The 144,179-nt window shown below is 46.8% G+C and overlaps 1 protein-coding gene across 2 annotated transcripts; it reads left to right on the top strand.

Moving 5' to 3' along the window:
- The first annotated feature begins 28,158 nt into the window (after nucleotides 1–28,158).
- CYRIA (CYFIP related Rac1 interactor A) lies at nucleotides 28,159–111,178 on the top strand. 2 transcript variants are annotated; one of them, XM_081100864.1, is made up of 12 exons: nucleotides 28,159–28,271; nucleotides 69,137–69,288; nucleotides 88,313–88,392; nucleotides 99,186–99,307; nucleotides 100,574–100,679; nucleotides 102,739–102,875; nucleotides 103,326–103,403; nucleotides 103,577–103,693; nucleotides 103,784–103,863; nucleotides 105,530–105,656; nucleotides 108,742–108,812; nucleotides 110,617–111,178. In XM_081100864.1, the coding sequence occupies exons 3-12, from the start codon at nucleotides 88,323–88,325 to the stop codon at nucleotides 110,678–110,680; spliced, it is 972 nt and encodes a 323-aa protein (XP_080956990.1). In that variant the 5' UTR covers nucleotides 28,159–28,271; nucleotides 69,137–69,288; nucleotides 88,313–88,322; the 3' UTR covers nucleotides 110,681–111,178. The 2 variants fall into 2 exon arrangements, with proteins under 2 accessions (XP_080956990.1, XP_080956989.1); XM_081100863.1 differs by having other exon boundaries at nucleotides 69,140–69,288.
- The last annotated feature ends 33,001 nt before the right edge of the window (nucleotides 111,179–144,179 follow it).

Genomic DNA, 144,179 nt, shown 5'->3' on the forward strand with positions numbered 1-144,179 from the left:
TGGGTGTGTGGTTGCGTTGTTCGTAAGCTTCACCACAGCCTGCAAAGTGATGTCACTGTTCCCATGTGGACATGACCGAAATGAACCCACCGAGGCCAAGGCCCTGGTTCACAGCCACACAGCTGGTCAGCGGTGGTCCCTGAATTCAAACCAGAGGCAGGGTAACCACACAATATATTTTCTTTCACAGTAAAACATTGAACACATTTTTTTTTTTTTACTGTTTTTGTATGCTTCTCAGCATTATGACCTGAGACCAAGGTATAGAAAAGTATTGGGGGTCAGATTTAATTTGTCATAGAAAAGAACTTCTACAGCGATCGTGACTTCTGAAACTTCCCTCTTCCTGAATCATCACACACTTCTGTGCCCTCCGTGTCCTTGCGGTCTCCTTCCCGGGTTCTTCTCCCCCCTCTGTATGCCCTTTGGGCAGTAGAATGCCCAGTGCTCTCTCTGGGACATAGTTTCTTCTCCAGCCACATCTTCCTTCTGTTTAATTTCACCTGGTCTCCTGGCTTGGTGTACCTAATACCTAAATGTTGACCCACAAATCTGCATTGCTAGCCCTGACCTCTGAACTCACCTATCCAACTGTCTAGTCAACACCTGCACAAAAATGTCTAATAAACATGTCAAATATAACAAGTAAGCAAGGAATAAGTTCTGTGATTCTCATTTTCCCTCAAAACACCCTGTTCTTCCATCCTACTCCTCCCAAACACCGCTCTTTCCATCTGAGTCCGTGGCATCTTATAATCCACCCAGTTGCTCAAAGCCAAAACCTATACATGCCCCTGGACCCCACCCTTTTCCCTGGTCCCACTTCAAGTCCCACCTAATGATTACACCCTTGACTTATATCTTAAACCTCTCCACTCTTCTCCATTTACACTGCTACCACCCTGGCCCAAGACATGACCATAAATTGCCCAGATAATTGCAAAATTCCACACTGATCTCCCATATCTACTCTTGTTCTTTGGAGCAAGGGGAGTCATTTTTCTAAAATACAGGGTGTCTCCCAAAAATGTATGCATACTTTAACAGCTGCTAGCTCAATTTTGAAAATGAAAATGCATTCTAATAAACACTGCCTCTACAATTATTCAAAGTGTGTGTATACATTTGGCAGGGATACCCTATATATAACAAACGATATCACTCCATTCTTCAAAAAACTTCAACCCACTGAATTGAGAAGAAATCTCAACTTTTTAATACAGGATTGCTCCCTTGTTTTTCTCCTTAACCCAATGTTCTAGGTCAGCTGCCATTCTCCAGTCATGCTGCCTTCCCCTCAGATTAGCATGTCTTCATCACTCGCTGTAAAGGAATGTTTTCTGTAACACTCCATCATATTACCCTACTTCACTTCTCTTGTATGCATCAATAGTTAAACTCTACCTTTTATTTATTTACTGTTAATTATTGCTACGGACTGATGGTTTGCATTCCCCTCAAGTCCATAAATTGAAGCCCTAAATCTCAAAATGATTTTTTAAAATTGATTTCAGAGATGGAGGCAGAGGAAGAGAGAGAGAGAGAGAGAGAGAGAGAGAGAGAGAGAGAGAGAGAAACATCGATGAAGAGAGAGAATCATTGATCGGCTGCCTCCTGCATACCCCCTACTGGGGATGGAGCTTGCAACCTGGACATGTACCCTTGGCAGTAATTGAACCTGGGACCCTTCAGTCTGCAGGTTGATGCTCTATCCATTGAGCCAAACTGGGTAGGGCAAGATGATTGTATTTAACATGAACCTATCTATATGTGTGTATATGTAAGCGCAGAGCAGAAGTTTTAGAAGGACACCCAAACCGTTACCCATGGTGACCTCTGGGGAACAGAGTAGGTTGTACATTTACAAGTGGGCACTGGCCTTTTACTTTGAGCTCTGCATACTTCTATATTGTCGAAATGTTTGCATTGGCTATGCATTCCCATACTGGCAAAGTTTTATAAATGATTCCTTAGCTAACTCATCATATCTCAATTAATTGATATGCAACTCCCTGCTAGTCCTGGTTTAGCCCTTTCCACACAGCCTCCCAGTGCTCTCCCACAGCCACCCCCCCCCCCCGCCCCCTCAGCTGTGTGGAGAACCCAGCCCCAGGGCCTGTATGTCTGAGTGTGAGTGGAAATGCTGGGAGGGCAGCATGATGGACATGCCATTAGGGCTCTGCAGGACCAGGACCAGGACTGCTAGGCTTGGAAACGTGTGTGCAGCCGCCTGGGAGCACTGTGCAAGGCTGCTGCAGTGGCTCGAGTAGCTGTTTCCATTGTCGATGGCTCCCAAGCCAAAGATAAGAGAAATATCATCTTATAAATGTAAGTCATTGAGTTTAAAAAACTACCATTTTCCAAGTGCCTACAAGGCACCAGGACCCACGCTAGAAGCTATACATGCACAGGCCCACTTAAGGTTAATAAAACCAGGCCAAAGCGATATCAATTGTTCCCACTTTACAAAGGAGGACCTGGAGCTGGGAGAGTCGGGATGATTCTGAGATGCTCTCATGGAGCACTGTGTTCTTTTAGGAGACAGAAGGAAGTAGCATGGGCAGTACCTGCCCCAGCTTCCCGGACGCTAATTAATATCTTCCATGTTATGCTGTTTGTGTCTCACCCATCACCCCATTCTCCCCAAAGTGCAACTGATAAAGCAAGTGAGGTGTGGCTCTGAGGCGCCTGCCAATTCTTCTCCATGTAAGGTTTCCTGAGTCATTCACTCCTTCCTCTCACCACGCAAGAGCCTCGCTCTCTTGGCACGGGTACGGGAGGAGGGAGAAGGGTCTGGAAGGGAGTCAAGGGGGAAACCCAGGGGCACACACCTCCCAGAAAACAAGTCAGCTGGTGCAGATGTCAGAAGCAGAGCCTGCTTCAGACCAAGAAAGGCAGAAGCTGAGTGAGCTAGGAGAGGCGGGGGAGGGGAATGAAAGGAAGCAGAGTGAGAAGCAGGAGTGTGTACACATTTTAGGGAGACACCCTGTATTTTAGAAAAATTACTCCACTTGCTCCGAAGAACCAGAGTGGAATCTGGGAGAGCAATACAGGACTGTGAAATTTTCTGGGCAGTTATGGTCATTCTGTCTTGGGCCAGAGTGGTAGCCACATAAATGGAGAAGAGTGTGTTGTAGGCTATCGGATGGCTCCCCACGTTCTGAACAGAACCACCCTTTATTGTAGGGCACGCCCCTAGCCCCCAGTAACACCGGGAACACATGAGTATTCCACAGAAAACAGTGACCTCAGGCCCAGGATATTCTAACAAATGCATTTCAGAAGAAGGAGCTAAGTGGAAAAGAGCTCCTTTTATTCTTTCAATTTAAGAAACTTTTTTGGAGCATTTGATTTTAAATATTCAGAACCAAATGGTCCCCAGTAATTTTCACCTCACAGGGCTTTTCTGAAAGTTCTAATGAGACCTAGGAAGACATTGATGGTCATGAATTTGCGTTCATTCCTTTTAATGCTGTGTATCTGACGTGCTAAATGCACTAACTACTCAGTAAGCTATACATTGAATGGAGAACAATTTCATTACCTTGTTCAAGGACTGAGCTATCCATTAGTCAATTCGCCCATTTGCAAAGTAGACAATAGACATATTTTACCAATAGGAAAATTTTATTTTAAATAGCATTTATTAATTCGTACTCCTGGCACGCAGGCATGAAGGCAGGCTGGGAGGCACTTCCATGCTTCTCCCAACAGAAGAAAGAAAAAAGGAGAGCATTCATGTTCACAGCTGCAAGAGTGCAAGTCACAGTAATTCCTATGAGTATCTGTATTGGATGTACGACCCAGGAGCTAAGATTTGAGCTCCTGTGGAAAATGAAAAGATATGTGTTGAAGGGGATCTAGAACTGCCTCATTGCATGGAGCCCAGAGCTACAGAAGTGGTACCACCTCTGGGCTGAGACTAGAAATATTATAAACTGCCGGGAGCTGGTCCATGCTTGCTGTTTCAAGGGACCTGGCATATATGGCATACTGTTCTTAATATGTTTGCTCACCTTCTAGGCACTATGTGTTTTAACCAAGGTCTCTGAGAAAGGTTGTTTCCCCAGGTAGGGATTTTCCCCTGAAGTTAGGGAGGGAATAAAACCTCTTAACTAAGTGCCAGGTGGGTAATTAATCACTTTAACTACGAACAATCATGCTTAAGCTACATAATCTTTACTCCCTGGTATGGAGATAAGAAACGCCCTAACCTTTGTAATAGAGATTGATAGGATTGAATCAACTGGTATAAATATAGATGTAACAAGACAGCAAGAGACAGAGAGAGAGACAGAACCTAGGCACAGAACCTACACAGAACGTTCTCTAGGGACAGAAGAACTTCGCTGGAGAGAACATGGCAAAAGATCCTGGACAGAAACTGGCCTCAGAACCTAGAGACAGAACCTAGCGAGAGAACATGGCAAAAGATCCTGGCTAGAACCTGGTGACTGAACCTGGCTGGAGAACCTGGACAGAACCTGGCTGGAGAACCTAGCGAGGGAACATGGCTACAGAACCTGGCTGGAGAACCTGGAGAACCTGGCTGGAGAACCTAGCAAGAGACCATGGACACAGAACCTGGCTGGAGATCCTAAACAGAACTTCGCTGGAGATCCAGACCAGAACTTGGCTGGAGTTCCTGGCTAGGCTGCTGATCAACTGAACACTGTCTCCGTGTCATTCCTTCTTCGCCGACTCCGTCCACACCTTTGGGGACCCCTGGACCCGCTGGGGTTGGACCCCAGCAATAAACAGTGAACAAGAAGAGAGAGAGAGTGTGAGAGAGAATTTGTTTATGACAAAGTGGCTCTGCAAAACCATGGGAAAAGATTAGCCTTTTCAATAAATGGTTCCAGAGAAAATGGATTTTTATATTGGAAATCATAAATCTTGACCCTTACTTTGCATTATCACATCAATTAATTTCACAAATATCAATTTCAGATTAATTGATTATCTAAATGTGAGAGGCAAAACAACACAGTTTCTAAATGACAACATTGATTAAATGATACATATGATAAAGCATATCATTCAGCCAAAAGACGAAGCCAGGAGAAACACAAATGAGTTAAGAAGTTGATAAAATCCTTTATAATAAAAGCCCAATATGCAAATTGTCCCCTTGACTGGGAGTTTGACCAGGAGTTTGATCAGGAGTTCAACCAGGAGGCAGGGCCAGCCAGCCAACCATGGGAAGGGAGGCCCCAGTCAGCAGCTGGCAACCGGCAGCCGCTGGGGACCCTGACCATGCATGAATTTTGTGCACTGGGCCTCTAGTACTTTTGTAAGTCTAAATGTTGTTAATTATGAATGTTAAAACTTAAACTAAATGTTAAATGTACATGAAATTAAATACTATTAACATTTTAAAAATTTCATGTGTTAAAGAGAAAATAAAAATGGAAATTAATATTTATAAATGAATAGAATATACTACACCTCAAAATTGGAAGTTCTAGCAGTATTTGAAAACATGAAGCCAAATGCATTCATTAGAAAACAAGAAAAAAAATGAAATCAAATGAACTACCAAATGAAGAAGAAAAAAATGTGAAAATCTCAAAGTATAAAAAACTTTAAATAAACAGCAAATAAAATGGTAATAGAAAACAAGCAAACACATATCAGGAATGCTTATTCTTCCCAAATATGTTTTTCAAAAACAAAAAAAAACTAATAAAAACTGAAAAACTCATCTGATAAAGGTTAATATCCAAAATAAATATGCTAGTATAAGGCATACATACAACGCAATAGCAAATCACAAACATCCTGATTAAAAACTGGGCAAATGAACTGAATAAACAGTTTTCCAAACAAGACATACAAATGGTCAACAACTAAATGAAAAGGTGTTCAACATCACTAATCATCAGGGAAATGCAAATCAAAACCACAATATTAGAATGGCTCTCATCAAAGACAAGAGACGAGTGTTGCTGAGGATGTGGAGAGAAAGGGACCCTTGTCCACTTTGGTGGGAATGTAAATTGATGCAGCCAATACGGAAAACAGTATGAGGTTCCTCAAAAACATCTATGTATATAAAAGCCTAATATGCTAAGTATCTGACGGTTCAACCGTTCGACAGGTTGCTATAATGCACACTGACCACCAGGAGGCAGACACTCTGAAGGGTAGGTAGGTTAGCTTGCTGCTGTGGTCCAGCCAATCGGGACTGGGCGAGATGGGCCAGACATGCCCTGGAGCCTCTCGCGGTCCCTTCCAGGCCAGCCAATCTCCTGAGGTCCCTCCTTGGCCTCTAAAATATTTCTTCTAATTAATTTCCTTTCAATGTGCACCGGGCCTCTGGTAAATAAATAAACATAGAGCTGCTAGGCATTTTCAAAGTGAGTGTGTCAGGTGCGAGTCTATACAAGCCTAGGCCAAAAGGAAGCAATGCCTGTGCAATGCCCCTCCCTTGTAAAGCTTTTGCTTTTTGCAACAACCAGAGCCTCCACGGGAATGTTATGTGGCAAGGAGCCCTCAGGGGACCCCACATAATCTTCCAGAAGGAAAGACCCAGAGGGACCTGTTCTGTGCTTGACGCAGCATCCTCAGCAACAGAAACATCAGTCCTGCCCCTTGGCTGAAATAACCACTTGTGCCATTGCTTATAGACAAGGGAGATGCCTCAGCGTGGTCCAATGGGCCTTTTGACAGAACTAATGGCACCCAAGGGAGCAAGGACTCATGAAAATAAAATCCAAAGGAGGTTTCTGTGGCAGACACTACTGGTTTTCACCAGATCCTCTCGGGTCCTTGTACTGTTTGGGGCACCTGCTTGTCCCTCTCTGTTTTGTAAGGCTTCACCTGAGACTCGTCTTTGGGCTTCTGCTTTGTCTGAAAGCACAGAGCCAGGGGGTCTGGGGGTTACATTCTCCCTCATCACTCCAGCACTCCCAGCCCCCTAAGGCCCTTAGCCAAGTGACTGGTATGAGAATATGAGGCTCTTTTTTTATTTTCATTTTTTATTTTTATTGACTTCAGAGAGAGGAAGGAACAGGGAGAGAGGGATTGAAACATCAATGATGAGAGAGAATCATTGATCGGCTGCCTTTTGCACACCCCCTACTGGGGATTGAGCCCGCAACCCAGGCATGTGCTCTTGACTAGAATCGAACCCGGGACCCTTCAGTCCACAGGCTGACACTCTATCCATTGAGCCAAACCGGCCAGGCCTATGAGGTTCTTGAAACTTAAGGGGAGAAACTCTGAGGCATGATTAACACTCCAGAGCTGCCCTGTGGCGTCATTAAGAGTCTGGGGCTTTGCTTGTAATTCCATCCTTGCTTGGTTTCTTCCTCCTTGCTCTTCCCTTTTCTGCTCCTGTCACTCCCTTTCTGGTTTATCCTGGCAGCACATTCTGCATAGATCATTTGCATATAAATTTTCTTCTCACAGTTGGGTTCTGGGGGACTAACCTAAGGAAGTTTCTAACCCAAAAAGCAGCTTACAGTTATGTAAACATGGATATGAATACCTGTTTATTCAATATTCAGCCAACCAATAATAATGGGCATCTTTAAGTGCAAGCCTCATGCTGCATGTTACAGAGATGTAATGCTGACTCAGCCTCAGGAAACTCTCAAGGCTAGTGAGGAGCAAGACAGAACACAGGTCATTGTACCATAAAGCACCGCGTAGGACGCCCAGAGTCTCGATGGCCCATTTCCCTCCCCAATGTCCCACTGAAGTGAATCAGCCAGTGAACAAGACTTAAAACAATATTAAAACAATGGGAAATAGTGACAGTTCGTACTGCATGCTGAAGCTACTGGTGAGAGGAGAGAGAGAGAGAGAGAGAGAGAGAGAGAGGAACGAGGGCAGGAGAGGCATAACGTTGCTTGTCAGAACACATCAGGACAAGGGTCCTCTCCCATTGCTGTAGACACACATGCACAGACAGCCAAACATGCCTCGGCTTTGGATGAACAGGGTGGATGGGAGAAGACAGTCATGGAGGAATTGCAAGATTCCCTCCGGAACCTCTGGGCGCCCATCTTAGTTCCCAACATCTGACAAACTCAGCCTCCTTCCAGAAGGTGTTGAGGCAGAGAAATATCACTGGATGCATGAACATTTTCAGGAGGTTGTTAAAGGTGACCCAGCTCAGCTCACAGAGCCAGTGAGACACAGGAAGGGAGAATCCCTGGGAGAAAAAGGACACAAAACCAGAAAGAGCAAAGCGTTCCTTGTGTTCTGAAAGCTCCAGTTTTCAACTGTCTGGGCATGAAGGTCATAAATCTGCACCTTCTGCTTCATTCTTGACATTGATAGAGAAATACAGGCCATTATTTAATGGCAGTAATCATGAGGGGCCTTGACATAGAATGAACAACTTCCAAGTCAATATAGTAAAAACCAAAGAGGAAATAATAAGCACAATCAACAGGAACATTAAAAGAACACCCCTGGAATGAGGTTAGTGTATCTATCACCCATAATAAATGTGACCAGATTATGAAAACAAAAGTTAAAAAATGGAATAAAATAAGCCCAAAAATGTAAATAAAATACAAGTTGTAGTGGCCCTTTTATAATAACAAAGTGGAATTCAAAGTAAAAAGCAATAGCTGGGACATTACAAATCACTGACATGTATTCTTCACAATGAATATAGAATTCTTTTGAACATATAGAAAGATTTTTTTTTATGGCGTGTTAAATTATTTATTGGAGACACATTTCTTAAAAGAATATATTATTTATTTATTTATTTATTTATTTATTTATTTTTAAAATGTATCTTTATTGTTGAAAGTATTACAGATGTCCCCTGTTGTTCCCCATCGACCCTCTCCACCATGCACCCCCACCCCAGGCCTTCACCACACTATTGTCTGTGTCCATGGGTTATGCATATATGCATATAAATTCTTTGATTAGTCACTTCCCTCTGAGATTCGACAGTCTGTTCCATTCTTCTATGTCTCTGGCTCTATTTTGTTCATCAGTTTATTTTGTTCATTAGCTTCCACATATGGGTGAGATCATGTGACAGTTGTCTTTTTCTGACTGGCCTTATTTCACTTAAGATCCCTCAGAATTTGCTCTAACAAGTAGGCAATATCCAATAGTATGACAGACTAGAATATACATTGGATAAGCTTAAATCCATAATCATATTTTCTAATGTACACAGAACATTGATAACGTAAAACTCAACAACCACAAAAGTCCCTAAAATAGAGATTTATAGGCCATGTTCATCAATGACTCCACAGTGAAGCAGAAAACTGCTAGTAAAGAAATAAAAAACTTAAAATGAAAAACACCACTCTTTAAATATTTGTTTTAAAGAGAAAATCAAATTTGGTGTCATAGGTTATTAATAAGTTAATAATCAACTACAACAAAACACAGTATAGTAAAACTTAAAAATTTACATACCTAAAAGAAATCCATAATCTGTCTTTTATTATTAAATAAGAAAGATTGAGAATAAATAAGTATCAAGCTCAAAAAGTTAAATGAAGGAAAATAAAATCTCAGAGGAAATTCATAAAGATAAATAATGTAAGTTAGAAAACAACACAAATATATTTTAAAAAATTTTTAAGTAGAATTTATGGAAAAAAACTAGTAAAAAAAAATAGTCCCTCGTAAATTATATCAGGGAAAAGAAGAGATAAAGCAGAATTAAAAGCCACAAAAAAACCAGACTTTTGAAATGGATTTTAAATTAGAAGAGAATTCTCTGTAGAACAAAACACTAATAAATTTGAAAATGTTTTTATTTTCATGAAAATACAAATTACCAAACCTGACTTATGTGAAAAAAGACCCAAAATCTGAATAGACCTATAACTTTGAAAACATATTTAAAACATAGTCACATAAAATGGCACTGGTGCAAAATATCTTTAAAAGTAAACCTTTATGGATTAAATACTTCTTATGCTATTATGTTTTTATAGCACAGAAAAAGCTGAAACATTTGCTAATTATTTTTATAGCTGAATACTAGTATCAAAATTTATAAAGGCACTCTAAAATCACAGAATGAACAAATTTGGGGAAAAAAGGGTGTATATATAAATGAATTGCATATCCTATATAATAAAAGGGTAATATGCAAATTGACCCAATGACAGAATGACTGGTCACTATGACGCACACTGCCCACCAGGGGGCCGATGCTCAACACAGGAGCTGCCCCCAGTTTGCAGGCCCTGATCGCCTGATCAGGGTCTGCCCACCAACCTTCAGTCCCTTCTCTTTATCCCTCCCAGCTGGCAGGCTCCAATTGCCCAATGGCAAACAGGGAACCAGGGGTGGGTGGTGGTGGGGGGCAGGGCCAGCTGCTGGCAGCTGGGGAAGATGGCCCTGATCCCAGGTTAGGCCTAGGGACCGCACCTGCACACGAATTTCGTGCGCTGGGCCTCTAGTTAGCAAATAAAACCCTACTATAGTATATTTCATGATTTGAAAAACAAAGTTGCCCTGTGTGATTACTCTGGGCAGAATGGTTGACATTTAGTGAGCAATCTTAGCAAATGGAATGAGTAGGATTCATTTTAGTTATGCAAAGGTAATTCAGCTTTAGGAAATGTATTAAAGCAATTTAGTGCACTAAGAAGACAGAGAAGGGAAAGCCCTATGATAATTTCTACGGAGAGCAGGCAGGCATTCGATAAAATTAATATGCTTTCCTGATAAGAACAAATTAATTCTTCAATTGGAGTGAGAGGGATACTTCTACATGCATCCACGGAGAAACACAGGTGAGAGGTCAGCAAAGGAGGTTTGGGTTTTACTCTCAGGATATCATTAAACTGGTTGTGAAGTTTCTGTGCTTGAGAACAGTTAATACAACAGGAATTAGGAATTACCTCATTTTTAAAAGCAGCCTGGATAGGGCTCTTGCCTAAGGCTGGATCTTGGCTATTTTTCTTCATTTCTCCCATGTTAATAGACAGGTGTACTAACTTTTATTGACTCAGTTTTGCAAAATTGTATGTTACTAGGAGAATCACCCATGGTTTCTATTTTTTCAACTTTCAGCAAAATTAATGTATTATTCTTTTATCATTTTAATCATCATTTTCTAATCTCCATATTTGTTCTTTATCATTATTTTAGTATTTATTTATTTGTTTTTTAGCTTAATTTGTGATGATTTTCTACTTTATTGATGTTTTCAAAGGACCATCACTTCATTTTACTGTCCAAATTTTTGTTACTTTTGTCTGATTTTTATATTTTTACTTTTCTTTTTGTCAAAATATTCTTCCATTTTATTTTGATTTATTTTTATGGTTTTTTCTACCTTCTTTAATTGTATGCATTCTTCTTTTATTCTTTATCTTTTTTTTCTCTTATATGAAAGTAAGACTATACATTTTCCTTGGAATACTACTAAACTGAAACTTTCCAGCTTATAAAATACAGTACACTCACTATAACTTACTACTAAATAGACATTTTAATTTTCTCTTTAATTTAAAACTCAATTAAAATATTTCATATATTCTTTTTATTGAAATATAATTTACACACAGAAAAGTTCACAAAATTACCAGGATGGTATATACAACTTTTTAAAAAATTTGACTATATATTTTTTAGTGTAAGCTATTATTTTAATGTATTTTCTAATTTTATTACATTATAGCCTGAGAAGAAAACCTATAATAAACATTTTCAGTTGTTAAATTTTATTAAGATTTTCTTTGAGATAAAACACATTGTCAATATTTTTGAATATTTCTATTTTTATAAAGAAAATGGTTTCTTTATAGATACATAGTCTGATGGAAAAATATATGCAAATACATAATACAAACATATATAGGAGATCATAATATCTGTCTCATCATATCGTGTCCCAGATCCGACTTAATGCTCCTCAGTCATTTCCAAATGTGTTCAGGTCAGAGCACAGCTCACATAGAAACTTGTTTGAATGGCACCTTCGGCTGATGAGCAGCCGTGTGAAGTCTGCGGTGATTGACTCGAGGCTGTGGCGCCTCGGGTCTCACCAGGCCACACGCGGCCACGTGGGTCAATTGCTCAGTCCTTCAGTGGCCCATCTGCTGTGCACAGGAGTGGGAGCTCCGCTCTCGGTCCTTTTCTATTGTCTACTTTGTCTGCCAATTTCAGAAAAACGTGGTATTAGAATGTTCTCCTTTAATGTAGATTTGTGTGTTTCCCATAGAATGGGTCAGTTTTCTTTGCATTTTTTAAAGCAAGGCTGTTAGAGGTCTAAAAATCCGTGATTCATATCTTCTTTCACGTTATTAAATACCTTGTCTCTCGGTCGTCTCGCTTAGAAATCCTCACTTTAAATGGTCTCTTCTGTAGAACAAATACTGCTCTTTTGGCGTTTGTGCAGCACTGTGCCTGGGAGAGATCCGAGAGTCCCTTTAAACTGTGTCTTTTATGTTTCTTGCTGGTTTAGGAGAGTTACAAACAGTACAGAGCTGCCACCCTGCTGGCGTCCTATTCACTGCGATTATGTCTGCTGGGCTGCTTTTGGCCCTCATGTTTTCCATTTTGTACACTGGCTTAGTGCTTCTTTTTATTTCTCTGTCTTGTTTTTGTGTTAATTGGTTGAGGTTTTTTTTTGTTCACTTTGTTCCTCTGGTATTTTAATGTTTGGTACATCCTAATTTTCGATGTTGAAAACCCTTAAATGAGTACATTACGTGTCGACCTCTCAGCCAGTTGATGTACAAATGCTTCACCTCAACAAGATAAACACCTGGTTAATGTCACTTTTGTCTGTCTCTAAAATCTTGAAGAATTTCTCTTTTCTTTTATCCTGAGTTTGGGCCAGCACGGGTCAGGATATCCAGCATTATTCTCTCTCTCTCTCTCTCTCTCTCTCTGTCTCTCTCTCCCTCTCTCTCTTTCTCTCTCTCTCTCTCTCTCTCTCTCTCTCTCTCTCTCTCTCTCTCTCTCTCTCTCTCTCTCTCTCTCTTTAAATTAATCCCAATAGCACCTTTTGGGTGTTTAGTTGTAAAGATTCTGTCCCTTCCTTCGCTTCTGAAGAGGAAGGTGTGACCTCCCTCTTTGAAAAGGTGAGCATTCCTGCTGTCAATCACCGAGACAGGGACAGTTATTGGTGTAGAATCCACCACGACTCCGAGGACCGGAGTAATGCCCTGGCCGCTGCTCTCCCAATGGGGAGGCCACATTAACGCCCTCCCACCTCCCAGGCTCCGTCCAGGCGAGGAGAGCGGAGGCAGGCTCCCCAAATGATGGGGCAGGTTTTACCCAACAAGAGAGAAATGCCTTAGAGACTATTTACATTTTAAGATCAGACTAAGCTTTACACCAGATTGAACTGTAGGTCAGAGTAGTTTTTCTTTCGTCTATAAGGCGTGTGTATTATAGGCGTGTGTTTGGCGTGTGTTTGATGTGTTTTGTTTTATTCTAGCTAACCAGCACGCAAAGATTTGAGCGCAAGGCCATTCAATTATGTGCATTTTTTTTTAAATACCATTTTCTCTGCAAATCCAAGTTGTCCTGTGATTTAACCTTGTGACTTCCTCCTACAGTAGCCTTTCACGACATTGTATGAGAAGAAAGATGAGTAGGAAGAAGAGGAAACTGGGATAAAATCCCAGGAAATTACTTAACCTGACATTTAACTCACTTGGCAATCGGTGCCAACTTCGCTTCGAGTGTTACTTCACGTTTTTCCCTTTCATCTACCCAATCCCTTTCAAGAATAATTTCTTCCTGAATGAGAGCCTCTCGGAACATGTAGTATAGCTTCGCAGCTAGAAAATGGCTCTTTTATTGGAAGCAGGGACGTCCCCTCCTGCCACCTGTCCCGCTGTGCCTCCCAGGCCCGTGTTCCTTTCCCTTTGTTCTGAGTTCTTAGACGTGGAGTATCAAGGCCGAGCTCAGTGGGCACAGAGAATGGGATTGAAAGTGGAGATGAGCAGAAACTGGAGCACCAGCCTGGCAGAGACATGGCATCAGATAAGAACCAGTGGCAGGGACGAGAAGGAGGACGCCATACAAGCCGCACAAAACTGGCCTTTGTGTAGAGCCGGCACTGCCGGGGGTTGAGGAAGTAGCCTGGCCGGGCTGTTTTCAGGAATTTCCAAGCGGCTCTGGCCCTGTGTGCTGTCAGCTTTCTCTCCCCGCAGGTGTCGGGCTCCAGGCGGGCACCTACTGTGGAATCGGTAGAGGAGGAATCTGGTTATCAAACAAGTTTCATTAGGAAAACCACTGAGGAACTTCCATCAAGTGTTCGCTGCTGTGCGCACTGAGCTAGGACAGTCAGCTGCAAGGTGTGTGTGTGTGTGTGTGTGTGTGTGTGTGTGTGTGTGTGTTAGATATATTTTTATTGATTTCAGAGAGAAAAGGGAGAGGGAGAAAGAGATAGAAACATCAATGATGAGAGAGAATCATTGATCGGCTGCCTCCTGCACGCCCCCCACTGGGGATCGAGCCCACAACCTGGACATGTGTCCTGACCAGAAATCGAACCATGACCTCCTGGTTCCTAGGTCGACACTCAACCACTGAGCCATGTGGGCTGAGCTGCAAGGGGGTTTCATCTAAAGGTACCCGTGCCAATGGGACTGTGTGGGGGCCAAGGGGACATGTGCACCCACAGATCAGGATAACCCAGCAATGGAATGGGTGCCGCTGTCAGTGCAGAAAACTTTACCTCCATGATGAGTTTCCAGGAACCTTCTTAAGAATCATTATGGAAATGAGCCCACCAGGGCCGATGCTCTGTCAGATCCCCCTCCACTCCCAGCCCTGGCTCTGCCCCGTTCATTGCTCTGCGGGTCTGTGCATCACCTGAGCATTACAAGGCAGTTCTCGAGATTCTTGAGAACATGCGTGTGGTTGCTATAACACCGCTCTCGGAAATCCATCAGAATGCAAGCTGCTCTCCTTAGTAACTAATGCAGGACATTTTCCATTGCACCTTTTCCTGTCACCCCTCAGTGTCATCTCTCCCTGATGACTCCCCAGCCCTGAGCCTCCAGGGAAAGCCGGGGTTGGCAGCAGCATTAGTCACACCTTTTGAGGCCTCGGGGTCTAAGGGACAGACCGCATCAGCTCAGTGTTGAGTTTGGAGCCGAGTGACCGTCTGTGTCCTGGCTCTGAGTATAGGGACCGTCTCCCCTTAGAGGGCTGAGCGCATGTGCCACGCCTGGGTGGGCTGGGTCTGCCCTCGCAGTGACACCCGGGACAACTTTTCCAGCCTCTGCAAAGATGCATGACATTGAATCATAAAGCAGAGGTTCCAGCCCACCACCCAGTGAACTTGGCAGGCGTTCCTTCGTCTTCCCTGGGCTGCGATCGCCCACGTAGACTCTCCTCCCATTCCCGGAATGGCCCATCATCCCCTCTTCTTGTATGTGAGATCTGGGCCAGTTGGCTCTGCCCTCTGTCGCAGCCTCACCGGAGTCCGCCTTCCTCCACCCCTCGTCCTGGCTCAGGCAGATCCACTTTCTCCTAAAGACTGCTGGGCCCTTGGATCCTCATGCTGCTGCCCACGGTGCGTTTCCAGACCCCAGCTCAAGATGACCCGGCCTCCTCCCTCCAGCTCCCCCCACCCTGCCCACTCTCTGTGACTCTTACTGAAACCCGGAGAGTCTCAACAACAAAACGCGCTGACCAGGGTAGAAACAGCCCCTCCTGCAGCCTGGCCAAGCAGCCCCGCCTCCTGTGCCCAATGATGGTGGAATCCCTGCCACCCCATTCCTCTAGGGCAGTGATGGCAAACCTTTTGAGCTTGGCGTGCCAGCATTTTGAAAAACCCTAACTTAACTCTGGTGCCGTGTCACATATAGAAATTTTTTTACATTTGCAACCAGAGTAAAACAAAGACTTATATTTTTGATATTTAGTTTATATATTTAAATGCCATTTAACAAAGAAAAACCAACCAAAAAAATGAGTTCACGTGTCACCTCTGACACGCGTGTCATAGGTTCGCCATCACTGTTCTAGGGTGTGCTGCTCTAACAGAAAGTTCTTCCCCCAAATCAAAGAGAAGTCAAAGGGCTTTGTAACGTTCAGGGAACACGCATCTACTGTGGTCCATGAATGACCCTGGGCCAGATGGTGACAATGAACTGCCCAGTCACTCAGCAAGTCTGCAGTCCCAGGGCTCAAGGCTGCATAGCCTTCCAAGCTCTGAGCATGACATGCTACCCGCCTCTCAGGTCCAGCTCCGCCTTCCTGCAATGTCACCCTAGCCACACTGCTGTCCCCTGGGGTCATAGGGGACCCATCTCCTTCTCTCCCTGGTAGGCCCCCCAACTCTTCTTTATGCAAATTATTTTCATGGGTTCCTGGGGCCTTCTCATTCTCAGGCTCAGCCCCCCACTGCCCATGGCAGATCCATAAGTTTACAGCAACCCCACCCAGGCCTTTACTCCTGCCTTCACCCCAATGGATTCCCCTGTGGTCTCTATTTTTTTTTTTTAACACACTGGGCTTCCTGGAGGCAGGCACTCATGTATTCTTGCCCATGTGTAAAGGAACTGTACGTGACTTTTCCATTAATAACCGCTGTCTGACTTTCTAATTCTGTCCAACTTCACACAGGAAAGCGAAGCCAGGGAGGCCGGGTGATTTCCAAGCTCTCTCAGCTGAGTTCCAGGAAAGCCAGACCAGCACCCGGGTCTCTTGACTCCCATTCCAGTATTTTGTTTTTCCAACACATGACCTTGGCCTGTATAGTATTTCAATGCACAAGTTCTTTATGTGAATGGCTTACCTGACCAGGTGTGTATACATCCCCTGAGTAACATGATCGTCCCCCTTTAATAACATCAACAAGTTCATACAGCATCTCTAATTGAGCCTATAGGTGTTTGCAGCCTTTTCAAAGAACCGTGCACAGATGGCCACTTAGTAAGTGCTTTTTTGATGACGGTAGTGATTCTCACTAAAAGCCCTTACTTGGGAATAAGCATGCAATTCTGGGGAACGAGGCTCCAGTTCTTACGCACATGCCCACGTGCAGTGCAAGCGACTCAGGGGCTCTGCAGATGGAGGCTGCCTCTGGATTGCAACTTAAGCTTCCTGTAGTCACTTCTCTGCAGCCACCCTCACGTCAATTCCCCAAATAGAAAAGGAAGTGAATAGACATTAACAGAGTAATCTTTCCACTTCTTTGAAAATTGCAAACTAGCTGAATTTTTCTCTTACAGTTGATAATAGCTATGAAGAAACCAATCACAATTGCTTTTCTTCAACCTTGAAAAAGCGTTCCTTACAAGGAAATAAAAGGAGAAGATAATCCTATTAGAGATCAATAAATGCATCTAGTGTTATTTTCATTACTTAGTAACCTCACAGTGTGGTTAATTTTCTTTAAATCATTTTTTAAAATGTGGATAGACTAAGGGACACGTTTCCTTAAAAACCTGAACTGATCAAATTATAGTAATAACTTTTTTCCCCCAAGTTTATAAATTTTGAGACACAAAAAGAGTCTTGGGCATCTTTGGGTATTTTTATCTGCAATTATATATCCTAGCTGAAGTCATTAAGCCTATGGACTGACACAGATTGAGAAAAAGGGAACACGCATTCTAAAGGCAGGAACATCTGGAACAGCCCCTGTGACCACCATTCAACATGGAGACATTGATCTTCTTATAGGATGGACAGGGGACTTCACTGGGCGCTGGGCACACATCACAGGCTGAGGCGTCCCCTGGGAATCCTATCGGGCACCATCCAGGGCAGGCATCAGCTGGACAGGCCCTGGAGAGTCAGACACAGGCATCAGTGATGTCAGAGGCCAAAGAAAGGTGTAATAGGCAGGTCAGTTGTGTGACCAGGCAAGGCTGACTCTTTGATGCTTAATAGGTGGCATGAGGTGAGAGTCAAGGACAAGGCAGCTGCAGGCCAGTGTTCCCTGTGCACCCACGGAGTGTCAGCTGCCCACAGGAGAGCCTGCCTTTTGTGTGTCCCTTTCAGAGTATATGTCCCACAACCACTGAAAAATAAGGCAAGTTGAGCTCAAGTGGAATTACTTGGAAATTGATAGAAATGCTGGACTAAAAATGAAAACACAAATAAGCTAGCAACTGTAAATTCATAGCTTAACAGAAAGGAAATTTCCAAAGTGAAACAAAGGGAGAGGGAATCTCAAGGTTGGTCAGTGGAGTTAAAACTGAACAGTGTTACAGGGGAATGAGAAATGGTGATGGGCGTTAGCAGCTGGGATGAGCGGCGGATGCCCACACAGAGAGGGAAACTCAGCCAGTAGAACCCTGTGGGTGGGCAGCTGGAAATAAGTGGCCTGAATTGATTCTGCAGCCACCAGCATTGTCATTTCTAAGAAAATCGCTGCCCACCTAATCCAAAAAAAGCTGTAATAAAGCTCCCTACCTACCTAGGCCAGTGGTTGGAAACAGACACTCCTGCAAGTAATCGGAACAAAGGAAAGGGTCCAAATTTAAGCCACCTCAGTAGTTCAGGACCCCAAAGAAATGCATCAACATAAACATTAGTCCAGTATTCTTAAATTCATGCAATCTCAACAGAGGCAAACAAGACACTGAACTCCAAGCAAGTCACATGTGTTTCCCATTGAAAATATTCTCACTGACAGCAAGATCATGGCCAAAATCATAAACCATGTGAGAAAATGAGTGACCAGGAAGAAGAGGCAAGAGGAGCGACAAATAATCCTGGAGACAATGGAGTGATTTTTAAAAGACAAGACCGTAAAACAATGATTTCTTATTGTTTGCAGAAAAAGAGGAGTAAACAAATCACAATGTAAGAAAAGGTCAATATGAGAAAAGAAAAATAACTTCTAGTAATATAAGTCAATAACTAACTCGTGACACCCCAGGCCTGGAAACTACACTTTCTTTTCAAGTACACAGGAACTCCTTCCAAAAATTAACCATGTATTAGGACACAGATGAAAATGTGCTCTTGGACCAACATGCAAGTATAACTCAAATAAACAAAATAAATTTTTTTAAAAAAATTCAAAGCTGGAAACTTCCAGGTTCCAGTTCAACATGTGCAGCCCTTGGAAGTCTCCACTCCCACCCTCACAAGAAGAAAAAAGCTGAACAGACTGAAAACCAACAACCTTTCAGAGGTGCGTCCTAGAGCCGAGGTCACAGGGCCTAAGACGTGGAGAAACAGGAAGACAGAGAGAGTCACAGCTTACCAGGCGCAGAAGCCACGCGTGGAGCCTGGTGGAAACATGTGAAGGGTGATTGACTAACTGCTGGAGACCAAGTGAGGACATAGAGCTTGAGAGATAAAAATTCCTGGGCCCAGCCGGCAGGCATGGCTCAGTGGTTGAGCGTTGACCTATGAACCAGGAGGTCACTGTTCGATTCCTAGTCAGGGCACATGCCCGGGCTGTGAGCTCGATCCCCAGGATGGGATGTGCAAGAGGCAGCCGATCAATGCTTCTCTCTCATCATTGATATTTATATCTTTCTCTCCCTCTCCCTTCTTCTCTGAAATCAATAAAAATATATTTAAAAAAATAAACTCCTGGGCCCAGCCTTAGGCAGCCCCCCTCACTTGCAGGAGCTTACCTTCTGGGGCCACACCAGGTTATCAGGATAAAGATGAAAGCAAAACCTCCTCCATCAGTCCTACTCGACCTTTAACATTTTTTTTTCCTGAAAGTCCTTCTCACAGTCTAGGTTGAATGCCCGTCCCTGAGTTCTTTAACACCCTTCTCATACAATAAGGCAATTCCATATGTATTTTCATGTCTGTATCTCACCTGGGCAGTAGGACCACAAGCGCACCCTTCCTGGTATCCCTACCACCTATCAGAGGGGCTGGCATATAGTAAGTGCTAAATAAATTCTTAATTACATGAAAATATAAAATTTGTTCAGACTTCAATGATGTTTGGTAGAAAAATAAAGGCCAAAGAAAACCTGACCACCAGGAGGAAATTAGCATCAAATTCCTACGCATGCCACTTTAGAAATAAACAAACTTGAAATATCCTGCTGTGTTTTTGCTGCTACATGAAATAACGATTTTTCGTTGAGCTTCTCACGGTCTTTCCACATTTGTCATTTCTTTTGATTCTCTCAACGTTCCTCTTGGGCAGGCATTTATCATCCATGGTGGACAAATGAAAACATTGAAACAAGAGAAGTCTACTGACCTGCCCCAACTCATACAACAAATAAAGCAGAGCTGTTTCTACACCCAGGATTCAGGACACGCTCTTCCCACCAGACCCCCTGCCTGTAAGGATGGCAATTTCAGACTCCTGTGTCCGGACTTGGCCTGGACTGTCACTATAGACTCATCCCATTGGGGACAAGACCCGGTGTAGGCCACTATAGTAGTTTTGGGATCTATGAGAAATTGTGGGGGAAACTGGATAATTTATGTCCACAGGATAAGCATCCTGGGTACACATCAGACTGAAAAGCTTTAGTGCTCAAGCCAGAAGGTGGCTGCCCATTTGTTCAGCTTTTGGGTTGGGGGAGGGGGGTGTGAGGAGGGGAGGGAAACGTTAGTGTGAAACCAGCACACTGTGTTTTCAATCCCAGGGCTGCCATTTACTTACCATATGACCTTGGGAAATCCCCTTCCCTCTCTGGGCCTCAGTGCTGCCATCTGTCAAATGAGCACATTGCGTTAGATTATCTCTAAGGCCCCTTCTGCTCTGAGATTCTTTAAAGATCTTGCAATGTCTAAATATGTGTTTGAAAAAAAAAACAGGTAATGTTCCAATTATTTCTTAGACCTATATTAAGTAGATTCATGGAAGCCTGTATGTAGAGAAATGTGGAACTCAAAAAACCAATTGTGTTTATGAATAACAACCTAAAAATCATCGTATTTTCTAAAACCTTCCATTTCCTCTGAACAGATGGGAAGCAGTTTGACGGGGTTTATTGGCTGAAGCAGCTGCCATCTGAGCAGTCACGCCATGTGAGTGACACTAATGAGACAGGTGAAATATTCAAGAGCCCAAGACTCTCCCCAAGAAATCACCGCCGCTCTACCGGGGTCGCACTGGGCATGCCTGTGAGTTGGTCTGCGGCTCTAAAAATAGACTGGGTAATATTTCTTATCACGATGATGACTATTATTTACAGCTTGCCCCACCCTCCCAGGCAAAGGTCCAAGAGGAAGAACAAAAAGATGCTTAGTATAATTAAAACAAAGACCATGCAGAGGTCTTGGCATAGGAGGAAAGGAAGCATTTCAGCATCGGAAGACGAGATCTGTTTGTTGGATTTGATTAGTAATCGCTAATGTGGGCTTTACTTTGAGATCACACAATTAGGAAAGCTCATTATGGGAGTTTTGTTTTATCTGCCACAAAGGAGAAAAGGACTCTGGAATCGTTCTCTTCTGAAGAAGGTCCTATGTTGCTCTGGCAGGTTTGAGTATATTTTGCTTTCCCAGAAATAACTTGAAAGGGCAGTTTTTCTAATCTCTATTTATTGAGGGATTTGGTTTAACTCAGAGCAACTCAGTGGCTGTTTATTGTGTCTACGTGAGATTGTCAAGCCCTGGGAACCCAGGAGCCCAGCAGTGATGGGCGGAATTAAAACACTGAGCGAAAGTGTAGGAATTACTGGGCCTGAGAAGACTGCGGCTCAGAGTTCAGAGATGACTTTGTTCCAAGGTGGTGCTTCTCCTTCTGGGAGGATAACTTGGAGTTTATCCATTTGATAGTGAGGAGTGGGGCGTTCTTGGGAGAGGAACCAGCAGGTACAAAAAGGTAGAGGAGTGATTTACTATTTTGAATTCCAAAATGAAAAGAAATGAAAGAAAAACCACGAAAGAAAGATTATAAATGACCTCTGGATTCTGCAGAGGATGTAAGACTTTGCACTGAGGTGGTGGGGAGCCATTGAAAGGTCTGAATAAAAGGGTTGTCATGATGATCATATACGTATAGAAACATTACTGGGGCTTCAGGATGGACAGCGGACTGGATGAGATGAATATGAGAGCAGGGGGACCAATCAGAAATAACAGAAATGACTCAGGCGAGAGCTGACAGGATTGATCTGCATAGTGGCTCAAGGGAGAATAGCAAAAAGCAGAAAAATGTGAGTTCTAAATATTTTAAAGTTACTGCATCCTTATTTTAAGTCATTTCTCAAGTGATTAAAGAGTTAAAAAGCAACACAATAGGTTGAAAACCATTAAAAGGGCCATTTATGTGATGGTCACATATATTAGTGGTGTGCATTTAAGCCTACTCATACATTACTAGCAGGACTTGTGAAAAAAGCTCTCTGGAGTTATCCATTCTGTGTGTTGGCAATTTTAACAGGGTCTTAGCACCCAGTTGGGTTTTTAGCTTCCTACATTGGACAAAAATCACTGATAGTAAGAGAGAGAACATGGACTTATACCTATATCAACCTGCCTGCTTGGTCACTGATAAATTTTCCAAAGAAAAAAGGAAGAAAGGGAAGAAGGTCAGGTTGTCCAAGGAATTCAGCGCTTGGTTCTTAATTCAAGGAGCCATAGCACCTGTGTTTTATTTTTGTGGTTGTGACTGACATGCAGTTGATGACTTGGATAAGTTACATCAAGCCTTCATTTTCCTGGCTATAAAATGGGTACAGTCATAAGTGACCCCTACTTACCTGCTTGTGATGCTACCTAGATGACTGGGCGATGCCTATAAAATGCTCTTGGCCTTTGCTGCGAGGCCCTTGTATATGTGTCATTACTTTGCTGATGGTGATTTTGGAGACGGTGTAAGCTTTGTGGGTGGTGAGGTAGACTCCCCTAAAGGGGCTGACTCATTTTGTCAAGATGCCAAAAATTGATGCAATCAAACATTCCTGGATTTACCTGGCCAGACAGAGATTGAGATTAACTGACTTCTGAAAAGTTATCAGAGGGTTTCAACTCAGAAGGGGTTAGAAGTCATACATAGAAATCTTGCAAATTAGAGAAGGAAAGAGAAGAGAGAATAAGAGTAGACATAATTTATTATAAATAATTAAAATCACTTTTTAAATTTGGTAGCTAAGTTACATCAGGCCTGTGTTCAGCATTCATTTATTATGTGCATGTTCATGACCTCATTCATGTTTCTACCTGGCACACAGTAGGCACTCAATAAATGTCAGTTGCATGAATAGCCCTTTATTTTAAGTCCTATTAATATATATATATATATATCAATAAAGAGGGAAGTTGAGAAACCTACCCAAAGTCATACTGCTGTAGGTGAGGGAGAGGGCTCCGGTTCAAATCTTGACCTCTCTGCAAAGCTGCTGCATGGTCCCTGTGATGGCCCTGCCTCCGGCTGTCCACTTTCCTCCCTTCTACCACTCTGCTTCATCACCAGTGTCCCCTTTCCGTTCCTGGTATGTAATTTTTCTCATTGTTGCCCATTGGCTGTATTTTTTTCAGATCCTTCAAATTCATTGCCCCCTTTTCTCTTTGGGAGCAATGGGTGGATAGTTTTATTCATAATCTTTACTCATCTTGGAAGTCATTATCTGGAGCATCCAGATGTGTCACACACAAGGATGTACTCCACACAGAATGTTCCATACGTTTGAAGGCACCAGTCTCCTCAGATCAATGAAAGGAACCAAATCAAGTCCTTGACATTCCAATGAGGGAAGTACATTTTGGCACTTTATTACTATAAATTTATAAGTTGTTGGGGAAATCCCTCAAGATATGCAAGTCTGGATTGCATGGTGCATTCATTCAAATATTGAGCATCCATTTTTTATATATCAGGTGCTCTTAGAGGTTCTGAGAAGACACAAAGCCCAATAAAACAGATTATGGCTGCAAAGAGCTCCTAGTCTAGTCTGGAGCAGTCCATGTTCATTATTTGTGAATTCTATATTTGTGAACTTGCCTACTCGCTAACATTTACTTGTAACTTCAAAATCAGTACTCTGGTGACTCTGTGTCATTTGCCATGTGCACCGTACAGCAAAATACTTGAGTCACCAACATGCATATTTCTAGCTGAGGTCAATTTAGGCAGAGTTCTGCCTTGTTTCAGCGCTCATGCTGTGAATAACTACCCTTTCCCTGATCTACTTAGTGCCATGTTTTTTACATTTCTGTGCTTTATATGGGTGAGTTCGCTGTTTAAAATGGACCCAAGCATAGTAATGAATTGCTATGTAGTGTTTCTAAGTGCGAGAAGGCTGTGATGTGCCTTACTGGAGAACATGTCCGTGTTAGACAAGCTTTGTTCCAAAGTTTTATATGAGCTAGAGTGCCGTTGGCTGTGAATTCAATGCCAGTGAAGCAACAATGTATATTAAGTAAGGTGTCTTTAAACAGAAACACATATTAACCAAGGTTGTGTACTGATCAGTTGATGAAAATGTTGGGAGTAGAGGCTCACAGGAACCTAACCCTCTATTTCCCTTAGGAGCAATGGTTCACTATTTTCTAGTTCAGTGTTTCTGATAACTTCATAAAACATAGCTACTGGGAAATAACAAAAATGGACTGTGTAAAATCTGATGTGATAAACATGGTCTGGTGAGTGGGAAGGTAAATGTGTGACGGCAATACTTTGGAAACATACACGAAAGAACGCTTGACATGGCCCTAAGAGTAGAAGAGGGCTTTAAAGAAGGGTTGCTTTTGAGCTGGGATTTTAATAAATGAGTAGAAATATAATGAGCGGGCCAGGATGCAAGGTCATTTAAGGCCCAGGGGACCATGTGCAAAGGAAGGGTGGTCTCAAAGAGCTTGGCAATCTCAGTCACTAAAGAAGCCATTCAAATCATGGGCTCCAACTCAGCCACAGCAACGGTTTTCAGCCATTACCATGTTTCCCTACATAGATGGGGCTGTGATCTCTGCAACGAGGAAGTGTGCAGCATGTCAGCTGTAAAAATTGGCTCAATATTCATAATCAGATCTGTTATGCTCCCTCTGAGGCCTGACCATGTTTCCTTAGAAACCCCTAGTTACATAAAGCAACTGTGGCCTGTAATTGGCAAGAAAACCCGCCACCTTTGGGAGTCAATACAGTAATGCCGGAGGGAAAGCACTATATGATTCCTGGGGAAACAAGTGAAGTAGGAGGACAAAATGGAAACTCCTTCATGTAGAGCAGCAAGCAGAGAACATTGTAGGGCTCTCTGACACCGAATCAGTCCGCCTCCACTCCCGGTCCTCAACTGTGAATCAGCCCACTAAGTAGCAAGTAGCACTTACTGCACGACCAGCACCACTCAAGGTGCTAGGAGGACACACACACACACACACACACACCTATTCTTTTTTTTCACAGCTACAAAGACCTCCCATCAACCTTCGAAGGCAGGTTTTACTACTCCCATTTTTTTGGAAGAGAAATTCAAAACTCCAGAGGCTTAAGTAACTTCTGTTCACACAGCTAGTGAGTGGCAGAATGAGGATGCATGCTCAGCTTTGATTCCACATCCAGTGGGGCTTTTATCTGCGTCTCAGATAAGGTCCTTTTCTTATCTGAGACATAGAGAAAAGAAGTGTTACCACAGTGCCACCAGAGGGGAGGGGTCTTTGATGGCTGGAGGTGGGGAGGAAGTCATCCTAGGTGCCTATACAGGAGCAAAGGTACATAATCAGGAATGACCTTTCAAAGAACAAGGGGGCTTTTGCTGAGAAAGGGCCTCGTTCCACCTGCCCCAGGATGGACCTCGGTGGATGGAGAGGAGCCCTGGGTGGGACCAGCCCTTGTTGCTCTATCTCCAGAGTGGACGCCCATCTTCCGTGATCCTATCATTCTAATAGTCAAGAACTATAATCGGGGACTGGTTTGTGGCAAGAATTATTCTCAGCCTGGGGATGCTTTTCAAACGTGAGGGAGCAGAGCCTGGTCCATGGAGGGCAGCTCACAACCTGTGGGCGATGGTGGTAGTGCTCTTCTGATGATTCTCACTGCTGCCTCCTCTCTCTCGCTCCGTCTCTGGTCCCCAAGGGCTCCTAGCCTATCATCGTTCTCTTTATTGGAGGCTCCAGTCAAGGCTGGCCCATCCCTGGCAGCTCCCAGGGTTAAGTGCAGCCTGCTCGGTTCTTCACTCTCAGCCTCACTTTGTCTAGTCCCTCTAGCGCTGTGGCCACACTGAACCCCTTTGTGTCTCTACCTAGAGTGTCCTTGGCCCCATTCCTACCTAGGGAAGTCTAGCTCATCCCCCAGGGCTCAACATAAAGGGGTCTGCTCCTGATTTCCTCCAATCACAATGAATGCCTTCTCATGCTGGGTCCGTACCACCAATACCTCTATTCTCATCTGTTTCCTATTCTGCCTTGTCACAAACTGAGCTGGCAAGCTGTCCGTGTACTCTCCCAGGCTGGGCGCAGGCGCCATCGTTTAGCACAGTACCTGGCACTTTGCCAAAGCTCAAGAAATCTCTTTAAAAAAAACACACACGCACACACAAATAAGTGATGAGGGTGTCCTTGAAACTAGAATAGTTCTGTTTAAATTTAATTTAACTACGACATTAAAGTTCATTTTAGCAAATGTACATTGTGAATAAAAACCATCTGAAACTTTATCTCAAGCTACCTGGCTCCATCAATGATAACTTCATTTCACTGTAATCTTTATTATGCAAACCTCTAAACTTGTTATTAGTATCACTGATGACGCTGGAAGACTATTTCATCTGATCATCGTGTCGTAGGAAACACTTAACTGTTAAATTCCACACTGATAATTCGAAACCCTGTTATTCCACAGGGGGCTAGGCAATACCATGAGGGTACCCCTCAGTGCCTGAAACAGAAGCTGTCTTTATGTGCGTGGAAGTGATATTTCCTGCATCAAATAGTCTCCTCTCACCAACCTAAGCTGTATTCTGAGGACAGGTAGGTGGAAAGTAAGGAGTCCTCTTGTTTTCTGAAATGATAGTGCTTTATGGGGTGAATGGCGTCTGTGGCTGATTCATCCTTGCCCTTCCCAGAGCCTGGCCAGGTTCAAGGTGGACGGAATAAATTTGATATCTTGGTGTGTAGGTGTGGGGGTGGAACGAGAAGAATTTTCTAATAGAATCACCCCAAATTAATGTGGGTCGTCCTTGCAGGGGCTGGGCAAGGAATGCAGGCCTGGGCAGACACACATGAAGAATGGGAAAGTGTTCATTCGGATCCTAAAGCCCCCTACCAATGGGGGAACTATTTCATTCTGACCAGACTGTGCCCTCCTGGCTCCTGTCTGAATTCTTGCCAAAACCCAGCACAGGAAGCCATGCCAAGCGGCTCATGGGAGCTGTTCAGACCCACCTATGGATTGTCAGAGGCTCAGAAAGAGGGGGGACCCGACCAAGCTCTCCCGAAGCTTCCTGCACTCAGTTCTGCATGCCTTATGCTACCAGCTACCAGCCCACACACTCCTGCAAGGGCACAGCTCCAGGCACACGCCTTGACCCCTTGTAGGAATCTAATAAATGTCTCAGGATGCTCGGGCTGATGGCCTGGAAAAGGAAGCAGGAGAAGCCTGAGCCTGCAGGACCGGCCCCCGCCTCTCCCCGCCCCCCCCCCCCCCCCCAAACTGGGGCTCTGACTCACAACCTGTTTGGCACTGGGCAGCCCTCTCTGGTTTCCTGAATCTCTCTTTAATGCAAAAAGCCTTCATGGCAGATGTTTTAGAACAATGATCATGACAATGACACGGTAATCCCTGCTTTCCCCTTGCATCATAGAGGTTTTTTTAAGTGTTTTTGTAGACTGACTCTTCTGGGTAATTATATTTGAACTAAGCATCTGAGAAGACTTTTCTGGTGGCCTCCTCAATTAGATCATTGCGCCCTCCTGCCCCCCTCTGCCCCCCAGGACTGGGAACCTGTTACCAGTGTGAGCAGGGAGCTGGGTTTCGAATCCAAGGTGATTTGAGGGTGGGGATATGGGTGGCGATGGTCTGACCGGGCTCAGGGCCACTATTTGAGGGTGGGGTGAATCTAGGAGTTGATTGCTGGGCCTTTCCTGTGCTTTTTGTGGTTGTTTGTTTGTTTGTTTCTCTTTTTGGCGGGGAGAGGGGGTATGGAGGAGTTCCAGGGCTGGAAACAGCAGATCCCGGCTTCCCCGGGGAGGGCGAAGCCCAGCGGCCGAGCGACGGGCAGGGGCTACCGCGTGCGCACTGGGTCCGCACCAGCTCCCGGGCACGGGGAGGGCGGGGGGACCAGGCCGGAGCCCGCGGGGTGGGGATTCCAGGGGCGGGGCGGGCCGGGCGGGGCCGGCGGGGGGCGGGGCGGGGCGGCGGGCGGGGCGGGGCTCCGGAACCGTCTCGGGCTGCGGTGCGGTGGCCACTGGAGAGGCGTTCGCGGCGGCAGCGGCGGCGGCGGTGGACGCGGCCGAGCGGGGCGGCGGCGGCTCCGGTGAGCGCGGCGGGGACGCGGCCGGGGGTCTGCAGGGAACGGGCTGTGGAGGCGCCGCGGAGCCCCGCATCCTCCCCAGCCGTGGGAAGGGAGGGCGGGCGCGTGGAGGACCCCGTCCTAACGCCCTTCTCCTGCCATCGCCTCCTGGACGGCCTTCTGGGCAGCCCACTGCCCCTTCTCCCCAGGACAGCCTCGGGGTATGTTCCCGACCTCCGCCCTCGCCCCTCAACCTTCCACCCCCCCTTTCTCCCCGCCCCCTCCCCCCCTTCAGGTATCATCAGCTCCCAAACCATCTTTCTAGGGGACCCCCGCCCTCTGCTTCCCCTTCCCACCAGGAGAGGCCGGTCCCCATGAGTCCCTAAGGCCCCAGGGATGGGGTGAGCGCTCCCCGCGCCTGCACACCTGGACCCTTCCCCTGCCACCTGCCCCAGAGATTCTTAGCCGGGTGCAAGCTGTTGTGCTGGGACCCAGGCCTCCTTGCCACCCTCGCCCCCCCCCCCCCCCGCCCCCCAATCTGGAAGAAGGGACTGACTTTGAGCTTTGGGAACAATTCGACCCACTTCCTGAAAGGCTGGTCCCGGCCAGCAGGGCGGTGTGGTGGAGACACCTGTCTTGCCTGCCAGCTGAAGGACCCAGAAGCCTCTGTCAGATGGGCCAGGTGGTCCCTGGGTCCATCCCAGCTTCCCTGATGTACTGGCCGGGATCCCCAGAGACTAGGCCCAAGAGCATGGTCATTTAAGATCTCCAAAGCTATTTACCGACCCCACCCAGACCCCCAGGACTTCCCCAGCCACCGGTCTCCCCTCCCACACCCTGGGTTTCCCACCTGCTCCCGGGGACCCAGGGCTGGTGTTCAGGGCCTTGGTCTCCCCACCGCTGGGTGGCTCTCCTTCCTTTCCCTGTTTGAAACTTTCCCCTCTCACCAGCCACCATCACCCTGCACCACCTTGAGTCCCCAGGGCCCAGAGTTGGGCTGGGACCATGCAGGGCTGGGACCTGTGCTGGGCCAGCACCAGGAGGGTTGGTGCCAGCCAGGGCAGGCTGGGCATCTGGGCCTGAGGGCCAGGGCTTTCGGGTGGGTCCCTGGCTCGCCCTGAGCTCCGAATGGGGTCCCAGGGCTTGCTTTGCCATGAAGCGAGGAGGCAGAGCAGGGGCTGTTTTTCTTGCATGCTTCCGACTGTCTTGTGTTGCCATGGCGACAGTTTTGCCTCCCTTCCTCCTCCTGACTCTTCTGGGAGCTGGTTTTTATTGGTCTGTTGTCCTGTCTTTTATGGCTTTAATTTCTCCTTTCTACTTGCTCTGGGATAAACAGTCATAAACATGGGCACTGGGCCAGGCTGGGGGCTAGCAGAGCTTCACCTCATCCTGGCCCTGCCCTCCTGCCAGGGAAAATAGGGCCAAGAGGTGGGGACAGACCTGCCCACACCCCCTCCTGCTCTCAGCTCTGCGCTGGGGGGCGGGGGGGGGGGAGGGCACCCACAGGCATGGCACCACAGTCCCAGGCACACTGTGGGCAGCATCCTGCCTCGGTCCTAATAATAGATGTCGAGTGCGGTGGGGGAGCCGGCAGGCGTTATTTCCTTTCATCTTGATGGCAGCCCTGTGGGGTCGGGCTGTCCCCACTTTGCCAAGTGAGCTGTCTCCCTGGCGTCACCTGAGGTTTGCACACAGTGCTCAGTTTTTGTGAAGTGAATGGGACAGGGATGGAGCTGGCATCCCCCTGACTTTCTTCCGAGGCTCATGGGAGGTGGTCCCCAGTTTTCCGGCCCCTCTGCGTGCTGCTGGACTCCCACGGAGGCGGAGGAGAGCTGCCGGGAGCTGCCTGATAGGTCCCTTGACCCCAAGTGTAGGGACCCGAGTTGAGAGGAGAGCGGAGCCACTTGCAACTTCCTGTTTTCACTCAGCACTGAGAAGCATTCAGTTTGCTTTTACTCTCAGGGCCTGGATGCAACTGGATGAGTCAGGGACACTGAGAGCCCATCTGTCCCTCCCAAGCCAGCCCCTGCTCAGAGCGCACGCGGCCCCAGGGTCCCGGCTGGCAGCTGTCAGTGACACTCGCCAGAGAAGCTCCTCTTACTTTTTATACTTCCCTTCATTCCACACTCTTCTCCCCACGCCCCCCCCCCCCTTCTCCCCTCACATGGCCCAGGCTCTGGGCTTGTTAATAAGCTGGAAAAGCACTGTGGTCACATGAACAGACCGGAGAAGCAACAGCCTCAAGGTCAAACGTTGACCCTGAGGAAATGCCGTCACTCATCTGGGCCTCAGTTGGCAGCATCTGTCCTCGTGGCCACATTGGCTGGTGCTGGTAGGATGGGATGGAGTCTTTTCTAGAGAGAGTGCTTTGGAAGGTTGAAAGGCTGAAGCACCTATAACATCCTCTCTGGTGAAGAGACCTTGACCCACCGCTCAGAGATCGAGCACTGGTTTAGGAATAATTAGCTGCAAAATCTCATGGTTAGGGGCATTCTTTAGTCATCTTATCCAGCCTTGATGTTGAATCTGTTTGTTTATGTACCTTTCATTAATTGGGCATCTACTCTGTACCAAATGCAGTTTGGGGAATTGGGGATTAAAAAAGTGAGTACAATTACTGTTTCAAGCATGTTGTCTGCTGATGAAGACAGTCATGGAAAGAGATTCTTGTAATACAGTCAGAGAGGTGGTGTCATAGAGAAAAGGTAGGGTCCCAGAGTTGGTGACTTGACTGGGTCACCCATTAAGGTTGACGCAGGCAGCCTGTGCCATGTGGCTGAAATCCAGCAGTCCTGCCCCTGCCCACTTGGCAAGCCCTGGTCTGGCCCTCACAGCGATGGGGTGATTGCTGCAGAGCCCCCGGTTCAGCTCCTGTGAGCAGGGCCAGGAGAGAGGCATGTGGCAGGGAGCCAGCCCTGCCTTCCTCACTGAGTTTTGACTCATCCACTTGTAGTACCCGGTGGTTCCTGTTTCATCTTGGTCAAGCTCCTTCCTCAGGGGCTACATGGTGATGATTGCAAAGAGCAGATTTTGAAGTTAGATCTGAGTTCAGACTTTATTGCTGTGATGTCCTAGCTGTGAGACTCTGAAAAAAACACACACACACCTCCATTCTCTGAGCCTCCATTCTTGCATCTGTAGAATGGCACTAACGATACTTGCCTTCTCAGAAACAAATTATCTTACGTATTTATAGGGTCTGGCCTGGTGCCCACCTCACATTAGACTTGCTGTTATTTAGTTATATTGATTAGAAAAGAGTTCGCAGTTACTGGGCCTTTGGGTCCTCTTAGAAGCGTGGTGGGAAGCTCTTCGGACTAATTCTGGCCTTCAGAGATCCATTCATTATCTGGGAAGGTTAAACATCGCGCAGGTGCCTCACGCTGCTGGTTACTCTCTGCGTTATCTCCCACCAGATAAGCTCTGTTCCCCGGCACCAGGACACTGTGTGAATCACCAAGGCCTTTGGTTTCTCAAAGAGGAACACATTGGAAATGGCAACAAATGCCCTGGTTTTCAAAGACGTGTTCCTGCCTTGAGAATGCTTTCATTTGGTGTCGTTCCTTCCATGCGTTTTTTGCTTTTGTTGCCTTTGCTTTGGTGTCAAATCCAAAAATGCACCACCAAGACCCGTGGCAAAGAGCTTACTGCCTGGGTTCTGTTCTAGGGATTTTATGGTTTCGGGCCTGACGTTCAGGTTTTTAGTGCATTTCGAGTTGATTTTGGAGTCTGATGTGAGACGGGGGTCCAGTATTGTTCTTTTGCACGTGGCTGTCCAGTTTGCTCAACACCGTGTATTGAAGAGACTGCCCTTACCCCATGGCATATTCTCGGTTCCTCCATCAGAAAACACTTGAAAGTGAATGTTGCATCGTTTTTATTCTGAGCATGTTTAGCTTCCTTTTGTTTACCCTATGTGTGTATTTACATTGTTTTTCGAATCCTCCATACAACTTCTGGGCATTACTGTTCCCATTCCCTATTTACTGTTGAGGGAACAGGGAGAGGTGAGGTTGCCTGCACAGAGCCCAGCGGTTAGCGAGTGGCAGGGCCAGAATTTAAAACTGGGTCCCGCCGGCTCTTTGTGCCACTGCACACAGTCTTGTCATTTTCTTGGCTGGCGTGTCCGTGACCTAAAATAATTGCGCTTGAAGAATGTGCGCAGATTTCAGCGGGGGTGGAACCGGTCAGTGTTGTAACTCAGACTCATAGTAAATATTTAGAGACTTTATTAGGGTTCTGCTCTCGGCTCAGCACTGACGAGGCGTCTTTTCTAAAAGTGATGAATAGGAGCTTGACACATCTGAGCTGGGAGGAAGCGTTTGATAAAGCTGGAAGAAGCTTTCTTTGCACAAGAATGGATTGCTGCTCTTGTCGAGGAAATAAATGGAACTGTTTTCATAATGGAACGTGCGGAGGGAAAGCATGACAGGTACATCCCAGGGACTTAGGGACAGAAGCAGTGAGGCCACAAAGTGTGGGTGGGTGGGTGGCTGCTCACAGGCAAGGGCGGTGTGGATTCGGCAGCCTAACTCCCATCTAGGAACGTGGAGGTGTTGGAAAGCAATTATAGAATCACTAACCTTTCCCCGGGAACGTAGGAGTCTGCTTTCCTGGTTTAGGTGCCCCATTGGACCAGTGAGTCCCAGTGCTGGAAACGGGCGTGTCGTTTGCCAGCAGTGAGCTTACTGGGTCCGCCTTGGCCCTGCCGACAGACGCGCTTCTCTTCGCAATTATGTCAGGCCTGTGTCTGGTGTCTGCTTGTTTAATGACTTCCCTTTCTAATAAAACTTCTATAGGGCCTGGATAATTAGGTATTTAAAATGAAACTGGGGAATGCAGTGTCCCCAAAGAGTATAATTGCACTTTTAGGATGGATGAAGCATCAAAATGAGATCATTCATTCATTCATTCATTAACCCTGTGCTGCAGGAGGTAGGACACTGTGGTCAGTGTGGCCTTGTCCCTGCCCGCAGGTGGCTCTCATTCCACGGGGAGGCAGAGGGGCGGGAGCAGGGATCCGGGCGGAACGCAGTGTCCCAAGGGAACCGGGGGACTCGGGAGATGTCTTTGCCTCTACTCAGAGACACACAGCCCGTTTTCTTCCCCGGGTGTCACCTGTGGAGCACCTGAATTCCACCTGACATGTTGCAGGGGAGCAGGGGGTGACGCCTGGGGCAGAGAAGCATGTGGCCTGGACTGGACCCAGGTTCCTCTGCTCCCTGCTGCCTGGGTGGGAGCAGGGCAGGTCTATACTTCCGTCCCACTGTTGGTGAAATGGGGAGGTTGGATTTCATAACGTGCAAGGGCCCTTGCACAGCGGCCTGTGAGTCTAACCAGCCCTTGGGCCCCTTGCCCCGGGTGACAGGTGAAGGAGCAGGCCCTGGCAGCCTCAGCCAGCAGGACTGCGGAGACAGAGCCGGGCACGGGGACAGCTCTGTGTTTCCCAAGCCTCCTCTCAAAGCGCAGAGAAACCTGCTGTCCCTCCCAGAAAGGGAACCGTGTTCCGATGTGGACACGGAGGGCTCGGCCTCACAGATGCCTTCGTTACCGCAGTCTGCTTGTGTTTTAAGTGAATGTCCTTGAGTAAAATCATTTGGTTTGACGATTTCCAGATTTTGGAATAAGGCAAAATGTACCATCATTTTAGGGTCATGCGGGACAATGATAAATGCACAACTGCCCCAACACACCGTCAGCACTCACGTTCCCACTGGCAACCAACGCATGCCCTTCCGGTAGCAACGATGACGTGCGGGCGGCAGCACCCTGAGCCACCTAGCGCACCCGCAGCAGGAACGCCAAGCCTCGTGTCCACTTTTAGCAACCTCTTGAGGAGCTTTTGCAATAGGCGCTGTCTGTTCTATGGCTGAGGAAACTGACGTCCAGAGGGACTTGCGTAATGTCAGCTCCTTAGGAAGGTGGGGAGCTGGTATCTGCACCCACGTCGGGGTGCCCTCAAAGCCTGGTCCTTCTCTGCCACCCACACTGGAAGCGGGAGCTGTGCACGTGTGAGGAGCGTGGAATTCACGCGCAGGTCTAGGATAAAATCCTCATGACACAGAGCTAGCTGTGCCCGCACACCTGAAAATAGAAAACAATAAAATACAATACAGGCTGTGGGTTAAGCGTTCCTGTGACCCTTCTCTCTGGCTGTGGGCTGATGTCCTTCCTGGTGGCCTGTGCCCAGCTCACCTCACCAGAGAATGCCATCTGGCAGAAAGGGGCTGAGCCTCTGGTGGGGGCGGCGTGTGGCCTGGCTGAGCCGGGGAGTCCAGCAAGTGAGGCATGTTGTATAGGACTTGTTTTCTAGACCCCCTCCCTGGGACAGCTGAAGTCATGGGAACCCAGGGCTGGCTGGTCTCAGCTTGCAGAATGGCAGACTTCTATGTGTCAAAGCAGGAAGAACAACTGTAGTCTAATTTCTCTATTTTATACGAACTTAGGTCAAGAAATAGATGCTAGCTAGCTGGCTAGATGCATAGATAGATAGATACATAGATGCATCGATGGATGATAGAGAGAAACCCCAAGTCCAAGGCTTTTCTAGGCTGGGATGAGAATTCAACATTTCAAAAACTACAGCTGGCCTGCACCTTTGAAATCCAGAGGCGGGAAATGTGCTCTAAAAGTTCTGGGAAAACACCCAGGGCCACAGGTGCTCGGCCAGCAGAGAGCGCTGGTTTGGGATCCGGCGCCCCCTTGGGCAAATTCTTCAGGTTTGCTGCGTTTCCTCCCCTGTGTCTGAAGTTGATATTTGTGGCTCAGAAGGAATATTGTAAGGAATAGATGAATCAAACATGCCAGTCTTTCTTTTTGTCCAATTTTTGAAGAAAATGCGTTTGAAAAGTGTTGGCTAGTTCCATCACTTTATTTGTTGTATGGGGGGCGGGGGCTGGGGGGGAAGGACAGGGACTCTCTCCTTTCTCCAACAGACACATTCCTGGTCTGCCCGTGGCAAAGCTCTCCATATCCACTCCTCTGGAGTTATAGCTCCAGCGTGTGAGCCTTCATTTCATTCTTGAAATGAACCTGGATAAGCTGTTTACTGGAGTGTAACAAGGATAATGATTCCAGGCAGCATCCAGCTTTGTACTTACTAGATGGTTGATTTCCCCACTTTAAATCTTGTTCTTACTGTGTGAGTGTGTGTGTGTCTGCGTGCGCGCACGTGTGTGTGTGTGTGTGTGTGTGTGTGTGTGTGTGTGTTTGGGAGTGTTGAGGTTTCAAATCTGGGCCCTTGAGCCCTTCAAAACGAAATGGGGTCGTAAGCTGTTTTCTGGCATTCCCTTTTTTATAAGTCCCAAATCCAAAGTACGCTGAAAAAGTTAAAGTTTTTTCATAGCTCATTTGGAGGCAAAGTTGGCTTGCTTGTACATGAGACGATTTAGGGGCAAACCTTAAAGATACGGTGGGTTCAATTCCAGAGTATCTTCATAAAGCAAGTATGGCAGTAAAGGGGGTCACACAAAAATTTTGATTACCTAATGCATACAAAAGTCATGTTTACACTAGACTGTAGTCCATTAAGTGTACAATAACTTTATATCTAAAAAAAGATGTACATACTTCATTTAAAAAGTACTTTATTTATAAAAAAAGGGTAACCGTCATCTGAGGCTTCGGTGAGTTGTAATTTTTTTTGCTGAGGGAGGCTCTTGCCTCAATGTTGATGGGTGGTGGTGGCTGAAGGTTGGGGTGACTGTGGCAATTTCTTTAATCATTTTGTTTTGCAATTTTTTTCAAATAATGAAGTTTGCCTCATTGATTGACTCTTCCTTTCACAAACAATTTCTCTGTAGCATGTGATGCTGTTGGATGGCATTTTACCCACAATGGAAGTTCTTTCAAAACCGGAGTCAATCCTTTCAACTAATTTGATGCAGTGTTCTAAATCCTGTGTGATCATGTCAGCAATCTTTACGGCATCTTCACCAGGTGTAGATTTCATCTAGAGAAACCACTTTCTTTGCTCATCCATCAAGAGCAATTCCTCATTCTTTAAAGTTTTGTCATGAGATTTCAGTAATTCAGTCACATCTTCAGGCTCCACTTCTAACTCTAGTTCTCTTTCTGTTTCCCCAACATCTGCAGTCACTTCCTCCACTGGAGTCTTGAATCCCTCAAAGTCATCCAGGGGGTTAGACTCAACTTCTTCCAAACTCCTATTAATGTTGATATTTTTACCTCTTCCCATGAATCACAAATGCTCTTGGTGGCACTAGGATGATGAATTCTTTCCAGAAGGATTTCCCAGACTCATCAGAGGAATCACTGTCTATGGAAGCTATAGTCTTGCAAAATGTATTTCTTAAATAATGAGACTTGAAAGTCAGAATTACTCTTTGGTCCATGGGCTGTAGAATGGATGTCGTGTTAGCAGGCATGAAAACAATATTCATCTCATTGAACATCTCTGTCAGAGCTCTTGGGTGACTCGGTACATTGTCAATGGGCAGTAATATTTTAAAAAGAATCTGATTTTCTGAGCAGTAGGTCTCAACAGTGGCTTAAAATATTCAGTAAACCATGTTGTAAACAGATATGCTGTCATCCAGGCTGTGCTGTTTTATTTCTAGAGCACAGGCAGAGCAAATTTAGCATAATTCTTAAGGGCCCTAAGATCTTTAGAATATAAATGAACACTGGCTTCAACTTAAAGTCACCAGCTGCATTAGCCCCTAACCAGAGAGTCAGCCTGTCCTTGCAGCTTTGAAGCCAGGCATTGACTCCTCTTTAGCTATGAAAGGCCTAGATGACATCTTCTTCCAATAGAAGGCTGTTTTTTTTCCCATCTACATTGAGAATCTATTGTTTTATGTAGCCACCTATATCTATTATCTTAGCTAAGTCTTCTGGATAGCTTGCTGCAGCTTCTATACCAGCACTTGTTGTTTCACTTTGCACTTTTATGTTATGGAGATGGGTTCTTTTCTTAAACCTCATGAACTAACCTCTGCAAGCCTCAAACATTTTTTTTCTGGAGCTCCCTCATCTTTCTCAGCTTCACAGAACTGAAGGGAGTTAGGGCCTTGCTCTGGATTAAACTTTGGCTTAAGAAAAAGCTCTGGTTTGTTTGATTTTCTTGTCAGATCACCAAAACTTTCTCCTTATCAGCAATAAGAATATTTTGCTTCCTTATCATCCATGTATTCACTGGAGTAGCACTTCTAACTTCCTTCAAGAACTTTCCCTTTGCGTTGACAACTTGGCTAATTGGTACAAGGGGCCTAACTTTCATCCTATCTTGGTTTTCAACATGCCTCCTTCATGAAGCTTAATCATTTCTGGCTTTTTAGTTAAAGTGAGAGATGTGCAATTCTTCCTTTTATTTGAACACTTTGAGACTATTGTAGGGTTACTAATAGGCCTAATTTCAATTTTATTGTGTCTCAGGGAATAGGGAGACCTGAACAGAAGGGGAGAGATGGGGGAACAGCTGGTCAGTGGAGCAGTCAGAACACACACAACATTTATTGATTAAGTTTGACCAGGCTGTGGCACCCCAAAAGAATTACAAAAGTAACATCAAAGCTCACTGATCACAGGTCACCATAACAAACATAACAATAATGAAAGAATTTGAAAGATGGCAAGAATTTCCAAAATGTGACACAGAGACACAAAGTGAACAAATGCTGTTGGACAATGATGCCAACAGACTTGCTGGACATGGGGTGACCACACACCTTCAAATTTGTAAAAATGTAATATCTGGGAAGCGTGATAAAGTGAAGTACAGTAGGAAGTCATGTCTGTATGCTTCTCATTTATCCCTCTTGGGAGCAATATGTTTTCATGGGCTGTGTGCCCCAGACCTTGCCAGGGGTGTACATAACATGGCATATGTATTCTATTACCTTTCTAAAATATGAAAATTTCTGATGCACATCTGAGCAAAGAGTTTCAAAAAACAGGGTTTGTAGACCTGTCTTTCAAAAATAAGCCCACAGGAACTGACACAATTTCTAGGGTCGGAGCATTGGGAAGGCATAGCTGGGGCCCTGGAGACTCCTACCTCTGGATACCAAATGGTGTGGTGACCTTCACCTTGTGCTCATCCAAAGCCTCAATGGTCAGTTTTATATTTCATCAATTTACATAATAGGAAGTGAATGAAATGACCATCTTGGCACAAAACAACAAGCACTTTTAAAATTGTGGGTTCCAAAATTTCATTGGGACAAAGTAATTTTTTTTAAATGGAGAGGGGGAGAGGGATAGGGACGGGAAGAGATTAACCAAGGAACTTATATGTATACATGCCCCATAGACAAAGACATGGAGGGGGGCAATAGGAAGGAAAAGGGGGGGATATCTGTAATACTCTCAACAATAAAAAGTTTTTAAAAATTCCTTAGAACTGAAAATGAGCTGGGAATTTTTGGTCTCCTGTGGTTTGTAATCAAGTTTCCTCACTGGCCTTTCGGGGGCGGGGGGGGGGGGGACGGGGCGGGGGGAGGTAGAAGGGAGTTTTTAAAGCCTACTCATCATTTTGGCCTGGTAAGGAGGAACCAGGGCTAGAAGCCTAAGCATGGGGAAGTGAAACGCCCTGCAGAGCGTGAGAAGGTCTTGGTTCTTATCTTGGGTCTGTTCTTGACTTGTTCAGTGAGCTTGGTTGGACATTGTTGCTTCCCTCCTCTGGGCCCCAGGAACTCCTAGGAGCTCCGGTTCTAGTTCTACGTACATGAATTCTTTCTTTTTCTCCCTCTCTGCGAGTCTAGGCGCTGAGGGGGACCCCACAGGAGGTGGAATGTGCTGAGCAACCTGCCGGGCTACATTCTTGGCGCTTCCCTCCAGCCCCTGGGCAGACTGGAGGGCTGTGGAAAGGCTTCCTGCTCTGCCTTGGTTTCCTGGAAATGCCATTACTTCTCTCAGCTGATCTCCTTGTGCCTTAGGCTGGTTTGTCCTGGATTCACCTGGGCTCTAGCCCCTCCATTCATGTCCAGCAGGGACTCACTGTGTAAGGGAACCTTTCAGTTGGCCCGGCTGGTGATGGCCATGGCCAGCCTCTGCATTCTTAGGGCTGTAGTGGAGGTATGCTGGGCATTGTGGGGGGGCGTCAGGACTGGAAGTGAAAGCTCCCTGTGTAGAGCGTGGGGCCAGTGCAGGATGCCCCCAAGGAAATGGAGCAGGCCCTTGTTAGGGCCTGTGGCTGTAGAACATTTAGGTAAAGGGGTATGGAGACCACGGCCTTCTCTCTCTATCTCATTCTCTCTTTCATTTCTTTTCTTTGAGTTTATGCTTAATGTATCATAATTCTGACTTTGCCAGGTGGGAGGTTTAACATTTCCTCCTGAATCTAAAGAGGTTTGAAAGCCAGTGGTTCAGCCCCTCTGAGCAGTGGTTGTCTCCCTCCAGGAGGTCCTCACTTAGCTTAGCGGTAACTCACCATAGGAACCAGGGGCCTGACCGTAGGCAGGGGATTTCCATGATGGAGAAGTGACCTTGAATTTTAGAACCCCAAAGGCCTGCCATTTGCAGAGACCATTGGAGACACTCAGGAGTTATAAATTTGCTCAAAACCCTGGCACACTGAGATGAGGATACTTCTGGTAATGGCTAGTCCTTATATGAGAGAGACTGGACCCATGTCGGGGGGAGAAGGGGAAGAATGGGTATTTGTGAATACAAGTATGTACCTGGTACATGGGTGTGTGAGTATGTGAATGTGTGAGTGTGTGCATGGTGTGTGAGTATATGTGTGAGTATGGAAATGTATGTTCGTGTGTGTGTGTGTGAGAGAGAGAGAGAGAGAGCGAGCATGTGTGACTGCATGTGCATGCATGTCTTGGGCGCCTTTCAGATCCTGGCAAGGCCAGGCACTGCCAGTCACCCTCTGGACAAGGCTGTGCCTCAGCCCATCCCCTGGCCTTTGTGTTTGGGATGGAACTGGTCACAGAGGTGCTGTCAAGGGGCCGAGGGGCCTCTTATCTTTCAATGATCACCAAGAAAGGCAATTCGACCCTGTGAATATCCCCTATTTTTTCCCTCCCATGAAACCACCTGTGCGTCAAGGCCCTATCCCTTTTTCCTTCGCTCTATTCATGTGGTAACCTGCTAGTGAGGTTGTGGGTTGTGTAAATTTATCGGTTCAACCTCAAATTCAGGAAATAATTTGAGTAGCTCATATAAACTAAAATAGCTACAGTGTGCTTGCTGTTTTGTGGTATATGCATGTGAGTTATTTTTTTTTTTTGACTTAATGGTTACAGGTTAGCCAGTACCCACATGGCCCCTAATTTTCAACGTAGACACCAAGTTTTAATTATATTAATAACAATGCTCTTTAGCATGTCTTTAGCATCTATTAATTCTGTTTTGCCAGTCTGTTTGTGCACACTTTTCACCCTACAGACCACCTTTCAAGGTAGATATATTTATTTTGCTTTTGAAGACAAAGACACTGAAGCGGAGAAGGTTTTAAAACTTGCTTTTTAAGACAGAGGATTGTAAGTGGGGCCCCAGGATTCTGGTTCAGGTCGGCCTGCCTCACAAAATCCTCCAGTTTCCCACATACCACACAGTTCACACTGCTTCCAGGCCACAATTTTATTTTTTTAGGAAAATAAAATCTTTTTTTTTTCTCTGCCATGGCTCTACTTAAGCCTCAGAAAATACAGTCATAGCTGGATTTCTTTGCCTTTTTCCAGAATGGAGTTCCAGGGCTCTCCCTACCTTAATGTAAACGTTATGCAAATGATGTCTTTCCATTTAGCAGGCTTTCACCCTGCACTTCTGAAGGGCCAGATACTGTTCTGGGAACGTTCAATGTCATTTAATAAAAAAGATGCTGGGAACTTCATTTTATAGGGAGTCGGACTGAGACTGGGAGATGCAGTTATTTACCCAAAGGCAAGTAGCATATGAAAGGTCGTGGCTTGCTGTGGGGATTAACAATTCAGAGTGCAGTTCTGTACGGTGCTTGGGATTTTGCCTTGAGCCTAGGACCGAAGCACCCCTTTCTGAACTATGAGATCAAGTCCTCTGACCCACCAGCTCTCACCTTTGTGGTGCCCCACCTCCTTCGTCTCTGCCTGCTGCAGTCAGAACTCGGTGCAGTGGCTGTGGAGAAAGGCACATTCCCTCTTATCTTTTTCTGTTCCGCACCAACCTATGTGAGCCATGGCTCATTTTAGTTGGCCAAACTCCTATTTTAGTTTTATGACTCATCAGAGACTTGCCAATGTTATGCATGAGCTTCATATTACAGAAGAGAAAACAAGTCATGTGATTCATCCAAAGATGACACACGAGGTCCATATTTTCTTTCCAAAACACTCTTTCTTTACCCAAACATATCCTTGAGATTCACTTTGGTGTTCCATTCTCCTGGAAACTCCCCCAACTCTCCACTAAATTTATCCATCCATCCATCCATCCATCCATCTATTGTCCATCCAGCATCCATCCAACCATCCATCTCTCCATCCATTCATCCATATATCCATCCATTTTCACCCATCCATTTGTCATCCATCCATCCATCTATCCATCCATCCATCATCTATCCATCACCCATCCATCATCCATCCATTCATCTTCCATTCATCCACTTACTCAGCAAATCCTTACTGGGCACCCATAGTGAGACAGGCACTTTGCCTGTGGGCCATTCGCTGGAGATTCAGCAGTGCACCCAGGAGACAAAACTCCTTGCCCCCAATGAGCTCATTTTCTGTTGGGAAGATGGACCATAAACCTATGAACAAGTAACATGTCTATGTGTTAGATGGTGACATGTTTCCTGAAGAAAATGAAGCGGAGATGGGTGCACGGGAAGAGTGGCCGGCGGAGGGAGCTTGGGAGAAAGAGTTGCTATTTTAGATCGATCAGGGAAGGCCACCCTAGCAGGTGGCAAGGAGTGAAGACCCGCAGGGAGTGAGAGAAGGAACCATGTGCTAGCTCCGTGTTCCAGGCAGGAAGTTGGCAAGCGCCAAAGCAGGGCAGGGTGCAGAGTGGCCAGTGGCCGGTGGCTGGTCGTGAGGTTGGGGACACCTACACCGGCCAGCCTGTGACTTCAGGACCTCTGGGTGCTCCCAGAGAACGTTTCCTGTACTTTTACAGTCTTTTCCCCAATGATCTGTCCCCACCCTGGCCTGGCACCCCGGAGGGAGGACCTCACTTGTCATCTGTTTTCATATCCCTAGCACGAGCTGCAGGGCAAGGGAGAAGGAGAGTTCAGCTTTCATGATAACTCTGCTCCTTCTTCTTTCTTTTTAAGGCCAAGAGTCTAATTAAATGTCATTTGTCATTTTTTTTATAAAAATGGGGATTTTGAAGGAATGCCATCTCTAAACCCCAATTAGCCAGTTCCTTTTTGGTCACCCATCACAGGGCCATGGCTCCGTGCTGGGAAAGAGCTGGAAGTGAGTGTTGGGGGAGGAGAGTGTGAAGTGGGGTCCGGAGGAAGGGGCTTCCCCAGGGTGCCCAGCGATGACCCGGACTGCCCATCCCTGCCGGAACAAGGAGGCTCTCGAAATCCTCAGAGTGTGTCAGGACCTCAGCCAGGACTCTGCTGACTCAATGTGTGGTGGGGGGGGGGGGGGGGGGTGGGGAGCAGGAGGGGGCGGGCAGCGGGGAGCTGGAAGGCTGTGTCTCTGGAGACTTTTCTAGGGAAAAAGACATTCTTCTGGACGGAGTCTCTCCTTGGAGCAAACCTGGACCCTAAGAGGCGGGCTTCCTGGGAGGCAGGGCAAGAACGTGGGACATGCAGGTGGTCGGGCGGCCGGAGGAGGTCTGAGCAGGAGCATCTCCCACCGGTGACCTGCGGGCCAGGTTGGGGACCTCCCGTTTCCAATCTGAATCCTGCGTGTTCAGGACTAAAGGACCCTTCGCGGAGCTTGTCCCCACTCACGGCAGTTGGGGCGAGTAGCTCAGTGGGGTGGGAGCATGGGGTGGGGGTAGTAGTCAGTGGACATTGGGTGAAGCAGGAGCCATCCTGAAGTCTGTGGGAAGCCATTGGGGATTTCTAACGAGGCCAGGCAGTGGCGACGCGTGTGTGTCCCTGTGTGTGACGTAGTCATGACGTTGTGGAGTGTTGTGGATGAGGGTTGGGGTGGGAAGTACTTCCTTTTTAGCTGGTACATCAGGTGGTGGGCTTGTTTCAAAATAATACAAAAGGCCCCAGCCCGTTTGGCTCAGTGGGTTTTGTTTAGGTTTCAGGCTGGTGGGAGAGAAAGGCCAGGCCAGGAGGGTCGCTCAGGATGTGAAAAGCTTGGGTGTGACCTGAAAACAGGCCTCTTGGGCCTGAGGGGGAGGGAGGTGTCAGGGGCGGTGGCTTTGGGCAGGGTAAGAAACCAGCTGTGTGAACTGCCTCCAAAAGCAGCATGCAGGGTGACAACTCTGCCAGGTCCACCCCCCCCACCCCCAAAAAACATACACATAAAAACAAAATAACCCAGTCACTAGAAATTGAGCTTCAGGGAAAGAGACCAGAGGCCGCAGGCTGCTTCCCATCGATGTCAGCGCGGGACAGAGCCTGACACCTGTGATTAAGGCGACTCGCTGGCTCCTGGGAAAAGGAGCTGCTTGAAAAAGTGAAAGTGAGAGGGAAAGAAGAGAACAAAGCCAGAGAGAGAGAGAGAAGGGGGGGGGGGGAAGGAATGCATTTAAAACAATAGGAACAAGAACATTGAGTTGGTCACTCATGCCGGATCCTGTCAGCCACTGTCCTGTGTCACTACTGACTGGGTTGGAAGGTCAGGGTCCCTGTACGTTTGCATTTCCTGGTGAAATAGCACACCATTCCCAGGACTGGTTCCAGGCCCGTGACGGGCGGCTTGGGGCTGTTTGTGCTGGCCATGCTGCAGGGCTGCTCTGCCCCGTGCAGGAAGCCTGCTGAGGGCGGGAGAACAGCCACTGTCCCTGGGAAGTGTCCGTCGGACCATGGGCAGCCGCTGGGCCCCGGGAGGAACAGCTGAGGCTCACGCCCGTCCATGTCAGGGCAACTGGAAGCTCTCGCTGTCAGTTCTGCCTCCCTTTTAGTGTAGATCTCTTGTTTTTCTTTCTTTCTTTTTTTTTTTTTTTTTGCTGCATCATCCCTGATATCAGGAACTGAGACCAATGAAACCTTTATTATTTGCTAGTGGTTTCATCAGCCTGCAGTTTGCAAAAGGGCTTTACACTAAAGTTGAGTCAGTCTTGTGTTGAACCACACTCGGTTGTGAAAAGTGCATGGTTTTGTTCCCATTGCTTGCATGTCTTTGCTGTTTGACTCCGAGCCATCACTTAAGCGCTCTGGGGCCTGGGGACCTCACCATAAAATGGACATAATCCTTCTTTGCTGACCTCCACATACTATGTGTAAATGTGAAGTAATTTAATCTGGGGAAATGTGGTGTATTAGTCAGTTTTGCCGCATAAGAAATAATCCCCAGATTTCAGTGGTTGGTAGCAGCAAACATCTTGCTTGTTATCGCGTATCTGGGGCAGCAGGTTGGCCTGTGGCACCTCTCCATGTTTCTTCTTCTCCTGGGAGCTGGCTGACGGGGAGCTGGATTAGATGGGGCTCATGGCGAGGGAAGCAAGTGAGCAAGGTCGCAGGCACTTGAGATGCTTCTTGAAGCTTCTGCTTTGTTCCACTCACATCCCATTTGCTAAACAGAGTAAATGGCCAAGTCCTTATCAGTCGTGTTCCCCCCTGTGGGAGGGAGGGGGTACATACACATCCCCTAGCAACCAGAAAGGCGATATCATCTTTTTACATTTGAAAACATTATGCTGCCCAACCCACACACTGTAAACCTGTTAACCGAGACATGAGCATTGTGTTCTTAATAAAATCACACTTAATGCTGTTGGAGGAATTGAGCTTATCTGTGGTGTAGATATTTTTTTCAACTAGACTGCACTGTACTGGCCAGCATTCAGTGGTCCTAGAACATAGCTGCTCCACGCTGGGAGAAGTCTTGTCGCATTTACGCCCATGCGCGGCTGTGCGGGTGAAGCCTAGTTCTGTGCCTCGAGTAGGTTTTTGGTACAGTACTAGTTATTCTGAATAACTGCCCGAGGCCACAGCTGCTCCAATACCCAAGAGTCAAATATGATGAGAGCTTCTACGGTCTATTTAAGCTGATAAAATATGGCAAAGCATGTATTTTCACTTTGTGCTAGATAAACAGGTTTATCAATTTATTTCTTAAATTAAAATGTAATTAGGTCTGTGAAGCTCCCCTCCCCCCACCTGTGTTGGAACTCATGACATCACAGAACTTCCGTGGTGCAAACATAACTCAAAGCATCCAGCTTTGCTGACGACCACCGTCCTTGCGGGGACAGTGATGACACTGCTTGATCATCGCCGCGTCTTTCTTCGGGGCTGCCGGGACACTTGCAGGGACCACCCTCCCTGTAAGGGACCACCGGGGCTGCCCGGGACACTTGCAGGGACCACCGGGGCTGCCCGGGACACTTGCAGGGACCACCGTCCCTGTAAGGGACCACCGGGGCTGCCCGGGACACTTGCAGGGACCACCGGGGCTGCCCGGGACACTTGCTGTTCTCCCTGTCCTGTGTTGTTGTTTTGTTCCTCCTTTATCTTGCTGGAAGCCATCGCAGACTCTTACATTTAAAGAAATGAAAACCAAGGCACCGGGATGAGAGGGCCCAGCCAAAGGCCACGCAGGGGGTGTGGGCCTCCTGCTCCACTCACCAGCTGTGTGACCTCGGGTTACTTACTCAGCCTCCCTGTGCCTCACTGCTCACTTCTGCAAAATACAGGTCGTCATCATTGCATCTTCCTCCTGCGGGTGCTGTGAGGACTGGCTGGTGATGCATGTGAAGTGTTGGGAGCCATGCTCTCTGCACAGTGAGTGTTCAGTGCAGTCACGGTCCGTTTTAGGTACTAGCTCTGACCAGCGTTGGCAGAGAGCAGCAGGCCGGGCCGGGAGCAGCACCGATGCCGGCTCCTCGGGGACCGTTCTGCATGCTGCTGGCCTTTGAGAAGGGAGAGCAAAGGTGGAAATGCAGTCCTGGGCTGAGCTGGGATGTGGGACTCCCGCATGAGGGACTGGGGGGGATGGTGAGGGAGGACGGGCTGTGCAGTGGAGGTGGCCACACCACCTGGACCAGTCTGGGGACGTGGTGCCCAGACCCAAACACTCTTCAGAGTCAGCGTCCCGGGCACTGCTGTGCCTGGGCCTGGGCAGTCAGGGACCCAGCGGGCGCTCGTGATGGGCAGGGCTCCTAGTCAGTCCCGGCCATGGACTCAAACTGCTGTGGGGGTGACCCTGATGAACACCAAACAGCAGGCACAAGAGACAGGCACACTGACTGTCCGACGTTGTCCGGGGCCTCTGATGTTGCCTCTGGCGTGGCCTGGGTCAGGTAGTGCCCGGCCGCCTGTGAAAGGTGTGGGCCTCCGTGTGCGAATGAAGCTCAGGGAACAAGCTCAGAGCCTCGTTTCAGGAAGAGGCTTGGGTTCCGGGGCGGGGGGGGGGGGGGGCATTCACGTGCGGAGCGCCCCACTCAGTCTCCCTCTAAGACCCTGAGCTGACGATGTTCTGAGGGGCCAGTGTGAGCTGCAGTGTGAGCCCGAGAATGGTAAGACGTCACCCTGCCTTTCATTCTGTAAGTGAGGTTTCCCTTTCCTCTAACGCATCTGGACATTTCCAAAGCCATTTCAACATGGAACACTTTTGTCTCCAGGATGAGCAGGTTGTAGCGAGACAAAACAGCTCATTTAAAACGCTGTGTTTTAGTCACAGCAGGGACAATCTAGGCCTTGTTTACATGTTAGTCATGTCCCTCTGCCAGCATTAGTCGGGGAACATGCTCTCTGTACGGCTCAGACATGTTCAAGGGCCAAGGACACTGAATTTCAGGTGGGTTCCCACCGACATTGTCCCTCTTACTCTTCACTACAGTCCTGGACCTTACGCGTGATTAACGCCCATTTAATGAAGAGGGGACTGAGGTCAGGGCACGGCACTTGGCCCGGGTTTAGGAGCTGGTGACAGAAGGGCCAGGACCTGCGTCTGCGTGTGTTCCTGGCTCTGCAGAGGGTAGTGGTCAGCGGTGCGATGTGGAGACGAAGCTTTCTGAAGGCCGAGGGGGGTGAGATTTGTGTCCATGGAGATTTTATCATGTGACTCAGAGTGTGCATGTGAGGACGCTCCTGGTGGTCAGGAGCGGTGATCCCCTCGCTGTACCGGGTCCCCTCCCTCCTGGCTGTGCCATGTCGTGGAGAGGGAGTGAGTGAGGGGAGCTTAGGGTTAATCTATCCTAGGGTGCCCTTGGGCAGGTCTTCTCCTTGTACCCTGTTGTACCTTTCTACGCAAGACTATACGACTACTCTTTGTACCTCTGAGCATGTGCAGTGGCATCGGGGATGTGGTGACTGGGCCTGCTTCATTCATTCATTCCCTTATTCTGTTAGCAAATATTTATTGAGCACCAAACAGCACATTCTTTAACGAGATCATCTGGACTAGGGATTTTAAAGTGTTCTATGTCATTTGGGCCACATGGAGAACAGTAATTTTTGTACAGTACACATAAGAAATGGGTAAAGCCGCTGTGGCCACAGGGGTGTGGCCAGCAGGGCTCTGTCCCCCCTGATCCCACCAGCTGTCTCCTGAGACTGAGAACATAAATGAGCACATATTTGTCACATGGTTGGGAAAGCGTGATTTTTAGACCAAGCCACGTATTTTACAGATGGGGATACTGAGGCTCAGGGCGGGGAAACCCGAGTTGCCTGGCCCCAGTCTGAGACCTCCCTGCAGGCTCCTGGTTGCACTGCATGGCCGCCTTGCCATGGCAGCCACTCTGAGTTTCTGAATTATTCATCAGCCATTTGTCACAAATTGGCAGGGGCAGCTGACTTGTGTATGTGTGTGTATAGACACACATGACCTCTTCCCACCCAGGCTATAAATTATCTAGAGACAGGGTCTTTGCCATGCTCTCTTTCTTCTCTTCTACCCTCCACATTAGCAAGCACAATGACTTGGACTTCTTTATGTGTATAAAGAAATAAGCATCCATCCTTATCCTTTAGAATCAACTGGCATCCGCTACATCGTGTCCCTTCTTGCAGAAAGCCTTCCCCGATGTCCCTGGCTGTAGGTACTCGCTGCTCTGTCTGATGCTCCAGAGCATTTTCTTTGTGATCCCTTGGAGCTTTTCCTACTTTCTACCTTCTGTGGAAGGCATGGGTGAACGGAGTGCACCTCCCTCTCTAATAACGTAACCACTTTGAGAGCAGAAGGAAGTGCCATTCATGTTGCAGAGTGGCACTCCCTCAACAGGCATTTAGTTCAGACCAGCATCTTGGAGGGTCTGTTGCACCTCAGATACTGCACTAGGTCCATCCTTTCCAAAGCTCATTGGATCTTCACCAGCCGTGGGCTGTGGGCGTGGCATATACATGCTACATACCTGTTATCCTGTGAGGAAACTGAGGCTCGAAGAGGGGAGCTACCTATGCAGGACTCTTTTAGTTGCAGCCAAGACCTCTGCTCCAAACCCCAGAACCTTTGCACTAGCCCAAGAGACATCCTTGCTCACCTTAGCTGATGCTTGTTTTCTAAATATACAAGCCAAGAAGAGGCGAGGTCATTGATTGAGAGGCCATTATGGGCCGGAGATAAGTCATGTGTGATTTTTGCGAGGGGTTGTAAAAGAGCCCTCATGTTGGAAAAAATGAGAACAATGTTGGTTCTCATGGATGTGTTCTGCTCGCCTGCCAGTTGTCCCCTGGAATGTCTGCGAGTTCCGTTGCAATATGACTTTCGGGAGAAAGAATGCTCCCACTGTCCCAAGTTTTTCTCCCCTGATTTCTACTGCAGTAAAAACAGGGATTTGTACTTTTTCATTTTGAAATTAATCAGTTGCTTTGATACGTCTTGCATTTACCAGGTAAATCCACTCAGCCGCTGGCCCATGGGAGGCTTAGTGGCTGTGGCTCTGTGTGTGTGTGTGTGGCAGGCCTATGAACATCTGCTTTGTTTTTCTGCTCCACTTTCTTCTTATTTCCCATAGCAATAATTGACCCCCTTCTGTGTAAAAGACCCTCCAAAGGTGGAAGAAACAGGCACAGCGGTGCTGACTGCGTTTTCCTTGTGATTAGCTGAGAGTGGCCTCTGAGGAAGTTAGTTCTCGAGCCCAGTGCATTCCTGGCTCTAATCAGAGCTCACAAGCCCCTGATCATGCTTCTGAGTTGGGCAATGGCCAGTCTCTCCACAAACATCTGCCAAGAAAACACGCCTCGAGGAAGCTGGAGAGAGACAGCGGTAGTGAAGCCACAGCACCCGCCAGCCACATGCATCTGGAATCGCCTGGCAAGCTCCAGCTCACTGGGGCCATGGCAGGGAGTGCCCGCAGAAGAAATAGTTATCCGAGGCTAGCGCTCAATGAGGTCAGTCTTTGAAGGGTCCTAAGATCCTCTCCACGGTCTCCTGGCACAGTGTGTGACGATTCCTTGTTATGGATGCAAACACTGAGGCTTCCATGGGAATGATTTCAGAGGAGAGCCTTTCTGATTCCAGTCATAACCCTCCTGCATGGCAGCGTGGACCCCACAACTCAGTGGGGTGTTCCATGGCCCCCACACCAGCTCCGTCTGGGATCAAGTCACAGCAACAGAGTAGAAAGTGCTGAGAGCCCGGTACAGAGAGTCAAGATGAGGGGCATATATATCAGCGTCCTTTCCCAGGACGCTGATATATATGCCTGCAGGGATGAACTTGACTTGTAGGTGTTAAATCCTTATTGAATGTCTGCTGGAAGCCAGGCACTGTGCTAGACACGGGGGGGCAAAGTGAGGGCTCATGCATTTTCTGTCTCGAAAACAAGTTTAGTGCAGAGTTGCTTTTCAGATGATTTTCTTACATCCTGGAACGGGCCCTGGTAGGAGACATGAAGGCATTCATTCACTTCTTCATTCACTGAACAAATAATTTTAAAACTATGTCTGGGTGGCCACTGAGGGTATGACAGGGGGCAGGACTGACATGGCCTGGTCCTGTGGGCGAATGTAGATAGAACTAAGGATATTATATTAGTAATATTTTAGGGGAAGAGTGTGAAAATATGTGATGCAAATGACATTGTAGAGGAACATTTATACACAGTTATTTACCAGCTTGGGTGTGTTTCATTTCCATTGTGACTGCACGTCTTTCTTACAGAAAAGTATAGTTGTCCGTGGAAGTCCCTTGGAACTTTCCGTGGCTGGTCTGGACACATTGGAAACTGCTCAGTGCTGCCTCTTCAGTTTGTAGAATCCAGGCAGGCTTTATGGACGCTGTTGCATCTTACGATGTTGGCGAAGGCTTTACCTCCAGGTCCTTGCTTCTTGTGTTCCTCCTGCCTACACATGCCTTGCTGTTGCCTTTCTCTGTGGCTAAAAGCTGTTTGTTTCTTAAATACCTTTCAGAGATCATCAGCTAAAGTCATTCATTCAAGCATTTGGCAAATATTTATTGAATGCCTGTGTTTGTGTGCCAGGCATAGTTCTAGGCACTGGGGAAAGAAATCAGATAATAAATAAATAAATAAATAAATAAATAAATAAATAAATAAGAAAGACTGCGAATAACTCAGGTAAGTATAGCAAAGTGATATTTATTGCCTTTTAGTATATTAAACAATCAAAAGAGGAATGGGGAAAAAATGGAGCCGAGAAAAGGGGGTATACTTGGATGTGTGCTGATACATTTTAAAGATAAAGCCAGAAGAATTCCCTGAAGGATTGGATGTGGGACGTGAAATAAAGAGGAGGCTAAGATGATTCAACGTTTTGTCCTAAGAAACTGGAAGGATGGAATTGCCATTAGCTTAGATGAGAAACACTGGGGATGAAGCGGGGTTGGGAGGGGAGATGAGTTCAGTCAGAGGCCACAGTAAGCTTGCCTTAGGCATCCCGGTGCCGATTTTGAGTGAGCTGTTGGTGATTGCCAGCACAGGAGAGGTCAGAGCTGGGAATCTGACTTTGAGATTAGCATGATGTGGCTGATACTGAAAGCCACGCGACTGGGTGAGGTCATCCAAGGAGCAAGTCTTGCTGGAGAAGGGAGAGATGGAGACCTGAGTCCTAGGGAAGGCCAGTGACAAATGTGTGGGGGGGAAGAAGGAGCCAGTCGAGGAGACTGAGAAGGAGCAGACATTAACTAGGAGGGAAAAGTACTGACTGCCGTCTCCCAGAAGTCAGGTAAGTAAGATTTCTTAGAAGGGATGATGACTCGATTGTGTCATAATTGCTGATGGACTTGTAAAGGTGAAGACTGGGAATTGTCTGTTGGATCTGGCATCATGGAGGTCCTTTGGGTCACCCACCTGGGACCCCAGCTCACCCAGCTTGCCTCCTCTGCATCCCGTGTGCTCCTTTAGTCATGCTCTTCTACACGCAGTGATGTGATCTGTGTGGGTAGCTGTGCCTCCCACAGAATAGCTGCATGTCCGCAATCCTGGAGCCATGCCCATGAACGTTGCATAAGAGAGGCCCCTGCCTGTAATCAGGACCTACCTAGCATGAATATGCTGAGGTCAACTGGGCACTCCTCTGCCTTCAGATACCTTGCAATGGAAGGAGAAAAACAAGGTGTATAGAATCCATTATAAAAAAAAAAAAAGAAATTGGCCCAACCGCCATGGCTCAGTGGTTGATCATCAACCTATGAACCAGGAGATCATGGTTTGGATTCCTGGTCTGGACACTTGCCTGCAAGTGGGCTCAATCCCCAGTTGGGGGCCTGTAGGAGGCAGCCAATCAAAGATTCTCTCTCATCGTTGATATTTCTATCTCTCTCTCCCTCTCTCTTCCTCTATGAAATCAATAAAGATGTATTTTAAAACATTTAAAAAAATTGATTGAGATGTAGTAAAATGGTGAGAGTTCAAAGGATAGGGAAATTTTCCTTGGGAGTCAAGGTTGAGTCCATGGCTGAAGTGGTCTTTGAATTTGCTATTAAAGGTTGAATAGGATTTGAAATGAAGGAGATGGAGTGGAGAGAAGACTCTTAGAGAGAAATAGAAGAGTAAGACCACTCAGGTGGGCCCGCTGGAAAGGAGGCACTGAGCTGGAGGGAAGGCTGTGGGAGGAGAAAGAAGGATGAGGCTAGAATTTGGGGAGGCCTGTGCGGACAGCCTCCAGGGCTGGGCTTTATCTCTTAGCCAACGGGGAAATCATGGCTTTTGAGCCACACAATGGGGCAGAGGTGGCTGTGCTCCATCAGGAAGAGTATCTGGCTGCCTGTGCACGACCATCCTGGACAGAGATGATAGGCCTAAGTCAGGGCAAGGCCGTGGGAGGAAATAGGAGGGGCAGAGAGACACCGCAGAAGCCGAATCCGCAGGACACAGCACTCTAGAGTGCAGGTTGCGGGGAAAGTAGCTTCAACCCTGAGCCCCCCCAAAAACCAAGTGCAGTGACTCAGGTGGCCCCTTGTCACCTCCACCCCCATCCTCTTCCAAAGTGCCAGGGTTCAGGCTTTACCTGGCTCATTAATGAACTGAAGCTGGCTGACGGTTAGAGCTCTGTGACTCACAGGGTTGCTGCATTTACGAAACTAAGGACCCCTGAGCATTTCAGGGCTGCCTACCGCACTGCACCCACTTTATAGAGGTGAGCATGTGAGTGCTGGCGAGGGCCTGTCCAAGCCACCTCCCTCCCCCCCCCCCCCCAAGTCTCGGATCCTCTGTTGCATCTGAGCTGATCAGCTGCATGCAGCATTTTCAGGAATTACTTTGTAAGAGCGGTTCTCAAAGCCCAGAGAGGCAATTCATGGTGCCACCCCGACCAGCAATGCCATCGGAAATGCCAAGCGGCTCAGATGGTGCCCAGGCAGCCTGCCTTCTCCTTTCCCCCAGCAAACCCAGCCCCAGGAGCATGGCCGCGGTGCCAGAGCATGGAAACCTTCCAGCTGCTCTGTGATTCTGTCCGCATCGGCTGGGTGGGCTGAGGCAGGGCAGGTAATGGCACCCAGGGGGGTCAGCCCCGATTTCAGGGAGATTGGAACCCCAGGCTGTGGGGGAAGGGCCTGGCTGGCAGCCAGTCCTAGCATCCAGATTCATGTGGCCGTGGCGTGGCGTTGGGGGAACAGGCTTTGTGGCAAGGCTGGCTTCCTCCTGAATTTGCCCATAAAAGGATAAAAGCGCTGCTCTCTGGTCGGCATTGGGTAGGGTTGCTGATGATCAATTTTTTTAAAGAGTGGATATTTTTCCACCTCTGTGCAAGGAGTGTGCGCGCGTGCGTGAGTGTGTGTGCTCCTGCTTTCACACAGTTTGCAGCCTGTATGTGCTACCAGATGGATTCAGCCTCATCTTTTATCTAGTGTTACAGGAGACAAAACTGGAGCTGGGTGATATGCTGCCTCTTCAATTGAAGAGAGAGAGAAAGAAATAAAATAAAAGGCTCTTTAAGGGAAGGCCTTATGGTAGAAAAGAATGGTCCAAAATATTGTCTGGCTTTACTCAAAAGGCAAATACAGAAGATCCATTTAAAAGCGATTTTCTCCCTCCCCCTTCCTGTCGTCTCCAAAATATATGATCTCTGTGTCAAAGTAGGCCAAGCTGTAAGGCGGCCATGAATTATATATCAAGAGACATCATTACCCAGGAGTCTTGGACAAATGCCCCATGGTTTAAATTTTACAGACCCCGCCCCCCGCCCCCCACTAGCGGCAGCAACTTCTGTCCTTTCCTTCTTCCTGAGATGCAGAGGGAACATTTTTACAAAACATAGGAGGAGGCTTGATGCTAATAAAGGCAATTGTGCAATGGCTGGAAAGGGACCCTCTGAAGGGAGCTTTTCTCCCCCACTCAGGCCTGCACCCCAGGTGCTTGGGTGGGGCAGGCAGTCTGCCTGGGGAGCTTTGTCCTGCCTGCTTCCAGAGGAGGCAGACAGCCACAGAGCGGGGCTGATGGAGGGGGGAATCCATCAACCCGGCGTTTCTGTGCCCACCGCCGGAGCACAGACAGTGTCATTTCACCCAATAGCAGGTGCGCTTTAGCCACCTCTGCCTTTAGGCCTTTGTGGAATGATTCTTCCATCTGACACTGGAAACATTAACTGGGTACCTGAAAGGTGCGCTTTGGGGGTTGCTTTTTTGCCACTTTACAGCTGTTGCCTGGATCCGAAAATTAGCCCAGAACACAGGCTCCCAGGACAAGCGGTCCCAGGCTCAGCACTGGGCGGGGCCCTCCAGACAGGACACCTGCAGTGGCAGAGAGGATCTCAGCTTCCTGCGCCCTGATCCCCCCCACCCACCCCCGTTTATTCTTCCCGTTAGAAGTGTTTCAACTGCCCTCTGCTTTACAGGCTTGAGGGAAGTCCTGTGTAATTCTCCACATAGCTTCTCTTTGTTTTTTAATCTCTAATAATCCTTTTATTCCGCTTCTCACTGTATTCTTATCATGCTTTGGGGATATAGAGGGGACATGGTGTTTTCCCCATTTTAGAGATAAAATAAGGCCAGAGCAGAGAAGTAACTTGACTGAGGTCCTACCTCCAGAGTGAGATGTGTATGAATATGGTACAACACACCACTCGGTCACGGTCAAATAATAAAAGGTAAAACCCTGTGATGGAGCTCCCATTAGGAGTGTCCAGTCCTTCACGAGGTTTGGCCGGCCCAGAACTTTGGCTCAGCCCCGCCTCCCAGGTTGGTCCAGGCTTCTCTCCACACCTCCCCACCCCTCATTTCCTCACATCCAGCCATACCCAACTCCACGTAGGTCCCAGTCCAGCGCTTCCTCACTCCTGTGGTTCATTGCCTGTGGCCCCTGCATGCACCCCCTTGCCCACTCGCAGCCTCAGGTCCCTGTTTGCCCCCCATGTCCTGTGTGAACTCGAGTCTCAGTGAGGTAGTGAGTGACCTTTCCATGAAGCCTTTATCCACTGTTCCCACCAACCGGTGAGGGTAGGTGCCCATCACTGGTGATTCCACATCAGCCTGCGTTTCCATGACAGCAGTGGCCACCCTGTGCAGGTGGTCCCGGCCTCGCGATGGCTCGAATGACCCGTTTTCCACATTACGATGGTGCAGAAGCAACATGCCTAATCAATTCCATGAGATATTCAGCATTTTATTGTAAAACGAGCTTTGTGTGGGCTAGTATAAGGGTCCCAAACGCATGGAAGGCAGGCAAGTTTGAGCTATGATGCTTGGGAGGTTAGGTATATGAAATCTATTTTTGACTTACGGTGTTTCCAAGGTACGGTGGGTTTATCGGGATGTGACCCCATCATAAGTGGAGGGGCACCTGTATTTTCATTATTGTCTTATGTAGTTACTTTTTCTGCGAGCTCATGAGCCACCAGCAAACATGAGTGAGGAGCCACACTTGGTTCTCAGAATCTTCATCTGCGAAGTTGAAGAAACACAGGCGGCTACTGATGGGCTGTGGGCTGGGCCTCGGTGGGAACCTTCCTTCTCCTTGCTGTCCCCCTGGATTCACCCAACAAGAACCCCACTCACCAGGTATAGCTTGGTGAGTGTCCTGCCTGCCTCTCAGGTGTGTGGCTGCATTCAGTGAAGCCGCAGTCGCTGCCCATTCATTACCTCCATGGACCCAGGCCCTTGGCCCTGATCCCAGTGGACACATTGAAGAAGGAGGTGGGTCTCCCAAATCTGTGGTGTCTGACCTGGCACTGAGTCAGCACGTCACTGGGGGACACGCAGGTCATTAGGGTTGAAGGAACACAAGAGTCAAGAGACAGGCAGACCTACCTGAGAATCCCAGTTCAGCCATTGACGGGCTGTGTGATCTCAGGAAATCCATCTGAACACTCTGAGCCTTTGTGTCCGGATCAGTAAAAATCGCACAATTGCCTTTATTAGCATCAAGCCTCCTCCTATGTTTTGTAAAGCTATTTGCTAATAATGAGAGATTATTTCGAAAAGCATTTGGCACATAAAGAATATTTAGAAATGTTGGCCATTAATAGTATGAAAAAAAAGTCAAGCTTGCAATCTAATAAATCAGGAAATTATTAATAAAATAACAAAATAATTTTGCCACGCCTGAGGGAGTTATCATGTTGTTGCTTTGGGTTGTATAACTTTAAATTAAAAAAAAAAAAGAATTTGTTTAAGGCACAAGCATCAGAACCAAATAAATTCATTAGCTGATTAGCTTTGGGGGCATTTCTTTACTTTTCTTTGCATTTACTTTCCTCTCTGTTACGGGCACGATAAGACCTCCGTTTCAGGGTCATGGTTACAAGAGTGAGAGAGAGGTGAAGGATGGAAGGGGCGAAGCTCAGCCATGGACAGAGCAGGTTCTGATGAAGTCTTTGCTTTGAAATGTTTCTCTGAAGCTGTCTTGCTTCCTCCCTCCGGGCCCAGGTCCTGCCTTGATTGTAACCAGCCAGTTCCTGGGCTCCAGATGAGCCTTGGAGTTGAGTGTTTAGAGACCTGAGCCAGAATGTTCCCAGGGTGTGTGTGCGACATTTGCATTTGACTGGGAATCAGTGAGGAACTCAGAGCAGCCCTGGGGGCATCCCGCCTCCTCCCCTGAGCCCCAGCCCCTCATTGTAGAGTGAAGGGGTGGGGCACAGGGTTGCTCGGTGGCTTCCAGCTCTGGCATCTGTGCCTCTGATTTAGAGTTGAGTGAGCTGTCATTCATAGACCAGGAAGGGCAAACCAGCTCATTACTCTGCTCCGGTGCCTGGGAAGCCATGGGGTCCTGCATGTCTAGCATGAGCTCTGAGCCCTCGGGCCTTTAATTAAAAGGCTTTGTGAGTCAGATGGTTCAGGGGGAGATTCAGATCTGCAGGGAGACTCCAGGGAGGTCCTCTGTCGTGTCCTCCACTCCTTGAGAAATCTGCCACTCCCAGCGCGAGGATGGAGGAGGGGGCGTTGGGATCCCGGGAGGGGACTTTGGGGAGAGGCTGTGGTTAAGCTTCCCTCACAGCCCCGCTGACTTCAGGCCCCTGGGGCTAGTCTGTGTGTTCCATGTGGCGGCTTTTCCCCTGTGTGAGCTGTGTCAGCCTAGTCCGATTCTGATACCTTCCCCGTGGCGGCCACAGTGCCCGGGGTGTTTCTTACCCAGTGTGTTTCCGCTCAGGGTGGTTTGTGCTAAGTGTATTTTCAGCCCCAAGTGGTACAAGGGATAAAAAGATTTTCTACCAAAAAAAAAAAAAAAAAAATGGTTTCTAAATGTGTCAGAAGCAGGGCTGCCTGCTGTGTGTTTTTCACAACTGCCTCCCCAGAGGAGGGTTTGAAAGCCTCACCTTTCAAGATGTTTCAACTCATATTAGAAAGTGACTTAAATAAAATCGCTCCTCTGACCACTGCCACTGTGCTCGCCGGGCTGGTGATTATTTGCCTAAGTGGAGTCTCCGGGGCGGGAACGTCAGTCACACCGCTTCTCCCATGTTCCTCGCAGAGGAAGTGAGATCGCACTTGTAAGATTCTTCTACTTGTTGTCATCTGGGGCCTGGGGGAATGTGCACCCCAAGGAGTGTGGGCCTGCTAGACAGAGCACAGTATGGCTTCCACTGAACCCGTTTGCTTTTCCCCCAAACCATGGCTGAGCACCTACTGTGTGCTGGCACCATGTAGGACAAGAGCTGACTTACTCTTGCATCGTCACTTGTAGGAATTCCCCCAATGGTCTGCCACTGGCCTCTAGGTTTCCTGACAACTGACCAGTTCCCTTCTGATTTCTCCTGGACGCTGATATGTTCAGGGAGCTTGACGCGGCCACTGTGTTGAGTATCTTTAGATCAGGTTTCTCAACCTTGGCACCACAGACATCTAGGACAAATTCCGTCTTCATTGTGGGTACCGTCTCACACATTGTAGGATGGTCTCAGTATCCCTGGGTGCCAGCGGCACCAACAATTCAGTTGTGGCAATCCAACATGTCTGCAGACATTGGCAAATATGCCCTCATGACTTTACATGGACCCAAATGCCCTTCTCTCCTCTCAGTTCATATAGTTATGTGTAAGGAAAGCCAGGATTTGTGCTCCCTTTTCATAAGATAATTGAGGACCAGAAAGAGAAGAAACTTGGCCCATCCAACAGCTCCAACTGAGGCAGAGCTGTAGCTACAATTTAAATTTCCTGTCTTCCCAACCCAGTGTCCTTCTCCTGGACCCATTTAGTGGTGGGCTGATACATGTTACAGAACTGATTCCCTGGGAAAAAAACAAAAACAAAACACACCTGATGAGGAATGTTTGCCGATTTCATGGTGTGAATACTCCCACCATGGCTGGTTTCTACTTATCAGACCTCGCGGAAGCTGAAGTTGGGGAGGAGGTCTGTATAATCGGCTCTGGTCAGCTGGTGTCACCTGGATCCAGGAGGACTTTGCTCAGATATTCATCTTGCTTCCTCTGGATCTTGTCCTTCCATCAGTCCTCCTTCTCTCATAATCACACACATTTATTAGTGTGGAGTGTGATGGGGGTGCTTTAGCCTGGTAAGGGTTTTTGATCATTTGTTTGAATCAGGAGAGAGCTATTAGAATGAAATCTTCTCTCTCCCTTTTTTGTTGAATAAACATTTCTTTCTATAATCTTTCTATTTAAGGGGATGCAGAAGCAGGAGGACAGAGCAGAATCCCCAGGGAGCTCGTCGGTAAGGCCTCCTGGACAGGAACCGAGGGCTGTTGCTCAGCACCAGATATGTTGAGTGTGAGGTGCTTGGTGGTACAAGAGAGTGAGGGCCAGGGGGCTGTTGGATATACTGTGCTAGATAGAGTGCAGGAGAAAGGTCTTGGCTGGAGTTTCAGTTCAGATATAAGCCTCAGTGTCCACACATGTGAAAGGACAAATAATAATCTTCTCACTGTCGATGAAAAGAGCAAATGCACTCTTATGTCTGAGCTCCCGATGCCTGCTCTTGCATTTGCTTGTTTGGTGGATTGGCTGGTTGTCATCAGATTGAAAACTCATCAAACCTAAGGACCTAGCTGGTCTTGTGGTTTTGACCTTGGCCATGGTTCCGTGCCAATTGCTTCTAGCCATCTTCTCCATGGTCCAGCATCAGACCTGGGAGAGCCCGGGACTGTGGGAAGAACCCTTCTCTGGTTATCATCAGGAGACCTGGTTTCTCCTCCCACTGTTGGTGCTACCTCATTACATAACCTCGGGGGTAGTTTGGTGTGACTGGATGTGGGTAGCCCCAGAGGAGGGGTGAGGGCATGCTGTGGCGTTTGGATTTGATCCTGGAAGTGGTGGGAAGTGCCTGAAGGGTTTTGAGCAGCAGCGAAGACTCGATGCATCATCAGAGTTGTGCTTTAGGAAGTAGTTTCTGCAGAGCACTGGGCCAGAGTGCAGGCCGGATGAAGCCAGTTAGGAGGCTGGTGCAAACAGTCCAGTCCAAAAGTGATGAGGTGCCCCACGGCTGCTGAATGCTGAGCAGCGCAGATAGAAAGTGCTGTGAGAGTTCAGAGAAGGAGAGGTCAATGTGAAGTGGGGTGTCAGCATATCAGAGAAGGCTTCACGGAGAAGGTGAGCCTGCTGCTGGCCTTGATGGATGACAGAAAGAATGGAGGTGTGTGGAGCTATAAGTCTGTGTGCATATCAGGGCAAGGAAACGCGAAGCTGCAGTAAGCCACATGGGGCTTAAGTTGAGAGCTTATATAAAGGATGGTTCTCAATTCGTATGGACTTGAACACTAAACCTGGGAATATGGATTTTGTTAGCGGTGGTTCTCACAGGGAAAGTACATTTTTTGTAGTTGATTTCTGTGGGGAGCTTATCCCCAGCATTTTCCTGTCCAGAACTCCCCCCTTTCTTTTTCTCATGCTTGGGGCCAGGTGAGGGTGTGTGATACACCCCCTACAGCTCTGAGCTGGGGAAGGCAGAATCGCTTTGAGTCTTGAGGCTGAATGGGCCTGAATGCTGATCATGTGCCTGGTGATTTGCCGGGCAGCAGAAACCCTGGACCGGGAGCAGCTGTGCTATTATCTCAATGCGGTCTCCAGGGTGTGCTGCCTGGGCCAGGGGACCGTCCTCAGCGGAGGAAATAGAGATAAGCCGGCTGCCAGCTGTCGCAGGTACCTTCTCAATCATTCCTCCTCGCGTCATCCCCGAACCGCTCCCCTTACTAAGAGTAATAGAAATCCCCCGTTTTCTCCCACTCCTGCCTGGCGAACGTGTATCTGGATCCGCTCACGGAAGGGGAGGATGGCCAGCCTCATAGCGTTTGAGTAAAATGAGATCAGTGCTTTCTGGGAGGTAAAGCAGATACCATTACCTCTGAGGCTCACAGGAGAAACAGGCTCGGACTCCTCTTGCACAGCCAAGAGTCGGTGGGGTGGGAACTAGGAACCAGCTACCCGTGGACTTGAGCATGTTCCTGTTCGATCAGAATGGGGGCTTTCTGCAGGACAGGTTCCTTTAAGTGGGGTTTTGTAGCAATTCGCTTTCTCGAAGGGCAGTGTCTCTCGTAGGTGAAGCTCTTCAGTACACTTTGTTGAAAGGCTGTTCCAGACACTGAGGGTCCCAGGTTCCCAAGTCCACTTCATTGGCAGGGAGCGACTTGCCCAGTGTCTTAGAGAGACAGAAAGTCAAAGCAGGCCCTGGCCGGTGGCTCAGTTGGTTAGGGCGTCATCCCAATACAAGGTTGTGGGTTTGATCTCCAGTCAGAGCACATGCAAGAATCAACCAATGAATGCAGAAATAAGTGGAACAACCAAGTGCGCGCTCTCTCTCTCTCTCTCTCTCTCTCTCTCTCCAAAATCAATCAATCAAAAATTTTAAAAAAAGAATGTTTAACATCAAAGCTGAAACAGGAGCCCAGATTGCCTGCTTTTCAAGCCCCAGTGTTTTGCCATCCACCAGCCTTAGGGGGCAAGTGGGTCTTCAGAGAAGAACACCCAGTGTCAGCCACCCAGAGGTGGCCCCTGTCGGTGGCTCTGTGGGCCAGGGGCTGCGGGAGCTCGCAGGTGGTGTGTGGCACTGGGTGGTGTTGCCGTGGGAGACCCGCCTGGTTGGGTACATGGGTGCTGCCAGCGTTTGCAGATCCCCGGAGCACACCAGCATTGGCGGGAACTTGGCAACAAATGGCTGCAGCCAGACTGGCCCTCAGATGGTGCCCAGTGCAGTCCGGCCAGGCCCCATTTCTTAGTTTCCCATTCCTGGGCAGCACTGGCCTTGAACTTCCACAGCCATCATCTACCCTGACAGTCCAGGTCAGCGCTGTCTATCTGTGCTGCTTGGCATGTTTTTAGGGGCTGTTGTATTTGCTGAAGTTCAAATAGGTACCAAGTACTGTACTGGCCACTTTTAACATTGGGGTACCCTGACATGGAGCTATTATTCCCATTATAGAGACGGGCAGCCAGGGCTCAAAGAAGCATTGGTCGTAGGCCCCAGGCTCTTTCCATAGCCCATCCTCCCACTAATACTGACACCAGGGCTTGATACACTGGCTACCTGTGGACATCCCAGTCAGCCTCGGGCACAGCCTCTTACTAGGCTCTTTCTCTGCTGTATCCCTGCACCTCCTCCGCCCCCCCCCCCCCCCCCCCCGCACACTGAGCCGCTCACTGCCTTCCAGGAAGCCGAATTTTACAGATCCCACCCTCCACACGTCATGTGTGCGGGACTCTGGATAAGTAAGACACTCCCCTCCTCTCAGGAAACTTCCATCCATCGGCAGAGATGAAACATGACAAGAGCTACGGTGCTTTCGCGGGGAAAGCTCACTGGGTCTTCAGAGTAGCCCACCGCGGCCTGCTGGGCCATGGCCTTCATTGTAAGGTCAGCATTGGGCAGACTTTGAATCTGACGATCAGAGGGAAGAGGGATTACAGGTCACACCGCCCGGCCAAGGCCACACTGGGGGCAGACCCGGGTCTCCTCACTTCCCTCTGGAGCCTTCCTGCTCCCTCAAGGCATCGTCCTGGCTTGTGGTCCGGTAGGGCCTCTACAGCCTGAACTGTGTTCATTTCTGTCTTTAACATTTTTTAAAATTTATTTTTCAATTATAGTTAACATACAATATGATATTTGCTTCAGGTGTACAACATAGCGATTAGACATTCGTATGCATTAAAAAGCGATCCCCCTGATGAGTCTAGTACCCGTCCGACACCTTCCATAGTTATTGCGACATTATTGCCTGTTCCCTGAGCTGTCTTTCCAGCCCCACAGCTGCTTTTATAACCGGCAATTTGTACGTCTTCCTCTCTGATTGCCGCCTGCCTGGAGGAGACGAGGCAGCGCGGCTGCCGACGCATCAGACTCCTGCCTGTCAAGTCGTTACAGCGACACCCCTGAAGTTGCCGCCTGGGAGGAGGGGAGCGAGCATGAAAGGCCCCAGGCTGACTGCGATGTCATCGTACTGATGTTTGGGGTTGTCAGAAGGAGGAAGATACTCATCTCATTTGATTTCTCACGTGTCCCTGCTCCCCAGCCCAGAGGAGGACCTAATGACACCAACACCGAAATCCTGTCGGAGACAGAAGCCTCTGGCCTGGCCCATCTGTTCAGATGGAAGACTGGCTGGGGTTTCCTGAATCCCTCAGCCAGTTTGACCCATGTCCCTGGCCACACACATGGGGGGCGCTCACCTTCTTGGCTGTGTAGGTGGGACAGGGGTCAGAACCGGCTTGAACCACAGCTCTGGGAAATGGAGCCAGTGTGAGCTTCGGAGCAGAGACCCGGGCTCTGGTCCTGCCACGGGCCACTGCCCTCCCGCCCCGGGTCAGATGTCCCATCTGGCGTGATGGACGGACCCTCCATGGCTGTGGAGCGCAGGGGTTAGAGTGAGCGCCTTGAGGTTGAACTTGGGTTCAGTTTCGAGCTTCACGACCAACTCTTACAAACGTGTGCTGTTAACTGGGGCTGGTCCCCGGCCTCGCCAAGTCACCCTCCGGCTGCTAATCTCTAAGATGTGGCTGGTGGGCAGGGCGTGCCCTCATTTTCCGCAGGACCCATGTGAGGGCCGAGGGAGACAGTCATGTGATGTGACGGGCGGCACAGTGCCTGGGCAGAGGCAGTGCCCAGTGAGGAAGAGTGGCATTCTTCGGTGCCACCACGGTCACCCACTCCTTGACCCCTGACAGTCTCGGATCGCCGAGCCCAGGCTGCTCTGGTTGGCCCCCGTCAGGTCTCTAGGCCACTCCCAGGACAGGGTTCCCAGCACGCTGGCATGGTGGGGAGACCTGCGCCCCAGTCCTGGCTTCTCCACCTGCGTGCTGAGTGGCATTAAACAAGTCCCTTCCCTTCTCTAGGATGGAGGTGTCTCCTGAGTAATATTAGAAATGATAATAGTCATTGTCATGATACTAATAGAGGTAGTCGGTTGCATGGCGCCCCACCCCGAAAGGCGAGTCCATGCCCTAACCACCCCGGCCTGCGGATGTGACCTAATTGGGGAAAAGGGTCTTACCTACTTACCAAGTATGACCACTTGTAGAAGCTCCTACACAGAACAGATAAGGAGCCTGGCTTAACTGCCTGCGTGGCTGCGGGAGGAGGGCCCAGAGCCACCGCGTCCCCCAGGCACCCGTGGGCCCTCAGGCCCTGAGCCTCCGCAGAGCTGTCAGAAACCTGTGGGCTAGACGTCCTGTCACGCTCTGTGATTCAGTAAATGCCAGGGTCTCTTCCAACAATGGATGGACGGAGGCCTAAGCTTTTTTTGTTAGCATTTACTTTACCTGAACTGATGGGAGAGTGTGAGTCAAGATGGGTCCCTGGTTTCAAAAGAAGGCAGATTCTTTCTCTCCTGGGGCAGATTCCTAAGAAGGCAGATTCTTCTCCTGGGGCAGATTCCTAAGAAGGCAGATTCTTTCTCTCCTGGGGCAGAGATTCCTAAGAAGGGCAGGTTCTGCGGGACAGCAAGATGAAGGCCGGCTCTAAGTGCTGCCTCCATCCTCCCTGGGCCAGGGGGGTGGAAGGGGAGATGCCCGTCCAGAGGGCCTCCCTCCGCACCCTTCGGCCGGGTCAGTGCCTACTGGCGGTGGAGAAAGGCCAGGTCTGTCCCAGCAACACGCTGCCCCTTGAGGCAACAGGGTCTGTGTCCTGTCGGTGGCCTGCAGTCTCCAGCTGCCTTAGGGAGGAGAGCCACCGAGCCTGCATGTTGGGGGAGTGGCTGGTTATCAGAACAGCTGTGCATTCGGGTTCTGGGAGCCCACCGTCCTTTTGAAATATATCATTGCCCGGCTGGTGTGGCTCAGTGGTTGAGCATTGACCTATGAACCAGGAGGTCCCAGTTTGATTCCCGGTCAGGGCACATGCCCAGGTTGCAGGCTCGATCCCTATTGTGGGACGTGCAGGAGGCAGCCGATGGATGATTCTCTTGTTATTGATGTTTCTATCTCTCTCTCCCTCTCCCTTCCTCTCTGAAATTAATAAAAATTATATTAAAAAAATAAGTGAAGCTGGTCACACCCTTGCTTCTCCCATCGTAGCACGATGCTTCATAACCTGTGGCATCGGCCTGTTTTATATGCAAAGCCTACAGGCCCAGCAGATGGAGAAGACCTTTGGTGAGCTAAGGGGCGGGAACGGTTGCAGAGGAATGTGTGTGTGGATTGGAAAGCCCGGGATTGCTGGGACAGTTCTCTCCCGACAAACGTAATTGGCCCTCGGGGCTGTGGGTGACCTCAGGGTGCCCACATGTCCTGCATGCCTGCGACCATCCCGGCTCATGCCTGTTGTCCCAGTGGCCTTCATGGTTTGCTTCCCACTCCCACAAGCACTCAGTTTAGATGGTGAATCCCATGGTCGCCCTCATGGTATGCGACCGAATACCTCCCCACGTGCAGATGCCACGGGGATGACGCACTCAGGCAGAAACCTGCACCCGTGATGCGGATGGCGCAGAAGCTGGCTGTGGTCGGCACCGGTGCACGGTCACGGGTAAGGCATGTCGCCATGTCACAGCACAGGCGGTGACATCATGGGACAAAATGTCACACAGACCACAGACCATGCAGCAGCTCCTGTCTCATACCAGCTGGCTTTCAGACCGAGGAAATTACTTAGTGTAGCTCAGCTACAAATGAGGAGTAATGATATGGCCGTCACAGAGTGGGAGTAATTACTAAGGACCTGCGGAAAGCGCCTGGCCTGTTTCCTGACACATAATAAGCTGCCACAGATGGCAACATCATCATCATCATCATCATCATCATCATTATTATTCCATGACTTATTATTTGGGCTTTAATCTCCCCGCCTCTGAAGTGGTGAGAGGTGATTTCTGTGCTGTCCTGTTCCCAGTTCTTCATGAGGCCGAAACCAGAGCCTGGTGTCCCTGCAAGTGTGTTCGACCTGGGAGTGTGTGTGATCTGGGAGTGTGTGCGACCTGGGAGTGTGTACAATCTGTGAGTGTGTGCGACCTGTGTGTGCGACCTGTGTGTGCGACCTGGGAGTGTGTCCGACCTGCGAGTGTGTGCGACCTGGGAGTGTGTGCGACCTGGGAGTGTGTGCGATCTGGGAGTGTGTGCGACCTGGGAGTGTGTGCGACCTGTGAGTGTGTGCGATCTGGGAGTGCGACCTGGGAGTGTGTGCGACCTGGGAGTGTGTGCGACCTGGGAGTGTGTGTGATCTGGGAGTGCGACCTGGGAGTGTGTGCGACCTGGGAGTGTGACCTGGGAGTGTGTGTGATCTGGGAGTGCAACCTGGGAGTGTGTGTGACCTGGGAGTGTGTACAATCTGGGAGTGCGACCTGGGAGTGTGTGCGACCTGGGAGTGCGACCTGTGTGTAAAATCTGTGAGTGTGTGCAACCTGGGAGTGTGTGCGACCTGTGAGTGTGTACAACCTGTGAGTGTGTGCAACCTGGGAGTATGTGCGACCTGTGAGTGTGTACAATCTGTGAGTGTGTGCGACCTGTGAGTGTGTGTGACCTGTGAAAGTGTGTGCAACCTGTGAGTGTGTACAATCTGTGAGTGTGTGCGACCTGTGAGTGTGCGACCTGGGAGTGTGTGTGACCTGTGAAAGTGTGTGCAACCTGTGAGTGTGTGCGACCTGTGTGTGCAACCTGGGAGCGTGTGCGACCTGGGAGCGTGTGCGACCTGTGAGAGTGTGCGACCTGTGAGTGTGTACGATCTGTGTGTGCGACCTGGGAGCGTGTGCGACCTGTGAGAGTGTGCGACCTGTGAGTGTGTACAATCTGTGAGTGTGTGCGACCTGGGAGCGTGTGCGACCTGTGAGAGTGTGCGACCTGTGTGTGTGACCTGTGAAAGTGTGTGCAACCTGTGTGTGCGACCTGTGTGTGCAACCTGGGAGTGTGTGCGACCTGGGAGTGTGTGCGACCTGGGAGTGTGTGCAGTGTTTGAAGACTTTCGACATCATGGTCACCCGCCTGTCCCATAGGTCTGTTCCCCTCTGACATGGGGATGGATTCCCAAGGCACCAGCCCTTCTACTCACCCTGAGGACTGTCATCTCGACCTCCCTGTCCCCTCCCCAGCCTCGCCTCCTCCCACCACCGAGCCATGCTGTGTACACACCAGGGCCAGATGTCACTGACTGGTGCTGGCTGACTCCCGGGGGTGGGGGGAGGAGGACAGGGGTGTTGAAGAGTGGGGGCAGGTGGGAAGGAATTCAGGGTGCTGCCACCCAAGGGGGGCTGGGGACAAACTCCTTGTCCTGTGGGCCCAGCACCTCTCCACATTCCCACCTGGAGCCTTGCTTCCTTCCTCTGCCTTTTATTCCTGATTTCTTCCCACTGTCGGCCCTCCCGCGTGCCTCACCCTTTCCTTGTTGCTGTCACTGCTTGCAGAGGGAGTGCTGCATGGTGGCCTCTGGGGCGGTGGCCCCCGTCCTCCCGGTGCCATCGGCAGGCTCTAAGTCTCCACTCATCAATATCAGTGTTGCAGCATGATGAGCGATCATCGGGCTTGCTTATTTGCGTGATTAGCGATCATCGGGCTTGCCTATTTGCGTGGCTGTTCTGCTTACCAGGTGATTGCCATCCTTACGATGCCCACTGGGCGTGGGGGACTTCTATAAGAGTCTATAAGCAAGTGAAGTGGCAATGTGGACAGGAGGAGATTCGCCTTCTCCTGGCCTGGCCTGCTTAGCTTTGTGGTAGAAGAAAGCGGGGCTCTGACTGGGCCCTGTCAGGTGAACCCAGGCCCAATCATATACACTGAAAGCAGGTTACACGTTAGAGAGCAATCGAGAAGGAGAGCAGGGGGTGGGGTGACATCCCTGAGGCCCCCTCACCTCAGCCTCTCCTCTCTCGTTTCCCGGTCTTTGTGGGCGCGCCTGGGCTCTCGGCCACGGCCCAGAGGTGTGGGCCACGGCCTTCCCGGGATTCCTCTTTGGGAATTGGTTCTGTCCTTTGTCGGCACCAAGTGCTCATGGGAGACAGTGCCTGTGCCAGGGGGCTGTCTTCTTGGGCCGGGCCCTGGGCTGGAGACATGGGCACCAACCCCAGTCTCCCCGCTGCCACCATGACCCGCTTTCCCCAAATGCAGAGACAGCCCCAGGGACGCCGGCTCAGAATCACTTTCTCATCAGGCCAAGGACTTTGCAGAGTTGCTGTGTTTTCTCTATCATTTCCTCCCCCCACACTTCCTGTTTTTTCTTCCTCTTTCCCCACCCCCCACCCCATCTCTCAGCCCTGTCCCTGGTTGCCTGAGAACAGGAACAAGCGTGGCGCGTTGATAATCGTGATTTCCTGACCTACGGGCCCTCTGTCTGCTGCTCAGAGCTGGAGCCAGAGGGCCCAGCCTCTCCGGGCACGTGAACCCCAGCGGGGAGCAGGCAGGAAGCCGGGGCCCCAGAGCACGGTCTGAAAGAGAATCTCCTAAGACTAATTCTTCATGTTCTTGCAGCAATTTACAGCTTCCACATTATATCCTCCTGCTTTTGAACTAAAACACTGCAGAACTCCCAGTGTTTTGGCCGAGTAAATACAGTCAAGTGTCGATGGGCACAGCCTAGGTGTGGGAGGCAGACAGGAGTTTATTAGTGATTCTGCACCATGTTCTCCTTGTGATTCTCCGGGTCTTTCTAGCTCTCTGAAGTTAGGTTCCCTGACCCTTTGGGAAAATGAAGTCGACGGTATTCATGAGGACAGATTAGGGAGATACATCTGTGAGATTCACATGGTGCGCCTGGCCGATGCTATTTGCTTAACAAATGCAAGCTCCCTTTTTTGGTTTTCGTTTTCTGCACAGGGAAATGGCTCTTCAGAAGTACAGTAGCCAGAAAAATTACCTAATCAGTGATGCCCATGGGGGAGAGTCTGTGGCTGTTGCTGTCTTCCTGAAACAGGGAGAGTGAGAGCAAGAGCGGAATGAGAGCAAGAGCGAGAGCAAGAGAGAGAAAGAGGGAGAGAGAAGCAGATAATGACAAAGAGATAGAGAGATAGAAACGGCGGGGTGGGGGAGACAGACAGAGCAAAAGAGAGGGGAGAGACAGAGAGAGACCCACTGAGAGACCTCCGGGCTGGGTGCTCACATGCCCATCCCTGGATCACAAAGCCTGGCCGCCACTGGGCCCCTGGGGCACGCTGTTCCATCACAATATTTTTCTAAGGGAAACAGGGAGAGCCACGCGACCACATGCCTGACGTGGACTGTTTTACTAATTTGGCTCCCAGGGTAAAGCTGCAAAAACAACACCAACAGCAATCTGGAAAACGTGCCACCTCCCTTTTTGAAAATCTGTTTTTAAAAAAAGGTCTTTGCATTCAGGGTCAATGACCAGTTGTTTGAGGAGTCAGCCAGACCATGTGGCTGCTTTTTAAAAAATTCCAAAGGCCAGAGAGTCCAAGACACTTTCTCCTCTGGGTTCCTTGTCCAAGTCGCAGAACCTCGAGCGAGGCTTCTCTGAGCCTCAATCTTCTCAACCACCAAACGAAAGCATGAAGCAGGGTGACCGCGGATTTCTCTCAGCCTGGGAATCTGGGATTCGGGGACTCTCTGCTCTCCTTAAAAAAAAAAAAAAAAAAAAAAAAGTATTGTTATTGGAGGAGAACAGGAAATGGCCTCTCAGTAACATGACTTGCATTCCTTTTAGCAGATTATCACTCACTTAAGGACAGAGAAACCACCGGACTCAAGGGGGCCACAGCCCTGACCGGGGACCAGACTTGTCTTGGCCGAGGGCTGCTCCGCTGGTCCGTTTCATCAGCCTGGATTGGTGAACCTGACTCCCAAGAGCCTCTCCAGGTAAGAAACAGCTGACGGGTGGCAGCAGGCTGGCAGTGGCGCCAGGCACTTTCTGGGTGGGGATGTGTGACCTGCACGTCGAGAGAGTACATATAGGAAAGTGTTACGGAGGGTCATCTTTTTCATCTAGAGAGCTTGAGTCTCCTTGAAAACTGAAGCCAGAGCATTTCATAAAGCTGAGCACAGTATAGAAGGTGAGACCCGGTGATTTCCAAGGTATTTTCCAATCCTGCGGTCCCAGCGTCCTTTATCCCACAGTGCTCCGCTGGGAGTCGCACTCGCTGGGGACGAGGTGTGCCGGGTGCTCCCTTTCATCTTCCTGTGGTTCCTCTTTCCCGGGGGGCTCCCTGAGAGCGCGCCTCACTCAGAAGAAGGAGGCGAGTTTCGGAATGAGGCGGACCTGACTTGGAATTTCAGTTCTGCTCTTTATGAGCTGACTGGTTTTGCCCGCATCGTTTTAAATCCCCAACTTTCTGTTTCCCCATCTGTGGGATGGGACAGTGCAGTCTCATCTGTAGACTTACAGTGGCAATCAGAGGACATAATGTGCTAGCTTTGTTTCTTTCTTATATTAGACCTCAAAAAAGGTTAGCTTCTCTCCCCGCCCAGCCTTACTTTGAACTGTTAAAATATCGCTTTTCCCCTCCATTGGGTTCCATGTGGGCCTTGGGCCATGGTTTTCGTTTTCAAAGAGCCTCAAGGTATCTAGAAGAAGAAGGAGAACTTTAGGAGAGAGGCCAGCACAGTGACACCAGCAACGAGTGCATCCAGGGGCGGGCCTTGTGCACACACACCGGAAGTCCCAAGCAGTTACAGAAGAGAGAGGCTGTTACCAGGCTTTTGATTTCAGAGCTTGTCCTCAGTAGCAGCCCTCCCTCGCCACGGCTCTGGCCCGAGTGCCCTTGCAGCCCAGCCATGGGGATGGCGTGCTCCGTTATACCCAGCGTCGGGGCCCGCTCCTCTCCCAGCCTCTTGACCCATCCTTTGTCACTCAAGGTGTTAGGTGAAAGCCAACTCCCTCCCCGCAGCCCCTTTCCTGTAAGGCCAGCAGGGTCTCAAGACCCAGGGGAAGAGCCTGACGGCTGGCATCAGTTAATCTGGGGGCGGGCCTCCTGGCCTGGCACTCAGCAGAAGTTCCTTTCAAGAATGTATTCCTCCAGAGCCATGACATGGGCTTTCTCCCGTGTCTGTTAGCTCTGTGGGGCATTCATTCATGCAGCCACCCATGCATCCCACACACGTTTATGGAGCACAGGCTACTCGGCAGGCATCCTTGGTGTGCGGGGCACAGCACGGAACAAAGCCAAGTTGCTGTCTCATGGAGCTTGCATTCCAGTCAGATCAAGGGATCGCCAACAGGGAAACAGCCACACATACGTTATATCAGGCAGTATTAAGTGCTACGTAAAAAAATAAGTCTGTTCACGCCAGAGAGCTGGGAAGTTGGGAGAACGGGCACTCCTCTAAGGCACCAGGGAAGCCTCCCTGGTCGGCGTTGTCTGAGGGAGACCTGAGCTAAGTGAGAGGGGGCCTCTCCAAGGCCCCATCCCTAAAGCGTCCTCAGTAAAAATAAGGGTGGAAGTTCTTTTCTCGCAGTTTTAGTTACTGAGACTCTGGAGATGAATGAGACTTGGTGCCACGCCAGGGGCCCGTGGCCTGGCGCTCGGACGGAGCTGCTTGGGGAAGTGGCATTGGTAAATGGGGTTGAAGTGAGCAGCTGCCCTGATCTGGTCGTTGTGAAACAGATTTGCTAGAGTGGGAATTTTCCATTGGAACCTCCCCCTGGTCACTGCTACCAATTCTCTTGGAATTCGTTCACCTAGACCATTGCCAAGTCTTGGCTTCAGGGGAGAGGGCGGATCAGTTCATTCAGCAAACATTCGAGTGCCTCTTGTGTGCCAGCGCCAGTGCTAGACACAGGGGTCGGTGGTGATTTGATTCAGCCCCTGCCCTCGAGTTGTTTGCGGTTTTATTGGGAGACCTACGAGTGACTAGACAACACACACTTGCCAGCATCGTGTACGAGTGGGTGTGCGGGAGCCCAGAGGAGGGGTCTCTGACCCACTGAGGTGCAGAACCCGGGAAGCTGCCCAGAGACACGCTACCTCCACTCAGTCCTAGACTTGAGGGCTCATCAGGCAGCTGAACAGCAGGGAGGGTAGGACCTTTAGGGTGGGGCATGTGGGCAGAGGGGAGGCATACGCAAGGCTGCCCCTGGGAGGCCCTGTGCGCAGCGCCATTCACTGTAGCTGTAGAATGTGAGGTGACTCGGAGAGACTGGGGGACTCGTGCGGAGTGAGAAGCTGGAACCTTGAGTGTCAGGCCAAGAGGATGAGTATGTCCTGAGGACAGTGCGGTGCTGTGAACCGTTCTTTAAGCAAAGATTGATGGGCGGCTAAGGGTGGAGTTTTATGAAGCAAAGGGTCTAATTTTCTTTGACCCCCAATTCCTTCAAGGGCTTATGTCACACCCATTCCTCCTGATGTTCTAAGACCACGGTTTCCTCGGCTGTCAAGTAGGTGAATACCGACGGGCTGAATGGTATGTCCGTCGGGGGGGCATGGATCTAGGGCACGTCCAGCACTGAGTACCCCCATGAATGTTCACTGCGGACAGTGCTTCACGGGCAGCCTTGGTACTAAGTTGCTGGGTGGTGGTTGGAACACGAGCCCCGTGTCTGATGGGAGAGAGTGGCTGACAACAGGCCATGCTGTTCTGGTAGAAACCATGGGATGTAGGTCTGGATGCGTCCTCTCCTGGTCAGAAAATGGATGGGTAATAGCCATCTCTTACCCCTCTCTCTGCTGAATACTGAAGTAAGAGTGTTCTCTTCAGAAATGAGTGGACTCATTAGGTAGAGAATACCCGAGTGCCTGCCTCAGGCCAGACACTGTGTGAGGCCTTGGAACATCAAGACACAAACGTGGGCAGCCCCTCAAGGAGTGCATTAGCTCGTCGGGGGAGGAAGGAGCCAGAGTCACAGGAGCGGGCGGTGAGCAAGGGTCTGGGCCTGAACAAAGTGGTGTGGATGCAGCGAAGGAGCATGAAGGATGCAGAGAAGTCAGGGACAGCTTCCGAGAGGGGCTGATGAGCTGGGCATTGAAGGATGATTAGGAGTTGGGATCTGGAAGAGAGATGCTCGCAGTACAAACAAGGGCCAACACTCAATTCTCTGTGATGCTGGTGGGGAGGAAAGAGCCAGAGTGATTGTGGTGCACAGATAATGCCTCCTCTCTGCCTTTGAAAAATCCATTAGTAGCCACCCCCTCATGTTCCCGCCTTGTTCCCAACAGGGACTAAAAATAGTTAAATTAACTCATTGGAGTTGATCTCTGACCCCTTGGAGGTGTGAATGAGCAGAAAAGGATAAAGGGGACCAAGAAAAAAGTGGCGAGAAAAGGAAGAGAAATCCATCATCATCCCGAAAGAGAGGAACTGCTTGATGGTGGTGGTTCGGTTTTGGCGCAGAAGGTTAGCTGTGCGTTAAGACTTGTTGGTGTGAAATGCCTGCGGGCACCACGCGCAGATCCCTCCACTTGGCCCAGCGCTGGTGTCGGGGGAGGCAGAGGGCTCAGGACACGGACATGGGGGCCCCCCATGTCAGGACAGGGCTGCTCTGGTGAGTGAGTGAGCACAGGCCCCTCTGTGTGCTGCCTGGGAGCCTGGCCTGGCCTCAGCCTCTTGAAGGCCCACAAAGACTTGCTTGTTCTCCCCTGACATCAGCCTGGCCTCAGGATCTCTCTGTCCTTCTGGGGCAAGATCTCACAGAGAGATAATAGAGTGAAAGGGAAGGGGGATCAAGTGAAGGCCGGCTCTGCGTCACCATGCCAACCAGAGTGGAGGCTAGAGACATGGTGCCTGCCCCGAGCGCCTACCCACCTGCCAGGCCACACCTGCCAGGCCACACCCGCCAGGCCACATCCACCAGGCCCCACTCACCAGGCCACACCCAGGACAGCCCCAGGCTGCTGAGCTGCTGGTCCGACCAAAATAGAAGCTACTGGCATTGGCCCCCAGAGACCCTAGCTGTCTGGTCCGTCATGGACAGTACATTAGAGGGTGGCATTAGCCCTAGCTGCATACAGTGGGTTGATTGTTTAAGTAAGCAAGTATTGCATTTAAACACCTGGGTTTTCTATTTTAGCAAAGACTTATAGAGAGAGTTTGGCCTCAGAAGTTTCACAAAAGCTCACTGTTTAGAGGGCTCTGTGAGAGGGTCTGGTCTAGCTCCCGTCTGGTCCCTTTTTCGGGTGCGTAAACCGAGGCCAGGAGCCTGGGAGGCAGAGCTGGAAGTGGAAAGAGGGAAGACTTTATAGCCACATAACCCCGGGCCCCAGGGCGGGAACACCAACGGAAGGCACTCGGCACAGACCTGGCCCACAGCGGGGGGCTCGGCCCGCGCTCCTCCTGGTTGCTTTGTGAACTTCCATTTGTGCTGTTCAGTGAATGAGCTCCCTCCTGCAGCAAAGTGCACGTTAAGCCAGGACAAGAGAACTTCTGGTTTTCTTCATCCTAAACCGACCAGCCCCAAAACAACCTTCTCGTTAAAGAGACAGGATGGAAAGGGAATTTGACATTGAAACTTCAATGCTGAGTCTCAGAACTTCCGGCCAAGGGCAGACTAGTCCTTGAAAGGCGAGCCAGCATCTCCACTGTCCCTCCAGCGTGTTCCCCACACTCCACGGGGCACCCAGGGACCCGAGATCGTTCCTTTCGCCGGGTTCCCAGATGGTGTGAGTGGAGGAGGGGCCCCGGGCCTGGAGTTGGAATAACCATTGGCCCTCTTCCCGTGGCACGGAGAAGTAGCCTAAACAATATTTGATCTGCCTGTGAGGGCTGCGGACCCGACAGCCAGTGAAGGGCAGAGCTTCCAAAGTTAGTCATCTGTGGCCGCAGACACCAGCCTGGGAACCCGGGCCGCAGGGTCAAGTTGAAATCAGGACAACACATGGTTTAGTCATCAAGAGCAGGGCTGGGCTCACCATCAATTGGGAGATAAACTTGGTGAGTTTGTTTGTTTGGTTCCATTGTGGTCCGGGTTGGTGAATCCAAACAGGGAAGTCCCACCGTGACTTCGCTGCCTTCTCTGTGTATCGAGAGTTTCCTGTGGGAGCACCTCCGTGCAAGGCACGTCCCTCTGCCCCCCTGTCGGTCTGTCAGCCCTAGGCTTTCCCACTGTCTTAATTTACGCGTCCAGAGTAATTTCCAGTTTCACAATATAACTGTAAGTGAAAGTTTCTCCAAAGTGAGTGGTAAGAACTTGTTTTGATAAGTTTGGCGTCAGATTTTAGCCTTAAAAAAAAAAATCCTTACTCTTTGCAACTTGAGTCAAGAAGATTTAGCCACAAGACAGATGTTTCCCTCGGTGGAAAACATGATTTAAGAAATTAGCGGAAGGGGCTGGGGGTAGGGGGTGGGGGTAGGGGGGAGGTGGACAATTCCTAAACCAAATGGTTGAATCTATTAATCTTTCATTCCCAAATGTCACGGCTCCTTTACTTATGACCAATCCTTTTGAAATGATCTTGAACAGGAACTGAGTTAGTGATGCATTGGGTGCTACAGCTGTGGGTATGAACAATTTTTACAACTAAGAGAAGTAACATTTAGAAAATATTCAGGGTGCTGAAATTGATCCTCTGCTTTCACAAACTTCTGTTTTTATACTAAGTACCCACCCACACAGGGGCCTGCAGTGTTTAATATGAGATGGTATCGCCCCCTAGTGGAGAAACTACTTAACTGCAAGCTCTTGAATTTGCCCCAAGAAAAGCTGTTTTAAATATATCATTTTAGTAACTCTTAAAACTAAACTACTTATCTACTTTTCAGAGTTATTGTGAGAATTAATTGAGATAGTTTGTGAGAAGCACTTAAAATTTAAGGATTATCTGGTAATGAGGATTTTTTTAAGTAGGGGACTGAGGGAAGTAATCTTTTTATTCTTTCCTTTCTTTTTTCCTTCCTTCTCTCATTGCCTCTTCTCTCATTTCTCCTTCTCCTCCTCCTCCTCCTCCTCCTCCTCCTCCTCCTCCTCCTCCTCCTCCTCCTCCTCCTCCTTCTTCTTCTTCTTCTTCTTCTTTCTTTCTCTCTCTCTCTCTCTCTCTCTCTCTCTCTCTCTCTCTCTCTCTCTCTCCCCCTTCTTTTCTTGGCCACCCATTCTCCTTCCTTCTTTCTCTCTTTCTAATTAAGCGACTGGAACTCTGACAAGAGGTTCTTGGCCTGATTGCCTTCACTTCACTCATATTTTTTCTATTGACTCAGAAACACATTCCCTGAGTGGCCTGTTTTGGATCCAAGCATAAGCAAGTCCTAGTTCCCAGCCTGGAGTGCTCCCCTCCCAGCAGGAGAGAGAGCAGGCAGGTAAGCAGGAGTGGCAGGAATGTGGAAAGGCGCAAGTTGTGAGAGGACTCGGGGTTTTGGCAAGAGAGGCAGGAGGCAGGGGATTCGCCCAGGACTGGGACAGGCATCCGGGCCCCAGGATGGTGGGGGATAAAAGCTTGCCAGGCAGAGAACTTCCCTGAAGCAGGTTCAAATGCCACATAGGAAACTGGTCTCTCCAGGAGATATATTGGGGGAAAACACTCAGGCAGAAGAACTAGCAATGCAAAGATCCCGTGGCAGAAACATATGTGATAAGTTCAAGAAAGAAAAAGCGAGGTGGCCAGAAGCAGTGACTAGTACAATGCAGGAGGGAGGGGTGTCGGGGATGCACCACCTTGGGATGGCATCACCTTGGCCTTGCTGGTTATGATAAGGACCTTGTATTTCACTCCGAGTGTAACAGGAGGTCATTGAAGGGAGCGAAGCAGGGGGTGGCGTGATCACCGTAGCTGCCGCACAGCAGCTGGCTGAGCGGTTGGGCATGGTTAGAGCTAGGAGATCTATTTAGAAGGCAAGTGGGAACTCAGAGCAGGAGATGGTGATCGCTGGTAGCTTGACCTAGGGCACTGATGATGGAGGCTGTGAAATGACTGAATTTAAGACACACCCTAAAAAGTGGAGCTGATGGAATTTGTTAGCGGGGATATGGTGGATGAGAAAAACAAAGGAGGCGAGAATAACACCAATATTTTTGGACCAAGCATCTGGAAACGTGGAATGGGCATAATTGCCATAGACTCAGCTGGGGAAGACTTGGGAAGGGACAGATTTCAGGGGGAGAAACGAAAACTTTAATTTTGAATGTGCTCAGTGTGAAATGTCTGTTAGAAGTCAAATAGTCAGTTGGATATGGATATGTGAGTCAGGTGACAGTTACGAACTTGGAAGTCATCCAGATACACACTAGGATGGCATTTAAAGCCCTTGCGGGTACCAATAGTTATGTAGGAACGCGGGATTCTTCTTCACGGCCAGGGGAACAGAGCTAAGACCAGTGGGGAGAACAATAGAAATGGCAACAGTAACAGTGATTACAGTAACATTTATGTCTAGCTATTTACACATGTTGTCTCATTATTCCTAAAAACCACTCTTGGACAGGTTGAATTAATCTCTGTGTTACTCATATTGAAGCTCAGACTCGAGGGAGGGGAAGTAACTGTTGTCAAATGCATTGATTAGCACTCAGCTAATAAATGGCTGAGCTGGGATTCAAACTCAGGTTCGTGTTCTTGGTGCCACACTGACCATCAGGAACTAGTTCACAGCGCAGATTAAGAAGTGCAATGGTGGCCGAAACCGGTTTGGCTCAGTGGATAGAGTGTCGGCCTGCAGACTGAAAGGTCCCAGGTTCGATTCCGGTCAAGGGCATGTACCTGGGTTGCGGGCACATCCCCAGTAGGAGATGTGCAGGAGGCAGCTGATCAATGTTTCTCTCTCATCGATGTTTCTAACTCTCTATCTCTCTCCCTTCCTCTCTGTCAAAAATCAATAAAATATATTTAAAAAAATCAATAAAATATGTTTAAAAAAAAAAAAAAAGAAGTGCAATGGTGTGGCCTTGCTTTCATCCCTGAGACGTGCAGCTGAGCGAGACTTTCTGCCAGCTCACCCACCCTCTCACAGAGCCTGCCCTAGAGGCCGCATGTCAGAGGCCAGGGGAAACTGTGCATGTGGGTGCTGCCCAGGCCAACACACACACGCACACACACGCACACACACGCACACACACGCACACACACTCACATACACACACACTCACACACACATACACACACACTCACATTCACACACACATACACACACTCTCACACACACACTCACACACACATACACATACACTCATACACACACACACTCACACACATACACACACTCGCACATATACACACACCCACTCACATACACACACATACACACACTCATACACACACATACTCACACGCACACACGCACACACACTCACATACACACACACTCACATACACACACACATATACACACACACATACACACTCACACACACACTCACACACACATACACACACTCACATATATACACACACACACACTCACACACACACATACACACACATACACTCACACACACGCACACTCACACACACATACACACACACATACACACACACACACACTCACAGTGGACAGCAAGGGAGAGCAGCTTGACAAGAGGTCAGAGAGATGAGACCTTAGGAAGATGAAGTCACATTTCTGCTCCAAACACCAGCTGCAGCTTAAGCACACATAGCACCACTAGGTGCTTATTGGTTTCCCTTGTCAGGGTCACAGGTCAGAGGACAGGGCCACACTGGCCAGGGGCGGGCACTCCTTCACGCCCGCCTCAGCCAAATGAGTGCCGCGGACTCCATGGGGGCAGTGAGATCTGGGGCACGAGATGGCTACTCCAGGGTCTGCGTTACAGCTCAGATTGGAGCTGGGCTTTCTAGACCCTGAGGGTCATGTCTGTGGCACTGGACTCCTTAGAAAGGGAGGGGAGAGGCTGGGACCCTGAGAGCAAGTTAGAAGCTTTACACCCCGCCCCGCCCCGCCCTCACCCCGGTACCCCCGCCCCGGGTCCCCGCATGCAGTTCCATTGACGGCCAGCAGAGGGCAGCGCGCACCCGGCTTTCCCGAGCCCCGGCCTGAAGCCATGTTGAATGAGCAAACGTCTGCCTCCGACTCGGTGAGATCTAAACGTCTCCGGGGCAGGAAATCCGCGAGGAGCACTGCGGGGTTGTGCAAACAGCCTCACAATGTCCGCTTGTGTGTGCGCGCCCGGCCTCGCCCGCGTCGCCCACAATGCTCTGGTTTTCTGGAGAATGGGGCTCTGTGGACCCCTCTGCCTTGTCATGCGAAGGGAGGGACCTGCGTTTGTCATCAATGGGCTCTTGTGTGATGAATGGCCCTGCGAAGGAGCCCGCAGCAGCCGGTCCGCGGGCTTCGCCGGGGCGGCGGTCTGAGCAAGGGCTTTCTTCCCGGCTCTAAGCGGCGGCGCAGGCTTATTGTAAAAGGGACACGACTTGTTTGCATGGCGGTGGCAGTTTTTTACATGCAAGACAGGAGCTGCCTGCGTGCCAGCCATGACTCTAGGCGCTCCGCCTGCATTGGCTCATGTTCTCGGCAACAACACTGCGAAGGAAAGCAGTGCTCATTCCAGATGATTCCAGATGAGGAGAGCGACTTGCCCCAGGCCCCCTCCGCGGGCGCCGTTTTCTGCTGGGCGACCCTCTTTCCCTTTGTGTGGCCCGTGATTTCAAAACAGATGAGGGATTTCTATTCCTGTGCTTGTACCTCCTGGGATTACATGTACAATGATGTGTGTCTGTGCGTGTGCGCATTTTGCTGAGAAAGCCGATTTTTGTCATATTCTCCAAATCATCCACGGTCATAAAAACAACAGAATCACACACCCAAAGTATTTGTATTCGGGGAAATATTTGTTTTGTCTGACCTGTTCCTCTCACCAGCAACTGCTCTCCCGCTCAGTGCGGCTGCAGCGGGCACCGTGTCGCCATGGCCATGCAGTGACTCCTGATCTCACACTCCCAGCCTTCGCCAGGACATGAGTGGGGAGGGTTTGTGTGGGAGCTGTGCTTGGCGGGGCGGAGCGGTGGGAAGGGGGGACATTCTGAAAATGAAGAATTCACAGCAAGGAAGGCGGCTCATTTAGCCTGGGCCGTGGGCAGGAGGTTTCTGGGAGCAAATACTGTTTGATCTGGACCTGGAAAGACAGACAGGATGTCCAGAGGCAGCAGAGAAGGGAAGGGCGTTCGGGACAAAGGAGGTTTGTAATCCGCCAGGCCGGACCGTCTGTCTCATGTAAACCACCGATGGACAGAGCAGCCCAAACGATGCAACTTCTCCGTGTCCCCTTTCATTTTCCAGCCGGAAGTGAGGCCATACAGAGAGCGAAGATCAAGGACTTACTTGCCCAGCGTCACTTAGGCAAAGGCAATTCCAAGACCAGCCCTTAGGTGCCTGGGCTGCTGGCTCTGCGGGGGTCTCTTTCCCTCCGGAATGTGGCCGAACAGGCCTGGGCGGGCGGGCGGACACTGCCCGGCCTCCTAGGTAAGAGTCAGGCTTCCCCAGAAGCTTCCTCGCCACTATGTTCTTAACCTCACACGTGACAGGGAACAAATTCACTGATGACTTCCCGGCGCTGGGCCAGTCCAGAACGCAGCCCCGGTTGCATTGCTTCCATGCTCACCAGCATTGGAAATTGGGGGGCCCATTGACTTTCACGCCCTAAAAAAGAACCTAATTTTCCCCTCATTTCTGGGAGACTGTTACTGCTATACTACTGATGTTTTTGGGGGAAATGAGCTATGATGAGGTAATAGTCTATTTTAGAAAACCGAACGCAGATATTGACAGGGCTATTTTTGACCTGCACTTAATTGTTTGGCTCCATAATGGTCTCCCGGAATTATTAATTTTTTTGGAGAATTCCTGTGGACTGGCTTACACTGGACACCAGCAGCACGTATTCCACAGGGAGCACCCCCTTTGAGGGACACGGTGGTATTAATGATCGATGAGAATATTCAAGGCATTTTCCCATTTGAGTGCCATTACTTGTAGTGTTAAAACGTTTTGAAAACACATTTTAGCCATTAACTCATTTTTATTGTCAGATGAAAGTGCCTAATAGACTCACTCTACTTGAGTTTTGCTCCTTCATCTTGGAATGAAATCATCTGTTGGATTCTTGGCAACACATTGGGCAACAGAACAGAAAACCTTATGACTTCACTGCAGAAGTGAAGGGGCAGATGGGAAGGGACGGCCACCGGCCCAGCTATCTAACATCGCCCACCTGGTGGAGCAGACCAGGCTCCTGGAACATATAGGCTGAGATACTTCATTATCTGGGTGCATTTCCCCCAGAAAAGCAGGTGCTTAATATCTTTTAAGAAATGTACCTTTACAGCCAGCCAGTGTGGCTTAGTGGCTGAGCATCAACCTATGAACCAGGATGCCGGGAGCCAGTCCATCCTTGCTGTTTCAAAGGACCTGGCATATATGGCATACTGTTCTTAAAATGTTTGCTCACCTTCTTGGCACTATGTGTTTTAACCAAGGTCTCCTCTCTGAGAAAGATTGTTTTCCCAGGTAGGGATTTTCCCCTGAAGTTAGGGAGGGAATAAAACCCCTCAACTAAGTGCCAGGCGGGTAATTAATCACTTTAACTACGAATAATCATGCTTAAGCTACATAATCTTTACTCCCTGTAATGGAGATAAGAAACGCCCTAACCTTTGAAATAGAGATTGATAGGATTGGAATCAACTGGTATAAATACAGTTGAAACAAGACAACAGCAGACAGAACTTAGGAGACAGAGAGAGAGACAGAAATTGGCACAGAACCTACACAGAACATTCTCTAGAGACAGAAGAACTTCGCTGGAGAGAACATGGCAAAAGATCCTGGACAGAAACTGGCCTCAGAACCTAGAGACAGAACCTAGTGAGAGAACATGGCAAAAGATCCTGGACTGAACCTGACTACAGAAATTGGCAAGAGAACCTGACTAGAACCTGGTGACTGAACCTGGCTGGAGAACCTGGACAGAACCTGGCTGGAGAACCTAGCAAGGGAACTTGGCTACAGAACCTGGCTGGAGAACCTGGAGAACCTGGCTGGAGATCCTGGACAGAACCTGGCTGGAAAACCTAGCGAGGGAACATGGCTACAGAACCTGGCTGGAGAACCTGGAGAACCTGGCTGGAGAACCTAGCAAGAGACCATGGACACAGAACCTGGCTGGAGATCCTAAATAGAACTTCGCTGGAGATCCAGACCAGAACTTGGGTGGAGATCCTGGCTAGGCTGCTGATCAACTGAACGCTGTCTCCGTGTCATTCCTTCTTCGCCGACTCCGTCCACACCTTTGGGGACCCCTGGACCCGCTGGGGTTGGACCCCGGCACCAGGAGGTCCTCGTTAGATTCCCGGTAAGAGCACAAGCCCAGGTTGTGGGCTCAATCCCCAGTGTGGGGCATGTAGGAGGCAGCTGATCCATGATTCATCATTGATGTTTCTATCTCTCTCTCCCTCTCCCTTCCTCTCTGGTATCAATAAAAATATATTGTTTTAAAAAAGAAACGTACCTTGACTTTAGTTGAGAAGTACTTTTTTTAAAGCACCCTGTTTTGTATCTGATATAGTATAGGCTCCTGACTAACTGGTTTTGCTTATAATTCAAAACAATTAAGTAGTGGAGATGCTGTACAAGGGGTTCATCGGTTACCAGGAGTGTCTCCAAGTCATGTGACTACTGGCATGTCAGGTGGTGCCCTGGACGCTGATGCATCATGGGAGGCAAGCAGGGGGGTTGCTTACCTTGCAGGGCACCGCTGCAGTTAGGGGGTCAGGCTTACGCTGCTATGAAGACAGGCAGGTAGCAGCAGCAGGCACGCTAGAGGCGCTGGCCTGAGACGGAGCAGGTCCCTCAGTGGCGTGAATTCTGGTGATGTGCAGAAATGCAGTAGGACTACAGATCAGGAAGTTCAGAGTCCATCTGAAGACTCTGGGAAAGACACTTTACTATACCTGACTCACCAGTTCTGATCTCTGAAATGGGTTCAATAATCTGTCTTTGACACATACTCAAGTTGAGGACAAATGAGGCCAGACAGATCTTTGGCAAAGATATGATGTTCTATAAATAATGTCATTGTAGTAGTCATGACTGGTCTGTGGTTTATATGGTGACTATGTTGCCAGAAAATATTTGGATCAACCAGGTCTTCTTAATCCCCCAAATACTTAGTTATGGACAGAGACTCTAAGTCTTTGGTTTTTTAAAGTCTTTGCACTAGGGATGCTAAAAATTGTAGATTCTAGGAGGCATTGGCTCACTCAAAGCGCTAACAAAAGCCGTGCATTGCCTATGCATTATCTTAGCCTAAGAAAAGTATTAGAAAAATGAAACCCTGGAGGGCTGCTATTTTATTTTGCTAATTATTTCTCTCACCTTCTGTTCTGTATTGACAGAAGGGGTATTGGCTTAAGAATTCCCCGTTCAAATAGAGCTGCAGAGAAAGTCTTTAGTGCTTGTTCTATTCAGGAAAACGGGGCGACGAAATTCTGGTGTAAGCAGGCACAGGCCAGCACGCGCAGCGCCCACACCCTGGACCTGCGTCCTTTATTACGTCCTGTTTATAGAAAACAAACAAGTTTCCTCAAAAACTATGGTCATCTCTTTTCAACACAAGCCCTGGCGGTTTTATTTGGTTTTATGTTCTGGGAAAAAAACTAGTGCTATTACTTAATTTCTTTCTCCCAAACAAAAACAGAGTTCAAAACAGAAAAAAACAAAAAACAAAAAAAACCCAACACAACAGTGTGTGTGTGTGCGTGCGCATGTGTGTGCATGTGTGTGCGCACACACTCCAATTATTTCCTTGTTTTGGAACTGGAAGTGTTCGCAGAGAACTATTGCTTTAAGAGAGTAATTGTTTTCCACTGAGCAGCCTTGGAGCCAATTCCCTTGGGAATGGTTTCGAGATCAGAGCCAAGGAAGTAGTCATAGAAAACGCCGTGTGTACACCCCAAATTGTCTCCCCAGGCAGGAGTGCCACCCTTGGCAGGGGCGTGCGGGCCGTCTCTCCGGGCTCTTAGCCCTCCTCCAGGGGCTGGAGAAATGCCTTCTTTCTAGACTGCTTGGAAAACAATGTGAAAGGACTCATTTCCTAATGATCTTGCAGTAAATGAACCTTGAGGGAGAAGCCTTTTGTTTCTGGAAGACTTGTTGAGTCTCCCAACTTGTACCTTTCGTTCCCTTCAGTCCTGATCCCCCCTAGTTGGAGGGCTTGCCAGACTCCCAGCATCCTTCATGTCTGGGTGACAGTTGACTTCTTCTATAAGCCAACCTTCCTGAAAGAGCCCATCCACGTGGTTTTCTCTTTCTCTGAATTCCTAAAGAAGCATGTCCTCCCTGTTCAGGCCGCTGTGTGTGGAGCAGGCCACGTTGGATTCTAACAGAAACTGCAGACTTCTCCCCAGAAAGATGAGCATCTACATACAATCATAAGATATCCTGTGTGCACTTTCCACAGACCACGGATGCTCAAAGTCCCCAAACAGGGACCTTCTAGGGGTCTGGAGCCCCAGGTCTCCTCCTGTGAGGAAAAGAACCTAGACCTTGGGTTTCCAGACTCTCAAGGTCAAATGTGACTCTACCTTTCATTCTCTTGTCATCTTCAGAAATATGCTTAACCATCTGAACTTTTGTCTTCCAATGAACTCGGAGATATGTACAGCTGCCTGACGGGTAGTATTTGCACTACCTTCATGAGTACATGTCCAATTGGTAAACCCTTTCCTGCGTCGTCATCTGGTAGCCAAGACCTTGGACCCTCCCTTGCTGTGCCCCAACCAGACCTTCCTCACAGAAATGAATTCAGATGTCACAACACTCAACGTGCTGCACAGTAACTACATCACGTCCCAGGACCTCTAGGGAGCCTAAGGGAGGCGTGTGTGTGTGTGTGGTTTAAAGTAAACCTAAACTTTACAATTTCTACAAAAACCCTAGTTTTAAGTAATAAGCATGTTTACACATTATTGTTTGACCTCCTCTGTGTGAAGCTACTCTCTTACCCGGAGATTTCTTTTTCTCAACTATCTCATAGCCATGATCACTTTTTCCTTTCATCATAGAAAGCTGTATATGCGAGGCCAGCACAGCCAAAGGTTCAGTGAGCCTGAGTGGGGGCAGCGAAGGATTAAAGAAAAGATTGACAAAGAGAATAAGCTGGGTCTAGGTCAGGGGTGGGCAAACTTTTTGACTCGAGGGCCACAATGGGTTCTTAAACTGGACCGGAGGGCCGGAACAAAAGCATGGATGGAGTGTTTGTGTGAACTAATATAAATTCAAAGTAAACATCATTACATAAAAGGGTACGGTCTTTTTTTAAATGTTTTATTCAATTCAAACGAGCTGGATCTGGCCCATGGGCCGTAGTTTGCCCACAGCTGGTCTAGGTGGATCTCCTATGCCTGGCTGAGGCCACAGAGAGACCCAGAAGGCAAACTGAGGTAGTGGTCACCATAGTTACAATGTTCTTGTGAGTTTCACTTGTTTTGGCAGCACTTGCTGCACCCCTCACAGCCCATTAGCTACCTAGGAAGGATCTAGGGAGCTTTATAAAGACAAGCTTAATTATGCTAAGAGGACTGTGCCCTCTAAGCTGGGACTTGTTTGTGGCTTTGCCACCAGGTCAGTCCAAGGCTTAATCCTATAGTCGCTCCCTACAGCTGTACTTTCCATTTGTTTTATTTTTGGAAAACCATATCTTGAAAGAGACCCATTTTTCTCCTTTGCTTTGATTCTCAGAAGCTCAGGCCCGAATTGATAAGCCATCTCCAGTGAATGTGAAGGTCTTATGGCCTAGAAGTCATGCTCCTTGCCTCTCTACCTTTATCTTCCTAGTCTACTCTTACTTTTCTTTTCCCTCCACTTCCATTATGTATGTATTTGTATTCTCTAATGGTATGTACCATCTCTTAAATTCTTTTACTGAACAAGATAAAATATTAAAAAATGATCTTCATGTGAATTAGCTGAGCTATCTCACTAGGAACATGGTGGATAGCAATGTGTTGTGCCTGCACCGAGGAGCTTAGAAAAGAGTAGACAGCCTCTGGCATGAGGATGCGTCTGGGGCTTAGTGGAAGTCCCATGCATGAGGGACCTTTCCATGTGGCGCCCTGGGTCCAATTCCAAACAACCATTGTCTCTACTCAGGGACCATCCAAGTGATATTAACTTGCTTTGCACTCCTTCAACCAGAACATACTTGCATGGATTCTGGTAGACCTTGGAGGAAGCAGGATGCATCAAATCTTTTGCCATTGCCCAGCAGGTATGGCCCAGTGGTTGAGTGTCAACCTATGAACCAGGAGGTCATGGTTTAATTCACGGTCAGGGCACATGCTCAGGTTGTGGGCTCAGCCCCCAGTGGGGGCTGTGCAGGGTGCAGCCAATGAAGGTTTCTCTCTCATCATTGATGTTTCTATCTCTCTCTCCCTCTCCCTTCCTCTCTGAGATCAATAAAAATATATTTAAAAAAACTTTTGCCATGAAGGAGTTGAAATGATTTTGTACTTATTCAAGGAGCTTGTGCTGAAATGAATGTCTTCTAGGTTCCATACATCTGGACCGGACCCCTAATACTACGCAACATCCCACAGTCATTGGTGTCAGACATCCAGAATAGTGAGAGTTCCTTAACTGGCCTTGCTTGATGTAAGCTAGATGTTCCAAAATATTGGACCGTATCAAGCGACCAGCTCAAATAACCTCTGAACAGATACAAGTCCACAGCCAGCTTGTATCTGGGTGTATTTCCACACCCGTTCCTTTCAGTCTGTTCCCAATTTTAAAGGCTTGACATATTTCCCACCTAGGTCCCCTGACAGTAAAATCATGCACAAGACAGAATTTTAGGAGAAAGCTAAATCCACTCAGGTCTCTTGTGACACATTAATAGCACAAAACGAGGGAAATTAAGAATATTTAACTTCCATTACGGCATTTCATCTGAAAGGCGGCTGCTACGACGCAGCAGGATCATCTTCCTTTAAGAAAAGCCTGGATTAGAACTGGTCATTAAGTTGGAAACAGATTCTTTCCTATAGACCCAGAGGGTTTGTGAAAGTTGCCCAGTGGCAGGGATGAATTATATCAGTTCCGAATTTTAATTTGCTAGAACCTACCCCATACAAGCCTTTGCTCAAAAGCATCTTAAAGGGAGGTGTACATAAAGGAAAGAATAACAGAAAGAATAGGGAAGATTCTTTTGGAAGGAAGAAGCATGGCATTTGCCTCGTGTGTGTGTGTATGTGTGTGTGTGTGTGTGTGTGTATGTGTTCATGCTCAAAACGTTTATATACTTTAAGGTGGGAGAGTTCCAAGAATTATCCAGTCCAGCTGTCTGCCCAACATATAGCTCATTTCTACAATACTTTGAAGGGTTGATATAGCATATTTCTACTTAAACATCACCAGTGATGAGAAGCTCAGTGTTTCACAAGGCAACTAATTCTCTATCCAGACAACCATAATGGTTAGAAATTTTTTCATGATCTTGAATGAAGATCTCCCTCATCATTCCCCCTTCCCTAGTGCCACATACAACCTAATGTATCTTTCTTAGGAGAATCCTCAATCATTCTTTGAAGGCCGTTGTGATCATGAGGATGAGGGTGGCGGTGGGACTGATCATCATCATGTAACAGTACATAACATGTCCTGAGCAGTCCCCATAAGGGCTATGCTAAGCACTTTCAGTTTTGTCTCGTTGATCCTCATGAGCTGATGAAATCCGTACGTTTAACTATTTATTTTCCAGAGGAGAAAACAGGCTTGGAGAGGGAAGTAGCTTGCCCTGGATAACAGCCGGCGGGAGCCAGCTAGGATTGGAAGCAGGCCTCCCCACATGGGCTCTTTGCTAGCTTCGTCAGCAACTGATGCCTCGGGTGGTGGCTGCCAGTGTTCTCTGGGGAGGTTGCGGAGTGTAGATGCTACACCTGCTGCGCCCACCGCGCGGCTTGCTTTCCCGTTTCATGCACAGAGGCGACCTTTCAGTGTGTTCTTCTCGCCACATCTTTCTTACAGTGGCATTGAAAGAAGTTCCTGTATCGGCATAAATACCGTAATACCCTCGGAAGCCACATGCCTGGAAAATTGCAGCCCTGTAGTTAGTTCTCTTCTAGAGCCCAGTGGTTTTTCGAGTTGATCTCTCCCCAGCTGAGGCGTCTGAGGCACGAGCCAGGGAAATGCCTGGCAAAGCGCTCAGCACCCACATCGGATGGCGCCTCCCTCACCAAGTGCTGAGTGAACGAGGGGGGCGGGGAGGGCCTCCCCAGGATAGTTACTGTCTAGAGCAGTAGAGGTTTTGCTGTTGACTTAAATAATAACTACATCTGGCCTTTTCTTTTTTTGTTTAGGGTGACATTGCAGCTATGTAACAAGTTTGTATTTCTCTGTAGGTCTGATTCATTTTTGCCAATGCAATGTCACTGAGAATAAGTTTGGATATTATACTTTCTCATTTTTACATTTCATGAAGAATCCAATCTCATTACCACTGACATGTCAAATTTTGAGAGGCTCTGACTTGCCTGGGACTTGTATCTGTGGGAAACATGGCCTCCAGTAGAGGCTAAAAGGGGTCGCAGGGGTTGTACATCTACATTTTCTGAACTCTTCCTCGGGCACTTTAAGAAACTTACCTTTCTGGACAGACATTTTAATAACACCCTCTCTTGTGCTTATCCATTGACATGGTATGTTCCCGCATCAATGGCACAGAAACAAAGCAAAGATGAAATATTAACTGTGAGGGGTCATGGAATTAGTGAGAGGGGAAGGGAAATACTTTGTAGACTATATCTAAACTCTGCTGCCTATAACTAGAATACCTGACTCTTTTCATGGAAATAGTGGTTAAGATATTGCCCATCTCGCAGTGTGAAGATGCTTTTTATAGAGTGTTAAGACATAGTTATGGGGTCCAGGGGTGTTTATGCAAGTTGTCAAATATGGTCAGTGCTTTCGAAGTTTATTTTTATACTGCTAATGATATTTGGTTTTGTGTTGCTTTTCCTAGGTTTGCTGGCATGGGAAATCTGCTCAAAGTCCTTACCAGGGAAATTGAAAACTATCCACATTTTTTTCTGGATTTTGAAAGTAAGTTTTAAAAACTTAAAGATGATGATAAAAACTTCTCATTTTATAGCTTGCTGATAGGGAAGCTTATAACAAAAAATGTCTCCTTTCTTTCCCTGTTTAAAAAAACAACAATGGAACATCTTTTAAAAATATGTACAGTTTTCTTTTATTTTAGAAGTGATCAGCTTTTGTGAGCTTAGCATAAATCATCATCATGCATTTTTCCTAATAATTTTCATGAATTTTTATCACATTCTAAATAAAAATAGTGTTCATAGCAATTTCCACCGATTAATGTAAAGCAAATTATCATTGGTGGTGAAAGGAAAAGAGTGATCAATACCAGGAATAAAACTTACAGGTGATTTATTTTTAGTCATCTCTACCTCTTCTTTATTCATTTTTTTGTAATGTAACACTATTTCAGGATTTTGACACGCATGACTTTTATCTGAAAGGTTATGTTTCTTTTATCAAAAACTTTAAATATTTTTCCAAGATAAAATGGCTTATGAATCATGACTAAATAAACACAGAGATTCTTTGTTATCTTGTTTATTTTCTTGATTGAAAATATTTACAAGTGAGTGACACATTCATGTTTAATGGACTAAGCTCATGTTTCCACCTTTCCTCCTGTCCCCCCTTCATTTTGAATTAAAATTCTGTAATAGCGGGCACATTCACTTTTAAATGTCATTTTTTTTGCCAGTATTCACTATCTACTAGGTATTACAGACTTTAAACTTTAATTTTTCAAGTATTTTATCTATATTAAAAATAAGAAGAAACTTCCTTACATGGGGAGTAAACTTCCTAACAGACATTTTCGAGGTAAATGCTAGAAGACGCTTTCAAGGTACAGTACACCAAAAGGTGGAAGCTCTCTAGGAATATCTTTTCAGAACCTCTTCTGGGTCTAAAGTAAATACTTAAAAATCAGGAAAATTGATACCAAAGCTCATGTGTTCTGAAATAATATTTCGATTATATTCAGTGAAAGACATCTCACCTCCAATTTAACTCCTTTTACTGCTGCTGCTGTTCTTGTTTGGTTGGGTTTGGCTAGGTTTGGGTGGGTTTGGTTGGGTTTGGCTGTGTTTGGCTGGACTTGGTTAGGTTTGGTTGTGTTTGGTTGGGTTTGGCTGTGTTTGGGTAGATTTGGTTTGGTTTGGTTGGGTTTTGGCTGTGTTTGTCTGGGTTTAGTAAGGGGTGCATCTCCAGAGAAAATAGCTGATACCAGTAGGGAAAAACTAGAGAATAGACAAGATCTAAGCAGAAGGGAAATTAAGGTAAGTTTATGCCTAAAGGGGGGACATGATTAATTAGAGGATCCAGGTAACAGGCCACATTGTAGAGGAAGAAAGATGTCATACTGCACTGATATTCTTGATGGCAGAATCTGGGTCCCACTCAGTTCTGTGACCCAGAACTTAGCTCATGTTGAGCATGGAGCATTGATCACCGAGTGAGACTTAGTGACAAATGCTGGCCATGGGAAGGAATGGGACAGAACAGGCTAGATCCAGGAGGGCACAGATGTTCAAGAAGAAGGGAGTGTAAATGGGTTCAAATGCTGCAGTGTGGTCATGAAGGACAGGCTTGAAAAGGGGATGATGAGTGAGTTCATGAGCTGCCCCCCTCGTGGTAGTCACTGGGAGAACAGATTTAAGATTTATTGCTTTGCGGACAGAGGCTGGGTTGCAAAGAGTTAAGTAGTAACCAGCGGAGGGAGGAAGGAAGGCTGAACAGCATGTAGCAACAGCTTAAATGAATTTGGCACCTCAGCTTTGTGTGTTGAATATTCTTTTTGAAGTCAGTGATGGAATATAATTGAACCGGGTCAAATAGATATAATTAAGCTGGGTCAAAATATAACACAAAATTAGACACATCTGTCCTTAGGTTGCCAGTTGTGTAGACCTGACTCAAATTCTTGTTTGACCTTTGTAGTGAGTTCTACTCTTTATGCTCACATTTCTGCTCAACCACTTAATATCTCTTTCATTGTTGCTTTTTTTCATCCCACTACTTTTTTTTCTTTTTCTCTCTCTCTACTTCCTTGTCATGTCTACATTTCCTCTTTGAAGGCTGGGAGACAGAATGGGAATAAAATGCAACCTAATCTTTCATGAGTAATGTTTGTTTTTTTTGGGGGGGGGGAAGGGGGACAGTGTATAGAAAGATGTGTGCCTGAAGGTCTACTGATAACTTTAATCGAATTCATCCATTATGGCACCCAAAGTAGGCAATGGGCATTAACCTTCCTGTGAAATAGTTCCAGTGATTGCCAGGCTGAAATGACCACTGAAAACATCTAACAAACCTTATTTTTCTATAGTTGTCTGTTCCTCACCCCAAAATTCTGATTCAATGGTCTATAGTCTTAAGACTCTGCTTTTGCCCACATTCCCCAGGTGTGTTTGAAGGTCAGCCAGTTTGGGAACCACATTTAACAAATGGACCCAAGTGAGGCACTAGCCCAGCCTAGTGTGTGGGACCAGAGAGCTAACAAAGTAACCTCTTGAGTTCCCAGATCCAGAGCTGCAGTCTCCAGAACTGATCGCAGAGGGCCCCTCGTAGCTTCCGTCTCCCTATTTTCCCTTGCCCAGCAGGATTTAGAGCTGGCTGCAAGTCAGAGCTACAACTCGAGAGTGATGCTCTTCCTCAGTCCTTTACACAGTGTCCGTCTACCTTGAAGTGGAAGGTCTCCAAGACAGGTAGAAGTTCAAGTAGGTTAATATCTACATTGTTATCACAGGTATCAGTAGTTCATCCCCCTTATTTAAACCTGCTATGAACATTCTTGTAGGATCTTGGTGGGCATTATTTCTTTTGGAAAATACCTAATGGGGGGTTGCTAGTCAGTTATATGCAACTTTGCAAGAAACTGTCAAATAGTTTTCGAAACGTGATGTACTATTTTCCATTCCTACTAACAAGATAGGGAGCTTAGGTGTTCTAAATCTTTCACAACATTTAGTATTGTCAATCTTCACCTTTTTAGTTATTCTAGTGGTTATGGGATGGTATCTCATTGTGGTTTTAATTTGCATTTACATGGTCACTGATAATGCTGAACACTTTTTCATGTGCTTATTGATTATTTGATTATCATTTTTAGGAATGTTGTCTACTCAAGTCTTTTACCCATTTTTAATTAGATTATTTTTCCTTATACTACTAAGATTGTTCTAGCTCAGATAGATTGCTTTAAATCCCGTATCAGAAATTAGTTAACTGTACTTGTCCAAATCAATTTTAGAATTAGCTTCAATTTCTACAAAAAAAAAATCTTGCTCGGATATTGATTATAATTATATTCAATCTATAGCTTGGTTTGCTGAGAATTGGCATCTAAACAATACTGATTCTTCCTATTTATGAATATGGCATATATTTCCATTTATTTAGATATTCTTATAAGTTCATTTATAGTTTTTGGGATCTTATATACCTTTTGTTGACTATACCCTGGAGCAGTTTCTATTTTGACCATAACAGCTTTTTTATGTTTTGTGTTTGCGTGGTATGTGTGTCCCCATCCTATCTATGCATTAAGCTATATATTGTATTCTTGCAGACAACATATAGTCCACCCTTGCTTTTCATCCAAGCTGATACTATCTACTTTGTAATTGGAGTGCTTAATCCATTTGCACTTAATTATCATATGTACATTTAATTAATGCTATTTGAATCTATCTTAGTGTTGACTCCATTTGTTACATTTGCTTTTTGTTTCTTAATGTTTTTCTGCCTTTTGATTACATGAAATAATTTTTGGTAGTCTCACCTGTCTTTTCTGTCGACTTATTTATGCCTCTTAGTGCTTATTTTAGATATTATAATATATATCTTTAATTTATGGAAATCTATCTTCAAAGTATATTCTTTACTTCATGAAGAATTTATGAACCTTATCACAGTATACTTCCAATCACCACCCTGCCCCCCTTTCTGTGAGTGTGATATGTTTTGCTTCTACATAGGATATAAACTTCTCATTTCAATTTTTAAATTTTAAACTCCCAGTAACCTTTTAAGTGTGTTTGTGTGTGTGTGTGTGTGTGTGGTTTTAATAGATATTTTATGTTTACTTGTTCTGGTGTTCTCCATTCCTTCTTACGTAACCAGGTCTCTTTGGTATTATTTCCTTGCAGCCTAAACAGCTTTCCTGTGGAGAGGATTTGGATGGCATCTTAGGCTTCTATCATTATGTGTCTTATCTAGTGTCCAGCACAGGGCTGGGCATGAAGCCAAGGCTTAGGAATTCGGATTTTCTTATTGATGCTAATTCAGTCACTATATTCCGAGCATCTACAGCATTATAGCATCAAGTGGAAATATCAGGGATGGGAGCTGGTCAGGGAGGCACAGAGGGGTGACATAGCAGACATAAATATAGGGACATTAGAAAATTATGACCTCTTCTTCAAAGAATGTATAATTTTATTGGGGAGATAAGATGCAAGGACATTGGAGAGACAATAGTACAGGTAATAGAGAAATCTGTACTAGAACAGAGAGCCAGAAGAAATAAAGGTTCTAGGCTGTGCTGAAGATAGTGGCTGATAAATGATTTTCTTATAAGACAAACCAAACCTGATGAGAATAATAGGAATGCTGAGCATAAACATGGGGGTGAGGTTGTTAAGAAAGAAACTCTAAAGCCTCCAAACCATTTACTACCAGGAAGACTGAATATTTTGACCTATTAGGACTCCAGTCTCTCACTCTTTAAAGCAAAGAGGGTGTCAGATTAGCTGACCATCTGGGGTATTTTGGTTGACACAGATCGCTTCTTGCCACGACTGATCTCTTCTTTTATCTGTCCCTCTTTGGTGCCCTCACATCTGCTAAGGTTGTTCAGAGGACACCAGATAATCTTGGAGGGAAAGGAGGAACATCAGATGTATTTTGGTCACTTTGCAATGCGAAAACAGGCAAACAATGAAACCCCAATAAAACAAAACAGACTTAGGAAGCGAATTACGAATGCCAACAGAGGGATTCATTCACAGTGATGTCTTAAATTTCTAGTACTTTCACTTTTTAAGTGCCTTTCATCTATATCCATATCTTCATTATGACTCCTACAGGACCATACAGGCAGGAGACGGTGGTGGGGGCCTTTTAAGGGGGCTCTTGCTGGCTTCTTTCCCTACCAAGAATTAATCTGAGGCCTAGAAAAATTCATCATTTTGTCCTTGGGTCTAATAGTGACTGGCAAATCTGGCAATAGGACCTGGGTCTCCAAAAACTCCATTGTTGGTGTTTCCAATTTCCCCCATGACATCACGGGGATCCCATTGCATGTGAGTGAAATAAACAAGCCTTCAGGCACCTCGAGTCTCACTGCTCTTCCCCATCCCTCCTTGGTTGTTCCACAGGAAAGGGCTCTGGGCTCTGGTGTGGGATGACTAATGTTCCTACACAAATAAACGTGTCACCCCAGTCACACTTATATTTTCCAGCGGACCTGTGCAATTTTATGTTGTTTCCACAAGCAGTTACAGTATGGTGCTATAAATCATTGCCATTTTACATCCCTGAATGTTAATAATAGGTAGTTATTCATGTTTCTGAGTTTCCCCCGAAAGGGAGAGGGGTGGAGGAGTGAGGATGTGGGTTGGGAAGAAAAGCTATAGATTTCATTTACATTTTTGGCAAATCCTTTTTTTGTACCTTTCGTGGTGTTTCTAAAACAGCTGGTGGCATGAAGAGATAGTGATAGATCCTGTTGATGAAATGCCAGGGATTCCTTCAAAGCCAAAGACATCTCCCAGTCACTTGTGTCTCCCCCTCGTGTTACCTTCGGTTGACTTGTTTGATTGTCTGTCAGCTTTGCTATACAGTCCCACATCGGCTGTCAGGAGAAGGTATGTGTGTGTGCCCCTGGTGCTTGTGAAGGCAGAGGGATCCTTGACTGATTTACGAAGATAAGAACCCTTTGAAGTGACAGCCTGCTCTGGGTTGAGCCCTGCCATCCCTCCCTGGGGCTTGTTCACCTAAGATGTTCATTCCTGACAAACAAAGCACCCAGCCACCTTCCTCTCCATCCCCACAGAGGAATGCCAAACATCCCGCTTTCAGTAAATGTCCTAGTCCTCCGCCTGACCCGGTGACACCACAATGCTGACAGTTACCATCCACCCTCACTAGCACATGGCGCCAAAGAAGGATAAATAGATGCCCTGCAAACAAAATGAATACCCGTTTACCTCTCTCAACTGATGAGGGAGTTTTCCCCATTAAAGATGCAAGGCACTCGGCATTCAGGGAGTTCCTGACGATGAATGTTTATATTCAAGGTCACAGAGCACATGATACATTTTCACACTTTCCACAATGGCAAGTACAGGACAGGGGTTTAAATCATCGCCTGGGGAATGGCCGGGAAAGGGCTGGTTCCAGGGCGCCCCGAGGTATTGGTTTCTGAAATTGCCTGTGTAAATCACAGCGATGTGTAACAGCGTCATTGGTCGACAGGAGCAGCCCAGCTTCATGGAACCATTCTCTTCGATTTAGACGAAATCATTGGTGATGATTAGAAGTGTAGAATGTGATTCTTAGAAGAAACATCAGGAAGGAATTCACTGGCTGTAGCAGGAAAAAAAAAAAAAAGACCCATTTCCATCAGTAATATAATTGGCGGGCATTGTGTGCGTGTGTGTACCATTGACTAAAGGTCAATCTTTGTGTTAAACTAGACAAACAAAGCCTGTAATTGAGAGTTGGTGTTGACTCAGCACACACCTTGGGAGGTGGCTGATAGGTTAAATATAATAACCTTTCAATCACTAATTTGTCAAGGTCTTTTTCAAGAGGTCTCTCTCCTTGACATCTGCAGACACATATATTTTTAAAAACAAGGTTACCAATGTGGAGCATGCCAGAGGTATCAACCCCAAAGCCTCTCAGGGAATGTTCCAGAAAGCAAAATGATACAAGTCTTAAGATTGGGAGAGTAAACATAAGTGCAGTTTTTCACTCAACAAATATCCAATTAGTGTGTTAACTACACTGAGGAGACATTGAGGCCATAAATAAGTGATGGATTATTTAAAAACACACATCTTAATGCAAGTGTGAACAGCTAATTTGATTGTAAGAAAATACATATATCTTAATGGTAATAGTGAGATATATAACAGCCATTTTAAAAGAAGAGACAAAAGGGACCATCTAGAAGTAATAGGATTTTTTTTTTCACTGCTTCCCAATACTTACATTCTCTGCCACCTGGTCAATTCCTTCATTTATTCATTGATTCTTGGCATGTTTATTGAGAATCCCCAGTCAGTAGGGCATATGGGGGCACTGAGGACAAGAATAATCAACTTCATCTCCAAAGATTGCAGAATTCAAAGACATGCAGGAAAAGCATCATGAAATATAGTGTGAGAAATATATTTAAACTAGAGGCCCGGTGCACAAAATTCGTGCACTCATGGGGGTCTCTCAGCCCAGCCTGCGCCCTCTCGCAGTCTGGGAGCCCTCGGGGGATGTCCGACTGCTGGCTTAGCAGGGAGTGGGCCTAAGCCAGCATTTGGGCATCCTTAGCGCTACCATGGAGGCGGGAGAGACTCCCGCCACCGCCGCTGTGCTCGCCAGCCATGAGCCCAGCTTCTGGTTGAGCAGCGCTCCCCCTGTGGGAGTGTACTGACCACTAGGGGACAGCTCCTGCATTGATCGTCTTCCCCTTGGTGGTCAGTGTGCATCATAGCGACTGGTCGTTCCACTGTTTGGTCAATTTGCGTATTACCCTTTTATTATATAGGATCATTCAGTCAACTGTTCAGCAAATTTTTCTGCAGCATCTACTATGTGCCAGGCCCTAGAGGTATGATATTAAATGAAACAAGGCCAGAGTCCTACCATCTAATGGATCAGATTCTTGTTAATGAGTCCCGACCGATCATTTAGCTGGATGATAAAGATAGGATGAGTTATGGATCTCCACAGGGACATGGGCCACTGCCAAATGTCACTTAGGGTTGCACAGTCCTTTTCCCATTTGGAAGGAGGAACAGACAGGCAGATTGGAGCTTCCCCTAGTGAGCAGTCTTCACCTTGAAGTCCAACGTCCCTTGGGATCTGGGTCTCCTGTGAGACTCTCATACACCCAGAGGACAGGGACCATGCTGCTGGCATCAAGGACCTAATTAGTAACTGGAAGAAGGGGTGACTCCGTTCCATCACAAGGGAAGGAGGAAAAATTAGGGCATGCAATAATAACACCAACAAATGATGGAAGAAAATGAGCCAACTCATTACTAACTGGGGACGAAAGAAGGAATGGCAGATTAGATGTCTCCTATCCCACCTCTGCTAACCAGGGCCACATGAAACATTTCAAACAAGACACTAGGATACCTGCCAAGAGAAACATTCTCTCAGAGACGGAGGCTGGGACAGGGGTCCCGTTTCCCAGGTCACTCCACTTTCCAGGGGTGAGTGACCTTGTAGTGGAAGGTTCTCGACACAGCCCTCCCCTGCTCTGCCACTGGGAGAGCGGTGACCACCCCATGCTGCTTGTCCCACTCTGCGTGGTCACATAACTGTCGGGGTTGATTTGTATCAGAAAGGGTCACTCCTTTAGGCCACTCGATCAGAAACCATCTTATTTTGGGAGTACGTAAGACCTCTATTTTTAAAAACTGACTTCAAAATCTTTTTCCTTTTGTGTTTCAGTCATTGTCAAAGGGATGGGTTTGGGGATTTTGTTTGCCCAACACCCCTCTTCCAGCCCACTGAGCTTTCCTCCTGTTTTGTTGAAAGCTTATCCAGTGGCAGCTTGCAGGGACAGAGCCCTGTGACAGCCAAGATTAGGAGGCTGCGACTCCTGGTTTCCAAGTGCCTTCTCGGCACCTACTTTATAATTACATGCAGACACACTTACCCCTCGGAATCCTGGTCACAGGCTTGATTTTTCTTTTCCTCCTCTTCAAAGATACATCTCTTTGAGAAAATGGTCTCTGTTTAGCTTACGATTTTTTTCAAGATATTCATCTGAAGGGGAAAGGGTTGGCGTGTTTGATTTTTATTTGTCTTCTAGGATCTTCACTTTGCATTTTTGTCCCATGTTCACTTCCCTGACTTCCTTCTTACCCTGGAATCGTGTTCTACTGACGTGCTTTCTTCATTGTGGGGCTTGCTAGCTTATGGGTGTTTAGGTTTCTGTTTTAAGACACCCCTGTGGCTTTGAGAGAAGTTTGGAAAAGCAGGAAAAGACAAACTATAAAGTTGTTAATATTGTGGATAACATGGTACCTGAGAAAACTTACCAAGTGCTTGTGGGAAAGCGAAAAGGTTGCAAAAGGTAACGGAGCAACGCATTTCTTTCCCCTTCTGTTTCCCAGCCCGGATCCTGTACTCCAACCCAGCAGCCTCTTTCCTCCCCAGCTGCCCGCCTGTTCCAAGCTCCCCATGGGTACACTCCCTCACCTCCCTTTTCTGCCCTGGCCTCATCCTTTGCATGAGGTGGGTTTCACTCCTCCCCGCCCACACTATCTCTTCTCTGAACCCTCCTGTGCATGTACGTGAGTCCTTCCTCATTCCCTGGCTGAAATCCATCTCATTCCTAGAGGTATAATCTGCCACCTTTCTGGAAAATCTATAGGGCTTTGGTTTTGTTTTTCTAAAGAGAATTACACCCTTCATTTCCCAAGTAACACTACCAATTTTTTGGGTCTGAGCAGGGCCTAGTAAGAAAGAGGTCTAAAAATCCCCATGGGCATCACTGCTTAAGGGTCTTGCCTTGGGTGAGTGCAGGTCCAGCACATCTGGCCTAACCCCTGCTCCCATACTCAGCCTCTCCGAAGGCCCGATCAGCGTGGTGAGGGCCTCACTTAGATGTCACCTGTCTTGTGGCTTCTGTTTTATACCCCGAGGAACACTGAATTATTACAGTTCACGGGAGTGTGAGACCAGACATAACTCGGTCCCACCCTTTCATCGGCAGGGTCTTCTGAAAGAATGTAGTGCCTTGGGACTTGGTTTTTGGAATCAGAGCTTTGGGAAATGACATCTATCTGTTTCCTTCCTTAGCAGTGCCTTTGCTTTGGATGGAGATGAATGTTCTTGCCAGCCCAGGCAAATACTCCGTTTCATAGGTATTGTGAGATGAGTAGAGCCCAGCCTTTACCCACTCAGTGCTCACCCACCAGCCCGCATAACTACCCCTGGGACAAGAGCCTACATTGGCTGCAGGGATGCAATCAAGTGAACATTCACTGAGGAGCGAAGGGGTTGCTTCTGGGGCTGTTGGAATATGTTCTTCCCTCATGTAAGGTCGAATGTGCCATGTGCTCTGGAAAGATACCTCTCTCTTGGCTCTGAAGGAGAATTATCTAATCTTTTAAGCTTATTTTTATGTGGAAATATGAAGGGAATGGTTTTTTCCAATCTATACTCAGATTCACCGATTTTTAATCATAATGGAAAATATTCAATAGCTTCTCCTATTAAACGTGGTTTCAAAAAGACGATGTTTATACCTTCCAGCACCTGGTGCACCTATTGACACATAGTAGTTGTGCAGAAAGTGTGTTCCACAAGTAAAGGAGAACCCATAATGACTCCCACATACTTGGTCTCCTGTGTACAGAAAGATGGATGAGTATTTTGCACCGAGTAGTGGCCACGAGTTAAGGGTCCCTTCCCTGTAGCTGATTATACTAAAGAGTAAATACCAAACCTGCAGGAATAAAATAAGATTGTCTGACAAGTCAAACTGCGTGCTGACCTCTTCCCCGGTTGTTTGTAAACGCAAGCGCTCCGTGTCTGTTTGTGTCCCTTCTGCGCAGATGCCCAGCCCACGGAAGGCGAGCGGGAGATATGGAACCAGATCAGCGCCGTCCTCCAGGATTCCGAGAGCATCCTCGCCGACCTGCAGGCGTACAAGGGCGCGGGCCCGGAGATCCGAGACGTATGCCAATGACAATACCCAGCTGACAGCACCCTTGCGGGAGAAGGGAAACACACACACACACACACACACACACATAGCAGGATTAAGTAATAGGCCTAGTATTTCCTAGTGTAGTAGGAAGAACAAGGACGGTAATGTGTCCTTTCAAAAAAAGCGTATGAATAACCCCTTGTATTGGAGGACATTAATCTGAGCACACACTGCTGTAGGCCATGTCAAATATTAGCCATTCTCTTCCCAGACACACATGTGACATTGCAAGACTCACATGCATACAATGATTTGTCAGCCTGTTACTTCATTTGAAGGCAACGTACATAGAAAGTCTGTGAACAGCAGTTGAAATATGAGTCATGAGACCTGGGTTTCTATGAACTTTCCAACATTTTATAATAATTTGGGCGGGTTCCACCGGCACCACAAACAGCAGTCATGAACTATCTCACTTCACGTAGCCTGCAGGGCTGTCATTTGGAACTGACTTAGGAGATTTAAAAATAAATAAATACATGAAAAACAAGACAGCCACCAAAGCAAAAAAGGAAATTGTCAGTGTGGCTTTTGAGACTTCCAAATGCCTGAAAGGCAAGGAACTTCTCACCCTTCTTATTTGAAAGAATTAGTTTTGTGGCAGTACCACCACATACACACATTCATGTGCACACACACATGTACACACAGACATACACTCCCCTACTGCCGCTGCCAAAATCCTTCTGGAAAATAAATACCGCTGACGTCACAATCCTCCAGCTGCTGAAGCCCAGACAAAACAGCATTTCTAAGAAAGTAACAGCCTGTTAAAAAGTTGTTTTTCTACTTAGGAGGTCACCATGAATGTAGGTAATTTAGGTAACATCACAGACTGGCAGGAATGCAACACGTATTACAGAGAACAGAAAAGATCTACAGAATTTTCATTTCACAATGAGCACCAGCTCTACTTAGAAGAATAAATGGTGATGGAGGAGGGTTGCATTGCTTCCTGTTAGATGTGAATTTTTTACATGTAAGATAAGAGAAACTAGTACATTGACCTAGGATCTAATTGCAGAGTCATTTGCATTATGGACAGTGCTAAAACCTCCATTCTAACGGAGCATCCTGGAGGACAGTCTGATGAACTGACGTCCATTTAACAAGTACACATTAGTAAAGTGCATCAGAAATTGGGTTTTTGAAAATGTAGATTCTCTCTGAATTTGAAGTCATTTTGATGTGGGGCTTATTTTCTTTCTAAACAATCCTGTGATTTTTTTATAGGCCATTCAAAATCCCAATGACATCCAGCTTCAAGAAAAAGCGTGGAATGCAGTGTGTCCTCTGGTCGTGAGGCTAAAGAGATTTTATGAGTTTTCCATAAGGCTAGGTGAGTTCGTGTTTCTAGTTTCACGTCCCACGTGTGAAGTTGTATTAGGGTGTTGGTGAAAGTCACAGGAAGAACTCAGTGCTTGAGGAAATGGCCCACATCCGCTCGCTGTGTCTTCTCAGAGGCCATTCTTGGACAACAACACCTGTCCTTTTCATTTCTTTCAATTCACCACAATGTTTCTTTTCCTGAATATCTTGGCACGTTTAGAGTGTCTCTATTGGTGGTCCCTTTGGTCTTATTCTCAGCTAAGTGCGACTCTAAACAGTTTCACTGTGTTCTGATCACATTTCTGGGTGACAGAGAAGTTGGGAGATTCAGTTTACCTGCTAACCCAAGAAGAACTTGGTTGGCAGGAGTCGTGATAAATTTAACACAGAAAAATTTAATATAGAAAATTTTTAGAAAAACAACAGCAACAAGACAAATAGAACCCTGTCAGGTATAAGATGGCTTTGCAGGAGCAAGAGCAAAGTCAGGCCTGCTTGACAACAGGCTCAATGTGAACATCAATCTGATGTCACCACTCCCCTCAACAGGAAAGCTGAGGTTTCCTTAGCCAATATGTCTACAGCGGTTCTCGACCTGTGGGTCGTGACCCCTTTGGCGGTTGAACGACCCTTTCACAGGGGTCGCCTAAGACCATCCTGCATATCAGATATTTACATTACAATTCATAACAGTAGCAACATTACAGTTATGAAGTAGCAACGAAAATAATTTTATGGTTGGGTCACAACATGAGGAATTGTATTTAAAGGGCCAGAAGGTTGAGAACCACTGGTCTAAAATGAAGAAGGGGCATAGCCATGTTCTACTCTATTTTTGCCACAAATAAATGCTACATTTTAAAAAGAAAACAGTTAATTGAGGAGAATAATAGTGATGATGTTGAGAGAACTTGAAGCTAAGACCCAGAAGGAGTAGTTGAATGAACCGAACCAGTTTTTCAGGAAGAAAGAGCTTTTGAAGACTCCCAGGTTGATGCAGGATCAGTTTCACTGTTTCCTCAAAGTCTATATCTCGACCCATGAACTGAAACCTATGGAACATGTTTCAGTTCAACAGAAGGAAAAAGATCCCCCTGCAGAGGGAGGTCAAGGTAGAACTAGCTGCCTCAGAAGACAGTGCAGTCCCAGGGGTGGAAAGGGCTGGAAACACCCTTGTAAAGATGCTGAAGGACATTAAAGGACTGTAGAGCAGGTCCTGGCAACATTTCTGTAAAGAGCCAGATAATATGTATTTTAGGCGTGTGGGCCATCCGGTCTTGCAACTAATCAACTCTGCCATGGTCACATAAAACTCCCCATAGCCAATATAGAGAGGAATGAGTGTGCCTGTTTTTAAATAAAACTTTATTTAAATTTTTTATAAGACTTTTAAATAAAAGGGCCAGATTTGACCTGGGGACCATAGTTTCCCAACCCCTAATGTAAAAGGTTGATTAAATGACTCAGTGCTATTAGAAATACATTGACTTGAAAACTGGAGGGAACGTTTAAAAACAGACAAGTGGGTGTAATGTGACGGGCAATAATGGAGGTAGATATGGCAATGGGTTAGTAGAAGAAATATTGCTGGGAATAGGTGAGACTGTAGATGCAGAGAAGAGCGGGCATGGAACCCGAGATCTCTCCCTGCAAAGCAGGTTATCTGACCCATGTGTTCTGGGCCACCCTGTCTCATCGTGGATCATGAATGGCTGTCTCATGCACATGATCCAAAAACATGTGTTTATGGTTTCCCAACACTGTTGGCAGTTGGCACTACTGAACAGGGGAAGGTGCAGCTGAGCTTGGAGAGACATTTACATAACCGTGGGGCCATGGCGCGGGGTTGGGAGGGGACTTCTGCAGTGGAGGCAGCCTGCTCAGCGTGAAGGCTCCTTCTCTTCCTGGTCCACACACATCATATTGCCCACAGTGACATGGAAGCACAGGGAGAAGAAAGACTCATCCCGGCAGGTTATCTCTGAGAATGTCAGCGAGGGCTGCAGATGGTGCCTTTGAAGGATCTCTGTAGACCATCTCAAATATGTACTTATCCCTTTGACTTTCAGAAAAAGCTCTTCAGAGTTTATTAGAATCTCTGACCTGTCCACCCTACACGCCAACCCAGCACCTGGAGCGAGAGCAGGCGCTGGCAAAGGAATTTGCGGAAATCCTCCATTTTACCCTTCGATTCGATGAGCTGAAGGTTAGGCCGCATATGTTTGATGATTTACTAAGCTTGTACTGAGTTCCTACTGTGTACAGATCCTCTGCAGTGCTGTGGGGTGGGGAGTAGAGAGACATGAGTGAGATGCCGTAGCTCCTTCCCTAGGGAGACATAGAATGTGGTGAGAATTTGCACTCACAGTGGTAAAGTGACTTAAGATGGTGGTTTTCATGTGAAAATTCAAATTCTGTTCATGCAATAAGAGACATTTTCGAGTGTCTGCTCATTGAGAACAAATATACTTCCCGTGAAAACAGGGCATATTTTTAAATAATGAAGCTCCGAGTGCTTATTTTTAACCAGAAGTTGCATGGACTCGTGTAGCAAAGATAAGTCTTGGTGTGTTTGCAGATCTAGTGCTGGGCTCCCCATGTGAATTCCCTACCTGATGCTGACAGATGCCCTTCTCCCCTCCCTTCTGAATTTCAGATGAGGAACCCGGCTATTCAGAATGACTTCAGCTACTACAGGAGGACCATAAGCCGCAACCGCATCAACAACATGCACGTGAGTGCCTGGGTCTCTTGGGTCTAGACACCCGCACTCCACATCGCTTTTGGTGTCTGCATCGGGCAGGTCTCAGGGAGAAGATAGTCTTGTCTACATTGCAATTTCCAGGGAACATTGGGGAATTTCACCATCTCTTTATCAATCGCATCTTCTCTTCTTGTTTTTATCAGCTAGACATTGAGAACGAAGTCAATAACGAGATGGCCAACCGAATGTCCCTCTTCTATGCGGAAGCCACGCCCATGCTGAAAACCCTTAGCAATGCCACCATGCACTTTGTCTCCGAAGTAAGTGGACTTGAGCAACGAGGTGCTTTTTCCTTAATTGCGGGTAAAGGCTGCTGGCAGAGCTAACATCCATTTGTGTCTCCCACTTAGAACAAAACCCTGCCGATAGAGAACACCACAGACTGCCTCAGTACCATGACGAGCGTCTGTAAAGTCATGCTGGAAACACCGTAAGTGACGTCCGAGCTGTACTGGTGGCCGAGAGCTCACCAGGCAGAGCCTGTTGGTGTAATGATGACGATGACTCCTAACCACTGGGTCAGCACATTAGCAGTTACACATCCGTTACCTGAATTAATCTCATAAAGACCTCTTGGTGGTAGGTGTCTTTATCCCATGTCAGAGCTGGAGAAGATGAGCTAACTCTCCAAGGATTGCAAAACTTGTTAGATGGCAGAGCCAACACTCGAGTCAAAGATGCTGTAGAGCCCTAGCTGGTTTGGCTCAGTGGATAGAGCATTGGACTTCAGACCAAAGGGTCCCAGATTCGATTCCTGTCAAGGGCACGCACCTTGGTTGCAGGCTCCTCCCCAGCCCTGGCCCTGGTTGGGGCACATGCAGGAGGCGACCAATCGATGTGTTTCTCTCACATCGATCTTTCTCTCTGTCTTTCCCTCTCTCTTGCGCTCTCTCTAAAAGATCAATGGAAAAGTATCCTCGGGTGAGGATTAACAAAACAACAAAGAAAGATGCTGTAGAAATTGTGTAAGAATCAAGTGGAGGATTGGGTGAAATAACTGGATATTATTAGTAATATGTTGGAGAAAATATTTGAGAGAAGATTTAGAACCAGGAGAAGTGGTAAGACTGTTACAGGAGTGATAATGAAGATCTCTCTCTCTCTCTCTCTCCCAGCAGTCTCTTCAGTCTCTTTGTATTTAAGCTGGTTGCTAGATTTTTAAAAAATGGTTGACTTTGTTGAGGATGAGGCAGCATGGGAATGTGGAAATTCACACTCAAAAGTCAGGGTTCCACTTATATCTGTAGCCCCCTCTGGGCCCAGAGACAAGTGGTCTGAATTGCCTGGGCCCTGGTTTCCTCATATGATACCATTCTCAGAACCCCATCTAAGTTGCAGAGTGTTTGGGATGCCCAAAGGGATCAAAAATGCCTTATAAAATTTGATGTTCTGTTCACGTGGAAGATGGTATTAATTTCAAATATTTTGCTTATACCAAAGTTAATAGTTATTCCAAGACAAAAACAGTAAGCATCTTCATTGAAGGGCCAATTCATAAGGAAATAGATATTAAGAAAGCCTCTGGTATTGGCCAGAATTATCTGAATCATCAGAGACCCTATCAGGGTAAGTGCACAAAATTCAGACTTCACGAATACTCACAGCCTGGTGACTGGCACATCGTTTCTTTAAGGTATCTTCCACAATTTAATTCAATCTGCAGCCTGTATCTTAACAAAGGAAGTTACCCTGACTGGAGACACGATAGCTGCTCTGTGGAAATGAGCTTGATTCTTTTTCTCTATAATGAAGCCATTATTCTCTATAATCTTGGACAGCCAGAGGGAACTGCTATAAAATATTCAGGATTGATGGGTGGGGAGTGATGTACGCGCTGAGCTGGCTCACTGAAGGGCAGAAGAGAAGAGAATTGACTGCCCTCTAATTTACCTTATTTTTGCACTGAATTGCTGGTGGGATAGATTCAAGGAGAATTATCATCATGGGTTTCTAGAAGAGCATATTAACCTGGTTGGGGCAGGTCTGGGATTGTTCTCAAGAGAGGATTGGAGGGGTCTCCGGCAGCCAGTGTGGAGCCAGACGCGAGCGTGCTCGGGCCAGGAAGTAACCCCCCTGCTGTTTTCCCTCTCTCCCAGGGAGTACAGGAGCAGGTTTACGAGCGAAGAAACGCTGATGTTCTGCATGAGGGTGATGGTGGGGGTCATCATCCTCTACGACCACGTCCACCCCGTGGGAGCTTTCTGCAAGACGTCCAAGATCGATGTAAGAATATTATAAAATGTGCTTTCCAATAAGAGTACATAAATGCTGCCAAGGAGACCTTGCTTCTCCCTCCTCCACCACCCATTAAGAATGACCTCTCCAAGACTCAAGCCCCATCCTGGTCCCTCTCCTCATAGGAAGAAGTCCAATCCTTTTTATGTGCTTACAACAGAGCATCCAACCTCAAAAGCATATCGGGAACGTGGAGGAGCTGATCTGCTCAGCCAGTAGAGGAGCTGAGCAGATGAACAGTCACTTAGCTGCAAGTGCCCCTCAGTTTATCCGTGTTATACAAATATATTTTTATTTTATTTTTAAAATATATTTTTATTGATTTCAGAGAGGAAGGAAGAGGGAGAGAGAGAAATAGCAATGATGAGAGAAAATCATTGATTGGCTGCCTCCTGCATGTCCCCTACTGGGGATCGAGCCTGCAACCTGGGCATGTGCCCTTGACTGGAATGGAACCTGGGATCCTTCAGTCCAGTACGCAGGCCAACACTCTACCTACTGAGCCAAACCAGCTAGGGCAAAATATATTTTTAGTACGTTATATGAAAAGCATTAGGAGATACTGAATCACAAGACACCCTCCTCAAATCACAAACAACATTCCAACTTCCTCTCCACCCCACTTTCCAGTGCCTCCACCAGATTCCCATGCCTTTTGTCATTGGCAGGTGCCTGAGCTCTTTTCCCTACCCTGAGCACCCTTCCTCTTCTCTTGTGGGTGGATTTCTTTAAGACCCTCCTCAAATATTCCTCATCCTGCCCCTACGTGGATCAGGGCCTTCCTTCTTTTCCAACCCCGAGAGCATTTACCATTTTGGGTTTTCTGACTCCCTCACAGACGCAGTTCTTTGACTAGAGCAGAGACCATTCTCTACACACCTATTGTCTGATTTACTGCTCAGGAGTGTCCATGGCACATAGAGCATGGGACTCAATAGATGCTCCACAGAGCTTTTGCTGAATGAATGAATGAACGAATGAATGAATATAAGGGGAAAACAGTCCATGTTGGTGTGCAAGTGATTTCCTGTTGATAGTGGGATAAAAACATGCGTCCTGTCAGCCCAGCACTTGCTTCAAGCACCCCCCAGGAGTGTATTCCATTTGTTGACTTAAAGCCTTTTAAGTACAGAATAGTACCTCTTTGTACTAACAGTCTGGCACCCTCTATGCTCCTTCATCTGCACAGAACAGTGTCTTTGATGCTTTAGTCCTGGACACACAGAAAGTCTACCTGCCCAGAGGGGCCATGAGTGTGCAGAATGTGAGAAAATCTATCAATGAAAAATGCAACCTGGATTACTCATTTTGAGGTTCCAGCTTCCTAACACAGCTAGACATGACTCTTCAGGGAGTCTTACTTACTTTTCTGTAATTATTTGTTTACCAAGAAAATATTTAGTGGTAGGTGCTCCTCCTATCTCCAGTCTTGCTTCCTCTGCTCCATTTCTGTATTAGTCACATTGCTAGATTATTTAACACTCACCAAGGGTGTTTTCTACAGGAAAATGCCCCTAACTTCCTAACATACAATGAACCCCACATTGAATCTAGCCCTGACTATATTCCTGACTGCATCTTGTTATTCACACCCATGACTTTAATCAGCCTGAAATAGAACTAGACATTCCTAACGGGTACCCACTGCTCTTACAACCCTGTTTTAATCTATGGTCCCATTGCTCCTTTAGCATCTTTTACAAGAACACATAGGATAATGAGCTATTTGTCTCTCTCCTCCCACTGGACTACGAGCTCTGTTGGGAGAGGGAACAAATCTCTACATCGCGCAGTTTGGCCCCATCCTGTACCCATGATTGGCATCTCTGATTGACCATGACATTCTTTCTCAATAAGCCTATACATGGCCCCCAAATGATTCTCAACCCTGTGCTTTGGCTACCTCCATCCTACCATCAGGGTTTATCAGGCTTTTAAGACAAACTTTCACACTGGCTGGGTAGCTCAGTCAGTTAGAGCATTGTCTCAATACAACAAGGTTGCAGGTTCAATCCCCAGTAGGGGCACCTTAAAAAAAAATCAATCAATGAGTGCACAAATAAGTGGAACAAAAAATTGATATTTCTGTCTCTCTCTTCCTTCCTCTCTCTCTAAAATCAATCCAAAATTTGTTTTAAAAAAGAAAAACTTACAGCATACCAGAGGTGTACCCCCAGAAAATGTTGCTAAGTGGCCATTATAAAAGAGGTCTTGAACGTACCCAAATCTGATACAGTGCATGAACATTTGAGTTTAAAATGAGTGACCGTATTCTTTGCAGCAAGATTCTTCCTTTGTCAAAAAAATTTTCCAGGATATGCATGCTATACTATGATCTAAATTTGATTTTCATGATCTCCCCAAATTTTGAATAAATTATATTCCAAAGGCACAAAAGCCAAGAAACTTGCCTGGATTCGTGAAGATATTAATTTAACAAATAAGCATGGATGAAACCCAGTCATTCTGCGTCCATGTAGATCACATTCCCAACCACTGGTCTTTCCCAGTCCTCTCCTGTCTAGTGAGGGAGTCAGGCAGTGTGGGCACTAACACCTCTGAGGTTCTCTAACTGCCAGTGCACTATTCCGAATGCAAGAAGGTGGCGGTGACTTCCACCTGGTGAAGGTAATGCAGTCAGATGAGGCTTCCCAGTATTAGTGATCTTCAGTTGAGTCTTAACAAACAGCTGAAGGAGGAAAAGCATTCAGGGCAGAGGGATGGGATAAAGTGGTCAGGTTTATAATCCATTCAGCCTCCACTGAGGACCTCCTGGAGGAAAAGCTCTGCCCTTAGCTCTCAGTAAAAGACAAGAAGATCAGAGGCTCTAGTCTGTGTCCCCACACGCCAGATATGTAAAATGCTCAACTACAGGACAGTATAACCTGATGTGGAACCTTCTAGAAGCCCAGAGGAGCAAGTCACTGGCCTGGGGGCGGGGGAAGAAGAACGTCTGTTGGTTATTTCTGTGAGCAGGAATAATGTGGTATTACTATGGACAAATACTATAATGGACAGAAGTTATGGACAAAATTACTAGGATATTAACAAATGCTGTGTTTTCTCCTCCCAGATGAAAGGCTGCATAAAGGTTTTGAAGGAACAGGCCCCGGACAGTGTGGAGGGGCTGCTGAATGCCCTCAGGTGAGCCTCAGGCCCGGGGTAGCTTTGCCAGGGGCGGCCAACCCTTCAGATCCTTTACAAACGTAGATGCTGTTAGGGACTGAGGGCTAAGGCATCAGGCGTAGTCCTTTGCATATTGTAATACATTTGCTCTTCCCAACAACCTTTTAATAAGGTCAGTGCCATTTTTTATCATCTCCTTTTTACAGATGGAAGAAACTGAGATTTAGGGAAGTCAAATAACTTGCCAAAAGTTGCATAGCAGATGGCCAAGCTAGGACCTCAACCCAGGTCTGGGTGACCCCACAGGTTGTGGCCCTAACTCCCAGCCACACTGCTTAATGGTTGTGATTAGTAGGGGCTCGTTAGACAAAGCAGCCTCCCAGGCCTCAGGGATAGATCAGTAATATTCCGCCTGCGTACAACACTTAATGTTTTGTACTCTGCTCCCAGTCACGTTGTCTCATTTTATCATCACAACGCAGAGAAGTAAGGCCCATCCATTATCTTCATTCAGTCAATGAAGGAAGGAGATGCCTATGAAATGAATAGACTAGACACTGAGATTGATCCTGTTTTGTGGAGCTCCTCCATCACTGTTCAGAACGGTTTTAGAATTACTGTAAGAGCCTTCAGGATTCTGAGGGTCAACAAAGGTTTTCTCCAGTGGTGCCCATTTCATAGAAGGCTGGCATTTCATCTTAGCAAAGAGACTTTAGTTACTGAAGTTTTTGGATCAAGCAAGACTTCCAGAGTAGGGCACTGTGGTAGGCTGTGGGTCTCCTGTGAGTGCTGGCATGTGTGTGTCCCCTGGGCACTGTGGTAAAGTGAGACAGCACAGGCTTCTGAGGCAGCCAGACCTGTATCCAAATTGTTCACAAATCCTTCATGGTCATCTTTGTGATCTGGAATGGGTCATGTAGCCTCTCTACATCTCAGTTTTGACATCTGTCAAATGGAGGTAAGAAACTCTCTTGCAAAGAGTTAGTGTCAGTGAAATGAGAACTTACATAGAGAGCCTAGGACATGGTCAAGATTTTATTACATGTTACTTCTCCTTCCTTTCCTTCTCATAAACTATTTCTGCAGCAGGTTGCAGATGGCATCATTTTTTTTTTATGTTGTATTGATTTTTTACAGAGAGGAAGGGAGAGAGATAGAGAGTTAGAAACATCGATGAGAGAGAAACATCGATCAGCCGCCTCCTGCACATCTCCCACTGGGGATGTGCCCGCAACCCAGGTACATGCCCCTGACCGGAATCGAACCCGGGACCCCCGAGTCCGCAGGCCGACGCTCCATCCACTGAGCCAAACCAGCTTCGGCAGATGGCATCATTTTTTGTCGTTGTTGTTGTTCACTTCCATTTGTGCCCTCTGGTGGTGTCAATGAGGATAAGTGTTGCCTGGAAAGTAGAAGACTAGAAATGTTTTAGAGCTGCTATGTTGCTATGCAAATCCATATTTTCAAATTCGTGACTTAGCAGGGGTGGCCTAGATGGCCGAGATCCTGCACTCAGTCATGAGAGGTCTACTTCCCTGTAAATGAGACTGCTTAATATCTCCTCCATAATTATTTGAGTATTTGATCTATTCGTTTAATAATCGTAATACACAATTCCTCTGGAAGGAAGAATCAAATATTCAATCCATATGAGAATACTCTGGGCATTGGAATGTGGCTCTCTGTCTAAAGAACCAAGCCTAAGCTTGATTTATAAATATCATTTATGTCTCCCAAGGCAAAGATGGGCTGGTGAGTCATTATTGGAGCTTTCACAGAACACTATTTGCACAGTGAACGCCATCATTCTCTCTCCATCCAGGTTCACTACAAAGCACTTGAACGATGAGTCGACTTCCAAACAGATTCGAGCAATGCTTCAGTAAAGCTCTGCTCCAAGAAGAGGATCTATGTACTGACCTCAGAAGATGTATATGTTTACATAATTTAATACAGATTGATGTTAATACTTGTGTATTTACATAACCGTTTCCTTCTTGTCACTGCAATATATGGACCTTAATTTGTATCCTGACTGACTCAACCCAGCAGAGCATAAGTTGACTTGAGAGCCTTACCTTTAATGTCTAAAACAAAACCCCCTCCTCCAAAGGCAAAAGTTGGAGATGTTGAACTTTGCCACTGGAGTCCTTTAACTACGCCTGTAACAATCAGAAATTGCTGATCGTTTGTGGTAGTGTTTAAATTCTAGATGTGTAATCTCTCTGGGAAGTATAGTGATAGAAACACAAAGTATTTGATTTCCTGTATCGGCTCAGCTACAAGAAACACGACTGGTATCCTGGCAGAGAGAGAGAGAGAGAGAGAGAGAGAGAGAGAGAGAGAGAGAGAGAGAGAGAGAGAGAGAGAGAGAGAGAGAGAGAGAGAATCCAGAAAAAAGAAAAATGCATGTGAAGGTTCCAGCCCAGGTGTTTGGGATTCGGCACGCCCCCTCTCTTTCCGAGACTGCAGACCACACGTGCAGCCTTTCTGTGTGCACGTGTTTTATCATCAGCATTTTCCCTTTCTGCTGGATGTATGCCCCTCTGAAGTCCCCTTTCAGTTTGCAAGAGGAAAATCACCTGTGTTTGAATCAGTTCGCGGGAGAGAAGCCAGAATAGATAGGTGTGCTGTTGTAGGTGGGCTGTCGAAAGTGGTTGTCTTGGAAGTCGGGGACATGTTAGGAGGAAGGACACCCAGACGACAGGACAGATCTTCAACCCTCTGTCACAGGGACCAGGACGCGGAGCTCTGGCTTTGAAATTGTGGGTAAGTTTGCTGACATTGCAGTTATTTGCATAGTGCGGGGCACTCAGCCCCTCCACATCGGAGTTTCGTTCTCTGTGGACCATTCCTGTGACAATAGAGTTCTGGGGTACTCATTAGTTATCAGAAAACGGGGGGAATTTGGAGGGGGAAAAAAATCTATGTTTTCTGGTTACCTTGTCTTTAAAACACAGCTTCTCCCTGACCCCATTGCCAGTTTGTTGCCTTGAGTAAAGCCTGGTCAGAGTTCCTGCAGTTAGCTCTAGCCCTGTTCATTCACAGTGTGATCTGGGGAAACTCACTTCAGCTGTGTCTCACCCTGCTCCTCTCTGAAATGGACATTGAAAACCAACAATCTCCAGGAGCCCTCTCTGCCCAAGACTATCTTTAAGTCGAAGGCTCCCTGTCATTAAAATGACTGACTCCCACATTCTTTCTTAGTAAGTGGAGTCCACTAAGCATCACCCCACCTTATCCTGATGACTGACGGTATGACAAGGCCTAGAGCAGTGGTTCCCCACCTTTTTTTGGCCACGCCCTACCCAAGCTTCTCTAACATCTTGATACTCCTATGTGACATATAATTCTTATTATTCAAAAAGTGAACTCCTCTTCACATTAACTTGGTCTAAACAAGCTTCCAAAGAACATGGCATCCATGAAAGAGAAAAATAAAAGAACGAAAGGGCAGTTGAAGTACTGAGGAAGAAATCACTAAGAAATTGTTTAAAAAGTAATATGAAGTGACATGAAAAAAGGCAAATAAAGTTTCAAAACATGTAATAGAGAACTGAAATGCATAAATATGTCATAATATATATTTATATACTATATATGAGGCCCCTAGAACCATAAGAAATGCAAAAAATTCACTGTTAATATCTCATTCTCAAATTGCCCCCCTTAAAAATCAAATTGCCCCCCCATGGGGCATGTGCCCACGTTGGGAACCACTGGCCTAGAGTCATTCTGTCTGAAGATCATAGCTTGGAACGAAATCCAGGAAATCTAATCTCGATTAGAAAAAAAGAACAGAGGGTGAAGTCAATCAGGACCCTACTGCCCCAATGAAGGACTAGAACCCAGGATGCCTCACTCCCGACTCCATGCTCTTTCCTTTCCACCATGTGGCCTATATATACTACTATGGGATGAGACTGGATACTTTAAAATAAATCCTCAGTCTGGCCTAGATAATGACAGGAAGTTACCAAGTGGATGATCATTCCAGAAGTTGGGTCTGGGTACCTTAGAGCTTGGCGCCATTCACAATGTCCCAAGAAAGGAGCTGTCACACCACTGCTTTCCAGATTTTTTGGCCAGCTGACATTCCCTTGAGTCCTCCAAGAAAAGGGGAGGTATACATGTGTTTTGTTTTATTTTTATCAAAGAAATCCAGCCATGGCAGGACAGGTTCCGTGGTCTGTATCTAAATGTCAGTCAACAGAGAGAGGAAAGACCCTTTTCCTTAAAGCTTTTCAAGCTGAACCAGTACAGCGGCCTGGGTGGCTCTTCTCCCACCAGAATAGAATCACACTAGTTGGCCTTGGGGAACTTTTCAAGCCTCAGGGTTCTAATGTCCCAGGGGAAGCCAGAAAATGGGGTAACGATGGGTGAACACATTCATTCAATATTCAGCTTAAGAAAAGTTCTTCTGTTTGGCAGCCACATGGTATCCTTGGGCAACAACTGTCAAGACTGGACACATAGAGGCATTGAATGTTCATCATCACTGGGTCTGTTTTCCTCTTTTATCCGGAAAGGAGATTCAGTCTTGGAAAGAGGAATGGACTTGCAGAGCAAATAGTTGAGCACGGGTATCATTTTTTAACTAGACTTTCTATCAAAAGGGACCAAATACATGGGAGGGGCTGCTGGCCTGCCCCAGTTTAGCCAGGTGGTCTTGTCTCAAAGCCAAAATTCATTCGCCAGGATGTGGGTTCTCCAAAGCCCAGGGTCTGATAGGTTGCCTCTGAGTGTCAGGAGGGCAGGTTAACTGAATGTCTGTGATCACGGGCAGGTGGTGGACCTTAGGCCCACTCCAGAGCTATTGTGGGAGACAAATTCTTTTAACAGTCTGTCCTCCAGGCATCAGGAGTCCTTGAACAATCATGGTTTCTATGCTGCATGCACATGCGTCCAAGACCTATGGGGGGTTTAGGGAAAGTGCTAACAACAGTCTTCATGTCAATGTTAACTATATTTCATATCTGTTGTCTCATAGTTTACAAATAAACAGTGTTTTCTGTTACTCCCATATTTATTTGGGGGGCAAGCAACAAAAGGAAAATTACATTTCTCAGAACTGCTATTTTGGCATTATAACTGTTCTCAGAAACTTTTCATGGACCACAAGGAATTAGTAGTTTTAAAAAAAGCTCAAAACAAGTGGCAATAAATGTTTGAATTGTGGTGACCCATTCAGACTGGCATATTAATTAACAACCAGAAAGAAAGTCTTGGATACTATCTTTTATCTACCAATTAATATCATGCTTCCTCAAAGTTCACTCCTAGTCATTACTATTATACCAAGATATTAATGGCAAACTGAAGTTTTTAATACATCATCACATTGAAGTAAAAATAATTTCATGCTTCCTCAAAAGAAAAATAAAACTCTCTCAATTTGGGAATCCAAGCGTCCAGTAGAATTCAGAGACTTCTCATTCAATTGTGTATCCTAGACAGCTGTGAGTTTTCTAGATACTAATAATAAATGTTGAAATTTTATCTTAAAGAAACAAACCCTCTGAAGCTCAATTTCCCCACTACATCTATGAAAGCTGGTGCATACACAAAGCTGTTTTAAAGTTTTCATATCTTCTTTGCTATCATTGTGATTTTTTGCCTACTTTGCCTCTTTTTGTACAGAAGTTTTGGGTGTGAAGTGAAAATTAAAATTTGGTACATATATTTAAAAATACACCTCTATTTTATATATGATATTCAAGGTGGAGTGGGTGATAAGCACATGAGCATAGATATGTGACATGCATAGATATTTGCCAAAGATCTGTTCTGAGCACCAGGAAATCACATCATCTGCCTTTGACTTCTCTATGCCTCAGTTTCTTTAAGTACAACATGAAATACCCAAAAATGTACTGCTCTTGGTATCAGCTGTGTCTTATTCATTTCAGCAAAGACTCTCCATTAGGAAAAAAGCATAAAGTAAGTACAGAAATGCATGAGATATACTTGTCTGAGGAGGCTAAGAAACCTTAATAAATGCTCTTTCAATCATTATTTTAAGGACAGTAGCACTTTGTGAATTTGGAAAAATCAGCAAATAATCTATTCCTTATAAGAACAGTTTTTCAGGCAACTTTAGCACCGAGGCAATTCTCTTCACTGTGGAACATAGAAACTATTCTATAGTATTACTTTCAGTGCCTGCAAGCGAATCACCTGGGACCTAATTATGTGTGTTCTCAATGGATCAGGATCCCCAAGAGAACCCTTCTATGGTGTTTTATACAAAAGACAAAAAGAAATTAATAGAAATGGGACATTTTCTATAAATTGACATATGGACAAATTATAAGTGGACAAAAGCTGGGAGGGAGGAGACGGGGAGGGAGAAATCCTAATTAAGTGAGGGTTGAGAGTTCCGTGACAGGAGAAATTGAGTAAAGCATATGTGTGATTGTCAGTAAGAATACAGCTAGTGAGGAATTGAACACCCTTCATACCAACCAGAAGGTTTATTGTTAATCAGGGTTCTCTTGGAAGGATAGGATGAAGGGTTCAGCTGGCTGAATTCATGAAACCTGGTGAATATTTGCAATTTGTGTTCACACCTGATTTTATGCTTAAGGTCAGCCGTGGGCAAACTACGGCCCGCGGGCCGGATCCGGCCCGTTTGAAATGAATAACACTAAAAAAAAAAAGAGACCGTACCCTTTTATGTAATGATGTTTACTTTGAATTTATATTAGTTCACACAAACACTCCATCCATGCGTTTGTTCCGGCCCTCCGGTCCAGTTTAAGAACCCATTGTGGCCCTCGAGTCAAAAAGTTTGCCCACCCCTGCTTTAGGTTGTCAATGAGTAGATAGAATTCCTAAGTGTTGGCTGTTTGAAAATTATACACCTTTGTCCAGCCAGCATGGCTCAGTGGTTGAGCATCGACCTATGAACCAGGAGGTCATCGTTCAATTCCCAGTCAGAGCACATGCCCAGTTTGCAGGATGCGGGCTCCATCTCCAGTGTGGGTTTTGCAGGAGGCAGTTGATCAACAGTTCTCTCTCAACAATGATGTTTCTATCTCTCCCTCTCCCATCTTCTCTGAAATAAATAAAAATATCTTTAAAATTTAAAAAAAAAGAAAAGAGCCCTAGCCGGTTTGGCTCGGTGGATAGAGCGTTGGCCTGCGGACTGAAGGGTCCCAGGTTCGATTCGGGTCAAGGGCACATGCCCAGGTTGCAGGCTTGATCCCCAGTGGGGGGGGGGGCGTGCAGGAGGCAGCCAATCAATGATTCTCATCATTGATGTTTCTCTCTCTCCCTCTTCCTTCCTCTCTGAAATCAATAAAAATCTATTTTTTTAAAAAGGAAAATTATGCACTCTATTTAATCATCACAAACTAAGTGACTGACTAAATAATACTAATGACAATATTGATTAATTTATGTAAACTATATTCATTAAGTGCATTAATCTATCCAATGTCAAAATCCTGATCTCTATTAGTAGAAAATGCTCCTGATCACATCTACATGGTTTCTAAATAATGAGAGGTTTTGGCCCTTCTGTCTGCTCCAGCTCAAAACTCAAACTCCAAAGAAGGGAGCTTTTCTTCCATGGTCAAATCAAGCTTCTGGGACTGTATATTTTACTTCCATGGCTCTTCTCTTGCCTGTTTTCTATTACATAAAGTGCAAAAATCCTGTAAGTATCCTGGATATCATAAAAATACCTCCATCAAAATACCCTTTGAAATTGTGATAAGGTTTTAGATGTCCTAGAATTTAGTTTAGAAAGAGTCGTTTAGGCTGAAAATTCTTGTAAATTCACTTAAGAAAGTCTTTTCTCATAGAAATCTTTCAGTTTTTCCCATCAAATAGCGTATTTCCAGATACCTCCTCGTTGTGCTTTCTGATCATTTTTAATAGTCTTTGTTTGCACCCTGACAGAGCTAGACTTATTCTGTCACTAACCATTTCTAAGCCACCCAAGTCTTCCATGTTGTGACTTGAGGACCCGTAGTTTTAAAAGGCCCCTTATACCTCAAAGAAGCATGTTTCTAGAAAAATATTGAATGTACTTGGGGCAGCTATTAAATTATTTTCTTCTAAATGTCAATATATTTGAAAGAATTATATTTTGTATGAAAAAATTATCTAATCACTGTGGAGGTGGGTATAAAGGTGGTGGTATTCTATGTGTGAGGAAGATGAAATGATAGGGAGCTGTAGGTTGAATCTGGAGGTATTTACCTCCAAAATGTACCATGGGAATTTCTACTCCATCATGTTGCCATTCATGCACACCCTCTTCCTCATTGTTTATCTGAAGTCTACCACTACATCAAGGCCCAGGTCACACTCACCTCCTCCATGAAGCTTTCCCCATCTACCCAGTACATGCTAATCCTCTCTCTTCTTAGTTCCTCGTGCATATAATTTATTTGATACTAAATATAGGTCACCATATAGTACTTTAAATTATATGTTTGCTTTTCAACTAGATTTTAAGTTCCTGAGGGCAGGAAAATGTCCCTTAGAGGACCAAGCTCAACATATGCTAGGGACCAATAGAAGCTTCCTGCAAACTGGAGACTTCAGGGTTCTGAAACCTGAGTTTGCTAAGATGAATCCCTGAGAATTAATTTTGAAAGCTCACAACCATCCACAGTAACAAATTTTCTACTCTCCTGGTTGGTCAGTTTTATCCCTAGAGAAAATATTTACCTATCTGTGAGGATATTTTTAACTTCCATGGACACAGAGAACTTGCAGCGTGCCGCGGTTCTGCTAGGAGTCCAGCTGAGAAGTCAGGTTGATGTCTTGATCAAAAGTCTGAGTCAGCTAGTCCTAGCAAGGGCAGGTGTGCTATTCAGGTGGAGTCTTGCTCAGTCTGGGACTAGGCAGCTACTCCAGCAGAGGCTAGCGAAGAAGTGCAACAGAAGGCATTTCCAAAAACTAGACAAATCTATTCAGCACCTTGGATAGCAACCTAGGCGTGTTGCCCTAACAGTCCAGTCATTTATCCTGGCATCTATAAGCACTATTAGTTGGTTCAACTTTGTCTCTAGAAATCTGGTTAGCAAAGACAATATGTTCATTCTAAAAATAAAGTTGCTAGGTACTGTGGACGTATTTTTCTTTGTCCCGGGGCTTCTGAATATCACAGAAGATAAGCAGAAAGTAATTTGGAAATGCCCAGGTTTCGTCTTGAGTTTCCATTTTCAGTGTCTTTAGATTCAAGCCCAACTCATAGGCATTACTCTTTCTTCTTCCAACTGATTATTGATACCTAACAAATATCATTTCTAAAGAGCTCTCAAAAACTATCAAATTCTCCCTGGCTCATTCGCTTTATTTACTCCAAGCTTCATTATCTGTCCCTAAGATCACTCAGACTTCACTTTCTTCCTCTTCTCATCCACTCTGCACAGTCAACACCCATCTTTCTGTGACGTATATCCGACAATGTCTGTGCCACACTATTTGTCTTAGCCAGTTTCTGGAAATATGTTCTCAGAGATGTTAATTGCTGTTCCATTAAATAATTAATTTTGCTCTTTTTAAAATAAGTTTTGCTCTTCTAGACCTTTCATTTCCATGGGAATATTAGAAACAGCTTGTAGATTTCTACCCAAAAAAACTTGGTGGGATTTTATTGGAATTTCTTTTAATCTATACATTAGTTTTGGGAGAGTAAGTATATTAACAATTGAGTCCTACCATCCATTATTGTAAATCTTCTAATTTAGTTAGTCTATCTATGAATAAGGACCCAAAGTTTTACTTTATCAACCCTAATCCCTTTTATTTCTTTTTTCTTGCCCTCTAACACTAACTAAAACCTCTACTACAATGGTAAATAGAAGTGGTGAGAGTGGGCTTAAATTTTTAAAAAACTAAACAATTATAGGTTGTTTGAAGATCCAAAAACAATTGTTTAAGAAACCATTTCAACCCATATTTTTAGGGAGATATTCTCAGTCAGTTCACTTAATTTCTTCCATATTTACGAGCCTTATTCCTGCACTTTATATATTTGTGTTTTAGTAGTTGTTTGCATTTTCATAGAAAATAATACATTTTATTCACATTTAGAAATAATCAGTAATAAATTTACCAATTATTGTCTTTAAATTCTCAATATTGTCTCTTTACCTGTGGATATATCCATTTCCTTGGCTCCATTTCCTTGGCAGGAATTCTTTTTTTAATATATCTTTTTCCTTTTTGTACCTCAATTAGACAAATACACAATTTATCTGTTTGTGTGTGAGCATGCATGCCAGGAAACAGAAAAGTGGAGAGTTGGCCCCTGGGTAGACCGCTTACACTGCACATGGTAACTGCCCATCACAACTACCACTGACATCCAGGTAGACCTAGGGGCTCTGGTGTGGGGACCCACAATGTATTTTACACATAAAATAGCCTCTACTTATGAAGTGTGTCAACAATCAGATTTTATTATTTAAGGCTCTTTGGTATGTGCTATCTCATTTTTGCTTCTAAATTTGTATCACAGAGAAGTTCAATACCTTACAAGACACACAATTCTATTTAGGGATGGATGTTTGTATTGCCTTTTTCCCCCAAAGAAATAGAGGTACAGTTCTATACCTTCTTGTTTAACAAATGGTAAATAATTGCTCATATTTATTTAACTTGGAGTTTCTGGATGTCCAACTAGAACTTAAAGAGTATATAACTCTAAGTAAATCAGTACTCCAGTACTGGTTAAGAATTAATAGAATAGATACATTATGAAATAATTAGCATTAGGAATTTCTGAAAATATATCCCTTTCTATCCTATTATTACAAATCATACCACAGACTTACAGAGTGACTTCTGATCTAGGTAGAAAGAATAATCCTGTAAGAAGTCTATTTGTAATATTATATGATGGGAGATGAAAACTTGATTGGCTCTCCTTAATTAAGAGACTTGTAATTGTTTTCTTTGGTTCCAATATAACATGTTATTATACCTTATACTACTTCTGAAAAATAATTTCCCAAGTATTTTGGATAGTCCCCTGATATGATAAAGTCAGCCCAAAATTAATTGTGGCAAGTAAAGAACATAGATTTATAAAAACAGAAAAGGGGAGCTAAGTGGAGTGTATAAAGAACATCTAAAAATATTTGGGACAGATGATGGATTAACACTGCTACTGGTAATTGGGGATCTTATGTAACATAAGATGTTACAGATGGTAGGAATTATGGGTATGAAAGGTCTCACTTTGACAGACTTTGCTAGTGTTTTTAATAAATGTCCCATTCTAGCCTTAGACAGGAGTTGGGTTGTTTGAGAAGCAGAAATGCTTGGCATGTTGACTTAAACTACCTGTTATTAACGCATTTTGTCACCTCAAGATAACTAGACTGTACCTGTGGAATTACAGTTTCCCTTTCGTGATTTTTCAAAGGGTTGTCAAATTAGCATCTCTGAGCCCCTGTGGTGATAAGTGAAGATCACTGACTCGGGAACAAAGGGAGGATGTCCTCAATGGAAACATCCTTCATTTCTTCTCTAAAACTCAGTCACTGTTCCTTTCATTTCTCAGTTACTGAGTTACTTATATTGAGTATAAATAAGACCATGTGCTAATTATCAAGAATGTGGTTATAAACACGAGAGAGTGGGAGGCATAAAATGTAATTTAATTTGACAAGGATTGTGACGGAGACAAGCACAGTGTCATTTGATAAGGGGCGTGAGAACCTAGCGTAGCCTGGTCGTGTTGAGAGATGACAAGGAGGTCGTCCAGGTGATGGCCACAGAGCATTGAAGACTGGAGCGGAACATCCAGAGGAGCAAGGTCAAAGGGGTGACTGTTTCAGTTAGAAGCAGCAGCATGTGCAAAGGCAAGACGGCATGACACAGCCAGGGAGTTACATGGCTGGAGCATATGGGTTTTGGGGGGAGGAGGGGGGAGAAAAGCATATGGGATTGCAGTGAGAGGAAAGGTTGGACAAGGTGAAAAGATATTAGGGGTATAGCAAGCCATGGAAACACCTTCAACTGGCCGCTGGGTGGGAGGATGACCTGGAAAAATAGACTGAAGAGAGGAAACCAGCCATTGCTAGTAAGGATACAAATAAGTATACATGCTTATACGGAACTTGCCAGGAGCTAGACCAAGTAAGTGATTATGCATATTAACTTTTCTATGTGATATGTACTATTTTTAAAAACAAACAAACACATTTTTGCAGAGGGGAAAACCAAGGCACAAAGATATTAAGTAAATTCTCCAAGTTCTTAGGGCTGTGAGGGGCAGTTCTGGAATTCTAAACCAGGCAACTGAGCCTGTCTGTTAGTAAACCAGGCTTAGTGCCCCATCACCCTGGTGCTGATGGGAAGTGAGGGATTGCTTCTCTCTTAGCCTGCATGGTTCCCATCACACACCTCCTGGGGTTCTCCTCAGCATGCTAGTTTGGGGCAGCTGTGATGGCCCTAAGAAAACCCAGAATTGGATCTTGGGGACTTGGGCCTCCACAATCTAGAGACTCATAGGACACAGAGCAAGGGAAGAGGTGGCTTCAGGAAGTCGTGAGGAGGTACCAATGGAGGGTTGGGAGATGGTGACCTCAATCTCTAATCATCGGGAGACAGGATCCAGGATCGTTATCAGCTCAGCTGGTGTGTACAACTATCACTCAAAAGCACAGGTGTGTGTGTGGGAGGGGGAAGGGAACCTTCTACTAAGTGAATCTGGACGCGCTAGCTGACATCCCAAGGTCAGAATAATGCCTCCTGCTGGCTTCCTGGGCTGGCCCACTCTCCTCCAACAGCCAGTGTTACTGCATTCACTTGCAGCAAGCGCTATCCTGGGACTTTTATCAGTTAATGAAGTTTCTAAATTCACTTTGCAATCTATGGAGGATGGATGAGGGCCGTGCAGTAGTGGGAGAGACAGGCATCTAATCATCCTCAATCTTTCATCCTAGCCTCAACCTAACACCGTCATTGGCATCTCCCCTGAGCAATTCACCCACAGATGTAAGATACTGTCTGTAATGTCCCATTACAGCAATAACCTTGTAGATGACACCTTTTATCCTGAGTAAAATGCAAGTGTTTTTGGCACTGAGTGTTTCTTCCTCCGGGTGTGTGAGGGCTGAGAGCTGGCTAGACGGTTGTCTGTGCACACAGAAATGTCTACTGAGTTCCATCCCTTGTCTTGGATACTGCCATCACTGACATTGGGCAGCATGTGTGTTGTGTGTTATGTTACACAAGAGTGAGGGCATTGAATAAATGAATGAATGAATGAACAAAGCAGAGGCACAATGTTATTCTTTTGAACCATTTTTACTGTCACCATTTCATTTGTAAACTACAGTGCATATCATTTATTTCACATAATCTATCAGAATGACACATCATTAAATGAAGAAATTTCAATTAACTAATGAAGATTTCATTGTCTACTTTTTTGATGTTCATATTAGAGCAGGCCACTTTGATGACAACTTTTATAGCTATAATTAAATGTTGCTAATAGATTTAGTTAAAATTTGCAAATAATAAGGCATATTTTATCTTTATTTTATTATTCATGACAAATTCAATTTAGCCTGGTGGCAGTCACCCAGATTTCTGTGTCTTCTCTTCTTTTTTCTTACAAGTCTGTGCTTCCCTTAAGAAAAAAGCTTGAAGTGCTGATATATCAGCATTATAATTTCCATGAAATTCACACATAGATCCATGAACAAAGAAAGTCCTCCTTTCCCTGCTGTGATATGTGGAGAAAGGCAACCCCAGGTGACCAGCACACATATAAATCTCACAGCTTAATCAGCATAAATCAGATCGTGACAGTATGGCATGTGTTCCCAGGGTTCCGTGCCATTCAGAAATGCCCTTCTATTACACTCCTAGGAGAGGGTCATTGCCAATGTCTGCACACTCCAGCCACAGGAGCTCGGACCTCTAAAGAAACACTGGTCAATTAACTCTTGGACATTGATTTTTAATATGCTCATTATAGTCAGCTAAAATATGTCCTGTTTTTTGCCTTAACATTCATTTACTTCCAGATCTATGTTTTGGATCCACTCTCCATTCCTTTAGTCAAACTTGTATTTACTTTCCGTTACATTCCAAGCTCTGGAATGGGTATAAACTTATCAGAGTATCGCAGCCAATAAACAGGAGAGTTGGAGTTCAAATGAGATTTCTGGATGCAATATTAATTCTTCCTACTGAGCTACTGCCTTCCGTGAGGGCCTGGATGAAAGGGAGATAATTTCCATAGACCGACATTTATTGAACGCCCACCTCTGTGTCAGGCCCTGAGTGAGGCACTGGTATGTAGAGCAGGTAAAGGGGCATGCTCTGGGCTCTCATGGAGCTTACACTCAAGAATGGGGTTGGCAAACTTTATCTTAAAAGGTAAATATAAAAAATAATATTTTGGATGTTGCAGGGCAAAGAAGCAAAACCAAGGACATTAGGAAGGTGCTTATATAGCCATTTACAATGTAAAAATCATTTAAACTCATAGGCTGTGTGGGTTGTGATAAACAGCTTATTACATTAATGGAAAGTTTGTTGAGCTCCAGTCTAGATAAAGAGAAATTTAAAAATGAATACATGTGTGAGCACAGAATTGTAAGCAGGGCACAAAGAAAAAGCAGCGGTTCCCTGGGAGACATAGGGAGACTCAGGGGAGATGAATGAAGCTGGAGGGTCAGGGAGGTTGTGTTGAGGAAGGACACTTGGACCAGGACCTGAAGGGTGAACTGTTAGATGGGCAAAGAGTGGAGGACAGAACATTTTGGGCAGGGGCCACACACACACACACACACACACACACACACACTCACTCACCCATACACACAAACACGTTCACTCACACACACTCATACACACTCATACACACACTCATATGCACACATTCACTCACACACACTCATACACACACACACTCACACACACACACACACACACACACACAAGTGGAGCAGGAACATGGAGACCAATGGGAGGCAAACACAGAGATTAAAGAGGAAGTTGGGGCAGGCCATTGGATCAGGCAGGGCTTGTGAAGAGGCAGCCAGAGGTAGTCCTGCCTCAGACCAATCAGCTATGGAAGGGAAGGAGGGGGAGAGTAGCGGGGGGTGGAGGGGAAATGCAAGGGCAGAGGGGACCTCACAGCCTCACAGCCATGCCCGTGAAATGCTGTTATGTGTGTCAACCTTCAGGGAAGGCCCACCTCTCCCAGCCCGACCCTCCCAGCACACATTCCTTTCAGGTCTGGGCTTTGATGCATTTAAAGAGAATTCAAACCATCCTTCCATTTCATAGTTTAATCTGTTGCTCCCGGCTGGACAAAAAGAGCAGGAAAGCAGCCTGGCCGCCTTCCCCCTCCAGAAGTTGGGGCCGCCCAGGGTCCTGGAAAAGGACACAGAGCAGAAGGCAGGAGACCCAGGTCTCTGTTCTGGCTCAGCCCAGATCTCACCTTTCGCCTTTGCATCGGGGTTCTCCTTTAACTGGTCACGGAGACCCAGTCCTGTCAGAGTTACCTGCACAGACTCTGGCCTCGGACACTCTAGGTTCAGTTCCAGCCTCTGCCGTCCTCCATCTATGCAACTTCGGTCGTGTTGCCGAGCCTCTTTGAGTCTCATTCAGCATCCCCATCTTCAGGATGGGACCATTTGGGCATCTAGTTGGCAGGGTTGCTGTGAGTAGCCGATGGTTGTATGAAGGCTCAGCAGGGAGCATAGCACAGAGAGTGACTTGGTCAATATTTGCTCTTCACTGGATCCTTTCATAACTGTGTGCTATAGGCCAGACACAGATTATTATCCCATATTACAGATGATGGACTCGAGGTTCAATAAAATCAAGTCTCTTGCTTAGGATCATGTGGCAGAGCTGGTTCTCCTACTCATGCCTTCTGAGCTCCAGTCCAAGGCCCACTCCCTCTAGCACCATGTTCCCGTGTAGTTACTGTGGGCAAGTCACTGCATCCTTAGGGGCCTCAGTTTACCTGTCAGTAAGATAATGGGCGTGGAGGGGAGTGTATGAGCTCTAAGTCCCTCGCCTGATCTGACCGTCCATAAACTTACAATCCAAATCTGGGGACTTGACCTTCTTGGGATCAGCTCTGGTTCTGCACGTGATTCAGGGTTGGCCTGGGGGTCTGGGGGCAGGGGGTGATGCCGACCAAGGTTGTGCCCAGCCTTCTAAATACCAGCGCTTTCCCAGGCGAGGTGTGTGCCAGCTGCCAGCCCCTGCTCTGTGCTCCAAAAGTGCCCTTGTCACATAAAACTCTCCTCTGACACTGTTTCCCTTTAGAAAGAAAGTAAATCATAACTTCTCACTTAAGCTTTTCTGCTTCTAGTCAGACCTGCTTTAGCCTGGAGTTAAAAAAGAGTGTATTTGGTTGGATCACATTTCAACTCAGTCTAATAGATATTTGCTTAAGGGGGGGAAAAAGGTTGAAGAAAAAAGGGAAATGTCAAAACAGAATAATAAAATGGTCTATAAACAGAAGCAGGTTTTCTGCGATACGTTCCCCCGATAAACCCGCTAATGGTTCCCAAATGCACTGTCCTGGGTGGATGCCAGGCTGGGCGGCCGGGGGTTCTGGGTTATTTTTAATTTTACTGTAGCCAAACCATGACCTCATCCCGAAGGAATTCTCTCCCACCAAAGAGCTGCATCGAGTTATTTGTCGGCCGAAATTCATTTGAATGCGGGTTCATCGGAAACATGTGTGGCCACAGAAGCAGCCGAGAGGGAAATCTGGGGAAAAGTGGGATTTTCAAGGGAACCCTGGCCTTTGTTATCATGAAACAAGTTGGTCCTCGTGGGACCTCAGCCCTTTGATAGTGTGGCCCTGGGCCTGCTGCTCCCTGTGACCGTGCTGTGCCCCCAGCTGCCCCAGAGCACCCCTTCCCCCCGGATTATGTGTGGTCATTGTCCATCCCCCACCAGGGCCAGGCCCTGAGGTAGCCCCCCTGTGAGATGGACTGGGGTCTCCCAGGCAGGAGCTTTGGATAATAGCCGCATAACTTACAGACAGTGCATCACAATGGCCATCATTGATAACGAAAACTACCCTTTGTCAATCACCTACTATGGGCAATGTGCTAAGGGCTTTGCATATATTCTCTCGCATCCTCACAATGAATATAGGAGCTGTGATTAGTTCCCATTTCATGGATATGAAACCTGAGGCTTCCGGAGGTCCACTCCCTAAGAGCACCCTGGCTGTTCAGTGTCTTCATCAAATTTCAAGCCCACTCCTGTTTTAGCTCAAGCTTCCACTCTTGCCACAATGCTTCCACAAACAGAAGTCTTCAGGGGATTTAGAGAACAGAAAGATATCTTTATCCTGGAAGAATCAGGGAAGGCTTCCCATAGGAGATGGCACTTGAGCTAAGTATGAAGGACAGGTAACATGTGCACAAATGGAGATACCTTCCATACAGAGCAAAAGTCAGAAAGGAAAGGGAGGCATCAGGACGATGTGGACCGGACCCTGGAAGGAGTAAAGAACCTGGCTTGACTCCCAAAGGAGAAGAGGGGCAAATGAGATGGGAAGTGTTTCATGAGCCTGTGTCATGGACAGCACCTGATTTTCAGATGACCGGGCAGGCTTGACCTGGGAAGAGATAGTCATTTGTCAAGTTTTAAAAATGAAAGCATCATGAGTTGTCAGCTGAGAAGGGGTGACATGGGAAACTCAGGGGAGGAGATCAGGCTGGTGGGGGCAGAGCTCCGGGGATGGGAAAGGGGTAGCAGAAGAATAATCTAGAGTACTTGGTGATTGGCCGCCATGTGGATTTAGGGGGTTGGGGTAGGTTGTAGGGGAGAACAAACTAAGATGAATCTCATTGGCCTTGTCAGATTAAGACTTCCAAAGTCAAGTTCAGTGCTTGCCTGTAATTTGCTATCAGGAACCCCATCGTGAAGTGGCCCGTGGATCCGGATCTGGAACATTCATGTGACTCTTTTGTCTTAAGGTCGAATTAATTGTGACCTTGTCACCCATCCCTCTAGCCTGGCAGTTCCTCCAGGGGGATTCATTCATCTCTATATCCCGTGCCACCAGGGGGGTCTAGCAAAAAGTTGGTGTAAACAAATGTTTGTTGGATTTAAAGTAACTGAACCTTAACGCAAGGATAAAAAGTGAAGCAGCAACAGCCACCAGATGGTCTGCATTCTGCTGGCAAAAACTCACATGTGAAGAACACCCAAATATGTGGTCTGGCTTTTGCATATTCCATCCAGATGTTTGGCTTCAGGTAGAAGCAGACTAGGAAATCCTTAATGAACAGACTAGTGTTTCTTAACAGGCCCAGCCTCCAGCCCGCCCCACTGTCTCCTGTGGGAGGCGGCAGGGAATTCAACGTTGTAAAATGGGCTGCGCAGACAAGCGCCCTGGGTGGGGTTACAAGAAATGAGTGACAGGGAGGGGCAGAGGCAGCTCACAGCTCCCACCCCTGACCCGCAGGGGTGTTAGAAGGTGAGAGGAGCCAGCTGGCTGGAGTGTGAGCACGAGGAAAGGTGATCGGAGAGCTGAGCACCAGATCCTGAGCAGGGGACGATCCAGTGGCCTTATTGGACATGAGAGGATTTGGGCTTCCACCCTGAGTGGCATGGTGGGTCACCGTAGAGTTTCCAGCACAGGAGTGACATACTATACATGGCGTTTTTTTGTTTGTTTGTTTGTTTTTAAATATATTTTATTGATTTTCTACAGAGAGGAAGGGAGAGGAATAGAGAGCTAGAAACACCGATGAGAGAGAAACATCAATCAGCTGCCTCCTGCACACCTCTTATTGGGGATGTGCCCGCAACCAAGGTACATGCCCCTGACTGGAATTGAACCCGGGATCCTTCAGTCCGTAGGCCGATGCTCTACCCACTGAGCCAAACTGGTTAGGGCTATACATGGCATTTTTAAAAGAACACTCTGGCTTCTTCAGTGAGACTAGCCTGTGGGCAGGAGAAAAGAAGGAAAGGGAAGGGAAGAAAGAAGTTAAGACACTACCACAGTCATCCAGAGAAGAGGGGTGGTCATTTGGGCTCAGGTGGGCATGGTGGGATGTGGCCAGGAAGTCTGGCCCATGGGCACAGACACCACAGGAGGAGGCAGGAATGTGGTCCATTAGGAGGAAATGGGCAGGCCCTGGGCTCTCAGGTAGAGAGGATTCGGGGCCATCGCAGTAAAGCCTGCCCAGGTTCAATTGACAGACCCTAGCACCAAGTATAAGAACTGGCTCTTAGTTTATAATCAATAAGAGATGTCCACTGTTCCCTTATTAATTAAACATACACTTGCCCTTCAGTTTACACAGTGGTAATTAAATGGTGAGAATGATGCAAATAGTGATAATTATAATAATTTTTATAAGAGCTACTACCTGTTAAGGACTGATATGCTAGACATATAAATGTAACCCCTACAAACCAAATAAAATTTATACAGCATGTATTATAAATATAAAGTAGAGTATGCATTATAAATGAAGAATCAAGAGGTTCTAATTACTTGTCTAAAGGCATAGAGAAAGAAAAATGTTGATCTAAGTAAGATTAAGTAAATTGAATCCCACACAGGTCCTAGCATTCAAAAGTATTCTTGTAGCAAATGCTTCTGCAATATATTTTCAACCCTTTATAGATCAGCATTTCAAGCACTTAAGACCATTGAAATTATTTTTTAATAAAGCTCACCTATTCCTGCTTGGATTCCATCTTTCCAACTTTGCAATAAGATCCGATGCGGAAGACACTCTCAGAGCCCTCGGCATGTCTGGTTTGGGGTCTTCCCCCCAAGATCCAGGAAGTTCCGTTATTGACTCCAGACTGCGGCAGGTCCCCAGAGCCGGCGTGTTCCGTGTCTGTGGTAGGGAGAGACAGCCCGCTCCCAGGCCGGGCCCTGTTTACACTCCCTTGATCACAGATAATGATTTGTTTACAGCAGACATTCTGTCTTCATTAGACTCACTTCTGGACAGTCAATAGAGGGACTAAGATGACAGGGCACATGTATGTCTGAAGTTCACACATCCTGCCTTGCTCAAGAGACACCAGGCTCGGCCATGACTCTCTGGGACTGCCACCTGAGATCAGGACATCATCTGTTCTACGTCAACCAAGAAAGGATGACCCTTCCCCAAAGGAACACGAAGGAAGGCTCAATACATGACTGCTCAAGTCATCTTCTCTGACTCCTGCACCCAGCACCGGGCAGCCTCAGCGCCCGAGGCTCAGCGCCTGTGGAGTAGTACCCAAATGCCACTCTCTTTGCCCAGAAAGAGTCAGAAAGCAGCTCACCTGCAAGGTTGACAACCTGCCTAGCACCTTCCTCCTGGCCTGGAGAAGCAGCAGGAATAAACACCTCTTTGTTATGAGATCTGGGTCATCGTTCTGCCTCCACTGCAACCGAGGGACCCCGAGCACGGCATTTCACCAACCGCGGTCCCAGGATCACATTTACAAGTTAGGGATAGCAGTTTGTACCCTACAGATGTTTCAGTGATAATGCACTGAAAAGACAGGATCTGAAAGCAATGCTTGCTGGACGAAGCTTTCAGACACAGATCATCTCTTTGTTCTAATCCTCGCTCCTTCAGGTCTGTATGGCCACGGAAACTCATCTCCTTCCCGGGCCCCAGACCTGTCACCTGCATAGTGGAAGGGCTGAGCCACGTGCCTTCCTGGAAACCCTTAAGCTCTAATTGCATATGACCCTTAGTCTCTGCCAAGGTTTTGTTTCTTGGCAAGACCTGGCATGTTTTGCCCATTCACCAAATGGAGATGTGGACACTGCAAAGCAGAGATTGGACACGTTTCCCCATTGGACCTGTCAGTGTGCAGAGAAGGGAGGCCAGGGTCACAGCAGGCTCACTGGCATACCCTGGTGTGCTGGCGCGGGTCTGACCGAGGGCATCGTTTTGCCCACCGGATCAGCCAGTGTGATGTGATGCCCACCGGACACCACACACTTCGCTTGGGGATCAGAGATCAAAAACAGACCCGTTGACTCCAAGGTACTTTCACCAGACGTTGGGAGGGACGGGGAGGGACAGGAAGCTGCCTTTTAAATAGTATTGACAGTCAAAATACCAGATAACCAATAGGTTGCAGGTGTGGGTCATCCTTGAGACAGCTAAATATTCCCACTGGAAAGAATAATGGAAACAGCCCAGGTTTGGGGCATAGGCAGACCTGGATTGGAATGCCAGCTCTCCCACGCGTTAGCTGTGTGCCTGTGCACAGAACGCTCAGCGGGGCTGCCTGGCAGCGCCCCTGCCTGTGGTGGCAGAGTGTCCATGGTGGAGGGGTGACGGGGTGTCCATGGGAGCAGGGCCCTTGTTTGTTGGTTTATGTTGGTGAGAGGAAAGGCAGGTCGTCTCTATTTAGATGCTTCAGCAAATCTCTGCTCAGTCAGCCAAGTAACTGCCTTACGTTAGGTAAAATTCAGGTAAGCAGGCCAGGGCTCTGGGAGGAGAAGGGCATTATGGGCTTTTTCTGCCTTGTTGAACAGCCAGCGCCTTCTGATGCCCTTGGTTAGGGAGCTGATTAGTGGGAAAGCAGTGGGCAGGTCTGCACAGGGGCTTCTGAAAAGAAAGAAGCTGAGATCTTAGCAGCTAAGATTTAGCTCCTTCTTTGAGATCCTCTGTAGCTGGGCCATCGCTGAAGAATACAGCCTCCTGTCAGCAGGGCAGAGGGGTGTGTGTGGGCTGGGCTCAGCGCCAGGGGCATTGCGAGGGTACGGTGAGGTGTTGCACCCACGTGGCTGGGAATGGATGACGGGAGCTCCTGCAGACCCAGCTTTGGTGGCCCAGAGGATGGCTGAGGGTGTGACTAAAAACTGCAGAAGCTGTGATCGGGAGCAAGAGGCTGGGCAGGACGCAGGTCAAGTAAGGGCACCGTAGGAACAGTGGAAGGGGCTCCATCAGTCTGTCCAAGGCCAGGTTCCCACTGAGGTCCCCCGTGCTGCTGCCCAGACTCTCTCTACCTCCCGCTTCCTCTGGGATTGAAAGCAGGACAGGTCCCTTGGGCCTGATCAAGGGACAGATCAAGACCTACAGGTCCTTGACGTGCCAGTGGACGCTGGGGGAGGGGGTGGGGTTGGCCTTGGGAGGGAGAGAAAGAACTTCCTGCGAAGCTGGGCAAATGGGACTTGGAAGATGAACTGGGAAAATTACAAATATTTGACTGTATCCATTCGCCAGGCGGCAACATGGTTCCTACCAGGTACACGTGCAGCGGGGCTAACGCAATCTGCCCGCACAGGTGTGTGGGCGGAAGCTGCCAGGGTGCCACCTGAGTCTGGCATGGCACAGACCCTCAGCCACTGTCTGGGGCAGAAACCCCCCCAGAGTGACAGCAGATGGCGGGAAGGGGTTGGAGCCGATAAGAATGATACTAGCACTTCAACCGTGTTTCTAGAAAACTCTCTGTTGTCAGCATCATGCTGGGGTAGGAGTGGGCTTGGTAGGCCAGAGAAGGAAAGAGACAGTCCAGGATCTCAGCGGTCCCAGGCCATGGTTCTAAGAAAGAAAGGACAAATGACTGAGGGCTGCATCTGTGAGGCTCTTGGAAAGAAATAGATGGACTGGTTCCCTGAAGTGATGGGGGTTAGTTAGGAAGGCCAGCAGTTCCCAGGCAGGGGGGGTCTGGGCTCTACCGCACATCAAAACACACCTGCATGGCTCAGTGGTTGAGCATCGACCTAGGAACCAGGAGGTCATGGTTTGATTCCCGGTCAGGGCATATGCCTGGGTTGCAGGCTCGATCCTCAGTGAAGGGTGGCATTCAGGAGGCAGCTGATCAATGATTCTCTCTCATCATTGATGTTTCTCTCTCTCCCTCACCCTTCCTCTCTGAAATCAATACATATATATATTTATTTATTTATTTAAAAACACACCTGCCTTCACAGGGGATGGGGGCAAAGATGGTTTCCCAAGTGGTGCCCACTGTTGGCAGCCAGGGGTCTATTGCCAGGACACCTTTGAGAATAAGGTAACAGGTGCCAGAGGAGCCGGAGCAGCAGGGCTGCAGCCTCAGGGGGCTGGGCGGACCCGGGGCAGCGCAGGGAGAAACTGTGGTCCATGCCACTGGGCAGTGGGCTTCGGCCGGCTCAGATCTGTATCTGAGAGCCCATCAGTCCGCCCTCACCCGCCTCCTCACTCTCTTCTCTGTCTCATGCCTCTGCCTACACATCCGTGTCAGCTCATCTGCTATTTAGAGAGTCTTCGTGTTTCTCTGGATCGTCTCTTTTCCAGACCAAATCCTCCCACTGCTGTCCTTCTTCCGGATTCAGTGTCCTCAGGGCGCCACTCCCGATGGGGTCTGAGCGGACCTTGTGCTTCTAGGGCCCCCAGAGTGCTTGTGGGGTGCTGCCTGCTGGGGAGGGGGCCCTGAGCAGCAGACAGTGACCTCAGCCTTGAATCACCAGGGACTGCAACTCCGAGAACATGTCTGTGGCTCTTCCTGACTCGGTTTTCTCAGCTATAAAATGGACATAATCACACAGTGGCAGGCCTCAAAGCCGGGGTCTGAAGGAGGTTGCCTCTTGCCTCTGGCCGGAGGCCCTGCAGCTGTGTGTCTGAGGAATGGTAATTTGGCGTGTTTATGGGGTGGCTTTTTTTGGCTGTCCTTCCTTTCTTCTTGGTTGTCACTGTGACTCACAGGCTCTGACTTACCTGCTCAGGGTGAATTTTGAGAACCTTTCCCAGGATTGACCGGCACATCCTGTGAGCAGGGACAACGGAAGGTCCTGGGATGTTCCCTAAGGTTGCTGAAGAGAGTCTCAGAGAGAGACCATGGCTGAGCCAAAATCACCCAGAGTAGCTGGCAGGAGGCAAGGAACCAGCAGTATAAGCCTCCCCACAGCCCCGCGTGTCCGGGATCTGCCCTCCCCGCAGTGCAGCCTGGAGCTCAGAGGCGCCTGCCTTGGATCCTCTGCTCTGCCCAGGCGCTGTCTACGTTGGACAAGTTAACCTCTGGGAGCCTCAGTTTCCCTCCCGGCCTGCCAGTGGCTACGGGGATGACCAAGCATGAGGGGGAGTAAATGTCCTCCCCTGTCAGGAGAGCCAGGCCAGAGCTGGGGCAGCGATCTGCGCGGGGACCCGCTGTGACCCATGGGTGCCTGTGCCAGGCTCTCCGGTTTCCCAAGCCACCCCGGCTCCCGGGCCGCCCCTAGATGGTGCTGGTGCACTGGGCAGCACAGCGCCGGCCTGCAGCTTGCGAGGTGGCTCTGCAGAAGGTGGGCCGGACAAAGGCAGGACTGGCGGGGACCCTGCAATGCAGAGCTGTGGCTGCTGAGAAGAGAGAGCCCAGCGGCTGCCTGTGGGCGTGCCCGGAGCCTGGGGGTCGGGTCCATGCCTGCCCACCCCACCCCCTCGCCCCTCCACCGGCCCCTCCAGGGAAGCAGGTGGGCTGGCTCCCCAGGGCTTCTCTGAGGAGCTGGGGCCTGAGCCCCTCTTTTAGGCAAACCTTGGTGGAGGTGGCGTTTTAGAAAGCCCCTTCATGCCATTCGCCAGCCCAGCTTGTCACTCCTTCATTGATGATTCACCCCCAGTTTCTGGGTTGGGAGGGACATGACCTGGGACTCTGGGAAAGAGGCCCTGGCTGTGAGCTTCGCTCTCCCCACCTGTAAGATGGGGGCGCACAGGCCTGCTTGCCTTGTTGCTTCCACACTCAGCCAACCTTCCCTGCCTCCTGCACACACCCAGGCAGTGCTGGGCTGAGGAGCCCGAGCTGAATGAGACAGGGTCCTGCAGGAGGAGCCCATGGTGGGCTAGACAGGGGCAGGGTGGTGACAGGAGGCACTCCAGGGAGGACCTAGCTCCTGGACATGCCTGAGCCCCCCATGGCGGCTGGGAGCATTGTTACTGCTCACTGAGGGCCAGTGAGCTTGGTGTCAAAGCCCCTCTCACGATTCCCGTTATTTTACATTGACTTTCTGGGGTTGCTATTCTCAGCTCTTTACAGCACTTACCTCAGGTAAAGCATTATGGGATGCTGGGAGGAAAGAACAGCCTGGAGTCAGACTGGATTTGCACCCCACCCCCAGCCCACTTTCTAACTGGTTAATTCTCCTCCCCAAGACTCCAGCCTCCCATTTGTAGAAGTGGAGGTTGGAAGAGCCTGTGTTGCTGGAGCAGCTTTGCAGTAACGCACACTTCCTACCACGTTTACGATCCAGGCGACATGAGGCAGAGAGCTCGGGAGTCAGCAAATGTGGATCTGAATATTGTCGAGGGATCTGGAGGACGCCTCTTCTAACAATTCAATTTCCCCATCCACACAAGCGCTATAGAAGGGCTACGAGACCACCTGGTGGCCCGTTGCCCCTCCACCCCATCCCTGCAGTCCATTTAAAGGTGAAAGTCAGTGGATATGAAGCACTGAGTAAGACACAGAGCATGTTCTTCATACACAGTAGCTGCTGTTGTCTGATCAGGCTTGTACTGACTCCTGTGGGCTCTGCATTTATAGAGTGCTTCGTGCATGCCCACAGAGGCAAAATGGGTGGATACAAGTGGGCTGCCAGGAGTCTAGCCTTTAGAAATGTCCACCGCTTGTTCTGGCATGGAATTCACTCCCAGGACATCCCAGCCTTTCAGAGGAGAAAGCTCCTCCTCTCTGAGCACCAGCCTCTCGCTCCCACTGCGTGCCTGGTTTCTACCCTGCTAGGCGTCCTCAGTGTCAAAGACTGTGGTCGAAATTTTTATTTGGAAATAAGGAGTGAATGACTGTCTTAGGCAGTTAATAGAAGCACTGGAGATAAACATGATAGAGTAATTTAATATAATCTAATAACATTATAGAATCTTGATATAAGCTCCAAATCACTTAACTAGTGTTTTTACTCTGGGCTGAATGCTGTTTGGGTTCAAAGTAAAAAAATGGTGGCATGGTGTATAAATATGGTGTCCATTTTCCTAGCAGTCAAATGATGACCTCAAGAGCTAGTGGCAGGCAGGTAAATATTTACCAACTAGCAATCCAGGGAGAAAATAATAATAATAATAATAATAATAATAAGTATACATATATATCTATACATAAGTTGATTATAAAATTTATTAATATAAAATTATCATACACAATTTACAAATGATAATAAATAAAATATTCTTTATTGTAAATTCCACAAAGCCAACTGATTTTCACAGAATGTCTTCATTGATTTTTTTTAAAGACTCTTTTTTTTTTAATTAAATCTTTATTGTTCAGATTATTACATTTGTTCCTCTTTTTTCCCCCCATAACTCCCCTCCTCCCAGTTCCCACCCCACCATCCGCCCTCACTCCCCACCCACTGTCCTCATCCATAGGTGCACGATTTTTGTCCAGTCTCTTCCCGCATCTCCCACACCCCTCCCCCCCCCCCCAAGAATAGTCAGTCCATTCCCTTTCTATGTCCCTGATTGTATTATAATCACCAGTTCATTCTGTTCATCGGATTATTTATTCACTTGATTCTTAGATTCACTTGTTGATAGATGCATATTTGTTGTTCATAATTTATATCTTTACCTTTTTCTTCCTCTTCCTCTTCTTAAAGGATACCTTTCAGCATTTCATATAATCCTGGTTTGGTGGTGATGAACTCCTTTAGCTTTTCCTTATCTGTGAAGCTCTTTATCTGACCTTCAATTCTGAATGATAGCTTTGCTGGATAAAGTAATCTTGGTTGTAGGTTCTTGGTATTCATCACTTTGAATATTTCTTGCCACTCCCTTCTGGCCTGCAAAGTTTCTGTTGAGAAATCAGCTGACAGTCGTATGGGTATTCCCTTGTAGGTAACTGAGTTTCTTTCTCTTGCTGTTTTTAAGATTCTCTCTTTATCTTTTGCTCTTGGCATTTTAATTATGATGTGTCTTGGTGTGGTCCTCTTTGGATTCCTTTTGTTTGGGGTTCTCCGCGCTTCTTGGACCTGTAAGTCCATTTCTTTCACCAGGTGAGGGAAGTTTTCTGTCATTATTTCTTCAAATAGGTTTTCAATATCTTGCTCTCTCTCATCTTCTGGCACCCCTATAATTCTGATGTTGGTACGCCTGAAGCTGTCCCAGAGGCTCCTTACACTATCCTCGCATTTTTGGATTCTTTTTTCATTTTGCTTTTCCGGTTGGGTCTTTTTTGCTTCCTCGCATTTCAAATCATTGACTTGATTCTTGCACTCCTCTGTTCTGCTGTCGGGAGTCTGTATAATATTCTTTATTTCAGTCAGTGTATGCTTAATTTCTAGTTGGTTCCCCAATATAACATCGAGGGTCTCATTAGTTTTCTTGTAGATCTCATTAAGTTTATCGGCGGCTTCTAAACAGTTCTTGAGAGACCTTAAAAGTGTGGTTCTGAACTCTAGATCTTCCATTGACAATTTTGTCCTGTTTCTTTGTCTCCGCATTTTGTTATGCTTCCTTGGTGCACCCCCTAGTGGTCTTTGTTTGTGGTTTTATAGTTAAATCTTGATTGTTGTAGCTAATTCCAGGGAGGGTTTGACCTCCAGGCCAAGTGGCTATGAGAATCAGCTGTGTCTGCAGTGAGAGAACTTCTGTCCTCTAGGGAGGTGCTAATCTGGCGTTTGCCTGAGGCTATCCGGCAAATGCCTGTGTGCAGGGCTTGGGCGGGGCGGGTTGCACAGGATCAACAGGGTGGGCCAGAGAGAGCAGTTATGGCGGCTCTCAGTCCTGTCCCCAGGGGCTCTGCCTCTCTGAGTCCCAGCACCCGCTGCAAAGCTCGGAGAGAAAGCTGCACTCGCTCTGACCGAAACCAGGCAGTCCCGCTTCTCCCGTTTGCGTCTGGGTCCCTAAAGACTCGCCCGGATCTGGAGCTCAGAGTCTGCGACTCCCTCCCAATTGAAAACGCCAACTGCGCCCTCCGCCGCGCGCGCACTCCGCACCTCAGAATTTGACTTCAGCACTGCGCCTCCTCTGAGTGTCCGTATGCGTTTCTCTTTCCTCCTAGTTGTAGGACTTCCACTCAGCCAGCGTTCCAGTGGTTTTGGGTGATGTCCGTTCCGTCTTTTAGTTTCACTTTTGAAGTAGTTGTTCAAAGCAGCAAAGTCCGGCGTTAACCTATGCCGCCATCTTGGTTCTCTTTTTAAAGACTCTTACATCTGTTGCCAACCTAGGATAGCTATTGATGAATAATGCCTGTGGTTTAGGCATGAATGTTAGTTGATATTTTCATCTTAGTTGATGAGTAAGATGAATGTGAAATAATGAAAGCATGTGTTGGAATTTCACTTGTTTGTCAATGACACGAGCAACATTTTGCTGACTCAGATGATTATTTTTGAATACTAAAATAATATATTCCTATTTTTGTGCTATTCACAACATAATGGCTATAGCTGTGGCACACTTTTAAGTTCAATTTACATTATTAACATTTTATTCATCACTCTCTTATGTCTAGATGATCCACAAATCAATAAATCAAGCCTTGATTTGGGATGTTTGCAGATTTCTATGGTGTACATATTTCCAATCATGTCCAATTTAGAGCTATCAAGAAAATGTCACTGAATGTGGCATTGAAAAAATTATGTGCACAGCATTATATAATATTTTCACTACACAGATATGATCAATGTAAGAAACCTCAAGAGCATAGACAATGATAAAATGTAGTAGAATAATTAGGAAGTAATGATTTTGAATATTACTATTGTTTACTGTAATTCATTTAATTAAGATATATAAATTAATTTTTAATAATGGCTGGGTTTAACAACCAGCTCAAATATTTCTAAAAATTTAACAATCAGCTTATAATCTGGTTTAAGCACACACTGTCATGGTCTAATAAATTTTCACCAGAATTTGAGCAAAAAGTATACTATTTCTTGGTATTGTTCAGCAAAGTATAAGGAAAGAGATGGAGAAAGTGGGTAGGAGGAAGCAGAGTTTATGAACAGGTTCAGTTTCAACTGAACAGGTTTCGTTCGTGCCAACAGAAACTATCAGTGTGGGCACCAAACCCTTTGAAAGTCCTGCCTGAACAGAAGTCCGTTCTCTGCCCCAATTTTGCTTTTGCCTAGACGTGTATAATAGCTCAGCCCCTGGCGATGGCTGGGTATTCAGCTTTCTTGTTCACCCACATGGAGTCCTGGCTGAAAGGCACAGTGTGTCAGCTGGGAGAAGTGTGTGCTCTCTCCTCATCCATTTCTACCCCATCCTCACCTCCTCACTCACCCATCCCCCATTCTCGATGCTGAGAGCAGAGTTCAGGCTGTGTTCTTTATCCATGGGCATCCTGTCGTCTACAGCTGTGCCTCTCTCTAGTCAGATAAAGTGAGTGGGTGTTCGGTACCCCAAACTCCAGGGAAATGTGGGAGATGTCATGGGCCACAGAGATAAAGGACCAGTCTAGGTTCCCAACCAGATTCCTCATAGTCATCCTTCTGAGACCCCAATCTTTTGAGTCAGTGGCTCACATTTTAGGGATGAAATGGAAGACTTGAAAGAAGCATCTCATGGTGGGGGGAGAGAAGATAAAATAGGCCAGCCCTATTCACTTGTCATTGTTCTCAAAGTCAGTTTCCAGATGTGCTTCCACCAGCATAGAGAAGGAATGGATTTTGGGAAACATTTAGTCCAATACTCCTGGTAGATGAGAAAATTCAGACCCACTGAGAGGAAGTTAATTGCCCAAGGTCATGGTGAAACAGGATTTCCCCCTCCCAACATTTGGAGGTCCAGCCCAGAGCGCTTGCCAAATGACCTCTTCATCTTCTGGCGGAGTTGGTGGCAAGCAAACGTCTTCAGAGTCAACAGCTTAAACTCCTTGGGATTTTCTTTCTCCTTTGACTTTTTCTTCCATTTTCAGAGGCTCTGGGTGTGCCTCTGTTACAACTTCCCATCATATCTGTCCCCTTCAGTGACATGAGCCACAACCTTATCATCTCTGCTCCAGCAGAAAGAGTCGGGCTTGGAATCCACACACCTTCACCCCAGCTCGCCTAGCTGTGTGACCCAAGCAAGTTGTTTATCCTGTCTCGGAGCTCCAGGTCCTGTAACTGTGGAGTGGGAATGACAATACCTATTTATGGGGACCTTCTGAACATTAAATGCCACGATGTATACAGACTTCTTACTATGTCTGTCTCCTGGGAGGACAAAACAAATGCAACATATCACAATGCTTATATCCTTTTACGGATGCTACAGAGTCTGGCTCAAAGAGTTCTGTAACAGCAACTGAGTGAATGAAGTGACTAAGTAACAAAAACTTGTCACCAAACCCCTATCATATATTCTTCCCAAACATCCCTTGTGGTTTCTGCTTCTTCACCACCCCTAATGCAACAATCCGTTTTTATAGTCCCGTACAATTTCTCACCTAGATTACTACAGCCACTGCCACTGCCTTTTAAGGCTATTCCTGTTCTATCTTATACACACATCAGGATTAGTCTTCCTAAAGCAGAGCTCAGGGTCAGGTCTGGGTCTTACACAGCATCTATGTGACTTCCAAATGTCTTCAATAAATACCAGATCAAATATGCAAAGTGCATATAGCTTTGTAGATGAAATAAGCAATATACTTATATTTTGTAAATGTTTTCCTTCTCTACTTTTTCTCCTATCTGTCCAAGTTCTTTCTGCTACTAGTTATATACACACCATCTTTTGTGTTACAAGTATACACTAACAAACTCTACTGGTCTTACTTTCTCTTGCTCATTCCAACCCAGCTGGAGAACTTTCTCTTTCTCATTACTAATCTCAATCCTCCCCAGTCTATAAGGGTTGGTCTAAGTCCCCTCTCCTGTAGGAAGCCTCCCTTCTCCATCTCTAGCAGCCTGGCCTGACTCCTGACTTCTCCTCCCTCCACTAAGGGCCTATAATCCTCACGATGTGGGCCAGTCAGTTGGGTCCTAACTTGCATGTGGACCATTGTAGCTGTGACAGTTTTGTCTCTTTGTTTCCATGAGTCCATTCTTTGGTTCTTCATTGTCCAAATGTACAGTACTGGGCACATGATGACATTTAATCAATCTTATCAGAGTACGATTTGAGAAAATGTCTCATTCCTCTGCATCTTGGCCTTTTCCAGATAACTGAAGTTGCGACTGTCAAGCACCAAACAGGAATAGTAAGCTCTTTTTAATAGACATCTTTCTGAAATGTATTTGACATTTCCAGAAATTCTGAATTCCCATCTGCCATACGGAACTGTGTAGTTTCACAATCACTCAGAGATGTCACTCTGAAGACCCATTAGCATCCTGAGCAGTATCACAGCTCTGTATGTGGTTTTAGGTCTTTCTGACTCCTCCCTCAGGGTCATGTAATGTCACCTGTGATTTTGCTTAGGGGCCTGGCATCTGCATCTCCGGAATGCCTTCTCCAACCATTCCCTTTCAGAGTACCATATTTCTTTTGCTGAGGTTCAGGAAGCCAGATTGTTAGAGGTCTCCAGAAAACACTTCCTGCATACCGACTCGATGCCAGGCTCCATCCTAGGAATAGGGTAAATAAAGCATGGCACTGATCTTGACAAGCTTAAACCCTCCACAAGCATAGCCATGGTGCAGAATGGCAAAGGCTGTCATGAAGGCATGCGCGACTTAGGTTGACAACATAGAAGATGGGACAACAAACTCACCGGGCAGTTGGAGTCTGAAATAGCTGCTCAGGGTAGTGAACATCTGAGATGAGTTTGAAGAATATAGAGGGTTTACCAGCAAGAATAGGCAGGAAAGAAGATTTCCAGTAGAGGAAACAGCACACTTGAATAATGGATGGAAAACAAGAATCTCCACTCTACAAGGCTTGGAAAGAGGGTATAAGAAGCAATGCATGCAGCCTCTAATGCTGGGGCTCTCTGGCAGCTCTTGTCGGGACCCGGGGGACTCTTTTGATGAGTTCAGGATCAAAAGGTCCTGAGTGAGTCAGGTTGCTGGGAAATGGACCTGCAGATAAATGGAGTCTAATTGTGGCTTGGCATGTTGGTTGCTTGAAAAGCCCTTGGCCATTGCTGTGGTAAAGGACAAATTTTCCAAAGGCCTGCAAGTGCAGTGGCACTTCTAAAATCAATTAATACTAACCAGTTACAAGAAGAAAGTAACTTAATAGAATATTTTATGACATTCTAGGATGTCAGAGTTGGAAGTTCTCTTAGAACTGATCTGTTTTCCCTTCATTATTGATTACTTGGTGATTAATTGAAGATAGAGATGGTATAGGAGACTTGCCTACACTGACCCAGCTGATGGTAGAGCGGGGATTCGCATTCTGGGTCTCCCGTCATCCAGACCTCTGTGCTTCTTCTACTACAAAAGTGTGCCTTTAAAATAAGTTACTGTATCTGCTAGTTAAGTTAATAAACATTTGTTAAGTGTATTGGACTCCGTGAATATTTGAGTTGAACTAGGAATTGAAAACAGTCTCATATTGCCTTTGGTAGGATGAGATTCTGAATTAAGCTCTCAGCAGTTGGAGGGGTGTCTTGTGCCACCCGAACTATCAATTGATTCACCTTGTAAATAGCATCGAACACTTCCAAAGGGGTTATTTAACGAGGTCTTCAGAAATATTAACTTGCACCCACTAGATGCTGGGGACATAGTAGTGTATAACCACAAAATCCCCATCCTCTTAGAACTTACATTTATTGGAAAAAGATATATCTACATACCTACCAAGCCTATTGATACCTAGCAATATCTTGATAGTGAATATGTCAGGATACCGGTAAATGCTGTGAAGAAAACTAAATCAGAAGAAGGAACCCAAGAGTGACAGGGAATCCTATTTTAGACACAATGATCAGGGAAGGCCTCCTTGAGGAGGTGACATAGGGACAGAGACCTAAATGAAGGAAGAGGTCCATGCAGCTATGAGGGGCAAGAGTATGCCTGGTGGACTGATAGAAAGTGCCAAGACCCCAAGAAGGGAGTCTGTTCCAAGTGTTTTAAGAATAGCAAGATGCCACGTGGCCAGAGCAGGAGGAGCAAGAGGGACAGCTCCAGAAGAGGGGCTCAGATGGGGGCTGGGGCCGGGTCACAAAGAACCACAGGCCATAACAGAAGAGTAAAGGATAGAGAGAAAAATTCTCGACCAGGAAAACAGTCCCAGATTCCAGTATTTTCTCTGCTACTGACTTCTCACTCCCCTTCTCCCCCCTCCCCTCCCAGCTGTCTTCCTATCTATCTGATGAGGGGATTGGAGGTGATGACTAAGGACCTCCCAGCTCTGTGGTCTGTGGACCTTGCTTAGGCATTCCAGGTGGACCCCTGGGGAGGGAAGCATTCAGACCCGCAGCTTTCCAGGCGCATTTGCTTCAGAACTCACAGAGTGAGCTACCCATGCTCCTGCACCTTCTACTCCTCTCTTTACAGACAATCCGAGGTGGTGGAAGTTTCAGGTATTTGCCGACAACCAAATTCTCTGTGTTCATAGACTTTCTTTAACAGTGTGAGGGAGACGTGCAATGAATCTCATTTCTACACCGAAGCCATAGGAATGATATGAGCCACCAGCAAAGGCCGCTAATCCTGGTGGGAAGTGATTGTCTATTTTCTTTGATAATGGGTGAAATCACAGTCTTTGCAAGTTGTGCATCATCCGTGAAGACTTTCTTCTTCTAATGATCGGCTGTCACTCTGTCTTTGTAAAGTGGGTAATGGAATTATTTTTAAAGCTTTTGCTTAACAGGCTTGCTCTTTGTAAAGGCCGCTTGAGGAATGCCAGCATCTTTAGACAGGGAAGTGACAACTGCCTCTGACATTAAATAGATCTCTTTCTTACCTGTCTTGTTAAACATACGAAATATCAAACTCCTCTTCCATATGACGCTTGCTCCTATTTGTGCTATCCGTTGCAGAGAGCACAGCTGGTGAACACACTGGGAGGTACATAGAGCCAGATCAGGGTTACATTTAAAGGCCTTTTAACAGCACCGTGTACAGATAAAAAATGCTGCCTCTGGAGGCTGCAAGTTTCTCGTTACTAGAGATGATCAAAAAAAGACCATTAGGCGGGATATTACAGACAGAAAGTATATGTCAGTCGGAGAACGGAACAAGCTGTCTTCAAACAGCTCTTCCCACTTTAAGATCTTCTTCCTCATTAGCATAATCTTTCCTTAATCTGAATTTTCCATTATACAATGGCAGATCAGAAGATTTCCGATGTCATTTTAATTGCCATGGGCCTTTGCCAGTAAGATAAGGATAGCCATGTCAGACTACAAATCTGTGTAGCAAAAGAAGTGGGTTTGGACTTATGTGCCATGGTTTAGAGGGTGCTGTCAGCCACTGGGAGAAGAGAGAGAGAGAGAGAGAGAGAGAGAGAGAGAGAGAGAGAGAGAGAGAGAATGAGAACGAGAACTATTTACCTGTGCTGGGTTCTTTGTCTTCTACACCTCATCCTCTATTTTTTAAAATCAGAGGTTTAAATTGGTCTTAGTAGTTTATACTCAGAAATGGTTTCAGAATTACATTTTAGGTCTTACCCAAGTATAGTATTAATTTGAGGTTAAATAATAGAAGCTATATTTAAAATTTTCTTTCCTTGTGATAAACTAGAAAAAATGCCAAAGACTTCATATAATCCTTGCAAAAGTTTCTAGTATGTTCAACTGGTTGGGGTTTGTGTTTCATGATGAAGACCTGAACATATATATTTAACAACTCTTTCTTTCCAATTTCCACTGAAATGACAAAAGAAATAAACAGCAGTGCATAAAATCATGGAAATGTAGAGAAGAGATATAGGGACACCAGCATGCCAGGAAGTTTAACCAATCTCTAAAAGATGACAAGTACATTAAATCAAATGCATGGGAACCTAGAGTGGAGAAAGTGGATGATTGGAACTGAGGAGGAAAAGTTTGCAGCAGGGGGAAGCTATGTATTAACAAAGTCCTACACAGGTTCCAGATTTGAAGTCTGTAGGTAAGGAAAGCCAATAATTAATGAGTCATTTCTATACTATTTAATAAAAGACTCTTCATGGTATAGCTGAACTACTCAATCCTCTCTCCCTATACACAGCAACCTGCAGTTACTTGCCTCTAGGCAGAGAACACTCCATTCTAAGAAGCTGACATTTGCTGACGGAAGTCCTAGGTGCCAAGTGTTAGAGCTGGCCTCAGAGTGAAACCCTTCTGATTTGGCAAACTGATGAGGGCAGGTGGAAAGGTGCAAGCAAGGCCGTCTGCTTACAAATTCCAGTCTGAACCTTGCCAATCAACACAAACTCATGCACTCACACATAGTTCACCATCAGTCCTTCCATTCAGGAGAAAGGCTTGCTCGGCCAACAAGGCAGCAAAGACTGGAGGAAACTCACGACAGCTATCTGTACTAGTCAAGTAATTCTTCATTCATAAGTATGAATGGATGCCTGAGATTTGCCCTACATTTCAGGAGGGGTGAGGGAAGCAAGACAAGAAATGGGAATAAGTCAGCTCCAAAAGAGGAAG

This window comes from Myotis nattereri (genome assembly GCF_964212035.1).
Source record: "Myotis nattereri genome assembly, chromosome: 10".
Lineage (NCBI taxonomy): Eukaryota > Metazoa > Chordata > Mammalia > Chiroptera > Vespertilionidae > Myotis > Myotis nattereri.

Bases quoted from the DNA above. Each gene is read 5' to 3' on its own strand.
- CYRIA (XM_081100864.1), top strand. From the start codon at position 88,323: ATGGGAAATCTGCTCAAAGTCCTTACCAGGGAAATTGAAAACTATCCA. The intron at 100,680-102,738 runs GTGAGTTCGTGT...TTTGACTTTCAG, and splicing joins TGAGTTTTCCATAAGGCTAG to AAAAAGCTCTTCAGAGTTTA. The intron at 103,864-105,529 runs GTAAGTGACGTC...CCTCTCTCCCAG, and splicing joins AAAGTCATGCTGGAAACACC to GGAGTACAGGAGCAGGTTTA.